The sequence below is a fragment of the Arachis hypogaea genome, chromosome 11 (assembly GCF_003086295.3).
Source record: "Arachis hypogaea cultivar Tifrunner chromosome 11, arahy.Tifrunner.gnm2.J5K5, whole genome shotgun sequence".
Taxonomy (NCBI): domain Eukaryota; kingdom Viridiplantae; phylum Streptophyta; class Magnoliopsida; order Fabales; family Fabaceae; genus Arachis; species Arachis hypogaea.
This window is the reverse complement of record NC_092046.1, coordinates 135,105,622-135,221,048: the sequence shown is the minus strand read 5'-3', so window position 1 is coordinate 135,221,048 and position 115,427 is coordinate 135,105,622. Positions and strand designations below refer to the sequence as shown.

The 115,427-nt window shown below is 38.1% G+C and overlaps 6 protein-coding genes, 1 long non-coding RNA gene and 1 pseudogene across 11 annotated transcripts; 6 read left to right on the top strand and 2 right to left on the bottom strand.

Moving 5' to 3' along the window:
• The first annotated feature begins 5,347 nt into the window (after window positions 1-5,347).
• LOC112721873 (endoglucanase 25-like) lies at window positions 5,348-70,961 on the top strand (annotated as a pseudogene).
• A 41-nt stretch (window positions 70,962-71,002) lies between these two features.
• Window positions 71,003-72,477, top strand: LOC140176220 (uncharacterized). The gene is made up of 3 exons (XM_072206144.1): window positions 71,003-71,395; window positions 71,534-72,013; window positions 72,067-72,477. The coding sequence occupies exons 1-3, from the start codon at window positions 71,003-71,005 to the stop codon at window positions 72,475-72,477; spliced, it is 1,284 nt and encodes a 427-aa protein (XP_072062245.1).
• Window positions 72,478-86,693: 14,216 nt separating this feature from the next.
• On the bottom strand, window positions 86,694-93,134 carry LOC140176219 (uncharacterized). Its single transcript, XM_072206143.1, has 7 exons — window positions 92,894-93,134; window positions 91,908-92,806; window positions 91,305-91,757; window positions 91,022-91,208; window positions 90,560-90,684; window positions 89,377-89,437; window positions 86,694-86,755 (listed from the first exon to the last, which is right to left on the bottom strand). Exons 1-7 carry the CDS (start codon window positions 93,132-93,134, stop codon window positions 86,694-86,696), a joined length of 2,028 nt encoding a protein of 675 aa, XP_072062244.1.
• A 1,210-nt stretch (window positions 93,135-94,344) lies between these two features.
• LOC112722769 (glutathione S-transferase zeta class) lies at window positions 94,345-97,269 on the top strand. The gene is made up of 10 exons (XM_025773917.2): window positions 94,345-94,732; window positions 94,819-94,903; window positions 94,967-95,023; window positions 95,292-95,377; window positions 95,472-95,543; window positions 95,630-95,683; window positions 95,781-95,856; window positions 95,962-96,023; window positions 96,302-96,361; window positions 96,896-97,269. The coding sequence occupies exons 1-10, from the start codon at window positions 94,730-94,732 to the stop codon at window positions 96,992-96,994; spliced, it is 654 nt and encodes a 217-aa protein (XP_025629702.1). The 5' UTR covers window positions 94,345-94,729; the 3' UTR covers window positions 96,995-97,269.
• A 2,774-nt stretch (window positions 97,270-100,043) lies between these two features.
• On the top strand, window positions 100,044-103,490 carry LOC112722768 (glutathione S-transferase zeta class). Of its 3 annotated transcripts, XR_011867819.1 has the most exons (11): window positions 100,044-100,419; window positions 100,513-100,597; window positions 100,674-100,724; window positions 100,805-100,890; window positions 100,967-101,038; window positions 101,116-101,169; window positions 101,415-101,493; window positions 101,615-101,676; window positions 102,380-102,492; window positions 102,607-102,666; window positions 102,969-103,490. XR_011867819.1 is itself a non-coding variant. In XM_025773914.3 (10 exons), the coding sequence occupies exons 1-10, from the start codon at window positions 100,417-100,419 to the stop codon at window positions 103,071-103,073; spliced, it is 657 nt and encodes a 218-aa protein (XP_025629699.1). In that variant the 5' UTR covers window positions 100,044-100,416; the 3' UTR covers window positions 103,074-103,490. The 3 variants fall into 3 exon arrangements, 2 of the variants coding, with proteins under 2 accessions (XP_025629699.1, XP_025629701.1); XM_025773914.3 differs by lacking the exon at window positions 102,380-102,492; XM_025773916.3 differs by lacking the exons at window positions 101,116-101,169; window positions 102,380-102,492.
• A 157-nt stretch (window positions 103,491-103,647) lies between these two features.
• Window positions 103,648-109,394, top strand: LOC112722766 (leucine-rich repeat receptor protein kinase HPCA1). 2 transcript variants are annotated; one of them, XM_025773911.3, is made up of 18 exons: window positions 103,648-104,568; window positions 104,831-104,948; window positions 105,033-105,104; window positions 105,216-105,290; window positions 105,389-105,460; window positions 105,664-105,825; window positions 105,908-105,982; window positions 106,101-106,172; window positions 106,255-106,326; window positions 106,438-106,506; window positions 106,621-106,695; window positions 106,780-106,851; window positions 106,920-107,057; window positions 107,157-107,650; window positions 107,749-107,904; window positions 107,991-108,127; window positions 108,224-108,679; window positions 108,769-109,394. In XM_025773911.3, exons 1-18 carry the CDS (start codon window positions 104,487-104,489, stop codon window positions 109,264-109,266), a joined length of 2,895 nt encoding a protein of 964 aa, XP_025629696.1. In that variant the 5' UTR covers window positions 103,648-104,486; the 3' UTR covers window positions 109,267-109,394. The 2 variants fall into 2 exon arrangements, with proteins under 2 accessions (XP_025629696.1, XP_072063519.1); XM_072207418.1 differs by lacking the exon at window positions 106,438-106,506.
• A 1,196-nt stretch (window positions 109,395-110,590) lies between these two features.
• On the bottom strand, window positions 110,591-112,825 carry LOC112722767 (uncharacterized). 2 transcript variants are annotated; one of them, XM_025773912.3, is made up of 5 exons: window positions 112,277-112,825; window positions 112,113-112,166; window positions 111,748-112,042; window positions 110,969-111,274; window positions 110,591-110,873 (listed from the first exon to the last, which is right to left on the bottom strand). In XM_025773912.3, exons 2-5 carry the CDS (start codon window positions 112,151-112,153, stop codon window positions 110,748-110,750), a joined length of 768 nt encoding a protein of 255 aa, XP_025629697.1. In that variant the 5' UTR covers window positions 112,154-112,166; window positions 112,277-112,825; the 3' UTR covers window positions 110,591-110,747. The 2 variants fall into 2 exon arrangements, with proteins under 2 accessions (XP_025629697.1, XP_072063520.1); XM_072207419.1 differs by lacking the exon at window positions 112,277-112,825 and having other exon boundaries at window positions 112,113-112,252.
• On the top strand, window positions 111,749-112,363 carry LOC140176408 (uncharacterized). Its single transcript, XR_011867820.1, has 2 exons — window positions 111,749-111,877; window positions 111,972-112,363. It is a non-coding gene; the product is annotated as an uncharacterized lncRNA (long non-coding RNA).
• Window positions 112,826-115,427: the final 2,602 nt, after the last annotated feature.

The window sequence follows — 115,427 nt, the reverse complement described above, 5'->3', positions numbered from 1 at the left end:
AGAAGCCTAGCACCGCATCAGTGAACTCCCTTCCTAAGTCATTCCAGCATTTTTTTATGAAGTTCATGTTGTACCCATCACTACCTGGCGCCTTTGTTGACTTACAATCCCACACTGCCTCCTTTATTTCTTCAACAGTTGGCAGCATCTCTAGCTCCAGTGCCTCTTCCTCGTTGATCTGCTTTACAAGCCCGTCCCTGAACCCAATCACTGGCGATGTCTCCTGGTGGTACAACCCCTTATAGAAGTCTCGAATAGCCGTCTTGATCCTCGCCTGGTTCCTTATCAACCTCCCATTAACCATTAAGGAATCAATCATATTCGACCTATACCTGGGTCTTAGCGAAGTTACGAAGAACACGAGTGGGATCTGTGGGAAAGAAATTGGGTCCACAATACCATCCAGGCGTATTGGAAGCATCCATATAATCACTGAATAAGGCTGCATTCACTGCATATTGGAGAACCTCAGGCTTCCCGTGGTTTAATTGAATCAAGCCCCCTGATTATAACATTACCAGAAGACTCCCGCTAGGTAGACAATGACATATATATACAACATGTACAATAGACTTTTTATCTAACCCACTTATATTTGAAAATAATAATAACACTCAGATAACTTAATTGTAATTTCTAAAAGAAATTTACCCCCAATTCACTCTTTTTACCGTGTTACCTTACCACCAAAATACTTCCTCCTCGCTTCTCACCTTCCCCCATACCGCCGCTTAGCTGTCCAAATCGGAACCTGCAGCAGCACCTGGAACACGTCTGCGTTGGAGACCCGTTGTTTGCGATCGATCTCCATCGGTAGCAGCGTCGGGATTGCAAGCTCGTTCCTCCTTGCCGACGAGAGTTGCTGGGACCAGGCGCCGCGCTTGATCGCCCTCGGCGGAAGCATCACCGGTGTACTTTTTGCAGCTGCGTATCTATTTCTTGTTTCGCCAATAAACGTGTTCCAGAACCTTTTCGACCATCCAAGTTGAGTGCTTTACTTTCTTCTTTTCATGATTACTCCCTGCAGTTGGTACTTGTTTTATAGAGTGTTTAAGATGTTTATTTTTCTGAAACTACATGGTGAAAAAGAAATAAATGGAATTTTATTATTTTGGAGGATGAGAAATTAGATGTTGCTTGAGATTGTTGCAATTGATTTAACAGTTTCGCCGCCTGACGTGAACTATTTACCGGGACCAACACGAACAGCAGAACTATATCGTCGTCGAGCACGTTAAGTGGGTTAGTTTCTTCCTTTCATGAAACATCATTCACCTTGCAGTTTGTAGTGTAGAGAGTGTATGTTACTTATTTGCTTGATTTTACATGGTGAAAATGTAGTATATAGAATTTTAGTATGTTCGGGCATGTGAAACTAGTTCTTGTTTGAGATCATTGCAATTGATATAACTTTTGAGCGGGAAGGTTGAAATAAGGTTGTTAAGCTAGTTTAAATAGCATTTTATTTTTCCGTCCGGTGTGGACCTTTCGATGCGATGTTACGTAAACCAGCTGATCACTGGTTTCTTATTCTTGACCATAATTGGATGGTTACTTTAGTAGGTTATTGGATGTTCGGTGATAATGATAAATTTTTTTTCCATGTAATTGGATGGTTACTTTAGTTGGGTATTGGATGTTTGGTGTTCATGATAGATTTTTTTTGCCTCTTTAATTGGATGGAAACTGTAGTAGGTAATCAGATTGTTGGTTTTCACATTCACATGTATCCATGCTTGATTATAGTTTTTATTTTATTTAGATATGCTTATTACATGGTCCACTTGAGGATTGAATCGGATGTTGTTTTTTTTTTTTTTGTTAATTCTTTTATGGTTTGTATTTTTTTTTTTGTAAAATAATGCATGTATGATACGAATATGGCTTCTGATATGAGATACCAAATACTAATTTTAAGTGATATTGGTGGCTAATTTAATATCTATTCGCGTTTCTGTCTCTGGATGTAAACATTGAGTTATGGGGCTGCCATTTTGATGAATCGAGTTAGAATATTTAACATAAATGATTGTTATCTTGGTAGCTGATTGACCCGGTCTGTTGGACCAATTAAACTGATGCTGATGGAATCCTTTTTGTTTATGGGTGTTATACATGTATTCGCTGATTGTTCTTCATGATAGATATTTTTACTTGTTTAATTGGTGGCTTAATTGAGTAAGAAGTCGGATGGTTGGTTTTCACAGTCAAATGAGTGCTTGTTTGATTATGGTTTTTCTTTCAATTATAGTTTTTGCTTAACTGATTTACCCTGGTTCTGATCTGAGTTAGAAATAACCATTTTTTTTTACTGAAATTAGTGGTTAATTTAATATATATTCGGAACAATATTGCTGGCTGTAGACATCAATTTATTGGGCTGCCATGTTGTTGTAAGGAATTTGGATTCGGTACCAAATATTGACTGGATTCTTTAAATGTTACATTGTCGTGTTATCTATCTTGTTTATTGGTTATTAATTTGAAAACATATTGCAATGTATTTCAGGTGTCAGCGGCGTGACATCAGATTGGTTTTTATTTTTTTCCCTGTGCAATTAGAGGGACATAACCGTGGATCCTATATAACTATTGTTAAGTTGTTGTGATTGTGTTTTTTTGGATTCTCTTAAGCATAATGATTGAAAGTGAAAGTTACCATCTAGATAGTTATTATTATGACATTTTTTTAATTATGAATGTATTTAAGGATATATGTTTTTCATTTTCCTATTTTGAATGAGTTGAATTGGTGAAGCATTGCCCTCATGATATTTGATCTTGGGACTAGTTAATTTGATTCATTTTGAACAGATGCAACAGTGAGCTAATGGATGAATGTGAAACCTGACAATCCCTTGTTCTACTTCTATGATATTGAACATCCGGTTATATGTGAAAAATGAACATCCAAAATCAAGCAGAAATGAACATTCAGATTGACTGAAAATACCGTAGCGTTATTTTTTTCCCTATCACGACCAAATACCCACTAAATTAACGTGTTAATGGAAAAGCTTTTGCAAACCACGATAGTCAGTTAAGTCATAAATAGCATTCATCACATAGAAATAGAAAGCCAATAATAATCATCCGCATTCACAAGTAAATTGAACATCCGATCGCCTATAGAAATGAACATCCCACGTGTCTGTTTGAAGATAACCATGTAGCCAGGATCCATCTCTTCACTTCCAACCTCAGTAACATCCAATAGTGACATGGCCTATAATCATGAAATAAACACCCAAATCAAATCATGAAAACTATTTAGATAAACAATTAGTAAATGGGATGCAAAAAAATCCTCTCTAAACTCCATAGAGAAAGATACACAAATATAACTGACCCACATCATACTACCCATATTAACTTGGAAAAAATGTATCAACGTCACTTATTGATAGTAACTAAATTACTTATTTTATTTTACCTATTATATAAGTATTTTAACTATCCCTATTCTCTGTACTACATCACACTGTGTACCACCAATATCAAAAAGCAACACATACAACCACCATGCACTTATTTCATTACTCAGTTGCATTGTTAATGCATAGGCCATCCATCATGTATACTCATACATATATTCCTAATCTAAACATGCATGCTTCTTTTTATTCTATTTAATTTACATTTTCAGCAAAACTCTTAACAATAACAATGCAGTTAGTTCTATTTTATATTATTTAAGAATATACTACACTTATAAGATTCATGCGGGTCTTTAGGCATCAAGCACATCATGGGTGATTACTTATCAACTAGCCACTTAGAGCATATATTTCCAAGTGTGAAGTGAGTTGTGACCAAATTTGTTTGTGCATGCATGACATGGAGGCATAAAGATGGGAATTTAAAATAATCTAATGGCAACCATGTGGAATGTTTAAAACATACATGAATAGGTAGTTTCATTCAATTCACTTAACTAAACATGATATGCACTTCTTAAATTACACTAATCAAATGACCAAATTTAAAATTTTAAACTAATTTGGTGTTTAAACAAAACTAATAATCAAGTGCCATGTCAAAACTCAATATAAACATCATTAAAAATAGCATAACATTACACAATTCTGAATTATAATGCCTAAAAATAACAAAATTTAAGACAAATACCGGCCAAACATAAGAATTAAACAAAAAGTTTCACTCAAACATTTCATCGAGCATATAGTGTGCACAATATGTAAACAGGGATTTTAAACTCAATTTAAGCAGCAATCAATCCAGAAAAATCAGCCGTCAAATATTTTGGAATCCAAAAAGTATCAATCCATTAATCTAAGCTTAATCTAAACACTAAAAGCAGAATTAAAAATTAGTTAAAATAAACAAACGAAAGAACACGAACAGGAGGAAGCATGGAACCTGCGTTGGTGAAAGGGGAAGAATGAAAAGAGAGGGGTAGCAGAGGCAGTGTTGCAGCGGCACAGAGCTCAGCCGCTGCTGGGTTGCATTGGGGTTTCTCGTCGGGGTTAGGCTTTGTATAGAGACCAGTGGTAGCGTACAGGGGATTGAGGAGAAATGGAGAAAGAGGGAAGAAACAAAGAAGAGAGGGAAGAGAGAGGGAGTAGGCGACTGTGGTTGCCGGTGGTAATGGCGGTGCTGTCGGACGGAGGGCTGAAGCGGCGAGATTCTTGGATTAATCGAGAGAATGGAGGTCACGCCGTCTTGAGGGAGGGAGTTCGTTGTTCTGATTCCATAACTAACGGTAATCCTAATTTGTTTCAAATTTCAAATTAGAAAGAAATCAAAATTAATTAATTACCCATAATTTAATTTTAATTTCAATTAAACCCCATTGTATGTATTGTACAATAAAGATATTGTCTCCTCATACTTTCCCGAATAAAAAAGGACCAGAAAAGGTATCGTCGTCCAAGAATGCATTGGATCCCCAACGGTTCAATAAACCCATGCCAGCAATCAAATATAATAAAAAAAGAACTCAGAAACAGACAAAAATGGCAGCTTCTTAGCTTCCATCCCAGGTCACGTTCACAGGATTATTGGCATAGAAACCACTTAATGTTGACGAAGAAAGTATACATAGAAAACATGAAATAGTTGTAATTTAAATATGAGAAGAATGCAGAAAATCAGAATTAAGGAGATTGGATGCAATGCCGGGAGGAAGAAGTCAACATAAACTCTCTCTCTCTCTCTCTCTCTCTCTATATATATATATATATATATATATATATGCAGCCACTTAATTATTTGCTTATTATGGTTGGAGCATTATTAATTCATTTGTTTACTAGTTTATATGGTATATATGTTTGTAACTTGTAAGCATTTGAAGTGAAGCTAGGGATTAGATTAGATTACGAGTATGTTCGAACGGGATTCATGGAGTGGCCCACTAGAGATTCATGCGGCGGACGATGATAAAATCCACAACATGCTGCAGCAACGCGGACTTGACAAGGCCGCGCTGTTGCGGCCACTGGACGAGACTGAAAGGAGCTGGCTCCTCAGTCCCGAACACAAGAGTAAAATGAATAAGAAGATGAAAAACATGGATCTTGGCTGCATCATCATAAGTCGCAAAATATTTCTCTGGATGATTGCCACCATTGCCATCTCTGCCTTCACTGCCGGCTTTGCCACTCTCATAGCCAAGACCGTCCCCCGCCACCACCATAAGCAACTACACTCTCGCCCTCCACAAGGCGCTCTTGTTTTTCAATGCTCAACGCTGTAACACTCGTCAAATCCTTTTCTTTTTCCGTCTAAATCCTCGCTCTCAACTTCTTTATTCATGCTTTTCTTTTTTAAAATAACTCACGGCACCAGAAAATTAATGAACAAAATTTTACTATAATCATTTAATTATATAAAAAATTTTCATGTTGTAATGTTGTATATATGAACACATCTTTTGAAACAGAAAAAGTATTGTGAAAATTAGTAAAGCTAATTTTAGAAAATATATAAATAAATAATAACTAAATAAAATGAGAGGTAATAAAAAATTTTAGTTTATAACCTTAGAATTTTAGTGGTTGAAAAAGAGAAGAATTATATACCTCTAATTGACGGATGGTTCATATTGAAGAGACTCACCTATAAATTGAGTTTTTCTTTAATTCATTTCAATCAAGTCATCCAGATAGAATAACATAATATTTCTTTGAGTAGTTTTCTCCTATATATAGAGAGAGAAGTGTGTTCTCCTTTTGTCAAGAGAGAGTGTTATTGTAGTCTCCTTGTGATAGAGAGAAGTTGTAATTCTCAAAGAAAGTTATTCAATTGTTTCCATATTTTATACAAATTTCTAATTTTTCATCTCTATATTTTGCTGTGTCATTTGTCTGGTACCTAACAGTGGTATCAGAGCCTAAGGTTGCTGATTAATTTTCTTTTTTTTTTTCCGCTGCGAGTTACCGTATAAAAAATGACAGCAAAGTATGAAATTCTGAAATTCAGTGGGAGTAATTTTTCCATATGGAAATTGAAGATAAAAGCCATTATGAGAAAAGACAATTGCGTGACAGCAATTGAAGGTAGACCCACTGGAATTACAGATGAAAAATGGAAGGAGATGGACAACAATGCTGTTGCAAACTTACACTTGGCACTAGCTGATTCAGTTTTATCAAGTGTAGCAGAGAAAAAGACAGCAAAGAAAATTTGGGATGCTCTCACCAAATTATATGAAGTCAAGTCACTTCACAACAAGATATTCTTGAAGAGAAGACTTTATACTCTTCGAATGAGTGAATCCACATCGGCAACGGATCACATCAACAATCTAAATACGCTATTTTCCCAACTCTCATCGTTGGAATATACCATAGCGGAAAACGAACGTGCAGAGCTCTTACTTCAAAGTCTACCAGCTTCATATGATCAGCTTATCATTAACTTAACTAATAATGTTTTGACTGATTATCTTTCTTTTGATGACATGGTTGCTGCGGTTCTTGAAGAAGAATCTAGGCGCAAGAATAAGGAAGATATATTAGAAAGCTCAAAACAAGCAGAGGCTTTGTTGATGACAAGAGGGAGATCAATGGAGCGTGGTTTCAGTGGGAGTCAAAGTAGACCAAAGTCACAAAGTAAGAAGCAGGTCAAATGCTACAATTGTGGAAAGAGAGGGCACTTCAAGAAAGATTGTTGGAATAAGAAGAGTATAGAGAAGATTCCAGAAGGATCAAGTTCTCAAGGATGTGTTGCGAGCACCTCTGATGATGGAGAAATCCTGTATGGCGAAGCAACAATTGGTTCTAAAGGTAGCAAACAGCTCACTGATGTTTGGATTGTTGATTCAGGAGCAACATGGCACATGACTCCTCATCGTGATTGGTTTTGTACATATGAACCTGTCTCGGAAGGATCGGTGTTTATGGGAAACGATCATGCCTTAGAAATTGTTGGAATGGGTACTGTCAAAATAAAAATGTTTGATGGTTCTATTCGTTCACTTCAAGGGGTAAGACACGTGAAAGACTTGAAGAAGAATTTGTTGTCGATTGGGCAATTGGATGAACTTGGTTGTAAGACCCATATTGAAGGTGGGATCTTAAAAGTTGTTAAAGGAGCTCTTGTGGTAATAAAAGTAGAAAAGATTGCAGCAAATCTATACATGCTTGTGGGAGATACTTTGCAAGAGGCAGAGGTATCAGTTGCTTCAACAAGCCAAGAAGAAATGACAATGATATGGCATTGCAAACTAGGCCACATGTCAGAACGAGGCTTGAAGATTCTTGTAGAACGTAATCTCATTCCCGGGCTCAAATCGGTAAACTTACCGTTTTGTAAGCACTGCGTTACAAGCAAACAACATAGATTGACGTTTGGTAGATCAACTGCTCGGAGCAAGCACATATTGGAGTTGATTCATTCTGATGTGTGGAAATCGCCGGAGATGTCCCTAGGAGGAGCAAAATATCTTGTATCATTTATTGATGATTACTCTAGGAGGCTATGGGTGTACCCGATCAAGAAAAAGTCAGACATGTTTGCGATGTTCAAAGAGTTCAAAGCAAAGTTAGAACTTGAATCTGGAAAGAAGATCAAGTGTTTAAGGACAGATAATGGAGAAGAATATGTTGATGGTGATTTTCTAACATTTTGCAAGCAAGCAGGTATTCAACGACAATTCACAGTTGCATAAACGCCTCAGCAAAATGGTGTAGCAGAGCGAATGAATAGGACTCTCCTAGAAAGAGCACGAGCTATGTTGCAAACTGCAGGTTTAGCCAAGTCTTTTTGGGCAGAAGCTGTTAAAACCGCCTCTTATGTGATAAATCGGTCACCATCAACTGCAATTGGATTAAAGACACCAATGGAGATGTGGCAAGGTAAGCCACCTAATTATTCTTCTTTACATATATTTGGTTGTCCTGTGTACGTGATGTACAATTCCCAAGAAAGAACAAAGCTAGACCCAAAGTCTAGAAAATGTATATTCTTGGGTTATGCTGACGGAGTTAAGGGGTATCGCATGTGGGATCCCACTGCCCGCAAGGTAGTTGTCAGTAGAGATATGATATTTGTAGAAGATGAATTGCAAAAAGAACAAGAAAATGATAGCACTATTAAAGAGATAACCACTGTTCAAATAGATAAAAAATGCAAAGAAGGTATTGACTTCAATGAAATATTTTCTCCAGTGGTGAGACTAACTACTATTAGAGTAGTTTTGGCTATGTGTGCTGTATTTGATTACATCTAGAGCAATTAGATGTAAAGACTGCTTTTCTTCATGGAGAACTTGAAGAAGAGATATATATGCTCCAACCAGAAGGTTTTGAAGAACAAGGAAAAGAAAACTTGGTTTGGAGGTTAACTAAATCTCTGTACGGTCTAAAACAGGTGCCAAGGTGTTGATACAAAAGATTTGATTCTTTCATTATTAGCCTTGGATACAACAGACTTAGTTCAGATCATTGTACTTATTACAAGAGGTCTGGTGATAATGATTTTATCATTCTGATGTTGTATGTGGATGACATGTTGGTGGTAGGTCCCAACAAAGATCAAATCCAAGAATTGAAGGCACAGTTGGCTAGGGAGTTTGATATGAAAGACTTGGAACCAGCAAACAAGATTTTAAGGATGCAAATTCACCGAGACAAAAAGGATAGGAAGATTTGGCTATCGCAAAAGAATTATTTGAAGAAGATCTTGCAACGCTTCAACATGCAAGAATGTAAGCCAATTTCAACCCCACTTCCTATGAATTTTAAATTATCCTCAAGTATGTGCCCTAGTAGTGAAGCAGAGAGGATGAAAATGTCTCGAGTACCGTATGCATCAGCAGTGGGAAGCCTTATGTATGCCATGATCTGTACAAGGCCAGATATTGCTCAAGCAGTTGCGGTGGTAAGTCGATTTATGGCAGATTCGGGTAAAGAGCATTGGAATGTTGTTAAGAGGATCTTGAGATACATCAAAGGACCCTCAAATGTTGCATTATGTTTTGGAGGATTAGAATTCATTGTCAATGGATATGTCGACTCAGACTTTGCAGGTGATCTTGATAAACGAAAATCTACTACAGGCTATGTGTTTACACTTGCAGGAGGAGCTGTGAGCTGGCTATCTAAATTACAGACTGTTGTAGGTTTATCTACTACAGAAGCTGAATATATGGCAGCTACACAAGCATGCAAGGAAGCTATTTGGATCCAAAGGTTGATAGAAGAACTCAGGCACAAACAACAGAAGATTTCTGTGTATTGTGACAGTCAGAGTGCCTTGCACATTGCAAGAAATCCTGCCTTTCATTCAAGAACAAAACACATTGGAGTACAATATCACTTTGTTCGGGAAGTAGTAGAAGAAGGAAGTGTTGATATGCAGAAGATTCACACTAAAGATAACCTAGCAGATGCCATGACAAAACCAATCAACACAGAAAAGTTTGAATGGTGTAGATCCTCATACGGCCTATGGAATACATGAGCAACATGAATTTTGAAAATTTATCAAAATTAGCTTTAAGTGGGAGATTGTGAAAATTAGTAAAGCTAATTTTAGAAAATATATAAATAAATAATAACTAAATAAAATGAGAGGTAATAAACAATCTTAGTTTATAACCTTAGAATTTTAGTGGTTGAAAAAGAGAAGAATTATATACCTCTAATTGACGGATGGTTCATATTGAAGAGACTCACCTATAAATTGAATTTTTCTTTAATTCATTTCAATCAAGTCATCCAGATAGAATAACATAATATTTCTTTGAGTAGTTTTCTCCTATATATATAGAGAGAAGTGTGTTTTCCTTTTGTCAAGAAAGAGTATTATTGTAGTCTCCTTGTGATAGAGAGAAGTTGTAATTCTCAAAGAAAGTTATTCAATTGTTTCCATATTTTATACAAATTTCTAATTTTTCATCTCTATATTTTGCTGTGTCATTTATCTAGTACCTAACAAGTATGTCTTATCCACTATTCCTAACTTTCTTTTCTTGCAAATTAAACTATTTGTCTTCTGTTACTCCTATATATAGTAATAGCATATCAATTTTCTTTAATCCATTTTGATATTATAAGAAAAAAATATCATTTTTCTGTACAAAATAATAAGCAGGTAATATATATATATATATATATATATATTTTTAAATGTTTGTTATTTTTTTTTAAATATATCTCAAACATTTAATTTTATTTAATTTTATTTTTAATATTTTTTATTTGTATCATTTTTTTAATTTTTAATTTTATTCTTAATATTTTATATAGAGTTAACATCTAAAAATATTTTTGACATAAATACTAATAATAAAATTAAATGTAATTAAATATTAAAAATAATTTAAAAAAAACATAAATTTATGAAAAAAAACCATATTTTATGCTAATACGTAATATATATAACACAACTCTAAATTAATTGTTTATACCACGCATCATCAAATTAAAGTTATATAACTTCCTTATTATAGACGCTTACTCTCTCACAAAAATACGACGGCGATGGAGGGATCATTTCACCAAGTATTTTTTTTTTCAAAAATATTAGTACATTAAAATTAATTATTAAAAATTTAAAATTAATTATATTAATTATTAAAAATTTAAAATTAATTATATTAATTTAAAATTAATCATTATTATATTTATAATAAATATATATATTTTTAATTTATTATATTTTAGTATATATTTTATATTAGTAATTAATTTTAATATATACATAATTTTTTTAGTGTTTTTTATTCCTTGACTTATTCCCTCTTTAGTCTTTATATCTCTTTTTCACTTTTCATTTTCATAATAAAGATAAAGTATCTACTATTTTTATCTTCTTTTAAATGCTACAATACAAATATTTTTTCTCTCTGGTTGAAGATATATATAAATATTACATATTTAATAAATATTATTACTTTTTATTAATATTTAATTATTAATAATAATTTATATTTATATTTAACAAAATTTACATATATAAATTAATAAAATTTATTTATTTAAAATAATTTAATGACTGTGTGGAACAAATATATATATATATATATATATATATATATATATTAACCGTTGTCATGCATAGACTACATATATAAATAGAATTTCATTACACATTCAAGCAATTTTACATCCAAGTTTATCCAAGTTATTTAGTTTACGTGGTGGAGTTTTGTCTTCTTCTTCTTTCTCCTCCTCTTGCTTCTTCTTCTTCTTCTCCTTCTCCTTTTTCTTCATCTTTTTTTTTCATTATCGTCATTGTCATCGTTACCACCACCATACCATCACATCCATCTCCCTTCCTCCTTCTCCTCCTCCTCCTGTTTTTTTTATTTTAATTTCTTTGATCTCCTCCTTCATTTTCTTCTTCTTCCTTCATCATCATTATCGTCATCACCAACAACACCAATATTTTGCTAACATCTTTGTTGATTCTGATTCTCTGTGGTGATTGAATGAACCGAAAATATTATCAAAACAAAATTATTGTATAATACCAAATGAACCAAAAATGGTTTATTATATAAATTCAAATTTAGAAATGCACACGTCTCGAATGAATCGAAAATATTATTAAAACGAAACCATTGTATAATACCAAATGAACCGAAAATTGTCCATTATATAAATTCGAATTCAGAAACACTTGCATCTCGAATGAACCGAAAATTAGTTCAAAACGAAACTATTGTATAATACTGTTCCATTGCTCGTAATCCAAAATGGGACGGATATGGAGTGCACCAGGATAGAGGGGTTGCGGGGGCCTGGTCTTGGATGGATTCTAGTATGAGAGCTTCTCCGGGTCACCGAGTTGAGGAAGCGGTGGGGCCACCTGCAAGGACTCCAACGTTCAAGTCAGTGTCCGTATAAGAGGCGGCTATTAGGGATATGTTAGGTGACGTACCTTTGGAGAGGGGTAGGTCCCTCTCCTCTTATAGTCCGTACTCGGGTGGGCCTCTTGGGGCCAGGCCCACTTTTCTGGAAGCTTCTGCTAGCTGTCCAGGTTCCACGTGGATTGGGAAGGGACAGTAAGTCCCTTCCTAGCTTGGGTCGCGTGACCCATCGGGTCGGCCGCTCGGGCGTAGACCCGGGTCATCGTTGGGCCGGATCAGAACAGTGCCCCAATGTGCCAGGTATGGCGTAGCTCGTGGCTAGCATGTTTGAGCTGCTTGCCCCCACCGGTCTAGTTCTCTAGGGGTCAGTAATCTGTGGTAGAATTCGTGCCCCCAAAGCGCGTGGTCTTTGTCCGTTACTAGAGACGTTGTCTCGATTCTCGGGCCGAGCATTTAATGCTCATTATGGCTGATTTGAAGCTTGGATGAAAATTCCATTTTACCCTTGACCTTCGCGCTTTTTTAGTGGCAGTTAATGTTCTTCCTTCTCTCGCTTCGCTCTTTATTCCTTTATTTTGCTTCCAACCTTTGGCATTTTCTCCAGGCTTCTCTTCTTTCTCAACGCATTCACTCTAGGCTTTTCCAGATTCGCTTTCCTTTAGTGTCGCTGCACTTTCTTGGAATTCGCTCTTCTTCATCTCCTCTTTCCCTGGTAAACATTACCTATCTTTGTCTTTGATGGCTTAATCCTGGTTTCATTTCTGCCCGCATCTGTTGCATGCTTCTTTCCTTTCTTAGGTTTGCTTCTTTCATTGCTTAGGTTGTTTGTAATTCTTCTTGTTTGGGTTGCGCTACTGCTTAATAGGTTATGGGGGGGTGCCATTAAGTTGATAGCTTTTTTACTCTTGATTGACCATAGATTAGTATACTGTAGAACGTAGCGCTAGTTTTGGTTTACCCGACTTTCCGTCCTCCCGAGCTTGACTTTGAATGGTGCCCCCACTGTAGGTATGGCAGTGCGGCCCGTCCCAAGAGTTCCCGTGGTGGATTGTTATCTTTGGGTCACCTCAGACGTCAAGGATTCGGCTTCTAAAATAACTCTCGAGGAGCTCTAGTAGTTCCAAAACTTTGACCTGCTTTACGGAGGGGTCCCGAAGAGGAGAACTATGGTACATTCGTTCCCGGTGACCGGGAGCGTATCTGCCACATTTACATGGACATTCCTCGAATCGCTGATTGGCTATGGTTGTGCAAACCCATGTTCACCAACTTACGGAACGCCGCATCCCGACCTATTGGAGCTTCGGGGCTGGGGCCAACTTCTTAATAAAGAGTACTTACAAAGGGTTAAGCCAGCAAAGTCGGAATATCGCCGATGTACTGTTGGCCATATTTGGTAAAAACAACCTCAATCCCCATCTATTAATTGGTGATCGCGAAACGGGTAGAAGCTATGTAGGTAAGTTACTGGGTAGCCGTTACTTCGTAGCCACTTGTGATTCCTTCTTGCTTGATTTGTTTAAGTTGCATTCTGTAACGACTTTACTTTTCGGTTTTCAGTGTCCATGGCTGCCGAGCAGGTGGGTCGAACAGCAGCGACAGCTCGGTGACCTCTTCTGCCGAAGCTCTGACCTCCCCAGCCCCGAGGTACAATCACACCCACAGCCTTAGGAAATCATTGGCACTAGTGCTGGCGTGGCTCCTCAACCGGAAGAGATTCTCGAGGAGGACTTGGGTCCCGAGGTTACCATTGTTGAGAACCCTAGGAAGAGGAAGTCTGCCTCTAGTTTAGAGGGAGTTCTCACTGTGATGGAGAGGAACTTCAATGCTGGGGGCTTCATCGATTCCCAGCTTCTGCCGGGCACTGAGGAGTTCTTCCATGACGGGGATTCAAGACCATCAAGGATGGCAAAATCATTGATATCCCAAGAACTTGATTTGTAACCTTTGTATTTCGTACTTCTTGTGATTGGGCCAATGTGGCGCCTTGTTTTGTATGGTATTTTAGAGCCTGTGGATTAGGAGCTCAACTTTTTACCACTTTGTCATGAATCGACTATTATTAGGCCGATGTCATGCCTTTAATTTTTAACCATTTTTATTCACATGAAATTTTGGTTTTATTGGTCTTGTTCCCGTTTGGCTTTAAAGTCACTAGCCGTTATATGTTGGGTACTTAAGATTTTGTTGGCTTCCGGGGTGATCAGTCCCGAAATGCCACGGGGTCAATGATTAATCACATTAATAGCAACAAAGAGAACAACATTAAAAACGATAGAGAAATAATCGTATTAAATATACGATGGGAATGATATCTTTAAAACAAAAGGCGAGAAACCGAAAAGTAAGAAGTAAAAGCAAGGTACTAGAATAGAGGACAGCTAGTCATTGGGTCGCATGTCGCATATTACAAGTAGAACCTTTTCAGGTTTGTTGCATTCCACGTTCTCGGCACCTCTCTTTCGTCCAAATGATCTAACTTAAAAGCCCCTTTGCCGACCACTTCTTTCACCCTGTAGGGGCCTTCCCAATTAGCTGCTAGCTTGCCTTCTCCTAGGGTCGGAAACCCAATGTCGTTGCGTCGTAACACCAAATCATCTGGCTCGAAACTCCTTTTTAGTACTTTGGCATTGTACCTTAAAGCTACCCTTTGCTTCAACGTAGTTTCTGATAGGTGGGCCATTTCCCTGGTTTCATCAATTAGATCCTTCTCCACTACTTCCTTAACCCCACCGAGGAGTAATCTTGGGCTCGGTTCCCCTATCTCTATAGGAATCACCGGGTCGACTCCATAGGTAAGCTGGAAGGGCATTTTTCCGGTGGAGGACTGTGGCGTCGTCCTATAGGACCATAAGACTGAGGCGACCTTGTCAGCCCAGGAGCCCTTTTTCTGGCCGAGTCACTTTTTCAGGCCTTTGAGGATGATCTTCTTTGTAGCTTTTACCTGGCCGTTGCTCTGCGGATGCTCAACTGAAGAGAACTTCTACCTAACTCCTAAGCCCAAAAGGAACTCGCCAAATTTTTTATCCGTGAATTGCGTCCTGTTGTCTGAGATCACGACCTCTGGTATTCCGAACCTAGAAACCACTTCCATCCACATGAACTTCCGGCAATTTATCGATGATATACTTGCCAACGGTTCTGCCTCAACCCACTTGGTGTAGTAGTCGATAGCTATAATTAGATACTTAACCTGCCCGGGACCTGTTGCAAACGGACCCAAAAGGTCGACTTCCCACTAAGCAAAAGACCGGGAGGCCAACATTGAGCTTAACTCCACCATTGGGGATTTGTGGAAGTTGGCGTTCTCCTGACATTTCCTGCATCTTTTCACGAACTCCTTTGCCATTCAACATCATTGAGGGCCAATAATATCCAGCTCTGATGAGCTTCCTGGCCAGTGCCTTTTCCTCAATATGGTGGCCACAACACCCTTCATGGACTTCGCTCAAGACGTAGTCCGTTTGGTCGGGGTGCAGGCACCTCAACCGCGGTTGGCTGAACCCTTGCCTGTACAGCTGGCCTTGTATCACCACGTACTTTGTTGCCTATCATTCTTGCCTTCTTCTCGTCTTCAGGGAGTTCAACGCCCTCCAGGAAATGGAGGATTGGGTCTATCCACGAAGAAAGGTTCATTGCTTGTCTTACACACAGGGTCACCGATGGTTCCTTTACCAACCCCTGGATTAGAAATCGGTTCCCCGTGGCTGGCTTCGTGCTTGCCAGCTTCGATAATAAGTCGGCCCTGGTCTTCCTCTCCCTAGGCACATGCTGGACCATGACTTCTTCAAAACCTTCGCACAACTTTCTCACCTTTTCCAAGTACTTCTGGAGTAGGGAATCTCTGGCCTGGTTGGTTCCGTTAACCTGAGAGGTTACGATTTGTGAGTCACTGTTGACCTCCACTCGAGAGGCTCCGACCTCTTTGGCTAGAAGCAGGCTCCCTATCAAAGCTTCATACTCTGCCTGGTTGTTGGAAACCGGAAAGTCAAACTTGATTGATTGCTCATAAATCATTTCGGTTGAGCTTTCAAGGATTATCCCTACCCCTCTAAACGCCTGGTTGGAGGCTTCGTCGACATGGAGCTTCCACTGTGTGTTCGGATTCTCGGGGGCATCCCCTGTTACCTCTACCAAGAAGTCCACCATCGCCTGGGTCTTGATCGCGTGCCTCGGTTTGTACTGCAAGTCATATTGGGACAACTCGACCGCTTACGTCATCATTTGACCGGCTAGGTCTGAATTTTGTAAAACTTGGCGAATGGCTTTGTTGGTTCTTATGGTGATTGGGTGCCCTTGGAAGTATTGCCTTAGCCTTCTAGACAAGATTAGTAGAGCGTAAGCCAGCTTCTCGAGCTTGGTGTATCTTAGCTCTGCTCCTTGTAACACCTTGCTGATGAAATAGACAGGCTGTTGGATCTTGTCTTCTTCTTGGACGAGGACGGCCGCCATGGCTTGGTCCGTCACCGCCAAATACAAGAACAGCGTCTCGCTTTCCTTTGGCTTTTTGAGGACAGGTGGTGCCGAGAGGATCCTTTTGAAATGGTTGAACGCCTCTTCACAGGCTGGGGTCCATTTGAAGGGTATTCCTTTTCTCATCAAATTGAAGAAAGGGAGGGCTTTTGCCACCGATGCCCCGAGAAAACGGGACAAAGCCGTAAGCCTTCCCGCTAGCTTTTGTATGTCCTTGACGCAACCTGGACTTGTCATTTGCAAGATGGCCTCACACTTGTCCAGGTTAGCCTCCACCCCCCTTTGTGTAATCATAAAACTAAGGAACTTCCCAGCTTCCATGGCAAAAGCGCATTTGAGGGGGTTAAGTCTCATGTTGTGCTTGCGAAGAGACTTAAAGACGGCATCCAGATCGCCGACCAAGTCACTTGGCTCGACAGTTTTAACCAAAATATTGTCAATGTAACCTCGACCGTGCTTCCAATGAGGTCGCTAAAAACCTTGTTCATCAGCCTCTGATAAGTGGCTCCAGCGTTCTTCAGTCCAAACGGCATCACTTTATGAATGCCATTTTTTTCTCGTTGGGTCGGTGCATGGGTATTTGGTTATACCCAGAATATGCGTCCATAAAACATAGGAACCGATATCCTGCCGCTGCATCTACCAGGGCATCAATGTTAGGAAGGGGGAAAAAGTCATTTGGACACGCTTTGTTGGGATCCGAGTAGTCGACGCACATCCTCCATTTCCCGTTATCTTTCTTAACGAGAACGACATTCGACAACCACGTCGAGTACTCGAGTACCCTAATGAATCCTGCTTCTAGAAAGCTGGCCGTCTACTTGGACACCTCGTTAGCCCTTTCTTGTGACATTTTTGTTCGTCGTTGCGCTACAGGTCTAGCATCTGGTTTCACGGCAAGCTGGTGAGACATGAACTCAGGGTCCACCCCTGGCATATCGGCCAGGTTCCAGGTGAAGAGGTCACCGTTTACTCTGATGGCCTCCATGAGGGGCTCTTTTAGGTTGTGGGGAAGGTTCTTGTTCACGAAAGTGAACTTTTTGTCTGTATCCCGGACTCAAAATTTTTCCACATTCCCCTGGGGTTCAGGCCTCGGTTTTTCACTATCCTTGCATCCAGATTGGCTAGAAAAACCCATATGCCTTCTTCGACTTCTTCCTCGAGCAAAGACTAGCGTTATCACAGGCGACTGCCGTTTCCAGATCTCCCCTGACGAAACCGACGATTCTGTTGTCCGTGATGAACTTCATCTTCAAAAAATTTGTGCATATTACAGCCGAAAACTCATTAATGGTCTTCCTCCGCAGGATGACATTGTAGGCTGTGGAGTCCTTCAAGACAACGAACTCTGCGATAACCGACCTCTTCCCTCCTTCTGCTACACAGATCGGGAGGGTAACTATTCCGTCGGGTTTTATGTAGTTGTCGCCCAGACCTACGACCCCATGTTGATGGATCTTTAGATCGGCTTCTCTAAGTTCGAGGGCGTCGAACACATTTCGGAACATGATATTAGAATTAGCGCCGGTGTCGATAAGAATCCACTTGACTAAGCCTGTCGATAAGAATCGGCTTCTCTGAGTTCGAGAGCGTCGAACACATTTCCGGTAGGTCCTGAAACTATTGATCTTCTGGGACGAAGGATATCTTTGGGGGCTCTTTTGATTGGGTCTTAAGGCTTCCTGATGACACAGCCAAGACATTAGCGTCCTTTCTCGCTGCCGACCTTGACCTGGGGGGCACATCTCCCCCTATCACAACGTTGATGACCACATTGGGGGCATTGTCGGTATTATCGGTGGGCCCCTGCCTTGGCTTCACTGCCCTACTGCGATCTTCCTCGGAACGTTCGCGTTCCCTCCTCCTGGGTTCCCTTATGAACTGGGAGAACTCGGTCAGCTTCCCTTCGTGAATGGCTTATCTAAGGCGTCCTTCAAGTCGAAGCAATCCTGGGTTTTGTGGCTGAACCTTTGTGATAATCACAGTACAAGCGCTTGTTCCCGCTCGTCCTGTCCTTCAGCTGTCGAGGCTTCGACAGGATTCCCTTATCTGCGATCTGTTGGTAAATTTCTACAATAGGGGTCGTGAGGGGGGGTATAGTTCGTGAATTTTGCCACCCGGGGGAACGACTTGAACTGTTTTCCCGATGCCCCATCCTTGGGGGGATCTCTCGCTTTCTCTGGATACCCGGGCTGGTGGGGAGGAGGGTTGGTTGGCTGCCTTTTTTGGTTGCCACTACCTGGCTAACTTCTTCATTATTGATGTATTCTCTTGCCACGTTTTTGGATTTCCTGCATTGTCCATACAGGCTTAGTAGTAAGATGCTTCCTAAAATCTTCGTTTAATAAGCCATTGGTCAGACATAGGCTGGCCATTGAATCAGTCAGGCCATCAATTTTCAGGCATTCGTCATTGAATCTGTCAAAAAATTTTCTGGATGGCTCCTCGACTTTCTGGGTAACTCCCAAAAAGTTAATTGGATGCTTAGCCTTAGCGATGCACGTGGTGAACTGTGCTAAAAAGCTACGAGTTATATCCGAGACGGCCGTAATGGACCCTTGCAGAAGTGCGTTGAACCACCGGATCGCGGGCCTGCTAACGTTACCGGGAAGGCTCGGCACCTCACTGCGTCGCCCACGCCTTCCAGGTTCATCCTAGCTTCAAAGGTCGTCAGGTGTTCCGAGAGATCTTGGGTCCCATCATACCTCATGTCCGTTGGCTTGTCGAAGTGTTTCGGCAGCCAAACTTTAAGGATGGAGGACTGGAAAGAGGTTACTCCCATGATGATGGGTTCTCGTTGTCTTCTTGGTCTCTCTCGGTGGGTCAGCCTGTGTTCTTCTGACCCGTCTTGGTTCGTGTGAGACTGTGCGTCAGTTCGATGTCTGTCATTTCCTCGATGGCTTCTGCCCCGAGCTTCCGACCATTTCGAAGGAAATTGGGTGCGAGAGAGACTTAGGCTAGGACGGTAGCGGTCCTTCGCTGCCAGCTCTCTTTCGAGATTCTGCATCCGATGGCGCAGCTCCTGCAAGATTTTAAAGTTCTCGTCACCTGTGCCCCCCGAATAGGTGTCTCTCATGAGAGCTGGAGGGCGGGTCATCTCTGCGGGAATGGGTTCCCGTGCACTCGCGAGAGGAAGCCACAGAAGCTAACCTATTCATCAAGCGGGTTCCCTCCTCCTCACATATTAGTATTATTTATATGGGTTTTGCTAGACAATAAAAAATTTGAACAACATAAACAATGAGCTGATTTATAGGCTACAGAGGATTAAAAAAAAACCACCCCAAATTAAGATAAAAAAAATTCTTTTAACTCTACTATTGAAAATTTTAACTATGCCCTTCCCTTTTAATTCTAATTATACTTCCTTCTAGTCCCTCGACTGTTGTATGAAGAACAAATATTTCATTTGCATGAAGAACAAACATCCCATTTATATTAAAAATAAATATCTCATTTACATGAAAAATAAACATCTACGTGCGTATATAAAACTTCTGCTGCATACCTTCTCATAGCACGTTCAGCATGTTGCTGTAGACGTAGCCTTTTACATCCATATCGTGCAGCATTATGAGGTTCACGGTGAAGATGGCAGAGGAAGAAGGGAAGGAAAAAGCGAGAACCGCCATGAAATCTTGCGGTAGAAGCCGTGAGAAGCGAGAACGGAATGGACATGGCTTTGAACAATACGTTGGCATCGAGGTGGTTGTCGTTGTTGTCAACGGTGGTGGTGAGCTGCAACAATAAAGACGGGGTTGGTGTACGGTCGGCACATAGATGGGCAGCACAAAAAATAACGCACGGCACGATCGAACATTTGCGGAGATGTTTAGGCGACGTCAACGGACAAATGGGGGTGTCAGCTGGGTGGAGTCTGATCAAAGAGAGAGAAAGTGAAGCCACACTTGATGATGCCTCTGGAGACCGGTAGAACAACAAGTTTGTCCGGTAGGTGTATCAACAAACCCATGTCATCCTCATTATCTTCAATGAGATATGTTTTACAGTAAACGTATTTGTACCTTACGGAGAACAAGTCATCTCTTCTATAAGTATAAGGTCATCCAATTCTATCAAAATCAGTTTCAAAAATTAAAGATCGAAGATCAATACTGTGCATGTGAACCCACCTTGGTGAAGAATAATCTTCCTTCAACCGAAAGACACATACAGAGAACTCACCAGATTTAAATCCAACCAAATTCATGTAACCGCATGCAGGCGTAAGAACGTATCCATAATGACAAGGTTCCGGCGGCAACGGAGACAAGTCATCCTTCATGCACTCTTCCTTCAGATAAAAATGCAGTGTCGTTTTGCTTCCGATCCAATAAATTGAGTCCTTGAAATAGGTCGCCCTATGGTAATCAACAGGGAAGGTAGGTGGGAAGGAACACCTGCGCTTCCACACACCGGATTCCGAAGAGTAAATCATGGTTTGGAAGCATTCATTCTTTGAATTCACGCCATCAAAAATGCAGATAACCTTATAACCAAGAAAACGCATGGAATCAAAAGCTAGAGAGTAATGCAAATTTAATGGATCAAACGATGGAAATCATGAGGGCAAGGTTTTCTTGTCTTCGGTGGTAGGGTTATAGATAAACACGGCATCTTCCGATTCGAGCAGCATCAAGCCATTGCAAGATTGTGTTGTCAGTGAAGAACGTAGATCGGGGTTTTGGAGAAGAATGATAAAAAGGATGAGCGATAAGTTTTCTTGTCTAAGTAGAAGAATTTAACTTCCTGATACGATCCAGTGTCGAGGGCAAGATCTAACAACAAACTGGGAACTCTTTGTTTTACGGTGGCGTGGCAACGGCTGAAGAAAGGATCGGAGATGAGAGAGAGCCACCGTTTGGAGACACATTTGAAGATTATGATATCTCTGAGAGGCACATAAATAAGGATTTGAGTGAGTAAGTAATCATTTCCTTCAATTGTTTCCGCTAAAGAAGAGATTAACCCTTCGTTGTCACTCATGGTTGTTCTTCCCTTTGCTTTCAATCTTTCATGAGTGTGTTACTGTTTATATATATATATATATATCTCACTTTCAATTAGGATAAGGAGCTAAGCAAGATAACTTTTGAATTTGAGAAAATATAGGAAAGAACGGTTTTTTAACAACGTAAAGTAAAAAAGAAAAATTTATTTTAATTTTAAAAATTAAATTTTGAATTAATGAGATATTATTAGGGTATAATTAGAATCAATTTCTATCAATTAGTATTATTTATATGGGTTTAGCTAGACAATAAAAAATTTGAACAACATAAACAATGAGCTGATTTGTAGGCTACAGAGGATTAAAAAAAAAAACCACCCCAAATCAAGTTAAAAAAAAATCTTTTAACTCTACTATTGGAATTTTTACTATCCCCCTCCCTTTTTATTCTAATTATACTTCCTTCTAATCACTTGACTATTGTATGAAGAACAAACATTTCATTTACATGAAGAATAAACATCCCATTTATATTAAAAATAAATATCTCATTTACATGAAAAATAAACATCTACGTGCGTATATAAAACTTTTGCTGCATACATTCTCACAGCACGTACAGCAAGTTGCTATAGACGTAGCCTTTTACATCCATATCGTGCGGCGTTGTGAGGTTCATGGTGAAGATGGCAGAGGAAGAAGGGAAGGAAAAAGCAAGAACCGCCATGAATCTTGCAGTCGAAGCCGTGAGAGGCGAGAACGGAGTGGACATGGCTTTGAATAATGCGTTGGCATCGAGGTGGTTGTCGTTGTTGTCAACGATGGTGGTGAGCTACAACAATAAAGACGGGCTTGGTGTACGGTCGACACGCAGATGGGCAGCGCAAAAAATAACACACGGCACGATCGGACATTCGCGGAGATGTTTAGACGACGCAACGGACGAATGGGGGTGTCAGCTGAGAGGAGTCAGATCAAAGAGAGAGAAAGTGAAGCCACACTTGAGGATGCCTCTGGAGACCGGTAAAACAACAACTTTGTCCATTAGGTGTATCAACAAACCCATGTCATCCTCATTATCTTCAATGAGATGTATTATACTGTAAAGGTATCCGTACCTTACAGAGAACAAGTCGTCGCTTCTATAAGTATAAGGGCATCCAATTCTATCAAAAGCAGTTTGAAAAATTAAAGATCGAAGATCAATGTTGTGCTTGTGAACCCACCTTGGTGAAGAATAATCTTCCTTCAACCGAAAGACGCATACAGAGAACTCACCAGATTCAAATCCAGCCAAATTCATGTAATCGCATGCAGGTGCAAGAACGTATCCATAATGACAAGGTTCCGGTGATAACGAAGGCATGTCATCCTTCATGCACTCTTCCTTCAGATCAAAACGCAGTGTCATTTTGCTTCCGTTCCAATAAATTGAGTCCTTGAAATAGGTCGCCCTACGGAAATCAACTGGGAAGGTAGGTAGGAAGGAACACCCGTGCTTCCACACACCGGATTCCGAAGAGTAAATGATGGTTTGGAAGCATTGATTCTTTGAATTCACGCCATAAAAAACGCAGATAACCTTGTAACCGAGAAAATGCATGGGATCAAAAGCTAGAGAGTAATGCAAATTTAATGGATCAAATAATGGAAAGCAAGAGGGAAAGGTTTTCTTGTCTTCGGTGGTAGGATTATAGATAAATACGGCGTCTTCCGATTTGAGCAGCATCAAGCCGTTATAAGATTGTGTTATCAGTGAAGAACGTAGATCGGGATTTTTGGAGAAGAATGATGAAAAGGATGAGCGGTAGGTTTTCTTGTTAAGTAAAAGAATTTCACTTCCTGATACGATCTAGTGTCGGGGGCGAGATCTAAGAACAAACCGGAAACTCTTTGTTTTACGGTGGCGAAGCAGCGGCTGAAGAAAGGATCTGTGATGAGAGAGAGCCACCGCTTGGAGACACATTTGAAGGTTATGATATCTCTGAGAGGCACACAAATAAGGATTTGAGTGAGTAAGTAATCGTTTCCTTCAATTGTTTTCGCTAAATAAGATATTAACTCTTTGTTGTCACTCATGGTTGTTCTTCACTTTGCTTTCAATCTTTCACGAGCGTGTTACTGTTCATATATATCTCACTTTCAATTAGGATAGGGAGCTAAGCAAGATTACTTTTGAATTTGAGAAAAGATAGGGAAGAACGTTTTTTTTAACAACGTAAAGTAAAAAAATAAAAATTTGTTTCAATTTTAAAAATTAAATTTTGAATTAATGAGATATTATTAGGGTATAATTAGAATCCATTTATGTCAATTAGTTTATTTATATGGGTTTCGCTAGACAATAAAAAATTTGAACAACATAAACAATGAGCTTATTTGTAGGCTACAGAGGATTAAAAAAAAACCACCCTAAATCAAGTTAAAAAAAATTCTTTTAACTCTGCTATTGGAAATTTTAACTATCCCCCTGATGAGCGGATAATTTATACGCTTTTTGGCATTGTTTTTAGTTAGTTTTTAATATGTTTTAGTCACTTTTTATTATATTTTTATTAGTTTTTAAATAAAAATCACATTTCTGGACTTTACTATGAGTTTGTGTATTTTTCTGTGATTTTAGGTATTTTCTGGCTGAAATTGAGGGAGCTGAGCAAAAATTTGATTCAGGCTGAAAAAGGACTGCAGATGCTGTTGGATTCTGACCTCCTTGCACTCGAAATAGATTTTCTGGAGCTACAGAAGTCCAAATGGTGCGCTCTCAATTGCGTTGGAAAGTAGACATCCAGGGCTTTCCAGAAATATATAATAGTTCATACTTTGCTCAAGGATAAATGACGTAAACTGGCATTCAACTCCAGTTCCATGTTGCATTCTGGCGTTAAACGCCAGAAACAGGTTACAAGTTGGAGTTAAACGCCAGAAACAGGTTACAACCTGGCGTTTAACTCTGGAAACAGTATAGGCACGTGTAAAGCTCAAGTCTCAGCCCCAGCACACACCAAGTGGGCCCCAGAAGTGGATTTCTGCACTATCTATCTCAGTTTACTCATTTTCTGTAAACCTAGGTTACTAGTTTAGTATTTAAACAACTTTTAGAGATTTATTTTGTACCTCATGACATTTTAGATCTGAACTTTGTACTCTTTGACGGCATGAGTCTCTAAACTCCGTTGTTGGGGGTGAGGAGCTCTGCTGTGTCTCGATAAACTAATGCAATTATTTCTGTTTTCTATTCAAACACGCTTGTTTCTATCTAAGATGTTCATTCGCACTTCAATATGATGGATGTGATGATCCATGACATTCATCACCATTCTCAACCTATGAACGCATGACTGACAACCACCTCCGTTCTACCTTCGATTGAATGAGTATCTCTTGGATTCCTTAATCAGAATCTTCGTGGTATAAGCTAAAATCCATTTGCAGCATTCTTGAGAATCCGGAAAGTCTAAACCTTGTCTGTGATATTCCGAGTAGGATTCAGGGATTGAATGACTGTGACGAGCTTCAAACTCACAAGGGTTGGGCGTAGTGACAGACGCAAAAGGATCAATGGATCCTATTCCAGCATGAGTGAGAACCGACAGATGATTAGCCGTGCGGTGACAGCGCACCTGGACCATTTTCACTGAGAGGACGGATGGTAGCCATTGACAACTGTGATCCACCAACACACAGCTTGCCATAGGAGGAACCTTGCGTGCGTGAAGAAGAAGACAGGGGGAAAGCAGAGATTCAGAAGACAAAGCATCTCCAAAACTCCAACATATTCTCCATTACTACATAACAAGTATTTAATTCATGCTCTTTTATTTTTCGCAATCCAAACTGATAATTATAATTGATATCCTGACTAAGAATTACAAGATAACCATAGATTGCTTCAAGCTAACAATCTCCGTGGGATTCGACCCTTACTCACGTAAGGTATTACTTGGACGACCCAGTGCACTTGCTGGTTAGTGGTACGAGTTGTGAAAAGTGTGATTTACAATTCGTGCACCAAGTTTTTGGCGCCGTTGCCGGGGATTGTTCGAGTTTGGACAACTGACGCTTTATTTTGTTTCTTAGATTAGGAAATTTTTTTCTTTTTTTAGAGTCTTCTATTATTGTTTTTGGTTGAAATTTTTTTTAAAATCCTTATTTTCTCTTTTTAAATTTTTCAAAAATTTTATAAACTGATAATTGAGTTTTTTTGTTTGAGTTTAGTTTCATATTTTAAGTTTGGTGTCAATTGCATGTTTTTATTTCCTTTTAAATTTTCGAATTTGTGTTCATTGTTCTTTCTTAATCTTCAAGTTGTTCTTGTTTATTTTCCTTGTTTGATCTTTAGTTTTTCTTGTTTTGTGATTTTTCTTGTTTTTCTTGTGCATTTTCGAATTATTAGTATCCAAAAAAAAATTATAAATAAGATATTTTATACATTAAATACCTTTATTAAAACACTTTAAATTTATAACTCAATTGGCTAGAGCGTTGTGTCTATGTTCTTGTGAATAGTTGCTCCTTTGAGTCTTTCTTTCTAAAATCTTTTCAAAAATAAATTTTCTTTGATTAAATCTTGCGTCAAGTTTTAAGTTTGGTGTTTTCTTGTTAGTTCTTATTTAACTTTCGAAAATTAGTTTTTGGTTTTCTAAAAATTTTAAGTTTGGTATTTTTTTTTTTGTGTTCTTGAGTCCTTTGAGTCTTTGACTTTTTGTTCTTCGTGTTCTTGTGAATCTTCAAGGTGTTCTTGAGTCTTTCTTGTGTTTTGATCTTAAAATTTTTAAGTTTGGTGTTCCTTGGTGTTTTTCCTCCAAATTTTCGAAAATAAGGAGCATTAGATCTAAAAATTTTAAGTTTTGTGTCTTTTTATTGTTTTTCTCTTTCCTCATTGAATTCAAAAATAAATTTTTCCTTTATTTTAATTGATTTTTCGAATTTTCCTTTTAAAAATTCATATTTTATTTTAAAATTTTTTATTTTATCTTATCTTAGTTTTAAAATTTCAAAATTCAAATCTTTTTCAAAAAAAATCATATCTTTTTCAAAATCTTATCTTATCTTATTTCAAATTTCAAATTTCAACTTCCAAAATTCAAAATTCAAATTTCAAAATTCAAATTTCAAAACTTTTTAATTTAAAATTCCTTATCTTCTCTTACCTAGCTTATCTTATCTTTTCTAATCTCAAATCTTAAAATCAAATCTTTTTCATATCTTTTATTTTATTTTATTTTATTTTATTTTATTTTCTTACAAGTATCTTTAATTTTAAGACATATCTTTTTCAAAACTTCCTAACCAATTTCTCTCTCTTCAATTTTTTTTTCGAAAATCCTCACCCACATCTTTTTCAAATCTTTTTAATTAATTAATTTAGTTTTTAATTTTTTTTATTTATTTTTCTTCAAATTTTCGAAATCATAATCAATTTTTCATTTATTTTATTTTATTTTAATTTCGGTTTTCAAAAATAAAAAATAAAAAATATTTTATTTGCAATTCACAACATCTCCCTTTCTCCATCATGGACCTAAGTGGAAATGAACAGTCTAGAAGGACTCTGGGGTCATATGCTAACCCCACTACTGCTTCATATGGGAGTAGTATCTGTATACCCTCCATCAGAGTCAGTAGTTTTGAGCTGAATCTTCAGCTCATCATCATGGTGCAGCAAAGTTGCTAGTATTTCGGTCTTCCACAGGAAGAACCTACAGAGTTTCTGGTACAGTTTTTACAAATTGCTGACACAGTATATGATAAGGAAGTAGATCAGGATGTCTACAGATTATTACTGTTTCCATTTGCTGTAAAAGATCAAGCTAAAAGGTGGTTAAATAACCAACCTACAGCAAGCATAAGGACATGGAAACAGTTATTAGACAAATTCCTGAATCAATATTTCCCTCCAAAAAGGATGACACAGCTAAGGCTGGACATCCAAGGCTGTAAACAAGAGGATGACGAATCCCTTTATAATGCCTGGGAGAGGTACAGAGGGATGCTAAGGAAATGCCCCTCTGAAATGTTTTCAGAGTGGGTGCAATTAGACATCTTCTACTATGGGCTTACAGAAGGAGCTCAGATGTCCTTAGACTACTCAGCTGGTGGATCTATACACATGAGGAAAACTATTGAAGAGGCTCAAGAGCTTATTGATATAGTTGCCAGAAACCAGCATCTGTACATAAGTAATTGATCCTCCATAAAAGAAGAAGCCAAAGTAGTATCTACTGAACTCGGTCTTCCAGAACAAGTTGCTGAACTCAATCAACAATTGTGCTTTCTAACAAAACAGCTAGCAGAATTCAAGGAGATGCTACAAGACACAAAAAATGCTAATAAAAATATGGAAGCACAATTGAATCAGACAAAAAAGCAGTTATCAAAGCAGATAACAGAAGAGTGCCAGGCAGTTCAATTAAGAAGTGGAAAAACATTAAATACCTCACTTCAGAGCAGTAGAAAGCCAAGAAAAGAATAACTGACAGAGGATGAGCAAAATATCATCCAAAATCCCTCTGAGAACAATAAGAGCCCAGAGAGGAATGATTCTGGCGCTCAAACGCCAGAAAAGAATGGAGAGCTGGTGTTAAACGCCCAACCCATACTCAGTTCTGGCGTTCAAACGCCACAAACAAGCAAGGAGTTGGCGTTAAACGCCCAAAGGAAGCTCAGTTCTGGCATTCAAACACCAGGAACAGGTAAGGAGTTGGCGTCCAACGCCAATCCAGCTTCCACCCCTGGCATTCAAACGCCAGTGAGGGATCAGACACACACAAGTACTGATAACAACCCCTCTAAAAAGGATTCTCCAACCACCTCTGTAGGAAATAAACCTGCAGCAACCAAGGTTGAAGAATACAAAGCCAAAATGCCTTATTCTCAAAAACTCCGCCAAGAGGAGCAGGATAAGCAATTTGCTCGCTTTGCAGACTATCTCAGGACTCTTGAAATAAAGATTCCGTTTGCAGAGGCACTTGAGCAAATACCTTCTTATGCCAAGTTCATGAAAGAGATCTTGAATCATAAGAAGGATTGGAGAGAAACTGAAAGAGTTCTCCTCACTGAAGAATGCAGTGCAGTCATTCTGAAAAGCTTCCCAAAAAAGCTTAAAGATCCCGGGAGCTTCATGATACCATGCACATTAGAGGGTAATTGCACCAAGACAGCTTTATGTGATCTTGGGGCAAGTATTAATCTAATACCTGCATCCACTATCAGAAAGCTTGGTTTAACTGAAGAAGTCAAACCAACCCGGATATGTCTCCAACTTGCTGATGGCTCCATTAAATACCCATCAGGCGTGATTGAAGACATGATTGTCAGGGTTGGGCCATTCGCCTTCCCCACTAACTTTGTAGTGCTGGAAATGGAGGAGCACAAGAGTGTTACTCTCATTCTAGGAAGACCTTTCCTAGCAACTGGACAAACTCTCATTGATGTCCAAAAGGGGGAAGTAACCCTGAGAGTCAACGAGGACGAGTTTAAGTTGAATGCTGTCAAAGCCATGCAGCATCCAGACACACCAAAAGACTGCATGAAAGTTGATCTTATTGACTCTTTAGTAGAGGAGATCAACATGGCTGCGAGTCTCGAATCAGAGCTGGAAGACATCTTTAAGGATGTTCAGCCTGACCTGGAGGATTCAGAGGAGTTGAAAGAGCCTCCGGAAATTCCACAAGAAGAGGAAAAACCTCCTAAACCCGAGCTCAAACCATTACCATCATCCCTGAAATATGCATTTCTGGGAGAAGGTGACACTTTTCCAGTGATCATAAGCTCTGCTTTGAATTCACAGGAAGAGGAAGCACTACTTCAAGTGCTAAGGACACACAAGACAGCTCTTGGGTGGTCCATAAGTGACCTTAAGGGCATAAGCCCAGCTAGATGCATGCACAAGATCCTATTGGAGGATGATGCTAAGCCAGTGGTTCAACCACAGAGGCGGTTAAATCCAGCCATGAAGGAAGTGGTGCAGAAATTGGTCACCAAGTTACTGGAGGCTGGGATTATTTATCCTATTTCTGATAGCCCCTGGGTGAGCCCTGTCCAAGTTGTCCCCAAAAAGGGTGACATGACAGTGGTTCATAATGAAAAAAATGAATTGGTTCCTACAAGAACAGTTACAGGGTGGCGCATGTGTATTGACTACAGAAGGCTCAATACAGCCACCAGAAAGGATCATTTTCCTTTACCATTCATAGACCAGATGCTAGAGAGACTAGCAGGTCATGATTTTTACCGCTTTTTGGATGGCTATTCAGGTTACAACCAAATTGCAGTAGATCTCCATGATCAAGAGAAAACTGCATTTACATGTCCATCTGGAGTATTTGCCTACAGAAGGATGCCATTTGGGCTGTGTAATGCACCTGCAACCTTTCAGAGATGCATGCTCTCTATTTTCTCTGATATGGTAGAAAATTTTCTAGAAGTCTTCATGGATGACTTCTCAGTATATGGAGACTCATTCAGCTCCTGTCTTGATCATCTAACACTAGTTCTGAAAAGATGCCAAGAGACTAACCTGATTTTAAACTGAGAAAAATGTCACTTTATGGTGACTGAAGGGATTGTCCTTGGGCATAAAATTTCAAACAAGGGAATAGAGGTGGATCAAGCTAAAGTGGAGGTAATTGAAAAATTACCACCACCTGCTAATGTTAAGGCAATCAGAAGCTTTCTGGGGCATGCAGGATTCTATAGGAGGTTTATAAAAGATTTTTCAAAAATTGCAAAACCTCTAAGCAACTTGCTAGCTGCTGACACGCCATTTGTGTTTGACACAGAGTGTCTGCAGGCGTTTGAAACTCTGAAAGCTAAGCTGGTCACAGCACCAGTTATTTCTGCACCAGACTGGACATTACCATTCAAATTAATGTGTGATGCCAGTGATCATGCCATTGGTGCAGTATTGGGGCAGAGGCATGACAAGCTTCTGCATGTCATTTATTATGCTAGCCGTATTTTAAATGATGCCCAGAAAAATTACACAACCACAGAAAAAGAATTGCTTGCAGTGATTTATGCCATTGATAAGTTTAGATCATACTTAGTAGGATCCAAAGTGATTGTGTACACTGACCATGCTGCTCTTAAATATCTACTTACAAAGCAGGATTCAAAACCCAGGCTCATAAGATGGGTGTTGCTTCTGCAAGAGTTTGATATAGAAATAAGAGACAGAAAAGGGACAGAAAACCAAGTGGCTGATCATCTGTCCCGGATAGAGCTAGTAGAAGGGGCATCCTTTCCCTCTATTGAGATCTCTGAAACCTTTCCGGATGAGCATTTGTTCGCCATTCAGGAAATACCATGGTTTGCAGACATTGCAAACTATAAAGCTGCAAGGTTCATACCCAATGAGTACAGTAGGCAACAAAAGAAAAAATTAATTACTGATGCAAAGTACTACTTGTGGGATGAACCCTATCTCTTTAAGAGATGTGCAGACGGAATAATTCGTAGGTGTGTGCCTAGAGAAGAAGCACAGAGGATCTTATGGCATTGCCATGGGTCACAATATGGAGGTCATTTCGGAGGTGAGCGAACAGCCACCAAGGTCCTCCAATGTGGGTTCTACTGGCCTACACTCTACAGAGATTCCCGAGAGTTTGTACGTAACTATGACAGTTGCCAGAGAGCTGGTAATCTGCCTCATGGTTATGCCATGCCTCAACAAAGAATTTTGGAGATTGAGTTGTTTGATGTATGGGGTATTGACTTCATGGGGCCTTTCCCACCATCATACTCAAACACTTATATTCTGGTGGCAGTCGACTATGTATCCAAATGGGTAGAGGCCATTGCCACACCCACTAATGATACTAAGACAGTGCTGAAGTTCCTCCAGAAACATATCTTCAGCAGGTTCGGTGTCCCTAGAGCACTAATTAGTGATGGGGGCACTCACTTCTGCAACAAACAGCTTTACTCTGCTATGGTCCGGTATGGAATTAGCCACAAGGTGGCAACTCCATATCATCCACAGACAAATGGGCAAGCTGAAGTCTCTAATAGAGAACTAAAAAGAATCCTAGAACGGACAGTAAGTACCCGTAGAACGGATTGGACGAGAAGCTTGGATGATGCTCTGTAGGCTTACAGAATAGCATTCAAGACTCTTATAGGGACCTCTCCATACCAGCTTGTGTATGGTAAGGCCTGTCATCTGCTCGTGGAACTGGAGCATAAGGCCTACTGCGCAACCATATTCCTAAACTTTGATGCCAGATTAGTTGGAGAAAAAAGATTACTCCAGCTAAATGAGCTAGAGGAATTCAGACTCACTGCTTTCGAAAATGCTAAGCTTTACAAGGAGAAAGCAAAAAGGTGGCATGACAGAAAGTTGTCACCTAGAGTCTTTGAACCAGGACAGAAGGTTCTGCTATTTAACTCTAGGCTCAAATTATTCTGCGGGAAACTGAAATCCCGGTGGAGGGGATCATATGTGATTACAAGTGTGTTACCATATGGCCATGTAGAGCTTCAAGACATTGATTCTAATAAGAAGTTCATTGTTAATGGACAGAGAGTCAAGCATTATCTTGAAGGCAATGTTGAGCAAGAATGCTCAAGGCTGAGACTAGATTAAAAGCCCAGTAAGGTCAAGCTATTGACATTAAAGAAGCGCTTGTTGGGAGGCAACCCAATGTTATTTAACTATATCTCTTTATTTTCTATTGCTATTTTATGTTTTTTTTAGTTTGATGATCATGTGAAGTCACAAAAACTACTGAAAGATCAAAAACAGAATGAAAAACAGCATTAAAAATAGCACACCTTGGAGAAAGAGCATTCTGGCGTTTAAATGCCAGAAACAAGCATCTGTCTGGCGTTTAATGCCAGAAACAAGCACCAAGCTGGCGTTTAACGCCAGAAACAAGCATCAACCTGGCGTTAAACGCCAAAAACAGGCTACATTTGGGCGTTTAACGCCAAAAACAGGCAGCAGTCTGGCGTTAAACGCCAGGATTGCACTGCAGGGGCGTTTACACGCCTAATAAGAGCAGGGATGATACATCCTTGACCCCTCTGGATCTGTGGACCCCACAGGATCTCCACAGGATCTGTGGACCCCACAGGATCTCTACCTACCTCTCCATTCAAATTCAAACCATTCCCCTCCCAAACCCACCCATTCACACACCTCCATTTTCTCTACTTCTTTCTTCTTTTGCTCGAGGACGAGCAAACCTTTTAAGTTTGGTGTGGTAAAAGCATTGCTTTTTACTTTTCCATAATTCAGTGGTAGAGCAATTGACTGCAGATCAAAGAGCTATGAGGGAGGAGCAACAAAGGCAAGGAAGAGACATAGAGGAGCTCAAGAGCACCATTGGTTCTTCAAGAAGAGGAAGACGCCACCCTCATTAAGGTGGACCCATTCCTTAATCTCCTTGTTCTTATTTTCCTGTTTTTCGTTTACTATGCTTCATGTTTAGTTATGTTTGTGTCTTTACTATATGATCACTAGTATCTAAGTGTCTATGTCTTAAAGATATGAATATCCTATGAATCCATCACCTTTCTTAAATGAAAATTATTTTCTGAAAAAGAAAAAGAAGTACATGAATTTTGAATTTTAAAATAGTTTAATTATTTTGATGTGGTGGCAATATTTTTTGTTTTCTGAATGAATGCTTGAACAATGCATATGTCTTTTGAATTTGTTGTTTATGAATGTTAAAATTGTTGGCTCTTGAAAGAATGATGAAAAAGGAAAAATGTTATTTGATAATCTGAAAAATCATAAAAATGATTCTTGAAGCAAGAAAAAGCAGTGAAGAACAAAGCTTGCAGAAAAAAAAATGCGAAAAAAAGAGAGCAAGAAAAAGAAAAAGCAAGCAGAAAAAGCCAATAGCCCTTAAAACCAAAAGGCAAGGGTAATAAAAAGGATCCAAGGCTTTGAGCATCAGTGGATAGGAGGGCCTAAAGGAATAAAATCCTAGCCTAAGCGTTTAAACCAAGCTGTCCCTAACCATGTGCTTGTGGAGTGAAGGTGTCAAGTGAAAACTTGAGACTGAGCGGTTAAAGTCGAGGTCCAAAGCAAAAACAGAGTGTGCTTAAGAACCATGGACACCTCTAATTGGGGACTTTAGCAAAGCTGAGTCACAATCTGAAAAAGGTTCACCCAGTTATGTGTCTGTGGCATGTATGTATCCGGCGGTAATATTGGAAAATAGAGTGCTTAGGGCCACGGCCAAGACTCATAAAGTAGCTGTGTTCAAGAATCAATATACTGAACTAGGAGAATCAATAACACTATCTGAATTCTGAGTTCCTATAGATACTGTTCATACCTCGGGTCGCGCTACCCGACCTGGGATGATTGGCGACAAAGCGACCGACCACTTCAGGTCAGGCTATCCGACCTCTTCTCAAAGAGGTCGGCCAAATCGACAAGAAAGACCAACAAAGGGCCCAAATAGAGGAACACGACCCACATCCAAAGGCAATCCAAGCCTATAAAGATAAAGGCGGTTCCCTTGAAGATAAGCTGACTTCACCCCAAATAAGATAAGATAAGATAAGATAACTAACTTATCTTATCAGAAAGGTCAGCCCACACTACTATAAATACGCTGGAGCACCCAGGTATAACTCATACTCTGATTCTACAATAAACCTGCTTAATACCCGTGCTAACTTAAGCATCGGAGTCTCTTGCAGGTACCCCCACCCTCCGGTGGCCAAGGATCAGCAGTGCAGCAAGTCCAACAAGTTGGACACAACCGCTCCGGCCGTCACTAGCCAGCCGGACACGCCATCTCCGACCAGTACAGAAGATCTCATCTGAGATCGACCTCCAATTTCAGGTAACCCTCGGAACATTGGCGCCGTTGCCGGGGAACCTGAAAGTCATCTCAACACCATGGCAGACGGCCATGACAACGACCACGACTCAGATCTAGAAAATAAAACACCGCACAAGAACGTACACACTACATTGAAGGATGCTCCGAAATCCAACAGAGACAAAAGCTCACCAAATCCAGGTGCAATAGAAGTGCTTCAAGATCGCTTAAAGCAACTTGAGAAAGAAACCCAACAACAACGGGAGATCGGAAAGGACCTGCAAAGAGAGGTACGGTGACGTCGAGAATCGGAAGAAAAACTATAGCAATTAGAAGCCGATCTCAAATCAAAAGCTCCTCGGACCACTCATGAGGAAAATTCACGCAAAGAACAAGATCCATTCACCAGGGAAATCATGAAAACCAAAATTCCAAAAGACTTCAAGCTCCCGGATATGATTTTGTATGATGGCACCACAGATCCCAACCATCATCTCAGCAATTTCAGAAGCAGAATGTACCTTACCGACGCCTCAGATGCCATTCGCTGCAAAGCTTTTCCAACAACTCTCACGAAGACAGCAATCAGATGGTTCGACAACTTACCTCCAAAGTCCATCTCAAACTTTGACGACCTGGCCAAAAAGTTCCTGTCCAGATTCTCCATCCAGAAAGATAAGGCCAAGCACGCCCCCAGTTTACTAGGGATCAAGCAAGGAGAACGGGAGAGCCTCCGCAACGACATGGAGAGATTCAACAAAACATGCATGGACATTCAAAGCTTACCAACAGAGGCCGCCATCATGGGACTCATCAACGGCCTACGAGAGGGACCTTTTAGCCAATCTATATCAAATAAGTACCCTACCTCCTTAGACGAAGTACAGGAGCGAGCAGAAAAATACATCAACATAGAAGAAAACGCTCGGTTGGGAGAAACCTCCAAATCTGGGGTCCCCTACCGAGATAAAGACAAGGAATCCAAAAGGAAAGAAGATCGGCAAGGGGAGAAAACCAAAAAATACCACAATTACACTCCTCTCAAGGTATCCCTAGTTGACATATACAAAGAAGTCTGCCACACGGAGAAAATACCCCCAGCTCGGCCAATCAAAGGCAAAAGAGGGAGAGAAAATCGGAATGAGTATTGTGAATACCATCGAGTGCGAGGTCACTCCACCAATGAGTGCTTCGATTTAAAGAACATCATAGAAAAGTTGGTGAGGGAAGGAAAATTAGATCGGTTTCTAGCAACCCGAGATGATGATCAAAGAAAGAGACGAAGGGACGAAGATATCGGACGAACCGCGCGATCACCTCGTACACCAGAAAGACACGTCCACATGATACATGGCGGATTCGCAGGGGGAGAAATCTCCAAATCATCTCGTAAAAGATATCTCAAAGAAGTATATCATGTCGAAGGAAAGGAGGAAGCACCCGACATCCCTGCAATCACGTTCACTAAAGAGGACGCATCTGGAATCATCTCGGGACATGACGATCCCATGGTCATTACCATCATACTGACAAATGCCAATCTCCATCGCACACTAATAGATCAAGGAAGCTCCACCGATATCTTATTCAAAACAGCTTTCGACAAACTCGGTTTAGAAGACAAGGAGCTTAAGACATACCCGAACAGTCTGTTCGGACTGGGAGATACCCCGGTACAACCAGTAGGATACATATCACTACATACAACCTTAGGGAACCAATCCAGGACCCTCAAAATAGACTACATTGTGGTCGATGTAAGTTCAGCCTACAATGCTCTAATAGGTCGGACAACACTCAATCAACTCGGCGCAATAGTCTCGACCCCACATCTATGCATGAAATTCCCAACTATAGAAAGGATAGCTACAATAAAAGCAGATCAAAAGATGGCGCGCCACTGTTATAACGAAAGTATAAACCTCAGAGGCAGAGGAGAAGAGTTTCATACAATTGAGCTTGGCGGAGTGCAGCGACGAGAGGAACTCCGTCCGCAGCCAGAAGGCGAGATAGAGAAGGTTCAGATCGGAGACACCTCGGACAAAACAACTAATATCGGAACAATCCTAAGAGGAGACTCAAAAGAATTACTGATACAATTCTTACGCGATAATGTCGATCTATTCGCATGGAAAGCCGCAGACATGCCAGGCATAGACCCCAAGCTAATGTGCCACAAGTTGGCGGTCTATCCAGGATCTCGGCCGGTGCAGCAGAGACGAAGAAAACTTGGAACGGAGCGATCCCAAGCTATGGAAGAGCAGGTACAGGCACTACTGGAGGCAGGATTCATAAGAGAAGTCAAGTATCCACTATGGTTAGCCAACGTCGTCTTGGTGAAAAAATCAAATGGGAAGTGGCGAATGCGTACTGACTACACCGATCTCAACAAAGCCTGCCCAAAAGATCCTTACCCACTCCCAAGTATCGACGCTCTGGTAGATGCTTCCTCCGGATATAGATACCTCTCGTTTATGGACGCATACTCGGGATACAACCAAATCCCCATGTATCCACCAGATCAAGAAAAGACCTCGTTTTTAATGCCAAAGCAAATTATTGCTACATCGTGATGCCCTTCGGTCTCAAGAACGCGGGTGCTACTTATCAAAGGCTGATGAACAAAGTCTTCTCGGACCACATCGGAAAAATCATGGAAGTCTATGTGGACGACATGTTGATAAAGACACAAAGAAAAGACACATTACTGTCCGACCTGACCCAAGTGTTCGACACTATAAGGAAGCACGACATGCGACTCAATCCTTCAAAATGCATCTTTGCGATAGAAGCAGGCAAATTCCTAGGTTTCATGCTCACACAAAGAGGAATTGAAGCAAACCCGGATAAATGCCAAGCCATACTCAACATGAAGATCCCCACCTGTGTCAAAGAAGTGCAGCAACTCAACGGGAGATTAGCCGCCCTATCCAGATTCTTAGCAGGGGCAGCGATAAGATCTCTCCCCTTCTATGATACTTTAAGGAAGGGAAAGCAGTTCGAATGGATGACAGAATGTGAACAAGCCTTCCAAGACTTTAAGGAGTTCTTAGGACGGCCGCCTATCTTATCTCGACCACGAGAAGGAGAACCGCTCATATTATATCTCGCAGTAGGAAGCCGGGCAATAGCCTCAGCACTAGTCAGAGAAGACGAAAGTGGGCAACAACCCGTCTACTTCATTAGCAAAGCGCTACAGGGATCCGAGCTGAACTACCAGAAGATAGAAAAGTTTGCCTATGCTCTCATTCTAACATCTCGACGACTTCGCCCGTACTTCCAGGCTCACACCATTAAGGTTCGAACCAACCAGCCCATAAAAGGAATAATGCAAAAAACGGACTTAGCAGGCAGAATTTTATAATGGGCAGTCGATTTATCAGAATTTGACCTCCAATATGAAGCTTGGACGGCCATTAAATCACAGCATCTGGCCGATTTTATCGCAGAATTCACAGACGCCTTGGAAACCCCCACATAATGGAATCTCTATGTGGACGGCTCTTCAAATAAGACTGGAAGCGACGCAGGCGTGATAATAGAAAGCAATCAAGGAACCCAAGTTGAGCTCTCCCTCAAGTTCGGGTTCCCGGCCTCAAATAATCGGGCGGAATATGAAGCATTATTAGCCAGTTTGAAGCTGGCTACAGAGGTTGGAGCTCAAAAACTCAACATTTACAGCGATTCACAAGTAGTCACCTCGCAGATAATAGGGAGCTATCAAGCCAAAGATCCCACCATGAAAAAGTATTTGGATAAAACCAAGGAACAGCTCGGACAACTCGGGGAATATAAGATCTGCCACATACCCCGCGAACAAAACGCCCGAGCTGACGCACTCTCAAAACTAGCCAGCACCAAACCAGGGGCAACAATAAAAGCCTCATCCAGGAAATGCTACAGAACCCATCAATTTCGGAAGAGAAAATCCTAGCCATAACAAGTCAGGACCAAGGATGGATGACCCCCATAATTAACTACCTCAAAGCAGAGACGCTCCCCACAGAGGAAAAGGAGGCAAAGAGATTAAAAAGGGAGACACAGTACTACACTATTATAAACAACATCTTGTACAAAAGAGGGATCTCAATACCGCTACTAAAATGTGTGCCGACCAACAACACAAAGGAAGTGCTAGAAGAAGTACACGGCGGCATGTGCGGCAACCATCTCGGAGCACGAGCTCTTGCCAAAAAAGTACTCTGAGCGGGATTTTATTGGCCAACCCTACAGAAAGAAGCTATAGAATTTGTAAAGACATGTCCACCATGCCAGAAACATGCCAACTTCCACATCGCCCCGCCAGAAGAGCTCATCAGTGTAACCTCGCCCTGGCCATTTGCAAAATGGGGACTTGATCTTCTCGGACCATTTCCCCAGGGATCAGGACAAGTAAAATTCCTCATAGTCGGAGTAGACTATTTTACAAAATGGATTGAGGCAGAGCCCCTAGCCAATGCCACCGCTCAAAGAAGCCAGGAATTCCTATACAAGAACATTGTCACGAGGTTCGGGGTTCCATACTCCATCACCACAGACAATGGCACTCAATTCACAAATGCAGGCTTCAGGAGACTAGTAGCCGACTTGAATATAAAGCACCAGCTCACCTCCGTCGAACACCCTCAAGCCAATGGACAGGCCGAAGCTGCCAACAGAGTCATATTGGCTGGGTTAAAACGGAGACTACAAGATGCAAAGGGAGCTTGGGCCGAAGAACTTCCGCAAGTCCTATGGGCATATCGAACAACGCCACACTCCACGACAAATGAATCACCCTTTCGACTAGCATACGGAGTGGAGGCAATGATCCCAGTAGATATCGAGGAAGGGTCACCCAGAGTAGTCCACTACAATGAAGAAGCCAACTCTCAACTTCAAAAGGAAGAACTCGACCTACTACCTGAAATCCAGGAAAGAGCTCGGATCAGGGAAGAAACACTAAAACGTCGAATGGCTTCCAGATATAATCAAAAGGTAGTGCCAAGAAGTTTCACGGAGAATGATCGCATCCTAATCCGAAATGATATTGGAACAACTCGACCAGGAGAAGGAAAGTTGGCAGCAAACTGGAAAGGACGCTACCGAGTTGTAAAAGTACTTGGGAAGGGCTATTACAGACTGTCCGAACTCGATGGATGAGAGCTTCCCAGATCATGGCACGCCTGCAACCTAAGAAGGTACTATAGCTAGAAAAGTAAAAGATCTCACTATTGGAAGCACTCTTTTTCCTGAAAAGGTTTTTTAATGAGGCACCAAGTTGAGACTCAAACACTATTCGACGTAAAGGGATGAAAAATTCCCACATGTATATATTTGCACTTTCCTTTGAATAAATATTTTAGATATTCTACAAGATTTCAAGACGCATTAATCTGAAGCATTCATCGTCCGATTATAAAGCAACAGATCGGCAGAAAGTGAAATACAATTTCACTGCACGATCACGATAAAGATAACCGTCTGATAAAGGTGAAAACACGATTCACCCAAAAGACGATCTAGAGATGACAACCACTTTCTACAAATCGGAAAAGATGAACACAGAATAATGTAAGAAGTTATCGAAAGTGATCTAAAAAAGAACCTGACGAGGTCTTACGGATTGCTAAAATAATAACTTAAAGACTGGCCGACGTTAAGAAGTTGGACCAAGTCAACCCAAGTTATAAGTAAACCCTGGAAAGAGGTCTGGCCAACCCTATTAAAGAGGATTACTTTAACTTAGAAGGGCCCGACATAACAAAGTCGGCCCAAAATGAAAAAGTTATACAAGTAGTCCCTGAAAGAGACCTGACAAAGGTCCAAAAAAGAGGACTACAAAAATAACTTAAAGGAGACCGACAAAACGAAGTCGGACTCCTACTACTAAGAAGTTATAAAAGTAATCCCTGAAAGAGACCTGACAAAGGTCCAAAAAAGAGGACTACAAAAATAACTTAAAGGAGACTGACATAACGAAGTCGGACTCCTACTACTAAGAAGTTATAAAAGTAATCCCTGAAAGAGACCTGACAAAGGTCCAAAAAAGAGGACTACAAAAATAACTTAAAGGAGACCGACATAACGAAGTCGGACTCCTACTACTAAGAAGTTATAAAAGTAATCCCTGAAAGAGATCTGACAAAGATCCAAGAAAGAGGATTACAAAAATAACTTAAAGGAGACCGACATAACGAAGTCGGACTCCTACTACTAAAAAGTTATAAAAGCAATCCCTGAAAGAGATCCGACAAAGATCCAAGAAAGAGGATAACAAAAATAACTTAGAAAAGGACGACGTAAAGAAGTCGCCCTACTACAAAGCAAGTTACAAAGGTAACCCCTGAGAAAGACGGGACAAAGGACTACCAAAACAACTTGGAGGACCAACTTGAAGAAATTGGTTATAAATCGTCAGAAATACGAGCAAAAACGAGAAAACCAAAAAACAAGTCGGACCCACATAGCCATAACCTCAAAAGATCCAAGTTACAAACAATAAAGCAAATCCGAAGAGGACGAGCGGCAGGGTTCCAACATCCTCAGAAAACAAAAAGATACCAAGTTAAGTGCAAAAGCATGATATAATCTACAAAGTTATAAAGCTTCAAAGGCCACCAAAATCTACCTCAAAAGCTGGAAAGTTACGTTTGTTTGTCAAGACAAAAAGTTGCTAGGCAAGCAACGAGAAAGTACCAGCAGTTAACAAAACATAAAGAGTTTAAAAAGCCCACAAGCCGGGCCAACTACGTAAATATCCAGAATAAATGGGCTAAGGGTCAGAAGACTTTCTAGCAGCATCAGTCTGAGGAGATGGAGGGCGAGTCTGGAGAGGAACAGCATCTACAGTACCATCATCCCAGTTTAAGATCTGACAGTCAGGATCAGAAGCGGGAGGGTCGACCTCGGCAGGAACAACAGGAGTTGACACCTTGGTAGAGGACACAGGGGGAGGTTCAACATCATCATCATCCTCGTCATCAGGGACAATCTTGCCATCCCTGACAACGTTATCTAGGCTAAAGAGGGTTAGGTCGGCCTCGGGAGCAATAACCCGAACTTGTTCCTTCATGTTCTCATAGGCAGTAGTTACACTACCAACAAGATGACCTTGGAGTTCGGAGTAATTAGCTCGGGCATTCTCCAATTCCTCCCTCAGGCGCAACACCTCCCGGTAAGATGTCACATAACTATCCTTATGTCTCATAGCCGTGTCCTCGGCCAGCCTCACAGAAGCCGCCAGAGAGATGAAACTCGCCTTCTCATTCTCCAAATCTTTTTCCAACTTGGCCACCTTCACTTCAAGCTCCTTCTTCAAGCCTTTCATCCGATCAACCTCCTGTTTGGCCTCCTACATAAAAGCTTTAGTGGCATGGAGAGGAAGACTTTGAGCAGTTCGATATAGGGCCGCTCCCATGTGTGCCATCTTGATACTACTCCGAGTTATATAATCAAAATGATGAAGAAGCAACACGTCGTCCATGGGGAGGACACCATAAGGGCCGATTTGTTGATCTACAAACTCGACCGCATCAAAGTTAGGAGCATCAAGGTTGAAAGGCTCAATTGTTTTTTGCTTCTTACTAGGAGGGGCACCAGAAGCTGCAGCAGAAGATTGTGGAGGATCGACCAGACGAACCCGAGGAATAGGAATTGCTTTCCTCGGTCTAGGAGAACTCGGCACAGGAGGCATCACTGGAACCTGAGAAGATCCCTCTCCGGCCGCCTTGGCCGAGATGTTTAGAGTAGCAGTTGCCTTCTTCGCCTTCTTGTAGGCCTTTATAGAATCATTATTTTTTGACATCTCTGAAAATACAGAATCAACCACAAAAGACAAGTTACAACATAGGAGAAGAAAAGCTCAGAAGCAAGTATAAAAACAAGTCAGACAGTACCCAAAGCAGTTCGAACCAAAGATAGATCACTCAAGAATCTCTTCGTATCCAGATGGGGAGGTTTCCCCCACAAATCTTCAAGAACAAAGGCCCGCTCAACCTCATTAAGCATCTCCCATGTATAACGTGGCACTCTCACATTCTTTTGCCACTCTAGAGGAAAAGTGGGCTCATCATTTTCATCAAGAAAAAAGGGGCGGACCCCCTCAACAGCACGAACTCAGAAGAAATAGTTCTTAAAATCTTTAAATGACTCATCATACATGGCAAAAACTTTATGCCCCTGGGCCGATCTGAAAGAGACCCAGGAAGCTTTCTTTTTGGAGGAATCTCCGGGCTTGGCCGAGACAAAAAGATAAAGGAAAAGAGTTTCAGAAGGTGTTATGCCTAACTCTTGGCAAAGCAGTTGAAATATTTTGATAAAACCCCAGGAATTTGGGTGAAGCTGGGATGGAGCAATGCTACATGACCACAACAAGTCAGTTTCAAAAGTAGTAAAAGAAAAAGTAACGTTTAATTGGCTAAAGAAGTATTCATAAGCATAGAAGAAGGGACGCTCCCCCTCGATGGAAGTCGGAAAACAAACTCTCTCATTAGAATCAGGCGCAACAAGCTCATAATCCCCCTCACGGGCACTGTTACCACAAATTCTATGGCGCTTCCTCAGCTCTGTGCAAAATTCAGCATCCACAACAGAAACACACAACAAGACAAGGGAGTCCAGCCAATCGGACATCCCCTCGGGAACTCTGGAAGACATCTCTACAATGTTATTGCGAGAAGACATGAGGCCAACTAATCCTACAAGTAAGAAAAGAAGATGGGATTACTAAAAACATCTCGGACAAGGGAGAAAACAACTCAATACGATACAGGCGAACACACAGAAAAGGAAAACCCCAAGACTCAAACCAAAGTCCTGGGGCTTCCTTTGGAGGCAATAATAAAGCAAGGTTTCTGGTAAAAATCTGCTTCTCGCACCCCAGCACCTCTCAAAACAAGAAAAGAAGGCTTCAAACAGCAAGCATTTTCCATCAGATTAAAACACAAAAGTCTTCAAAAAACATTGCCTTTCAGTCTAAGCCAGCAAAAACCATCCCCAAACATCAAGCACGCCAAACAGAAACCATTAAAGATACAACCTTTTTCAGAATCAGACAAAAGCAACCGTCAAATAAAGCAAGGAACAGATGCGGATAGCGGTACCAGAACAGAAACAACAAGGAACATGCAAAGCCTTAAAAGCATCAAGCAAAAACAAAAAGGATCATGCAGAAGGTGCCCCCCAGAACGCACATTTCAACAACAATAAGGCACGATGGAAATAGAAAGATCCAAACTTTCTCTAAAAGAAAACCAAAATCAAAACCTCATCACAAAAACAAAGAGAACGTACGAAATGGGACTAACCTGGAGACGAAAGAAGCTTCGAGGAAGGAAAATGGAGGCGCAGAAATAAAAGCTGCCCAGAAAATCACTAAACAAACGCCACAACACAAGAAAGCAGAAAGTACAAACGAAAAACAGAGAGCGAAGAGAGCGGAGAAAAGAAGTTATGAAAAGGGCAAAGGAGAGAAATCATTTCTGGGTTTTCAAAATCAAAATAAAGAGCCAAAGGGAAACGGGGCAATTAATGTTAAAATTAATGAAAACATTAAACCCTCGCACGTTCCCGAAGCGCCGATATAAAAGCGCGCGCATTTAAAGGAAAAACGTTCTACATTCAAAAGCTTCTACAAAGAAAGCGACAAAATGCTTGAGTTCGACTTCAAAGGAACAAAGACAAAGACTCGACCTCGACAAAAGACCGAGCTCAAGCAGGGGCACTGTTCATACCCCGGGTCGCGCTACCCGACCTGGGATGATTGGCGACAAAGCGACCGACCTCTTCAGGTTAGGCTATCCGACCTCTTCTCAAAGAGGTCGGCCAAATCGACAAGAAAGCCCAACAAAGGGCCCAAATAGAGGAACACGACCCACATCCAAAGGCAATCCAAGCCTATAAAGATAAAGGCGGTTCCCTTGAAGATAAGCTGACTTCACCCCAAATAAGATAAGATAAGATAAGATAAGATAACTAACTTATCTTATCAGAAAGGTCAGCCCACACTACTATAAATACGCTGGAGCACCCAGGTATAACTCATACTCTGATTCTACAATAAACCTGCTTAATACCCGTGCTAACTTAAGCATCGGAGTCTCTTGCAGGTACCCCCCACCCTCCGGTGGCCAAGGATCATCAGTACAGCAAGTCCAACAAATCGGACACAACCGCTCCGGCCGTCACCAGCCAGCCGGACACGCCATCTCCGACCAGTACAGAAGATCTCATCCGAGATCGACCTCCAGTTTCAGGTAACCCTCGGAACAGATACCAATCATTCTGAACTTCAAAGGATAAAATGAGATGCCAAAACTGTTCAGAAGCAAAAAGCTAATAGCTCCGCTCATCTAATTAAGACTGATCTTCATTTTTGGAAGCATTGATTCTTTGAATTCACGCCATAAAAAACGCAGATAACCTTGTAACCGAGAAAATGCATGGGATCAAAAGCTAGAGAGTAATGCAAATTTAATGGATCAAACAATGGAAAGCAAGAGGGCAAGGTTTTCTTGTCTTCGGTGGTAGGGTTATAGATAAATACGGCATCTTCCGATTTGAGCAGCATCAAGCCATTATAAGATTATGTTATCAGTGAAGAACGTAGATCGGGGTTTTTGGAGAAGAATGATGAAAAGGATGAGCGGTAGGTTTTCTTGTTAAGTAAAAGAATTTCACTTCCTGATACGATCTAGTGTCGGGGGCGAGATCTAAGAACAAATTGGAAACTCTTTGTTTTACGGTGGCGAGGCAGCGGCTGAAGAAAGGATCGGTGATGAGAGAGAGCCACCACTTGGAGACACATTTGAAGGTTATGATATCTTTGAGAGGCACACGAATAAGGATTTGAGTGAGTACGTAATCGTTGTCTTCAATTGTTTTCGCTAAATAAGATATTAACTCTTGCTTTCAATCTTTCACGAGTGTGTTACTGTTCATATATATCTCACTTTCAATTAGGATAGGGAGCTAAGCAAGATTACTTTTGAATTTGAGAAAAGATAGGGAAGAACGTTTTTTTTAACAACGTAAAGTAAAAAAAGAAAAATTTGTTTTAATTTTAAAAATTAAATTTTAAATTAATGAGATATTATTAGGGTATAATTAGAATCAATTTATGTCAATTAGTATTATTTATATGGGTTTCGCTAGACAATAAAAAATTTGAACAACATAAACAATGAGCTTATTTGTAGGCTACAGAGGATTAAAAAAAACCACCCTAAATCAAGTTAAAAAAAATTCTTTTAACTCTGCTATTAGAAATTTTAACTATCCCCTGATGAGCGGATAATTTATACGCTTTTTGGCATTGTTTTTAGGTAGTTTTTAATATGTTTTAGTCACTTTTATTATATTTTTATTAGTTTTTAAATAAAAATCACATTTCTGAACTTTACTATGAGTTTGTGTATTTTTCTGTGATTTCAGGTATTTTTTGGCTGAAATTAAGGGAGCTGAGCAAAAATTTGATTCAGGCTGAAAAAAGACTGCAGATGTTGTTGGATTCTGACCTCCTTGCACTCAAAATGGATTTTCTGGAGCTACAGAAGTCCAAATGGCGCGCTCTCAATTGCGTTGGAAAGTAGACATCCAGGGCTTTCCAGAAATATATACTAGTCCATACTTTGCTTAAGGATAAATGACGTAAACTGGTGTTCAATGCCAGTTCCATGTTGCATTCTAGCGTTAAACGCCAGAAACAGGTTACAAGTTGAAGTTAAACGCCAGAAACAGGTTACAACCTGGCGTTTAACTCTGGAAATAGTCTAGGCACGTGTAAAGCTCAAGTCTCAGCCCCAGCACACACCAAATGGACCCCAGAAGTGGATTTCTGCACTATCTATCTCAGTTTACTCATTTTCTGTAAACCTAGGTTACTAGTTTAGTATTTAAACAACTTTTAGAGATTTATTTTGTACCTCATGACATTTTAGATCTAAACTTTGTACTCTTTGACGGCATGAGTCTCTAAACTCCATTGTTGGGGGTGAGGAGCTCTGCTGTGTCTCGATGAACTAATGCAATTATTTTTGTTTTCTATTCAAACACGCTTGTTTCTATCTAAGATATTCATTCGCACTTCAATATGATGGATGTGATGATCTGTGACATTCATCACCATTCTCAACCTATGAACGCGTGACTGACAACCACCTCCATTCTACCTTCGATTGAATGAGTATCTCTTGGATTCCTTAATCAGAATCTTCGTGGTATAAGCTAGAATCCATTGGCAGCATTCTTGAGAATCTGGAAAGTCTAAACCTTGTCTGTGGTATTCCGAGTAGGATTCAGGGATTGAATGACTGTGACGAACTTCAAACTCACAAGGGTTGGGCGTAGTGACAGACGCAAAAGGATCAATGGATCCTATTCCAGCATGAGTGAGAACCGACAGATGATTAGCCGTGCGGTGACAGCGCACCTGGACCATTTTCACTGAGAGGACGGATGGTAGCCATTGACAACGGTGATCCACCAACACACAGCTTGCCATAGGAGGAACCTTGCATGCGTGAAGAAGAAGACAGGGGGGAAGCAGAGATTCAGAAGACAAAGCATCTCCAAAACTCCAACACATTCTCCATTACTGCATAACAAGTATTTCATTCATGCTCTTTTATTTTTCGCAATCCAAACTGATAATTATAATTGATATCCTGACTAAGAATTACAAGATAACCATAGATTGCTTCAAGCCAACAATCTCCGTGGGATTCGACCCTTACTCACGTAAGGTATTACTTGGACGACCCAGTGCACTAGCTGGTTAGTGGTACGAGTTGTGAAAAGTGTGATTTACAATTCGTGCACCACCCCCTCCCTTTTAATTTTAAGTATACTTCCTTCTAATCCCTCGACTGTTGTATGAAGAATAAACATTTCATTTACATGAAGAATAAACATCCCATTTATATTAAAAATAAATATCTCATTTACATGAAAAATAAACATCCACATGCATATATAAAACTTCTACTGCATACCTTCTCGCAGCACGTCCAGCATGTTGCTGTTGACATAGCCTTTTACATCCATATCGTGCAGCGTTGTGAGGTTCATGGTGAAGATGGCAGAGGAAGAAGGGAAGGAAAAAGCGAGAACCGCCATGAAATCTTGCGGTCGAAGCTGTGAGAGGCGAGAACGGAGTGGTCATGGCTTTGAACAATGCGTTGGCATCGAGGTGGTTGTCGTTGTTGTCAATGGTGGTGGTGAGCTGCAACACTAAAGACGGACTTGATGTATGGTTGGCACGCAGATGGGCAGCAGAAAAAATAATGCACGGCACGATCGGACATATGCGTAGATGTTTTGGCAACGTCAACGGATGAATGGGGGGTGTCAGCTGGGTGGAGTCAGATCGAAGAGAGAGAAAGTGAGATGTATTATACTGTAATCGTATCCATACCTTACATAGAACAAGTTGTCACTTTGATAAGTATAAGGGCATCCAATTCTATCAAAAGCAGTTTGAAAAATTAAAGATCGAAGATCAATGCTGTGCATGTGAACCCATATTGGTGAAGAATAGTCTTCCTTCAACTGAAAGACGCATACAGAGAACTCACCAGATTCAAATCTAGCCAAATTCATGTAACTGCATGTAGGCACAAGAACGTATCCATAATGACAAGGTTCCGGCGGAAACGGAAGCGTGTCATTCTTCATGCACTCTTCCTTCAGATCAAAACGCAGGGTCGTTTTGCTTACTATCCAATAAATTGAGTCTTTGAAATAGGTAGACCTAAGGAAATCAACGGGGAAGGTAGGTAGGAAGGAACACCCACACTTCCACACACTGGATTCCGAAGAGTAAGTCATGGTTTGGAAGCATTTATTCTTTGAATTCATGCCATCAAAAATGCAGATAACCTTGTAACCGAGAAAACTCATGGGATCAAAAGCTAGAGAGTAATGCAAATTTAATGGATCAAATGATGGAAAGCAAGAGGGTAAGGTTTTTTTCTCTTCGGTGGTAGGGTTATAGATAAACACGGCGTCTTCCAATTCAAGTAGCGTCAAGCCATTGCAAGATTGTGTTATCAGTGAAGAACGTAGATCGGGGTTTTTAGGAAAGAATGATGAAAAGGATGAGCAGTTGGTTTTCTTGTCTAAGTAGATGAATTTTACTTCCTGATACGATCCAGTGTCGGGGGCGAGATCGAAGAACAAATCAGAAACTCTTTGTTTTACGGTGGCATGGCAGCGGCTGAAGAAATGATCGGAGATGAGAGAGAGCCACCGCTTGGAGACACATTTGAAGGTTATGATATCTCTCAGAGACACACGAATAAGGATTTGAGTGAGTAAGTAATTGTTTCCGCTAAAGAAGATATTAACTCTTTGTTGTCCCTCATGGTTGTTCTTCACTTTGCTCTCAATCTTTCATGAGTGTGTTTCTGTTTATATATATATATATATATATCTCACTTTCAATTAGGATAGGGAGCTAAGCAAGATAACTTTTGAATTTGAGAAAAGATAGGGAAGAACGTTTTTTTTTAACAACGTAAGGTAAAAAAAGAAAAATTCATTTTAATTTTAAAAATTAAATTTTGAATTAATAAGATATTATTAGGGTATAATTAGAATTAATTTATGTCAATTAGTATTATTTATATGGGTTTCGCTAGACAATAAAAAATTTGAACAACATAAACAATGAGCTGATCTGTAGGCCACAGAAGATTAAAAAAAATACCCAACCCAAATCAAGTTAAAAAAAATTCTTTTAACGCTACTATTGGAAATTTTAACTATCCCCTCCCTTTTAATTCTAATTATACTTTCTTCTAATCCCTCGACTGTTGTATGAAGAACAAACATTTCATTTACATGAAGAATAAACATCCCATTTATATTAAGAAATAAATATCTCATTTACATGAAAAATAAACATCTACGTGCGTATATAAAACTTCTGCTGCATACCTTCTCGTAGCACGTCCAACATGTTGCTGTAGACGTAGCCTTTTACATCCATATTGTGCAGCGTTGTGAGGTTCATGGTGAAGATGACAGAGGAAGAAGGGAAGGAAAAAGCGAGAACTGCCATGAAATCTTGCGGTCGAAGCCGCGAGAGGCAAGAACGGAGTGGACAAGGCTTTGAGCAATGCGTTGGGGTCGAGGTAGTTGTCGTTGTTGTCAACGGTGGTGGTGAGCTGCAACAATAAAGACGGGCTTGGTGTACGGTCGGCACGCAGATGGTCAGCGCAAAAAATAACGCACGTCACAATTGGACATACACGTAGATGTTTAGATGACGTCAACTGAAGAATGAGGGTGTCAGCTGGGTGGAGTCAGATCGAAGAGAGAGCAAGTGAAGCCACACTTGAGGATGCCTCTGGAGACCAGTAGAATTACAACTTTGTCTGGTAGGTGTATCAACAAACCCATGTCATCCTCATTATCTTCAATGGGATGTATTATACTGTAAACGTATTCGTACCTTACAGAGAACAAGTCTTCGCTTCTATAAGTATAAGGGTATCCAATTCTATCAAAAGCAGTTTGAAAAATTAAAGATCGAAGATCAATGCTGTGCATGTGAACCCACCTTGGTGAAGAATAATCTTCCTTCAACCGAAAGACGCATATAGAGAACTCACCAGATTCAAATCCAGCCAAATTAATGTAACCGCGTGCAGGCACAAGAACGTATCCATAATGACAAGGTTCCGGCTGCAACGGAGGCATGTCACCTTCATGCACTCTTCCTTCAGATCAAAACGCAGTGTCGTTTTGCTTCCGATACAATAAATTGAGTCCTTGAAATAAGTCACCCTATGGAAATCAACGGGGAAGGTAGGCGGGTAGGAACACCCGCGCTTCCACACACCGGATTCTGAAGAGTACATCATGGTTTGGAAGCATTCATTCTTTGAATTCACCCCATCAAAAATGTAGATAACCTTATAACCGAAAAAACGCATGGGATCAAAAGCTAGAGAGTAATGCAAATTTAATGGATCAAACGATGGAAAGCAAGAGGGTAAGGTTTTCTTGTCTTCGGTGGTAGGGTTATAGATAAACACGGCATCTTCCAATTCGAGCAGCATCAAGCCGTTGCAAGATTATGTTATCAGTGAAGAATGTTGATCGGATTTTTGGGGACGAATGATGAAAAGGATGAGCAGTAGGTTTTCTTGTCTAAGTAGAAGAATTTCACTTCCTGATATGATCCAGTGTTGGGGTGAGATCTAAGAACAAACTGGAAACTCTTTGTTTTACGGTGGCGTGGCAGTGGCTGAAGTAAGGATCGGAGTTGAGAGAGAGCCACCGCTTGGAGACACATTTGAAGGTTATGATATCTCTGAGAGGCACACGAATAAGGGTTTGAGAGAGTAAGTATTCGTTTCCTTCAATTGTTTCTGCTAAAGAAGTGATTAACTCTTTGTTGTCACTCATGGTTGTTCTTCACTTTGCTTTCAATCTTTCACGAGTGTGTTACTGTTTATATATATTTCACTTTCAATTAGGATAGAGAGCTAAGCAAGATAACTTTTGAATTTGAGAAAAGATCGGGAAGAACGTTTTCCTTTTAATAACGTAAACAAAACAAAAATTCATTTTAATTTTAAAAATTAAATTTTGAATTAATGAGATATTATTAGGGTATAATTAGAATCAATTTATGTCAATTAGTATTATTTATATGGATTTTGGTAGACAATAAAAAATTTGAACAACATAAACAATGAGCTAATTTGTAGGCTAAAGAGGATTAAAAAAAACACCCCAAATCAAGTTTAAAAAAATTCTTTTAACTCTACAATTGGAAATTTTAACTATCCCCTCCCTTTTAATTCTAATTATACTTCCTTCTAATCTGTCGACTGTTGTATAAAGAACAAACATTTCATTTTCATGAAGAATAAATATCCCATTTATATTAAAAATAAATATCTTATTTACATGAAAAATAAACATCCATGTGCGTATATAAAACTTCTGCTGTATATCTTCTCGCAGCACGTCCAGCATGTTGCTATAGACGTAGCCTTTTACATCCATATCGTGCGGTGTTGTGAGGTTTATGGCGAAGATGGCAGAGGAAAAAGAGAAGGAAAAAGCAAGAACCGCCATCAAATCTTGCGGTCGAAGCCGTGAGAGGCGAGAATGGAGTGGACATGGCTTTGAACAATGCGTTGGCATCAAGGTGGTTGTCATTGTTGTCAACAATGGTGGTGAGCTGCAATAATAAAGACGGGCTTGGTGTACGGTCGGCACGCAGACGGGCAGCGCAAAAAATAACGCACGACATGATCGGACATTCGCGGAGATGTTTAGGCGACGTCAACGGATGAATGGGGGTGTCAACTGGGTGGAGTCAGACCAAAGAGAGAAAAAGTGAAGCCACACTTGAGGATGCCTCTGGAGACCGGTAAAACAACTACTTTGTCCATTAGGTGTATCAACAAACCCATGTCATCCTCATTATCCTCAATGAGATGTATTATACTGTAATGGTATTCGTACCTTACAGAGAACAAGTCGTCACTTCTATAAGTATAAGGGCATCCAATTCTACAAAATCAGTTTGAAAAATTAAAGATCGAAGATCAATGTTATGCTTGTGAACCCACTTTGGTGAAGAAAAATCTTCCTTCAACCAAAAGACGCATACAGAGAACTCACCAGATTCAAATCCAGCCAAATTCATGTAATCGCATGCAGGCGCAAGAATGTATCCATAATGACAAGGTTCCGGTGACAACGAAGGCATGTCATCCTTCATGCACTCTTCCTTCAGATCAAAACGTAGTGTCGTTTTACTTCCGATCCAATAAATTGAGTCCTTGAAATAGGTCGCCCTACGGAAATCAACAAGGAATGTAGGCAAGAAGGAACATCCGCGCTTCCACACACCGGATTCCGAAGAGTAAATGATGGTTTGGAAGGATTGATTCTTTGAATTCACGCCATCAAAAATGCAGATAACCTTGTAACCGAGAAAACGCATGGGATCAAAAGCTAGAGAGTAATGCAAATTTAATGGATCAAACAATGGAAAGCAAGAGGGCAAGGTTTTCTTGTCTTCGATGGTAGGGTTATAGATAAACACGGCGTCTTCCGATTCGAGCAGCATCAAGCCGTTACAAGATTGTGTTATCAGTGAAGAACGTAGATCGGGGTTTTTGGAAAAGAATGATGAAAGGATGAGCGGTAGGTTTTCTTGTTAAGTAAAAGAATTTCATTTCCTGATACGATCTAGTGACTGGGGTGAGATCTAAGAACAAACCGGAAACTCTTTGTTTTACGGTGGCGAGGCAGCGGCTGAAGAAATGATTGGTGATGAGAGAGAACCACCGCTTAGAGACACATTTGAAGGTTATAATATCTTTGAGAGGCACACGAATAAGGATTTGAGTGAGTAAGTAATCATTTCCTTCAATTGTTTTCACTAAATAAGATATTAACTCTTTGTTGTCACTCATGGTTGTTCTTCACTTTGCTTTCAATCTTTCACGAGTGTGTTACTGTTAATATATATCTCACTTTCAATTAGGATAGGGAGCTAAGCAAGATTACTTTTGAATTTGTGAAAAGAATGGGAAGAACGTTTTTTTTAACAACGTAAAATAAAAAAAGAAAAATTTGTTTTAATTTTAAAAATTAAATTTTGAATTAATGAGATATTATTAGGGTATAATTAGAATCAATTTATGTCAATTAGTATTATTTATATGGGTTTCGCTAGACAATAAAAAATTTGAACAATATAAACAATGAGCTGATCTGTAGGCTACAGAGGATTAAAAAAAAATCACCCCAAATTAAGTTAAAAAAAATACTTTTAACTCTGCTATTGGAAATTTTAACTATCCCCCTCCCTCTTAATTCTAAGTATACTTCCTTCTAATTCCTCGACTGTTGTATGAAGAACAAACATTTCATTTACACGAAGAATAAACATCCCATTTATATTAAAAATAAATATCTCATTTACATGAAAAATAAACATCCACGTGCGGATATAAAACTTCTGCTGCATACCTTCTCGCAACACGTCCTGCATGTTGTTGTAGATGTAGCCTTTTGCATCCATATCGTGCGGCGTTGTGAGGTTCAAGGCGAAGATGGCAGAGGAAGAAGGGAAGGAAAAAGCGAGAACCGCCATGAAATCTTGTGGTCGAAGCCGTGAGAGGCGAGAACGGAGTAGACATGGCTTTGAACAATGCATTGGCGTCGAGGTGGTTGTCGTTGTTGTCAACGGTGGTGGTGAGCTGCAACACTAAAGATGGGCTTGGTGTACGGTTGGCACGCAGATGGACAGCAGAAAAAAAAACGCACGGCACGATTGGACATATGCGTAGATGTTTAGGCAACGTCAACGAATGAATGGGGGTGTCAGCTAGGTGGAGTCAGATCGAAGAGAGAGAAAGTGAAGCCACACTTGAGGATGCCTCTGAAGACCGGTAGAACAACAACTTTGTCCGATAGGTGTATCAACAAACCCATGTCATCCTCATTATCTTCAATGAGATTTATTATACTGTAAACGTATCCATACCTTACACAGAACAAATCGTCGCTTCTATAAGTATAAGGGCATCCAATTCTATCAAAAGCAGTTTGAAAAATTAAAGGTCGAAGATCAATGCTGTGCATGTGAACCCATCTTGGTGAAGAATAATCTTCCTTTAACCGAAAGTTGCATACAGAGAACTCACCAGATTCAAATCCAACCAAATTCATGTAACCGCATGCAGGCACAAGAACGTATCCATAATGACAAGGTTCCGGCGGAAATGGAAGCGTGTCATCCTTCATGTACTCTTCCTTCAGATCAAAACGCAGGATAGTTTTGCTTACGATCCAATAAATTAAGTCCTTGAAATAGGTCGACCTATGGAAATCAACGGGGAAGGTAGGTCGGAAGGAACACCCACACTTCCACACACCGGATTCCGAAGAGTAAGTCATGGTTTGGAAGCATTTATTCTTTGAATTCATGCCATCAAAAATGCAGATAACCTTGTAACCGAGAAAACTCATGGGATCAAAAGCTAGAGAGTAATGCAAATTTAATGAGTAAGTAATGGTTACCTTCAATTGTTTCCACTAAAGAAGAGATTAACTCTTTGTTGTCACTCATGGTTGTTCTTCACTTTGCTCTCAATCTTTCACGAGTGTGTTACTGTTTATATATAACTCACTTTCAATTAGGATAGGGAGCTAATCAAGATAACTTTTGAATTTGAGAAAGATAACTTTTGAATTTGAGAAAAGATAGGGAAGAACGTTTTTTTTTAACAACATAAAGTAAAAAAAGAAAAATTCATTTTAATTTTAAAAATTAAATTTTGAATTAATGAGATATTATTAGGGTATAATTAGAATCAATTTATGTTAATTAGTATTATTTATATGGGTTTCGCTAGAGAATAAAAAATTTGAACAACATAAACAATGAGCTGATCTGTAGGCCACAGAGGATTAAAAAAAATCCAACCCAAATCAAGTTAAAAAAAATCTTTTAACGCTACTATTGGAAATTTTAACAATCCCTCCCTTTTAATTCTAATTATACTTCCTTCTAATACCTCAACTGTTGTATGAAGAACAAACATTTCATTTACATGAAGAACAAACATGCTACTTATATTAAAAATAAATATCTCATTTACATGAAAAATAAACATCCACATGCGTATATAAAACTTCTGCTGCATACCTTCTCGTAGCACGTCCAGCATGTTGCTGTAGACGTAGCCTTTTACATCCATATCGTGCGGCGTTGTGAGGTTCATGGCGAAGATGGCAGAGGAAGAAGGGAAGGAAAAAATGAGAACTGCCATGAAATCTTGCGGTCGAAGCCGTGAGAGGCGAGAACGGAGTGGACATGGCTTTGAACAATGCGTTGGCTTCGAGGTGGTTGTCGTTGTTGTCAATGCTAGTGGTGAGCTGCAACATTAAAGACGGGCTTGGTGTACGGTCAGCACGCAGATGGGCAGCGAAAAAAATAACGCACGGCACAATTGGACATACACGTAGATGTTTAGACGACGTCAACGGATGAATAGAGGTGTCAGCTGGGTGGAGTCAGATTGAAGAGAGAGAAAGTGAAGCCACACTTGAGGATGCCTCTAGAGACCAGTGGAATTACAACTTTGTCCGGTAGGTGTATCAACAAACCCATGTCATCCTCATTATCTTCAATGAGATGTATTATACTGTAAATGTATTCGTACCTTGCAGAGAACAAGTCTTCGATTTTATAAGTATAAGGGCATCCAATTTTATCAAAAGCAGTTTGAAAAGTTAAAGATCGAAGATCAATGCTGTGCATGTGAACCCACCTTGGTGAAGAATAATCTTCCTTCAACCGAAAGACGCATACAGAGAACTCACCAGATTCAAATCCAGCCAAATTCATGTAACCGCGTGCAAGCACAAGAACGTATCCATAATGACAAGGTTCCGGTGGCAACGAAGGCATGTCATCCTTCATGCACTCTTCCTTCAGATCAAAATACAGTGTCATTTTTCTTCCAATCCAATAAATTTAGTCCTTGAAATAGGTCACCTTATGGAAATCAATGGGGAAGGTAGGTGGGAAGGAACACCCGCGCTTCCACACATTGGATTCTGAAGAGTAAATCTTGGTTTGGAAGCATTCATTCTTTGAATTCATGCCATAAAAAATGCAGATAACCTTATAACCGAGAAAACGCATGGGATCAAAAGCTAGAGAGTAATGCAAATTTAATGGATCAAACGATGGAAAGCAAGAGGGCAAGGTTTTATTGTCTTCGGTAGTAGGGTTATAGATAAACACGGCGTCTTCCGATTCTAGCAGCATCAAGCCGTTGCAAGATTGTGTTATCAGTGAAGAACGTAGATCGGGATTTTTGGGGAAGAATGATGAAAAGGATGAGCGGTAGGTTTTCTGGTCTAAGTAGAAGAATTTCACTTCCTGATATGATCCAGTGTTGGGGGCAAGATCTAAGAACAAACCGGAAACTCTTTGTTTTACGGTGGCATGGCAGCGGCAGAAAAAGGATCGGAGATGAGAGAGAGCCACCGCTTGGAGACACATTTGAAGGTCATGATATCTCTGAGAGGCACACGAATAAGGATTTGAGTGAGTAGGTAATTGTTTCCTTCAATTGTTTCCGCTAGAGAAGAGATTAACTCTTTGTTGTCACTCATGGTTGTTTTTCACTTTTGCTTTCAATCTTTCACGAGTGTGTTACTGTTTATATATATCTCACTTTCAATTAGGATAGGGAGCTAAGCAAGATAACTTTTGAATTTGAGAAACGATAGGGAAGAACGTTTTTTTTTAACAACGTAAAATAAAAAAAGAAAAATTCATTTTATTTTTAAAAATTAAATTTTGAATTAATGAGATATTATTAGGGTATAATTAGAATCAATTTATGTCAATTAGTATTATTTATATGGGTTTCACTTGACAATAAAAAATTTGAGCAACATAAACAATGAGCTTATTTGTAGGCTACAGAGGATTAAAAAAAAACCACCCCAAATCAAGTTAAAAAAATTCTTTTAACTCTACTATTGGAAATTTTAACTATCCCCCTCCCTTTTAATTCTAATTATACTTCCTTCTAATTCGTCGAATGTTGTACGAAGAACAAACATTTCATTTACATGAAGAATAAACATCCCATTTATATTAAAAATAAATATCTCATTTACATGAAAAATAAACATCCACGTGCGTATATAAAACTTCTGCTGCATACCTTCTCGCAGCACGTCCAGCATGTTGCTGTAGACGTAGCCTTTTACATCCATATCGTGCAGCGTTGTGAAGTTCATGGCGAAGATGACAGAGGAAGAAGAGAAGGAAAAAGCGAGAACCGCCATGAAATCTTGCGGTCGAAGCCGTGAGAGGCGAGAACGAAGTGGACATGGCTTTGAACACTGCATTGGCGTCAAGGTGGTTGCCATTGTTGTCAACGGTGGTGGTGAGCTACAACAATAAAGACGGGCTTGGTGTACGGTCGGCACGTAGACGGGCAGCGCAAAAAACAACGCACGGCATGATCGGACATTCACTGAGATGTTTAGGCGACGTAAACGGACGAATGTTGGTGTCAGCTGGGTAGAGTCAGATCGAAGAGAGAGAAAGTAAAGCCACACTTGAGGATTCCTCTGGAGACTGGTAGAACAACAACTTTGTTTGGTTGGTGTATCAACAAACCCATGTCATCCTCATTATCTTCAATGAGATGTATTATACTGTAAACGTATCCGTACCTTTCAGAGAACAAGTCGTCGCTTCTATAAGTATAAGGGCATCCAATTCTATCAAAAGCAGATTGAAAAATTTAAGATCGAAGATCAATGCTGTGCATGTGAACCCACCTTGGTGAAGAATAATCTTCCTTCAACCGAAAGACGCATACAGAAGACTCAATAGATTCAAATCCAGCCAAATTCATGTAACCGCATGCAAGCGCAAGAACGTATCCATAATGGCAAGGTTCTGGCGGCAACGGAGGCATGTCATCCTTCATGCACTCTTCCTTCAGATCAAAACGCAGTGTCGTTTTGCTTCCGATCCAATAAATTGAGTCCTTGAAATAGGTCGCCCTTTGGAAATCAACGGGGAAGGTAGGCGGGAAGGAACACCCGCGCTTCTACACACCAGATTCCGAAGAGTAAATCATGGTTTGGAAGCATTCATTCTTTGAATTCACGCCATCAAAAAATGCAGATAACCTTATAACCGAGAAAACGCATGGGATCAAAAGCTAGAGAGCAATGCAAATTTAATGGATCAAACGATGGAAAGCAAGAGGGCAAGCCGGCAAGGTTTTCTTGTCTTCGGTGGTAGGGTTATAGATAAACACGGGGTCTTTCGATTCGAGCAGCATCAAGCCGTTGCAAGATTGTGTTATCAGTGAAGAACGTAGATCGGGGTTTTTGGGGAAGAATGATGAAAAGGATGAGCGGTAGATTTTCTTGTCTAAGTAGAAGAATTTCACTTCCTGATACGATCCAGTGTTTGGGGCGAGATCTAAGAACAAACTGGAAACTCTTTGTTTTACGGTGGCGTGGCTGCGGCTGAGGAAAGGATCGGAGATGAGAGAGAGCCACCGCTTGGAGACACATTTAAAGGTTATGATATCTCTGAGAGGCACACGAATAAGGATTTGAGTGAGTAAGTAATCATTTCCTTCAATTGATTCAGCTAAAGAAGAGATTAACTCTTTGTTGTCACTCATGGTTGTTCTTCACTTTGCTTTCAATCTTTCACGAGTGTGTTACTGTTTATATATATCTCACTTTCAATTAGGATAGGGAGCTAAGCAAGATAACTTTTGAATTTGAGAAAAGATAGGAAAGAACATTTTTTTTACAACGTAAAGTAAAAAAAGAAAAATTCATTTTAATTTTAAGAATTAAATTTTGAATTAATGAGATATTATTAGGGTATAATTAGAATCAAATTATGTCAATTAGTATTATTTATATAGGTTTCGCTAGACAATAAAAAATATGAATAACATAAACAATGAGCTGATTTGTAGGCTACAGAGGATTAAAAAAACCACCCTAAATCAAGTTAAAAAAATTCTTTTAACTCTATTATTGGAAATTTTAACTATCCCCCTCCCTTTTAATTCTAATTATACTTCCTTCTAATCCCTCGACTTTTGTATGAAGAACAAACATTTCATTTACATGAAGAATAAACATCCCATTTATATTAAAAAAATATATTTCATTTACATGAAAAATAAATATCCACGTGCGTATATAAAACTTCTGCTGCATACCTTCTCACAGCACGTCTAGCATGTACATCCATATCGTGCGGCGTTGTGAGGCTCATGGCAAAGATGCCAGAGGAAGAAGGGAAGGAAAAAGCGAGAACCGCCATGAAATCTTGCAGTCAAAGCCGTGAGAGGCGAGAACGGAGTGGACATGGCTTCGAACAATGCGTTGGCGTCGAGGTGGTTGTCGTTGTTGTCAATGGTGGTGGTGAGCTACAACAATAAAGACGAACTTGGTGTATGGTTGGCACACAGATGAGCAACGCAAAAAATAACGCACGACACGATCGGACATTCGCAGAGATGTTTAGGCGATGACAATGGACGAATGGGGGTGTCGGTTGAGTGAGTCGGATCGAAGAGAGAGAAAGTGAAGCGACGCTTGAAGATGCCTCTGGAGACCAGAAATGGCAGATGCTGTTTTTATTTTTTAATTTGAAGTGAATTAATAATATTCTGTTCTATTCTGTTGCTAGTTGAATTGCACGGACATGTTAAAGTGCACACATTACACGTAATAAAGTTATAAAAAATTGATTATAATTTATAAAAATGTTGTTAAAACAAATAAAAGCAATATTATAGTTTCTTTAATAGAAAACATATTTTACAAATCATAAAGAATAAAAGCTATTTACAAATTAAATTTACACTCTAAAACTTAAAGTATTAGCTCTGCCTCTTAATTATATATCCTAATTTATTAATAAAAGAATAACTTTATAATAATTAGAAAATAGTTTTCAAAGTAAATAAAAGAAATATTTCAATGAAAAAATAAATTTACAAACTAAATCTATAATCTAAAAACTAATGCTTCAATTTTACGTGCAAATCATACCATCTAAATCCTTTTCATGTATATATATTCTAAAAAAGTATTAATATTTAATATAAAGTCTATTAACTATAATCTCTAAATATAATTTAGTTTTTTATTGGAAAAAAAATCAATATTAAGATTTAAGACCCTTGTTGTTATCAAGAAACTTCTAAAAATATTTAGCTAGAACCAACGAACCAATTTCAAAAGAGAATACCAATACTTACATGAAAGCTAAGGTTAATAACTATATCCTTTGCTGAAACAACAACCACCATCAAACATTATCTATTATCTCACTGGGTGTGTTGGTTTTATATATATATCAAATGATTTTATTGTAATTTATTATGTATCATCGTAACAAGATTGTTCACATATAGATTTAAAAAAATATTATTTATACACTAAAATTAGTTATTATTTTATATTCATAATTAATTTTAATGTATATATATTGTTGATATCCTATATAAAATGATTGGAGAGGTTATTAGAAATGGTCGCATATTTTTGTTGTTGGTTGGGAGAGATCATATTGAATTGTCGCATCTTCAGTTTGCATGATACTATTTTGTTCTGCCCACTCGAAGAAGAGACAATGAAAAACTACAGGAGGCTGATTTGCTGCTTTGAGCTGATGTCGGGTTTAAGCACTAATTTTGATAAATCTAGCTTGATTTTTATTAACTGTGACGAGCAATGGGTACTGGTGCGGAATTTATAACCACAAACTAACCGGCAAGTACACCAGGTCGTACCAAGTAGTACCTCAAGTGAATGAGGGTCGATCCCACGAGGATTGATAGACTAAGCAACAATGGTTAAGTGATTTACTTAGTTAGGCAAGCAGAAAATGATGTTTGAGAGTTCAAAAGTATTAAACAGTAAATTCAGAATATCAGAAGACAGGCAGTAAATAAGTTGAGAATAATATATGGAGAAACAGTTAAGGTTTCAGAGTTATCTATTTTTCAGATTGACTTTTTGTACTAACTATTTTAATCATGCAACATTTAATTCATGGCAAACTATATGTGACTAACCCTAATTCCTTGGACCTTTTTTAGACTCTTCTAATTCTCATCAACTGCCAATTCCTTGGTCAATTAATTCCAATTAGAGGGTGAAGTTTAATTCTAGTTATTATGCCACAAAAATCCTAATTATCCAAATATAAGAGGATTATATGTCACGTATCCCGTTAAATCCAGATAATTAGAATTTAAGAGAAATTGTTTTCAAGCTGTTGTTCAAGTAAAGAGCTTTTCCAAGTTATACAAAAACTCAATTAAAAAGAGGGTCATACTTCCGTTCTACCCAAATTCATAAGATAACGAACGAAAACAACTCTTGAATTATAAATCAGTACATGAATTAAACTAGAAAAATAATAGAATAAATCTATATAATAGACATAGCTCCTAACCTTAACGGTGGAGGTTTAGTTGCTCATAGTTCAGAGTGGAAATTAGGATTCTCTTAAACTGTAAATTGGAATGAGGTGGAATAATCCAAGAGAAGAGAAGTTTCTTTTCCCTTTTATATCTAATCCTAATTAATTTAAAAATCTATTTTCTAAAACTAAAATAATATCTTTTCCTATTTTAAAATAAAATACAAATTTAATCAAAATTAATTAAATTATGCGTGCAGCCTTTGGAATAAGATTGGGACCACTGGTATTATCAGGATCCACGCTTAACTTAGAGATTGGGGACCACTGGTATTATCAGGATCCACTTGAAAATTTCCAAGTTTAGCGTGGAGGAGGCAGTGGCGTCTTTAGCGTGTTCCTTTGAATCCACACTGAACTTGGCTTTTCCCAAGTTCAGTGTGGAGAAGGCAGCGTATGCTTCCTTGGGAGTTCTCAAATTCACGCTCAACATGGAGGATGCAGAGGTTGCTGGAGGCGAAATATGCACTATTATATATCGTTGGAAAGCCCTGAAAGTTAGCTTTCTAATGCCTTGAAATCATGTTAATTGGACCTCTATAGCTCAAGATAATCCCGTTTGAGTGCAAGGAGGTCAGGATTGACAACATCATTCGCTTTCTTCCTTTTCTGCTACAGAACTCCGTCAAATCCCTCCGAATGCTACCTGAAATAAATAGAATTATGCACAACTTAAAGTAGCATCCATGGTGGCCAAAAGATATTTAAATTTTGATTAAACTTAGCAATTCAAGTACAAATTCACAAGGAAAAGATAGATAAGATGCTCACGCATCAGGTACAACATATGTGTAGTGTGCTGGGTTGTAAGGAATCCACTCTTCCAGTCAAATATTTGGTTATCTCGCTAGGAGCAAATCTGAGGTTGGTTAAGACTTGGAAGGAAATAATAGACAAAGTGGAGGAAAATCTTAGTCTCTTAAAAGCCAACGCTCTCAATAAAGTCGGTAAGTTGGTGCTTCTCAAATCTGTGTTGAATAGCCTTCCAATTTATTATTTTAGCTTATATAAGATGCCAAAAGGTGTAGCAGAGAAACTGATTTCTTTGCAGAGAAGATTTCTGTGGAGTACGTAGGATGGGAGGGATGATATGGCTTTGGTTAAGTGAAAAGTGGTGCAGCCTCCTAAAAGGTTAGGCGGGTTGGGAGTTGGGGATGATATGATTGACAACACAACTCTTCTGTTTAAGTGGTGATGGCGCTTTTCTAAGAAGGAATGTCCACTGTGGAAGAAGGTGTGTAATAACCTGAATCCAAATGAGCTTGTGTTCACCCAGGAACTACCTGGTAGGGGGTCTGTGGAATGATATTTGTCAATTACAATTCACAAATCAACAAGTTGGACAGAAATTGATTACTGGATTGTCTATGGAGGTCAGCGATGGGAGAAGAACTAGATTCTGGGAGGATGTCTGGTTTATTGGAAGCTCTTTAAAATATCGTTTTCCAAGACTTTTCTCGGTTTCAAATAAAAAAGGATAAGTGATATGGGATTGTGGGTTTTGGGATGAGTTTGAGTGGATTTGAAACTTCCAATGGAGGTGAGATCTGTTCCAGCGGGAGTTGGATCTAGTGAACCAGATGCACGATACCTTAAGACTGGTCAAACTTGCATATGGTAGAGAGGATAGAGTGGTGTGAAAATATAATAAACAAGGTATTTTTTAACTAACTCATTTGCGCAGGTGTTGCAAGCGAAATTGGTTCCGGAGGATGTAAAAAGCTACAGCTTCACTAGGACTATATGGAAAGGGTTAGTGCCTCCAAGAGTAGAGTTGTGCATCTAGTTTGTTTTGACTGGCAGGATCAATACAAAGGAGCGACTGAGTCGGTTTAGGATTATTAACCAACAAGATAAATTTTGTGTTTTATGTAACGAAGGTGTTGAAAATAGTGACCACTTATTTTTTTGCTATAATTTTTCTTGGTAGGTATAGTGTGCTTGGATATCATATGTTAGTAGACAATGGTCTTGTTCAGGTACATTAAAGGAGCATTTCCTAAGTTGGACTGAGTTATCAAACAGGAAGGAGGAACGCAAGAGATGGATAGTGTGCTTTAGTGTGATTATTTAGAACATATGGTTGGAAAGAAACAAAAAAAAAATTTAGAATAAAGGCAGAAGGGCTGAGAGATAATTAACATGTGTTTTCTAAATTTCAAGGAGTGGCTAGGTGCAGATTCCTTTTGTTATTGATGGCTATGCCGGGGATGACTAGGGGCTATTCTTTTTCTTCGCTTGTTTTGTTTGTCTCTCCTTTATTAGATTTGTTTGTTTTACTTGTGTTTTTGTCCTCTGTGCTCCACTTTTTGTGTTGAGTTTTTCTTTCAAACAAAAAATTTTAGTGTACATGTAGTATAATTGGTAAATTTATATTAACTATCTCATATAAAATCTTTTTTATTTATCTGTCGTTACTTATTCATTTTTTTAAGTTAGTTATTCTTCATTTTATTAGACAAATAAATACACTATATTAGTAAAAAATAAATACATTGTGACTTCTTGTTCTTCAACATCTGTCCATTTAAAAAAAGTCACACCATCTCTTATCGGCAGTCTACAACACCAAAAACTCAGATAAATATTGAGAGGAAGAACAACTACAAAATCAAGAAGAATTTGAGAAATAAGACACAAAATCAAGTTACAACAATTCAACCAACTCACATTATAGTTAGGGCATCCATAAAATAGTCTCTATGGATTAGAATCCGTCCTAGACCATCAAAGAACAGGTCGTAACCCACAACCACACCAATGCAGAACCTTCCCACCTGTATCTGTGTGTTCTTCACCCAACCACCATGCGAACGAACTCTACTAGAACTACTTGAGCCTTGGTTGCAGCTCCCCAACGTCCTTTACAACTCTTGAAGAAACTACTACGATTTGGGAGGATTGGAGCGGCTAGGTTTTATATTCAAATTGTGAGGGGTTAAATTGATGTTCTAAAGAATTTGACCACATCATCTAATCGTTAAAGTGTCAGGTATCAGCTAAATGTGTCAGGTCAGCTTTTCGGTGACGGAAAACAACGGAAGGGCCATATTGAGGCACGAGTCAAAATTTCAGGATACAATTAGAGTCAATTGAAAATTTAAGAGCTAAATTGAGTCAGGAGTCAAATTTTAGAGATCATTTTAAGTATTAACTCTACTTTATTATGTATCATCGTAACAAGATTGATCACATATAGATTTAAAAAAATACTATTTATACACTAATTTTTTTTGAAAGACAAACACGCTCAACACACTCGCTAGAGCATACAACAATAAAAGATACGAAGCAACTCCTATGTCATCTCCGACATATCCATCAACAACATGAATTATTTTCACACCATTCCTTCGAACTACAAAACGATCTAGCAATGTATTCCACCACGACCGTTGTCTTATCTAGAAAATGAATTCATTTCTACACAGCCAGATATTCCATATAACTGAGAAGAACCCCATTAACCATGTTTTACACTCGTCTTTTCAAATAGGCATCATCCTCCAGTTCTCAAAATGTTCTCTTATGGACTCCGGGATGTACCATGCCCGACCCACATGAGCGATCCACACACACCAAACCTGCCAAGCAAACTCACACGTAACAAACAAGTGTTGAACAGATTCAACTTCCTTGTTGCACATCACACAACCATTATCATTCTGAATAATTATGCCGAAGTTACTCAAGCGAATTGTATTATCATTGAATTCGAATTTATATAATGGACAATTATGTGACATATAATCTCATTAGTTATGGGTAATGAGGTTTCTGTGGCGTTAAGGCTAGAATATTGAGCTTCATTCTTCTATCCGAAAGATTTGACTTTGTTTGTGGCGTTTTGAATAGGATCAAAAGGAGAATGAATTGCATGAGCTTCATCTTCGTTCATATTGAATGACCACTGACAACGGCATTTGATGTGAATTAGAGGAGATTAACTTACTGAGTGGACATATAAACTTACTATTGGATAACATATTTAGCTCATAGCAATTAAATTAAACTCTTAAAATTATTTTATACCATCTGTCCATTGGTACGTCCCACACACAGTAATAAGTTCTATCCTTTAACCGCAAAACAACAACTTTATCCGATAGGTGTATCAACAAACCCATGTCATCCTCATTATCTTCATTGAGATGTATTATACTGTAAATATATCCGTACCTTACAGAGAATAAGTCGTCGCTTCTATAAGTATAAGGGCATCTAATTCTATCAAAAGCAGTTTGTTAAAGATCGAAGATTAATGCTGTGCATGTGAACCTACCTTGGTGAAGAATAATCTTCCTTCAACCGAAAGACGCATACAGAGAACTCACCAGATTCAAATCCAGCCAAATTCATGTAACCGCATGTAGGCGCAAGATTGTATCCATAATGACAAGGTTCCGGCGGCAATGGAGGCATGTCATCCTTCATGCATTCTTCCTTCAGATCAAAAAACAGTGTTGTTTTGCTTCCGATCCAATAAATTGTGTCCTTGAAATAGGTCGCCCTATGGAAATCAACGGAGAAGGTAGGCAGGAAGGAACACCCGCGCTTTCACACACCGGATTCCGAAGAGTAAATTATGGTTTGGAAGAAGAAGGAGGAGAAGAAGACGTAGCATTCAAAGTGAAAAAGATGAAAAAGAAGTGAATTTGAAACAAGAAGAAGAAAAAGAAGAAGCTCAAGGGGAGAAAATGAAAAAAAGACGCGTAACTCAAATCACTTAATGAACTTGGATGTTAAATTGCTTTGAACGTGGAGAATTACTCATATACATAACTTAGGAATTATATATCCAAACTACTTAAATTGATACGATTAGGACGTAGAAGATTCTTAAAATTGAGATTTTTTGTGTGGTGATTTATTGATTCAGCTGAAAAACTCCCAAAGCATAACAATGTATCGTGGAGGGGTGACTCGTGTGTTGAAGACGGAAAGGGACCCGGTGTATCTGGCACCATAAAGAATCTGGTGGGTGGGTACTATAAGGCGGAGATGCCACAAAGTTGCACTTCCCTCAATCATTTGCCATGACCATGCTCTCATGGAGCGTCATTGAATACAGCGCCAAATACGAAGCTGCTGAGGAGCTTTCCCATGTCAAGGACATCATCAAATGGGGCACTGACTACCTTCTCAAGACCTTCAACAATACAGCTGACACCATCGACACTCTTGTTTCACAAGTAATTCTGAAAAAGTTAAAACTCAGTTAACTTAATATAAAATTGATAATTGAGAGTCGTTAGATATGAAAATTTAGTTAAATCATTTAACGTTTTTGAACTATTCACTCCACGTGGATTGACTGCACTTGAATTTTTAGCTTCTGATAATATCTCTGTTATTTTTAATTTAATACATGGTTACTTAATTAATTATTTATATAGTTAGGTTGGATCTGCGGGGAAAATAGTAATAATACTCCGAATGAGCAACACTGTTGGATGGGTCCGAAGGACATCGATTATCCGCGAGCTGTGACGGAATGCCATCAAGGGTGCTCGGATCTTGCAGCAGAGATGGCTGCGGCCTTAGCGGCGGCCTCCATTGTGTTCAAGGACGACAAAAGCTATGCGGAGAAACTCGTTCATGGGGCCATAACATTGTTCAAGTTTTCGAGGGATGGGAGAGGGAGATACAGTGCAGCTGGTTCGAAGGCTGAGAGGCTGTACAACTAGACAAGTTATTGGGATGAGTTTATTTGGGGAGGGGCATGGATGTACTATGCAACCGGCAACTCGTCGTACCTGAAGTTTGCCACTACACCAGGCATTGCCAAACATGCCGGTGCATTTCGTGGAAGCCCCAACTATGGTGTTCTCAGCTGGGATAACAAGTTTCCTACTGCCCAGATACATAATTAAATTTATAAATCAGACTGTGTTTTCAGTTTAGTAATGTAATATATTATTTAATTCATTAGGTTCTTTTGAGTCATTTGAGATTGTTCCTGAGTCCTGGATATCCATATGCGGAAGTGTTACGTTCATTTCACAATCAGACCAACATAATTATGTGCTCCTAGCCTCCTACCTACCAATTTTTACAAGCTTTAACAGAACAAGAGGTAAATAATAAAATGCATACATCCATGATCCATCCACTACATAATCTTCCAATTAATTAGTATTAGAGAAAATTCCACTCTCCTCTCCTGCTAGCTAAAATAACACTCTTCTCTCCTCTATTTTATAAATGTATATTCCTTTCTCTTCTAACTTTTAAAAAACCTCCTCTTGAATCCATTTTAAAGTTTTTATGTTAACTAATATTAACTTTATCCATTTTTTAAGAAAAAATAAATTATTTTTTAAAAAAATATCTATTAACAAAAATTTTATATTTTATCATTAAATTTTGCTTACCAAAATATTCTTTAATAAAATATTTTTTTATTGATTAAATTGTATTTTTAAAAATTTTAATAATTATATTATTTTTTTCTAAAATATTCTTCAATAATTTTTTAATTATTAAATTATAATTTTACCAAAATTTTCGTTAACAATTTTTTATATTTTACTATTGATTTTTTGATATCTATATATATTATTTTAACATTAAATAAAAAATTTTGGTAAGATTATTTTTCAATATCAATATATATTAATTATTATATATATTAACGGTAGTAAGATTTTTTTATTTAATGTTAAAATAATATATATTAATATAAAAAATTAACAGTAAAATATAAAAATAATTGTTAACAAAAATTTTGGTAAAATCACAATTTAATAATTAAAAAATTATTAAAGGATATTAGGTGTCTTAGAAAAAAATAATTTAATTATTAATTTTTTTAAAAGAATTTTAATAAAAATATAATTTAATTAATAAAAAAATAATTTATTAAAGGATATTTTGATAAGTAAAATTTAATAATAAAAAATAAAATTTTTGTTAATGAGTATTTTTTCAAAAGATAATTTATTTTTTCTTAAAAAATGAATAAAGTTAATATTAGTTAACACAAAAAATTTTAAATAAATTAAAAAAAATTTTAAAAATTAAAAGGGAGAATAATGTATATTTATAAAATAGAGAAAAATAAAGTGTTATTTTATCATCTTCGAGAAGAGAGTGAATTTTCTCTTAATGGGAGTATTAGGTAAACAATGACTATTTTAAATAACATGAACAACCACCAATCAAATAAAAATACACTACATTCTAATTTAATGCTACTAATTAAATTTAAGATTAATTTACTCTTTTAACCCTATTAATTCACATTGTTCAAACATTGTTTAAAAATGTTGTTGGTTACCTATACTTTTTCATAATATAATGAATATGTCAAAATTTAATAGGTAGGCATATGATTATATTCATTATTTTTAATTGGATGGTTATTTCTTTTGATTCGATTTACTTATACATAATAAACAATAATTAGATGTTCAATTCATTAGGTGTGCATATAATTATTCTAGTATAAAGATTTATGAGGTAATTTGAGGAATGGAGTATTTTTTTACTCTATTAAATCAATCGTAAAATCTATTATTTATATTGTTTACAAAAATCGTTATCTATCTAATAAAACGCTTTCCTTTGTTACACCATCGTACATGATAATTTAACTTTTGTTTCTTAAATTAAAATATATTAATGAAATGACTATATATATATATATATATATATACAAAAATAACATATAAAATATTAGATAAAAATATTATATAATTCACAAAATTTATTATTTTTGTTTAATATTTAGTTAATATTCTAAATTTAAATAATTAATAAATTTTAAATTTAAACTTTAAATATTAAATTCTAATAATATAAAATAAAATATTATTCAAATATTAATTAATATTGATTAAAAAAGATATTGTTGGCACCTTAACATTTTTCTAGTGTTGGTATAATACACATATTGATCAAGTATTTAAAATAAAATTGATGACTAAAAAATATAATTCACCGACGTTTTTTATTTTATTTTTTTACCGTACCAAATTACTAATACGTATAAATTAGTCACCGTATTAAAATAAGTAATTATACAAAATTAAAAGTTTACACCATAACTATATGTTGTGATTTTTTTCATTCACTAAAATTGACCAAATATTAGGGTCGTAAAAATTGATAGATTTGTCTAAATATTTTTTAGACTGGTTCATTTATTCATTTAAACTGATAGATTTGTTGTTTCTAAAATTAAGTTCATTTAAATTTTAAATTAAACGGATTGAATTCATCAATAAAAAAAAATAATGAGTTAAACAGATCAATCTACAAATTAAATAAGCGACTCATTTGAATTTTTGTATACTTTTCTTAAAATAAATTAGTACTTTTGGCTAATTTTTTTTATGGAATCCAAAAACTCAATCCATCAACTTTAAAAAAAAATATTGCTTGTTTAAGATTTTTATTTAAAAAAATATTTTTGTCAAAATATTTTTTAAAAACTAAAATAAAATAATAAATAGACCAATTTATTTAACATATCAAATTGGTCATGAACGATTCTTATTAAAAAATTATAGTTCATAAACAAATAAACTTAAATAAACCTATCTATTTAATCTATAAAACAGATTTAAACAAGAGAAAGTTTAGGAATCAATACTTTTATTAAAATTTGATAAGTATTTAACTAATAAAAAAAATAAATAATTTTTTACCATTAAATAATAAAATCTCACATCATTAAAAATACTATTAATAATTAATTAATAATTACAAATCACAAAATCTACTAATCTCCTATTACTCCTCTTTAAACGAATCCGATTGACCTATTTGATAACCCTACCGAATATTAATTTTTGTCCAACTAACAAAAAGTGACAGTGAAAAATGACACCACAAGTAGCTAGCAGGAATATCTAATAATAAGCTCAGGTTTTGTCAGTTTTGAAAATGGTAATGAGAAGATAAGAAAACGATATTCTAACAGCCACGGAAGGGTTAGTTGTGGTTAAATTAAACGAGAGACACAAGTGTTGTTTAAAATCCCAGAGTCGAAAGTCATATGTTTTAGGTGGTAGTTTATAAATATAATAACAGGCTGATATGACCAGTAAAGTCGGTTATGAGTTATAGCTCGGTAACGTATCCACGATTATAACCGAGTATTTACAATAATCAGCATTTATTTTCATCTAATAACGTCGGACATGGAGTTAATTTTCTTCCCAGACGTTACAACTCAGGCATAACGATCAACTTCATCCAAACAGATATAAGGAGAGAAGCAGGAACGAAAAAAGGTAAGCAATCTTTCCAAGAAAAACTTATACACATATATTCCTCTACTGACTTGAGCGTCGGAGTGCCTTTGCAGGTACCCACCTCCTCGGTTCTTCCATCGTCGACGTAGTCCTTGTTATACCTCGGAAGTCTGCCAACCTTCTCAGAAAAACGATCTATATCTCGGCAAAAGTAGGCAAGAACATTGGCGCCCACCGTGGGCCCGCAATTTAAGATACCATTTGTTGTAAGCCCCAAATTCCTTATACTTTCTCATGGCTGATGTTCCTCCCCCTATCCCATCCGAGCTTTTACGGATGGTGACCGAGCTTCAACAAGCAAACCAGCGGATGGCGGAGAAAAATCAGAGAATGCAAAACCAAATCACGCAGCTAGTTCAAGCTCACCTGGAACACAATAATGATGATCACGAGCAACATGGGAACGACGAGCGTCAATCACTACCAACTCATGTCTCTGAGACACCACGGAGCAACAATGACGGGAACCATCAGAGTGAAGGAGTCCAACCTGATGATGAGGAAGAAAAGCTCGATAATTCTGCAGGGCCATTCACAGCTGACATAATGAACTTTCAACTCCCCAGACAATTCACCCTTCCGACGACTCTAACCCCATATGACGGATTGGGCGACCCGAAGCAACATGTTAAAAAATTTCGATCTATTATGATTGTCAACGGTGCATCTGATCCCATTCTATGTCGATGTTTCCCGTCTTTTTTAGATGGTCCTGCACTTGACTGGTTTTGCTCTTTGCCTGCAGATTCTATATCACGTTTCTAGGAGTTGGCTAAGCAATTTGAAGACCATTTTGCAGCATCCGCAATATACCTCCACGATTCTGACTACCTAACAACCATTAAGCAAGGACCACAAGAAAGTCTGAAAGATTATATTACTCGCTTCACGAAGGTGGCCATGAAAATTCCCGATCTCCATCCCGAGGTCCATCTTCATGCCATTAAAAGTGGCCTCCGCCCAGGTAAATTCCAGGAGACCATTGCCGTCACTAAACCAAAAACCTTGGCCGAGTTCCGCAAGAAAGCCAAGGGACAGATAGACATTGAAGAGCTCTGCCAAGCGCGAAAGGCAGATAAGTTGGCCACTAAAGATGATGAAAAACCTCGCGATAACACGAAGAGTTTCAAACCAGTTCCTCGCTATGAATCCTATAACCAGTTCAACACTAAAAGGGACGGCATAATTAAGGAAATATTGAATTCCAAGCTGATCAAACCCCCCCCCCCCCCGAAAAGGCAGGAAGTTATCCCAAACCAAAAAACATTGACAAATCCAAATACTGCACCTTTCATCAGAAACACGGCTACATAACCGACGAATGTGTCATTGCTAAGGATCTACTGGAGCGGTTGGCACGACAAGGCCACCTTGACAAATTCATCACAGCACATATGCAGAAGAGAACAACCTCCAGCTCCGAACAACCTACAGCAGGTCCATCGTCAAAGGAAAAAGATAAAGCTCCAACTCATCCTAGGGGGGTAATCAATTGCTTTTCGGGAGGTTATGCTGGCGGTGGACATACAAGCTCAGCTAGAAAGCGGACATACAAAGCTATGTTAGCAGTCGAGGATACTGCCCATAATTCTCAACCAATTCAGGATATCCCCGAGATGACCTTCCGACCAGCCGACTTTAATTGCAGCCACACCAACTACGATGATCCTGTGGTTATTTCCATCCAATTGGGAGACCTAATAGTCTGAAAAGTCCTACTTGATCCAGGGAGTAGCGCTGATGTCCTTTTCTTTACCACATTTCAAAAAATGAAACTAAGCACTAACATTTTACAGCCATACTCAGGAGATTTGGTCGGCTTTTCAGGGGAGCGAGTTCCTGTGCTGGGATCTGTGTGGTCACAAACCACACTCGGTGAACAACCATTGTCTAAAACACAAGACATCCAATATCTCGACAATATCGTCACAACCATTCACAGTGATCTACACGAAGCTCGGCATTGCTACAACATAAGTCTGAAGCCCATCAAAAGGAACCCCGAAGCTCGTGTCAACTCAATACAATCAGAGCAACCAATCCTAGCAGAGCTAGACCCAAGGGCCGACTTTCAAGAACACCCCATGCCAAATGAGGATCTGACAAAGATCACCTTTATCGGAACATCAATTGATAACGAAGTCCAGGAGAGGCTGATTAATTTCTTGTGTCAGAATGCCGACTTATTTGCTTGGACTTCGGGGGATATGCCAGGGATCAGTCCGTCAGTAATTACACACAAATTAGCTGTCAGTCCAACAGCCCGACCAGTTTCTCAGAAAAAACGAAACCTCGGAGCTAAGAAGCGATTGGCCTCCATGATAGAGGTCAACAAACTCATCGAAGCGCAGTTCATCCGAGAGATCAGGTTCACAACGTGGTTGGCCAATGTTGTTATGGTAAAAAAGAATAATGGTAAATGGCGCATGTGCGTCGACTTTACTGATTTAAATAAAGCATGTCCTAAAGATGCTTATCCTCTACCCTGCATAGACACTTTAGTAGATAATTCCTGTGCTTATGGTACTTTGAGTTTCATGGATGCATATTCTGGCTATAACCAGATCCTTATGCATCCATCAGACCAAGAAAAAACAGCTTTTATAACTGAATATGGTAATTACTGCTATAATTTTATGCCTTTTGGTTTAAAGAATGCAGGTGCAACATACCAAAGACTAATGAATAAGGTCTTTGAGCGGCAAATAGGCAGAAATATTGAGGTATATGTTGACGACATGGTCATCAAAACAAAGATCGGCCATCCCCACATAGAGGACCTTGATGAAATTTTTACACAAATCAGAAAATATAACATGAGGCTAAACCCCGAAAAGTGTGCCTTTGGTGTTTGGGGAGGGAAATTCCTCGGGTTTATCTTGACAAGCCGAGGTATAGAAGCTAATCCAGAAAAGTGTCAAGCGATTCTTGACATGCACAGTCCGAAGACGATAAAAGAAGTTCAGCGATTGACAGGCCGATTAGCTGCATTGTCAAGATTCTTGCCGTGCTTAGTAGCCAAATCCTTTAACTTTTTTCAATGTTTAAAGAAAAATGCAAAACACTTTTCTTGGAATGAAGAGTGTGAAGAAGCGTTTCTGAGCTTGAAACTGTTTTTTTCCAAACCACCTGTTTTGCAAAAACCAAAGCTCGGCGACCCATTATATTTATATTTATCTGTAACTGATATGACCATTAGTTCTGTTATTATTACAGAAAACAACAAGGATCAGCAGCCGATCTATTTCGTGAGCAAGTCACTACAAAATGCCGAACTACGTTACCCAATGCTTGAGAAGCTCGTCCTAGCATTAGTTTTCTCCGTAAGACGACTCCGACCTTATTTTTAGTCACACAATCATTGTCTGAACAGCACACCCACTCCGGCAAATACTTTCTAAGCCTGAGTTAGCAGGGCGGCTAATCAAGTGGTCCATTGAGCTATCAAAATTCGACATTCAATACCAACCTAGAGGATCTGTTAGGTCACAATGTTTGGCGAACTTTGTGGCCGAGCTTACAGACTCAAATTCTGATGATGGGGGTCAATCCTGGACCTTATTTGTAGACAGTGCTTCAAACCCTCAGGGCGCTGGTGCAGGAATATTACTCGAAAGCTCGGATGGCATAGTTCTCGAGCATTCTCTCAGATTCTCATTCAAGGCCAGCAATAACCAAGCTGAGTATGAAACCCTCATAGCTAGGCTCAGGTTAGCTACCGATTTACACGTTGATGATTTAAAAGTTTACTGCGATTCATTGTTAGTCGTTCAACAAGTGAATCACAGTTTTCAAACAAAAGACCAGATTTTATTGAAATACCTAGACATTTTCCAGCAATTACTAAATGACTTTTTCAAAATTGAGGTTATTCATATACCTAGAGAGCAAAACCACAGGGCCGATGTTTTATCAAAACTGGCGACAACACAAGCACACACTGCCACACTTTTACAGTCAACTTTAGATAAGCCAAGCATTGATGTATTTAACATTTTAAACATAGTTAATAAAGACAGTTGGCAGCAGTCTTATATTCAATACCTCCATTATGGTTCCATTCCGGAGGAAATTGAAGATAAGAACAAGTTCAGGCGACAAGCCTCCTTTTTCACCTTGTTAAATAATACTCTGTATAGGCGAGGTTATTCTCGACCTTTGTTAAAATGTTTGGACAAGTCAGAAGCCGACCTTGTTTTATCCGAGGCCGATGAGGGCATTTGTGGAATACACTCTGGAGCTCGGAGCCTAGCACAGAAAGTACTCCGAGCAGGTTTTTATTGGCCGACAATATGGGAGGATAGCAAGCACAAAGTCAGAAGCTGCGACAATTGTCAGAAGCACTCGCCGATCATTAATATGCCTGCTGAGCATCTTCATCATTCAGTGGTAAGCTGGCCATTCAATAGATGGGAAACCGATATTCTTGGGTCATTCCCTACTGCCCCAAGACAGGTGAAATATTTGGTAGTTGCAATAGATTATTTTTTCAAATGGATTGAAGCACAACCTTTGGCAAAAATCACATCATCCCAGATGATAAGCTTTGTTTGGAAAAGCATAATTTGTAGATTTGGTATACCAGGTCACATCATAACTGACAATGGTCGGCAGTTCACTGACCATAATTTCAAGGAATTTTTGCAGAATTTAAAGATAAATCAACACTTTTCCTCTGTGGAGCATCCACAGTCCAATGGGCTAGCAGAAGCCGCTAATAAAGTCATCCTCCAAGCGTTGCAGAAAAAGCTTGACAGTGCGAAGGGGTTATGGGCCGAACTCGTTCCAGAAGTATTATGGGCGTATAACACTACAGCACATTCAACGACCAAGGAAACCCCATTTTGCTTGGTCTATGGATCTGAAGCAATGATTCCTATGGAAGTGTCCCAAAGCTCAATACGGACGTTATCCGAGCATCATGATCAAGCTCGGCAGGCAAAGCTCGACCTAATTGAAGAAATTCGGGAGACAGCAGCTGTCTGGCACCGAGCACTACAACAGCAACTCAGCCGACGATATGCGTGGAAAGTAATCCCAAGATCATTCAACACTGGTGATCTAGTACTAAGAAAAACTGAGCAGGCTCGCCAACCTCCCTCTCACGGGAAACTCGCAGCAACTTGGGATGGTCCATACCGAGTATATGAAGTGCTAGGTCGATGAGCTTATAAATTGGAGGAGCTAGATGGCACCAAAATTCCTAGCACATGGAACGTCAACTCCTTGAAACAATATTACAGTTAACAAAGTAGCATGCCAGTACTCTTTTTCCTACCTTGAGAATTTTTTTCCAAGAGGTCTTTTGCTCATGGAGGTTTTAATGAGGCTGGTTTACCTAAATAAGGTTGTACAAGTACTGCTATTAATAAAATTTAATCTTTTCATATACTTTTACTAAGTCAATTATTTTTTCACAAAGAATGGAGCTATTCTATATTATAAAACACCATACTCCTTTAAAGGAACTACTGATCGCACTAAAAGTCGCATTACCATAATACGAATGCGCAAAAAAGTCAAACAAACACAACAGTCATTAAGCCAACTCAGGACTACAAAATAAATGATTAGGAAACAGCAAACCCTAATCACACAGATTCTTAGCAAGAGTATCTAAGTACGCATACGCAGTTCCAACAACAGATTATAAGTAAAAAACACATAAAAGTCTCTCTTAACTAAAACAAAACAAACTAATGTAATACATATGTAAAGCATTAGTCGGCCAAGTTGTCATCCCCCTCCTCGACAGTCTCTTCGTCATCTACAAGCTTACCATCCCGAATTATCTTACCGGGATCTATAGCTGAAAAGTCTCCATCACGAGCAAGGTACTTTGCCTGATTAACAGCTCGTTAAAACCCTTCTGCAAAAGCATCCAGAATATCCCCTTCTTTGTTACTCTCAAGCTCTTTCATTTTCGACGACAACTCAATAACTCGGTCGTTTACACTCGACAAGTCATTTTCTTTCTTTTTCAATAAGCCAGAAATATTTTCACGACATTCTTGTTCCACTTTCAACTCATTTTCAACCTCAGATAACTTTTTCTTCAAATCAGTCACACTTGTTTCCTGCAGCACTAGCTGTTCCTTTAGCTCAGCAATCTTGGAAGTTTCACAGATTGCCCTTCTATGTTTTTTCTCCTGACTATGCCCAATGCTAGCCAATCAAAATCCTAGTACCTGAAGTTTTCATATCAATATTCAGATGTATAAAATGATAAAAAAAAAAGAGAGAAAACAGCAAGTAATAAATAAGAGCAAACTTCTTGACATAAACCTGCAAAAATTGATCAACCCCTATATCCCCAACCTCGTCCACCCGATTTATGTCTGTCATAGTCTGCACGACCTCGTCTGCCACGACATTGAAAGGAAACTTCCTATTCCACACTGAAGAACCCTCCCCTTCTTCTTCAAATACGTGCAATTTCTCTTGTCTTATAGTAAAGTTTGATAAGTCTTCCAGTTGCACCCTGTCATCCTTACCCTGTACCTCATCTGGAATAACTAACTCCGACTTTCTCTTTTTGAATACGATCCCCTTTTTTCCTTGGCGGGGGCTGGTTGACCTCGGCCCCACCATCCACCTTATCCGGATTAGATGAGGATCCCTCAAAATTTTTAGCCTTAAACCGGGATCTTAAGCTCGAGGCAGTTACTCCAGGAAAGCTACCAGCTGCAACATAAAAAGAAAACTGCTCAGTCCCTTAAATAATCAAACATTAGAACAAAATACAATTTTTCCAGTTTCTCACCAAAGTATTTTAACACGGCTGATTTATCTTCCTCCCAGGAAAGCAAGTCAGACACAGATATCAAACCGCCTTTATCCACCATCTCAATCAGAAACGAAATTATACACTCATTTCGACTGTTGATAAGTTCAGGACCCAATATGTGTTGCGGTTGGCAACACCAGTACATTGGAAATTTTTCCCTCAAATGCTCATCAAGGTAAAATGGAAACTCTTCATCTACTGATTTTACTTTCAGAAATATTTCTTTAAAGTCCTTAAAGGACGATTTATAAAGTTTGAAAATAGAAAAACCTAGAGTACTATTTAAATTAATCCACAAACCCTTCCATACCCTTTTGGCTTGGAATAAGGAAAAAAACAATTCCAACTATGCTTCAATTTCAAGAAAATCCATCAGAGCTTGGAAACATCTGATAAAAGCCCAGCCATTCGGGTGTATTTGGGAGGGAGCGCAGTTCATTTATTTCATCACATCACACTCGAAACTCGAAAAGGGAAGCTTAACCCGCAGTTTTCTATCACACAGCTGTACATATAAAAATTTTTGAAATCCTTTTTTCTATGAAAAACGCGGTGAGATCGATTGCATGGCAGCAATTCTACACGAAAATCAATTCTTACTACCCTACCCAAATTCACCCTGTTCACACTCTCCCTATCAGAAAACAACGAGGCCCGTATGTGGACATCTTGATCAACCCAGTTATAAGTCTCATCATCTTCAACTTGAGGTAACAATTTCTTCTTTTTATCACTCATTCTCAATGAATATACCAGAGAAAAAATTAGAAACAGTAGAAGTGAAGGAAGTTCACTAACCTCTCGTACTCATGCTTCTATAAGAGCTTCTGCCTCCCACTTAAGCACAATAAGCATGAAGCAAGCTTTGAACCTAGCCACTAATTTAATTAACTTTTCAGTTCCATGATTAAATCTTGACCATTAAACTAAAGCCACTTTAAACGGTTAGGAAACCGCTTTGGAAGTTGAACCAAGCCATAATAATTACTAAACACAACAACTAATGAAACGTAATATTTCAAATTTACTTCACACCTTTCCATATGCCAAGGGTAGACTTGAGTAAGCCACGTTGATCTGGGGGCTCCGTATACCGAGCTATAACTCGTCAATTAAAAGCTCAACCTGTCTCCTCCAAGTCAGGCCAAGCTTGGGGGCTGTGATATGACCAGTAAAGTCGGTTACGAGTTATAGCTCGATAACGTACCCACGATTGTAACCGAGCATTTACAATAATCAGCATTTATTTTCATCTAATAACGTCGGACATGCAGTTAATTCTCTCCCCAGACGTTACAACTCAGGCATAACGATCAACTTCATCCAAACAGATATAAGGAGAGAAGCAGGAATGAAAAAAGGTAAGCAATCTTTCCAAGAAAAACTTATACACATATATTCCTCTACTGACTTGAGCGTCAGAGTGCCTTTGCAGGTACCCACTTCCTCAGTTTTTCCATCGCCAATGTAGTCCTTGTTATACCTCGGAAGTCTACCCACCTTCTCAGGAAAACGATATATATCTCGGCAAAAGCAAGCAAGAACACAGGCTAATAGTGATATAGCCAGTAACGCGCCAATAATCTTATGATTAATATCCAGACGTAGGTTAGCATGCATATTATTATTGCATAGCCTAAAGCAGATATATATTATTTAGAAGACAAAGTTTAGAAATCAGTATTTTTATTAAAATTTGACTAATATTTAATTAATAAGAAAAGAGAGAATAATCTCATACCATTAGATATAATTTTACACTATTAAAAATATTAATAATTAATTAATGATTACAAATCACAAAATCTATTAGTCCTTAACACTCCTCTATTTAAAATTTTCTCTTGCCGACCAACTTTCACAATGCAACAATTAATAATCTCTAGAAGTTTAACATCAGGCTATTCTGACCGCTTCATCCAAATTATGATATTAATTAATTAGGGTGAAGTATTATTTGAATTTCTAATACTTAAATCAAATTTTAATTTAGTATTTAATGTTTTAATTGTATTATTGTAATTTTAAAAAATTTTAAATTTTTTATTTCGTCTCAAAAAATTTTAAATATATTAAATATTATTCTACAATTAAATTTGTCACGAACAATTAGCATATTGAAAAACTAATAATATTTTATTTTGGAGCATAAATAAAATTGATTTACTAATAATCATCAACATAAATATTTTTCTTTTGATTTTGGAACATTAATGATTGATTAATAGGATTTAGATTTTTTTGTACAAAAAAGAAATCGACAAAAAAATTATAAAAAAATTTTAATTATATTTTTTTAACACACAAAAAAATATGATTTAATAATAACATTATTAATGACTATATTAATTATTAATTATTTATGTCAAATTTAATAACATGATAATATTAAATTTATTTAAAAATTTTTAGAATAAAAATAAAATATTTAAAATATTAAAGATCAAATCAAAATTTATTTTAAATGTTAAAAATTAAAATAATATTTTATTTAATTAATTAATAAAAAAAGAAAAAAGAAAAACTCAGAATGCATTCGCTTGTCTTCATGAAAGCAATGTAATCAAACAAGAAGTGTGAGAATATATTGGTGATTTGTATGCATGGCGTTACCTTCAAACCAAGGTCATGAAAAATTGGATAGGTCATTAAATTATTTTGATCATTAATTTATTAGACTAATTAATTTAATTGTGGTCGTTGAAAAAAATTATTTTATAATAAAATAATAAATAAATTATAAATAAATATTTTAATACATATATGTAATTTAATATAAACTTAGTCATTTCATAAAAAAAAAACATTATTACTTAAAGCAAAATATAATTTCAATCATCGAATACTATTTGATAAGTTAATAGTGTTCAAATAAAATATAATTCTAATAATTTAATAATAAGTTAAGTATATCTTTATAACTGAGTAGTAAGATTTTTTTTTACAATTAAACTCAACCTAATCATTGAACCAAATTTTTTTAAAATATAATAATTATTAAAATTTATCACAATCTAAATTTATATCTAACAAATAGCTCAAAACTTCACACCATTAACAAACACCAGTATAAATAAAACAAAAATTAAAGTTATTATCAAATTGAAAAATAAAATAAAACAAAATAACCTGACCATGCCCAACTGCACACACTTTTCTGTGTGGTGCAAATTGAACCCGGCTTCATACCAACCCTCAATAAGTATTGATATTGTGGCTTTTTCATTCACTACTTATAAAACAACATATTTTTAAGTTGGGTCTATTTTTTCTAATATACTAAAGGAAAAACTACTAAAAGTACCCATGAAGTTTATAAACGCTGACAAAAGTACCCATAAACTAAGGAAATTAATGATGTACCCATAAAAGATGGGTTCTGTATGACAAAAGTATCCAAATCCTAATTTTTCGTTGATTTTTTAATAAAATTCCTAAACTACCCCATCCTAACCCCATTTTACTGTCACTCTCTCTCTTCTCTTCTTCCTCTCTCCTCACTTATCTCTCAAAAACCCTCACAGAGTCACAGAAACTCTCCTCCTACCTCCTCATTGCCGTCCGCCACCCACCTACTCCATTACCGCCAATCTCTTTTCCTCTGCTTCTCCCTCTCACTATTAAGGTGACTATAACACCTTCATCGCACACCTGTGACCCAACCTGAGGAGAATGCTGCCGTGGCGCGCCTGTTGCAGCCGAGGAGAACGTCGTCATGGCGCGTCTGACCCAGCCGAGGAGAACACTGTCGTCGCACACCTGAGAAGAGAGAGGGGTCGTGGTACTCTTGCGTGCAGAAAGCGGGTTCGGTAAAGAAAAATCAGAGAAGAAAGGGAGGCGGCACTGTGGGTGGAGGTTCTACCATTGACGATGTTACAGTCGGCCGGCGAAGAAAAAGGTATTTCTTTTTTTTAAAACATTTTTATTTTATTTTTCTTCTTTTTAGAAATTGATTTAGTTACTACTAAAATGATACTGTTCTATTTTTTTTAAATCTGCTTCTATTTTTTATGAAAGCTGAGATTGATTTACAGAAGATCCAGTTGATGGCTACTTCTACTTCTGATTTTTGCTGAAATAAATTTCAAATTGGATGAATGGATTTGTTGATTTTTTATGGTTGATGGCTTTTTCTATTTCTAATTTTGCTAAAGTGAATTGAAATTGGATGAATGGATTTGAAAATTTTTATATTTTTAGTATTTTTTGGTGTTTGATTAATTTGGTTTGGGTATGGATTATAAACTTATGAGTGAATCGGTTGAGGTCCGATCCTCTACCACCACCACCACTACCATTGATTTCGGTCTAGTTTGTTGTAGGAGTAGTTTTGGACTCCATGGCAAGAGTTGGTGCAAATTGAGTTATGAAAGATTGAAAAAGTGAGTTGAGGTTGAGTGTAGGATAGTTTAGAAATTTTATTAAAAAATCAACAAAAAATTAAGATTTGGATACTTTTGTCATACGGAACCCATCTTTCATGGGTACAGCGTTAATTTCCTTAGTTTATGGGTACTTTTTTCAGTGTTCGTAAACTTCATGAGTACTTTTGGTAATTTTTTCAATATTGAAAGAAGCTTATGACTGACTATCATTAGAATCAAAAGCACTAAGATTAGTTGCATCGTTCGAATCAATAAAAAAGTAGAACTAATCATTAATTAGTAAAGAACTAATCACCAATTAGTAAAAAATCAGAGCTCATCACTAATCAGTAAATAACTACTAACTAGTAAAAAACCAGAGCTAATCATAAGACATTTACTAATCAATAAAATTACAACACACAAAATCAGAGCTAATCATAGACCAAACCTAATCAGTAATCACAAAAATAGAGCATAAAAAAAACGAAGAACAACTGAACAAGTAAAGAACAAGCGAGCATTGAGACACTGATTTTCAAAGACAATGCCGACAGATTGTTGATTAACAGAAGATGCCGACCAGACGACAACGAGAAGATGACGAGTTGACGATGATGCCAAGAAGATGAAGACGAGGCTTGGACCGAGCTCGCGGAAGAAAAGAGCAATGGTTACACGGACGGATAGTGACCGAGCTTGACGGGTGGGCAGTAGCAGTGGCTCGACGGACGGGCGACGGCAGTAATTCAAATAGAGGCTAGAGTTGGAGAAGGGGATTCACTGACTTAGAATTCTGCTCGAGACTGAGAGGAATGAGAATGAGAATGAAAGCATCAAGCATGGTTCAGTAAGCCGAGTAAGCCAAAAACAACGATGTTTTTTTCTAAAACCGGCCAATTCCGAGTTGGTTTGGCGATTTTCTATCAGTTTTTGAAGCAACGATTTTAAGAAGCTAACCGAACCATAATTATTATTGATTCACAATTAGACCAGTCAATCCGGTCTGTTTTCATAACCATGCTTCAAACACATACAACACGTGTAGGTTTCTTCAAGATTTACATATATACATCGGGATAGTTAAATGTGAATTGCTATAGATACTTTTCAGCATGCCTAATACTATATACATGTTAGAAGATCTTTTTCCATATATAATGGATCGCCTTATTCTCTCACAAAAATCGAAAAATAACAATTTATACTCATAAATTTTGCGAATGTTAATAAAAATACCCTTTAAATAAAGAAACTAACGATATAACAATGAAAGATGAATTTTATATAATAAAAATATCTAAATTTTAATTTTTATTAAATTTTTAATAAAATTTTTAATTTATCCCTACCCTTTATATCTTTAAACTCAATTCCATCACTACTTTTTTTCTTTAAATTTTAAACTTTCACAACGATCACCACCCAAATATTCCTACCACCTCTGAAACTCTACCTTCTGCATCTGACACTCGCAATCCTCCGTTGTCCATCCTTTTCACTTCCAATCCTCTGCTGCTGCCCTTAAAAACGGCTCCTCACTGCTACACGAACCTCCCACATCATCAAATCAAACGCCATTGTCGAAGGCCCCGCCTCACCAACGCCGCTCATGCTTCCGCAGTTGTCGTCCCCTTCTGAGAACTTCATTGCATTCTCATAAACTCTCGAAGTTGACACAGAAGGCATATCGCACAACTCCACCACCGTGATTTGTTCTCCCAGCGTGATCCTCTTCTTCAATTTCGACAACGGTCTCAATGCGGCCGTTGCTTCTCCTCTCGCATGATTGCACTAGCTTGGCTTGACGAAACATGCAAAGTTTGGCATATTCGTGGCTACGGTCGGTTGCTTATCCGGCCTCTTCAGCGGCAAAATCGTGCTTCTGTTCGTGTTCATACAGGTGCAGATGAATGATGAGTTCAGGTTGATAGGGAGAATAAACAGTATGAATTTGATGGTAGACATTTACATGCGAGCATGAACAGTTAATATAGGGCGCCGGAGGGAGAAGGATCAGTGGCAGGGGTGGGGATGGCAAAGAAAGGGGATTCGAACAGAGAAGGGCTGCGGGAGAGTGAGGGAGAATAGGAGATCTTGTAATAGTAAACAACGAGAAAAAGGGTGTTTGGGCTGCAAGATTTGATGAAGGCATCAACGGAGGTGTTGGAGATCAGAACAAGAGATTTGGGAAAGAAGAGAGAGAATGGAGGTGAGGTTACGTTGAAGATAAAGAGTGAGAGTAATCTGAAAATTTTATTAAAAAGTCAACCAAAAATTAAGGTTTTGGTACTTTTTGTCATACGAAATCTATCTTTCATGGTTATATCATTAATTTTCTTGTTTAATGAGTACTTTTGTCAGTATTCACAAAATTTATGAGTACAAATAGTTATTTTTTTCACAAAAATCCATCCCTTAACCAATTTTTGCATTAATTAAAAGGTTCAAATAAAAAAGTATTCATTTATTTTGTCAAAATAATACTTAATAGTTAAATTATTGGAGTAAATAGTCAAATTGGTCCCTGAAAGATTATCCAATTTTCAAATTGATCCTCGAAAGATTTAAAATTAATCACGTTAGTCCCTCTTCCATTCTGTCACTAACGACGTTAAGTTTTGCTGACATGGCAAGTTAGTTTGACAATCCAACTCGAACTCGAATCCTACCCGCATCAAACCAAACCCAAACCCAATAAGGAATAGGATTTCCTTCTTCCCACATTTAGCAGCTTCTTCATCTTCTACCTGAAGCTCCACTATGCCGCCGCCCTGCAAGGTGTTCCACGTTACCGTCAGTCCCCGGACGTTCCTCTACCACGATGCCGCCGGTCCTTGCCCGTAGTTCCTCTCTGGCGTGAATAGGTAGTTGTTGCTTCGCTGAACATCCTCCGCCCAATGTCGTAGAGATCGCCTACGCTACGCTGTGCAACTTCTCTCCGTCCTCTTCCTCAGTCACCGCCGTTGGCTTCTAGTGAAACGTGATCTCTTCTTCCGCTGCAACTTGCACCGATCTGCTCTACTTATGTCAATCTTTCTCTGTACTCTTTCATGGACGCCGCCAAATTGGAACAAAAACCATTCCTGGACCTCCACCTTTTACCGGCTAACAACGTGTGTTGTGTGCGCGTGTAACTGTGTGGGTTAGTTTCTGATGTTTGATTATCTTGTTTGTTATTGCTGAATTCTTTCCCCAAAAAAATATCATATTTATCTATATTCGCGTAACAACTAAAATCAAATCCAATAGAATCTTGCCAAATCAAGGGCACACTGCCATTAAGTTAATAAATTTACAAATTTGAGCGTTCATTGTTGTTGAACAAAATCCTCGCTCATTAGAAAATTCACCATTTACATGACTCAAAGATCAAGAACAGTAGCAACAAGAACAATAGAAAGTTTTCTTGTGGTTTCTGGGAAGCATTGAAAAGAACTGTATATTATTATTTCTATTGCTGGGATCTGGATTAAAGTTTCTCAGAAGATTTGATTGGGAATAATAAGCATCATGAAGTCATTAGATCACTGGAGGAGTTAGTTCAGGTTTTGTTCATATTTTTCTGACATATTCGAGATAATTGACCATGTGATCATGATGGCGGCTTCTGATTGCCCCAAGGAGTTCAGGCTGAGAAGGGACCGTATTGCTGATATGCTCTTCTCTTGCAAGTAAACAAGGTGTGTGGGTTGTGACAGGGTTGAGCTCTCTATTCCTGGTTATGGTGCTGATGGTGGCAGTGCTCGTGGTGGTGGTGGTGATGATGGTGCCTACAAAAGTAGTGGTTTTCATCACAATCGAGATAGTGTTGTTGAGTTTGAATCTGGGACAAGCAAGGAGAGCAAGGTGAATAGCTCAAGAGATGATATTGATGATCATGGTGAAATCGATGTTAATAGGGTCCTTAGCAATTATAGTTTTGATGAAGCTGAGGCATTGAATGATGAAATTGGAAGAACAGTCAGATGCAGTATTGTTTGAATCACTGAGAAGGTAGCAATTGATGGAGACAGCAGCAGTTGGAACTAGCATAAAGACTGAGACGCGTAGAGGAGAAGGAGTATGTGACCGTCGGATTGGGTTGTTCGGTTAGGCTCTAGTTTTCTAATGGTTTGGACCCATCTGTGGACCTAAATCCTGACCAAAAAAAAGACTAACGTACCACGTTAGTAAAATTTAAAATTGTTAATGACAGAATGGACGGAGAGATTAACATGATTAATTTTAAATTTTTTACGATGATTTTGATTAATTTAATTTTTCATAGATTAATTTAGAGATCGAATAATTTTTCAGAGATCAAATTAATTATTTACTCTAAATTATTGTGTTAAATTGTTATTATCTTTTAGTAACAACAATTAATAGTTTTTGTGTTTAGAATGATCTAGATTTAACAAGTTTTATATTCACCCATGCATGAGAAAAGCCACTAAACTATTTAATTTTTATAGAGTTTTGGATAAGGATCAAGATTAAACCTTATTAATTTAATTTTTATACATAAAAAAAATTATTTACCCACATAATTAATTGTGGATAAGGATCAAGGTTAAACCTTATTAATTTAATTTCAGCGAGGGAAAACCCGCCCATACAGCCAGCGGGGAGGATGGCACTACTGGCAAAGACCGTCCGGCGAAAACGCCGCAGGCGCGAAGCGTGGTAGGCCTGTGCCGGGGGAGCATAGCATAGGTAGGAAAGGGAGCCCGGACGGTGGAAGAGCCTGGGGGGCCGGGTCATTTGACGGAAATGGAAGGATTTTACCCTATTAGATTAGAGAAGGCCCTCCGAAGGGAAGTGCATTAATTCTTGGAAAAAGAGGGAGCGAGCCTATAAAAAAAAAAAATGAAAGTGAATTCAATGAATAGATAGAGTCAACGGTACGACAGACAGCGCTGCCTACACGCGAATTAGCTTCCGAGGTCGAGCAGTCTCAATTTCACTACAGGATTTGCGAATGAATGCTGGGCCGGGCCACCTCGAATGGCGTGAGCCGCATGCGGGGAGACCCGCACGTACGGTTTTTAGGGGGATCTGGTCGAAAGACCGGCCGGCGCCCACCCGACTAGAGGGACTGAGAAATTAATAGAGTACAAAACTTATCTTCAAGCTTTACCTTATTCTGATCGTTTAGAGGGCGATCGCGGACTCACTGAATGAAGTCCTCCGTTTCTTTCGGAGGTGCTGACCCGCAGCGAGGCAGAGATGACTTAGTTACATAAGGAATATGGCGACGACAACAGCATGTCGTAGAAGGAGATAACAGGCGGGGAGATACTCGTTTATTCAGTATCGGACCATCACAATATTCGTCCTTTTGGGGTTAATGCTCGCAATGGTGAATCGATCATTCGATCTCTTTTTCCCTTTCCTTTTGTTGTGAGAACGGAATGGAAGAAAAGTTAATAAATATTGATAACTCTCGGATAGAGTATTAGAACGGAAAAATCCATTAGATAATGAACTATTGGTTCTAAGCCATCTCTGGCGATGAATCAACAATTCGAAATGCTTTTCTTGCGTATTCTTGATAAACCAGCGTTTATATATAGATGTAGGAAGATCTGTTTGGGAAGTAAGAAGCCCCTTTGACATCTCTTCATCTGCAAAGAATTGTCGATGTGAAAACACAGAGACAGAGACAAAAGGCTGATCTTTCAATAGGAAAAAGAGTGGATCCGCAGGGTCCCAAATGAATTGGCTTATTTGAAAAAAGCCTTGTTCTTTGGAAGATCTATCTCGTGTCTGGTACTGCATGGTTCCACCCTGCAAATTTTTGAGTGTCCTTGCTGTAATTCTATAACTTTAAGAATCTTAAACACGAGACTGATATCCCATGGTAGACGACTGAAGACCCAATTAAGTGGAAAGGTTGGTTTTATTGCAGGTTAGTAATTTTGTGTGCCACACAATTTATCTCTCGATTCACCCATAAAAAACTCATGATGAAAACTTTTCTTTAACTCCAGCACATCCTTCAAATAGGATCTATTTCCCACAATTCAACATTTCCTCTCTACGTTTCCACTAATTGTAAGCAAACAGACTCAATAGTCAATAAGCATTTGCTTCCAATCTAGATTTTTGTTTTTATCTATTTTATTTTTGCTAATATTGGTGCAAAGGATATTAATTAAATGTAATTTATATCTTTAAAGTATTGTGGTATCTTTTTTTTCATTAAACTACTCACGCATGACGCATTTATATTTTGAGACCCTTAGACCTAATCTCATTCTTAGTTGGAAGTTAAACCTGGTCCAGTTTGTTTAAGAAACAATTTCATTTGTCATTAGTCTAAGTTTTTGCTATTTTTTTTTTTTTTTTGTAATTTAAAAGAAATTGAGCGAAGAGCCAAAAGAAAAACCAAAAGTTTCTATTTAAATAGAAATAGGGCCACGGTTAAGATTATTCTCAAATTTCTTTTGAAAAGAAGAAAATTCTACTTAATGATGATGTAATTTTATTGTTATTTTTATTATAATGTCTTTCAGTGTGTATGTAATTTTTATGATCAAACGAAAGTTTACATATCGATTCTAATGCATAATATTTTTTATTTTAAACATTAAGAGATTAATAAATTCAAAACCGTCTTGATAATTAAAAATAAAATTAAACGTCTCCACACAATTCGTTTTACAAATAATATCTTGTTGACCTATATGTCGTGTTAAGAGATATCTTCTTCAAATAATAAATAATTCTACTTGAAAAATATTATTACTTTTAATTATTCTCAAACATTTTTGTTGTCAATTTTTATTATAATATCTGATAACGCAAGTAAAACCAAGATAACTAGTATCATAATTAATATTTATTAGAAACAAGAGACTGAGAGAGTAATCTGAAAAGTGTATTGTTGAGTGTGATCAAAGGTACAATATACAAGGGGTATTTATAGGTGCTAGATGAATCAAAGTAATAAAGGCATAAAATCCTACAATTAATATACAGATATACTATATAAATATAGACGATACTAATGGATCTAAATTGATTTTAACGATTCTCTAACATTCCCCCTCAAACTCAAGTGGGAGCTAAGGATACCAACTTGAGTTTGGATAACAAAGTCCGGAAACGAGTCGGGTGATGAGCTTTCATGAAGATATCAGCAGTCTGATCCAGTGTTCCAACAGCAATGAGACAAACAGCATCAATAAGGATACGTTGCCGAACAAAGTGACAATCAATCTCAATGTGTTTGGTGCGTTCATGAAACACATCATTATAGGCAATCTGAATAGCACTGCAGTTATCACAGAAAACATCAGTAGGGGACGACTGAGGAGCACCCAAATCTTCGAGAAGCCAACAAACCGAGATAACCTCAGCAGTGGTGTCAGCGAGAGCGAGGGCACGGTACTCAGCTTCCGTGCTTGAGCGAGCAGTGAACGTTTGCTTCTTAGCATGCCAAGAAATGTGAGCGTCACCAAGGAACAAACAGTAACCAATAGTAGAACGACCATCAGTGGGATCACCAGCCCAATCAGCATCGAAGTATGCCTGAAGGGTCAAAGAAGAATGGGCAGAAAAATAAAGGCCATGAAATAGAGTGCCTTTGACGTAGCAAAGAATGCGAAGAACTGCCGCATAGTGAGTAGTGCGAGGAGCTGACAAGAACTGGATGAGGACATAAATTGGATAGGCAATGTCTGGTCGGGTGACAGTCAAGTAGACGAGACATCCAACTAACTGTCGATAGAGAGTCAGATTTTCCAAAACAGTGCCATCCATAGGGGTAAATCGAACATTAGGCTTAATAGGAGTAGACTCAGTGCGACTATCTGTAATCCCAGCGCGAGCAAGAAAATCTGAAGCATACTTAGCCTGAGAGAGATAGATGCCATCATCTGTTGAGATGACCTCGAGACCAAGAAAATAGCTGAGAGAACCAAGATCTTTCATCTCAAAGGTACGGTGAAGTGAGGCCTTGAGATCAGAGATACCATCAACATCATCTCCAGTAATGATCATGTCATCAACATACAAAAATAGAAGAACAACTCCACGTTCGCTCTTACGAATAAAAAGGGCATTCTCATGAGGACTAGAAGTAAAATCAAGATTGCGTATGGTAGTGCTGAACTTGTCAAACCATTCACGAGGAGCTTGCTTAAGTCCATAAAGAGCCTTGCGAAGGAGACAAACCTTACTAGAAAGACAAGGATATCCCGGAGGTGATTTCATATAGACTTTCTTTTTCAAATCCCCATTAAGAAATGCATTCTTCACATCCATCTTACTGAGAGACCATTTTTTAACCGCGGCAATGGCAAGGAGAGCTCTAACTGATGTAAGGCGAGCGATAGGAGCAAAAGTCTCTTCATAATCAATACCATACTCTTGCGTACAACCTTGAGCAACCAAGCGTGCCTTATAACGGTCAATAGAGCCATCAGAGCACGTCTTGATCTTGTATACCCATCTACTGCCCACAACTTCCTGATTAGAAAGTGGATCAACCAAATCCCAAGTGTGTGCTTTTTCAAGTGCCTGTATTTCTTCCTGCATTGCTTGTTGCCAATTTGGATTTGTGGAGGCTTCTCTGAATGACTTAGGTTCATGTTGATGAAAAATAGTAGAAAAGCAATGATAATCAAGAAGATGAGGAGGTGGATTCCTTACCCGAGAGGAATGAGTGGGAGGAGGAGGCATGATGGTAGGAGCGGGATCGCTGTCCGGACTGGAATCATTGGGAGATGGAGAAGGCGGAGGAGCAGGAGCCTCGAGGGGTGGACTTGGGGTAGACCCTGTAGTATCATCACTAGGAAAGAGATCAACATTTAGGTTAGTAAAAAACGGTGATGGAGTAGAAGGAATGGACTCAAAAGAGGAAAAACTAGATAACATGTGATGCTCCCAGAAGACAACATGACGAGATATACGAATATGGCGAGAGATAGGATCCTAACAACGATAACCCTTATGTTCAGAAGCATAACCAAGAAAACAACACATGCGAGCCCGAGGTTCAAGCTTATTGTGTTCATGAGGTTGAAGAAGGACAAAACAGACACAACCAAAAAATACGGAGAGAACTGTAATCAGGAGAAGTACGATAAAGACGCTCAAAGGGAGTAGTGTTACCAAGAACAGAAGAAGGGTGTCTATTGATAGCATGAACAGCAGTGAGAACAGCTTCACCCCAAGCACGCTCAGGACAGGAAGAGGAAATAAGCTTCGCACGGACAGAGTCAAGAATATGACGGTGTTTACGCTCATCTCTGCCATTTTGTTGAGAGGTACCAGGATAAGAAAATTCGAACAAAGTACCCTATTCAGCGAGAAAATTTAAAAGTTTGGAGTCACGATATTCCATAGCATTATCACGTCTGAAAATTTTAATGACCTTTGAAAACTGAGTTTGAACCATAGTGGCAAAGTTAATATAAATCTGAGGCAACTCACAACGATTATTCATCAAATAGACCCAAGTAAAACGTGAAAAATCATCAATAAAGACGACAAAATATCGAGCCCCTCCCATAGAAGCGGTGGGAACGGGGCCCCAAACATCAGAATGAATAAGATCAAAAGGAGAGCATGCAATAGAGGAATTATTATTAAAGGATAAGGCAGGTTGTTTTGCAGTGCGACAAGAAATGCAATCTAAAGACTCATTTTGAACTTGACCTAAAACACCCGTAGATATAAGAGGACGTAATTTTCCCAATGAGCTATGGGCAAGACGACGGTGCCACAAGTGAAGAGTAGATGGAGAGGAAGCAGCACAGAGATTCGTAGAGGGAACATGAAGATTCTCGAGCTCAAATAAGCGTCCGACCTTACATCCAGTCCCGATGATCTTTCCCGTCCGACGATCCTACACACCACAACCAGAAATAGAAAAAATGACATCAAAACTAAGTTCAACAAGCTGACCGATAGAGATAAGATTAAAATTCAATTTTGGAATAAAATAAGCATCAGAAAGATGAATATTGGACTGTGAAATAACCCCGTGATGTGTTACATGCAAGAGGGAGCCATTAGCAGTGTTGACAGAAGGTGCATTTATAGTGGGAGACAACGACGAAAAAAGATGACGCAAAGGAGACATATGATTGAAACAACCAGAATCAAAATACCATTTAGAATTACCTGGAAGGGTGGAAAGAGTAGCGGGGGTATTACCAGGAAAAGAGAGAAGTTGCTTAAGAAGGGTTTCAATATCTGATGGAGAGACAGAAGGTGTGTTGAGAGATGTGGAAGAGGTGGACTCAGTAGCAGCAGCAGCAGTAGAGGCAGGCACATGCGGAGAGTTGTTGGGACGAGGTTGATACTTGTTCTGATCTGAGCGTGGTGGTCGAGTAGGACAGGTAGCAATCAAGTGACCCGAGAGCTTACAATAATGGCAGAACAGTCTCGGGCAATTGGAGCCAATGTGGCCTTTTTGTTTGCACTTACGACATTCAATAGAAGGACAGTCGAAGAAGGAATGCCCAGGCTGATTACAGTTGCGACAGATTTTGCCCTTTCTGTCGGTGGCAGCAAAGACATTTTCACTTTTAGAACGAAGCAATCCCAAGCGCATTTCTTCATACTTAAGACGAGGAAGAGCATCTTCAAGACTAGGCAAGGGATTCTGATGAAGAAGAGAAGCCCTGACCGGCTCATAGTCATCAGTAAGTGCCATAAAAAATTGGATGAGACGTGTCCGGTTCCGATAATCCTCATATGCCTTAGCATCAGTGGGATATTTAAGAACAGGCTCACAAGAGGTCAACTGATCCCAAATAATCTCCATCTGAGCAAGAAAATCAAAAACTGCTTGGCCACGTTCTTGCTTAAGGCTATGAAGTTCCTTAAGCAGTTGGTACTGATGAGAGAGATCAGAGATAGTATAACGTTTCGCCAAATGATCCCATACCTCTTTAGCAGTGTCAAAACACCCAAACTATAAATGAATGCCAGGAGTAGAGGTGTTGCGGAACCAAGTGATAATCTGATGATTTTTACTATCCCAATCTTCCAGTTTCTCTGCATAGTCCTTCTCCTTCTCAGCATCCTTCTTGGATTTGGAGGCACCATCTGTGGATTTGTCAGTCACAGTTGGCTTAACAGGACATGCAATATCACCAGTCACATATCGCCATAATTTTCGCCCTTTAAGAAATCCTCGCATAGCTTCAACCCAAGGTGCATAGTTAGAGCCATTAAGGATAACAGGGATAGGCTGAAAGACATCCGGTTTTTTCATAGTAATAGAAGAAATAGCAAAAGGAAGAAGAAAACTGTAAATTTGGGGCAGAAATCGAGAAAACAGGACGCGGAATCGGAAAGAGCTCACCAAAAAATTTTAGGGAGGGTCCTGCTTGTCTGCCACGTCAGCGCCACATCAGCAGTCACGTCAGCGAGATGATGACACGTGGCGGCACCGGAGAGGAGCGAGAGAGACACGCTGGCAGTGAGGTGGAGCGTGGGTCAACTGCGGTGCAGGTCAACCAAGGATGGCTTCGTTACGACACGTGGCAGCACCATGAGCATTGGATCTGCACCAAGATCAACGGCTGCTGAAAACTGGAGGGCGAGGAAGGCTGGCGTCGCGACACGTGGGAGCGCGAGGAACGTCCGATCGGCGCCGAGATCTAACGGCTGCTGAAGCTTCTGGAAGGAGAAACAATGGAGGTGGGCAGCAGGATTCTAGCGGCGCGTGAGTGTGCGTCCGGTGGCTTCTGGCGGCGATCTCGGCGGCGTTGGAAAGCTGACGAAGAGAAGAACACGATGATGCCAGAGGTGACGAACCAAAGCGTCGAAAACAGATCGAAAAACGAGAGAAAAGAGGCACGGTCGGAAGAGAAAAACAAGAAGGCTATGAACAAAAATTCATTGAAAAAAAAAAACCTTAGGCTCTTGATACCATGTTAGAAACAAGAGACTGAGAGAGTAATTTGAAAAGTGTATTGTTAAGTGTGATCAAAGGTACAATATACAAGGGGTATTTATAGGTGCTAGATGAATCAAAGTAATAAAGGCATAGAATCCTACAATTAATATACAGATATACTATATAAATATAGGCGATACTAATCGATTTAAATTGATTCTAACGATTCTCTAACAATATTAAAAATATTTATAGATAGAAAATTTCAAGAACTATTTAATGTAAAAGGAGATACATATATTTTTTTTTATGTGGGATCAAATTAGATGAGTAATCTACTGTACTTGATGCATAAAAAAAATTAAAAGATTCAACATAAAATAATTCTACATATCAATTCTTTGGATTTCCACCTTTTAATTTAGGTTGTCATTGATGAGTTTTTTGAAAGTCCCTTTCGAATACTCAGGTTACTAAGGATTAGAAAAAAAAGAAAGGATAAAAACAGGTGTTTAAAAAGTTTAATAGAAAAATTCTTTTTCTATCAAATTATATTTTCGCTATTAATTTTTCTATCTATTTCGTTTTCATCCTTCGTTCTTATCACTCGGCTTAATGTATTGTGTTTGTTTTTCAATTTTTGCTCCATCATATTTTGGGGTCCTGAATAGTGGCCCAATGCTAAAATGTATACTTGGGGAAAGTGGGTAGCCCAATATCATCATTTTTAAAATTTATTCAGCCATATTACGGTATTTGGAAATTGAAATCAAACTTGTTGACCAAAAAAAAAAAAAAAAAAAAAAAAAAATCAAACTTGTAATTGCCAATCTTTTTTAGAGTGAAAGGTGAGAAGTGTCGTTTAGTTGTTGTTGTTGTAGCTGAGCATTGAAAAGTGAGAAGTGCAGAGAAAGACGGAAGCGGCATAGTGTTGGTCCGTTTGAGTTATTTGGTGCATCTTGGTCGCCATGGTATGCAACCGGTTCCATAATTATTGCTTCTTGTTATTTTCCTGATTTGCTGAATTGAACTTGTGAACTGTAAATGGTTTGGTCAGGCAAGTGATACTAAGAAGCTCAAGTTGTATTCATATTGGAGGAGCTCTTGTTCCTTCCGAGTCCGAATTGCTCTCAACCTCAAAGGTACCCTACCTACACTTGCTTCTTTCTTCCTCTCAATATGATTCTCATTTTCATTCTTTTCAGGCCTAAAATATGACTATATACCCGTCAATCTCTTGAAGGGAGAGCAATCTCATCCCGGTTTGTTCCCTTCCTTTTATTTTCCCCCATCTTCTACTAACAAAAACTATAAATAACAAATTGGAAACATGGGGGTTTTATTTAATAGGGGTCAAAATCGTTATTTTGTAAGGAAAGTCTGTTTCAGGGATCAAAATTGTAGTCTTCCATGAATTTCTGGTTCTCTGTAGATATGAATTTTGTAAGGAAAGACTATTTTACATGGTCGCTGTCAAATCTTGTGCAGTATGATTGGTGTTTACTCAATATTTTATTTGATCATGTTCAGAATTCCTCAAGCTCAACCCTGTTGGTTTTGTGCCGGTTCTGTTGGATGGCGATCTTGTGCTTGCTGACTCCTTAGCCATTATTATGGTCATCCCTCCAACTTCATATCTAAATGCTTTCTTTCTGTACCCCTTTCCCCCTTTGTTTCCCTCATTCATATTGTTGTTTTGTATGTACGCAGTATTTGGATGATAAGTATCCTCAGCACCCTTTGCTGCCTAGTGATATTCACAAAAGAGCAATCAATTTCCAGGTACACCTGCTCTGTGTCAGTTAGTGGTTGCAAACTCTAATGAATGCGTTGCCTTCTAAGTTCTAATCATGTCATCTCATCCACAGGCTACCCACATCGTTTCCTCGTCCATACAGCCTCTTCAAAACATAAGCTTTCTGGTGTGCATTCGGTTCCTGATTTTCTATTACGAATGAAGCCACTGTTCCTGGATGTTTCACCTTATACTTTACACACTATGTCCACTGTTATTTGCAGAATTACATCGGGGAAAAAGTCGGCCCTGACGAAAAGCTTCCTTGGGTACAAAGTGTCCTTAGAAAGGGCTTCACAGGTGATGTTTGATTAACTTGCTTATACACTAAAGGCTTCAAATATGCATTTCTGTTTATTTAGGGCATATTCTAATGCTATCTTACTATTACCACTTTTGTTTCAGCACTTGAAAAACTCCTGAAGGACCACACCGGAAGATATGCAACGGGAGATGAAATTTTCCTGGTATGTTGGTATTTTAAGGGGGCAGATGATTCCTTTTCCCGCTATCAAACTTTCCTATGTATTACCACAGGAGATAATTAATCAACATACTTTTGCTCTGAACTTTGGAGTTTAAATTGGTTGTAATTCAACAAAGAACCCATTTGATTGTTCATCCAAAACTAATAGGATTAGCCTTAGAAACAAGTTCTTGCTAAATATTTTTTGGAATATGCTTTTCAACTTAATGTTACACATCTTAGATTCTTATAAAACATGTTGACTATTATCCTTTTCAGGCTGATGTGTTTTTAGCGCCTCAGCTTCATGCAGCATTTACAAGGTTCAACATTCCCATGGTAGTATTCTGTCCTCCTCGTTTGTTTATCTTTAGTGTGGAATATAAAGGATAGCAATTTCACTTGTATTTCTATGGTACCATTACTGTAGAATCTAATAAAGGCAATGATTTTTACGCATGCCATTTTTAGTCTTTTGTTTTGTCCACCCTCTAAACTTAGGCTATTGCCTTGGACTTTGAGATTTAGTACATTTAAATTATAATGATCAAGTGCCAAACCATTTATATAAAGGTTGTCTTTCAAGCTAATAATCTGAATGTGTAAGATGCAACATTGATTTAGAGTTGGTTAATATCTCTTTGATAGTGCTTTACTCTTATAAAAGACTAATAATCTGATAGTAGGATTCCACAGAATTGCACCACTTTCCAAAGGTTTGTGCACCACTTGCATTGCAACCAATGTTTGGAAAGAGTAACTGGTTATTCAATCATAAGTAGGTGTAGTTAATAGTGAAATCATCTATGTTATAAATTCTAAAGTTTCGAAATTTATTAGATGACAAGTTACTTATCTCTGTCTCCCACACAGAATGAATTCCCCATTATGTCAAGATTGCATGAGACGTATAATGCTACCCCAGCATTCCAGGAAGCTTTGCCGCAGAACCAACCAGATGCAGTACACTAGTCGAGCCAACAATCTGGGAGCAGTACGCACTTTGGTTGATTTGTAAAATGGATATGCATGTAAGGTACTTAATGTATAAATAAGGTTGATAGGGATATTGCACATGGCACCATGGAGGCATGGACAATGGATATATAAATTATAAATACCTTGGTTTTGGTTGTCCATAAAGGTAAGGTGAATTGGTGTTTAAATCTTGATGTATGTAGCAAACTGAAGAATATATATATATATATATATATATATAAAGTAACAAAATGAGTTATTATAAACTACCCTGGAAGCGTGAGAGCTTATGTTTTTTATTTGCAAAATGATTCTGAGCTTGTTTCAATTGAAGCAGTAATAATTTAATTCAATCAAGCAAAGTGTAACTCTGGTGAACTCATCTGGCAGGGAAGTTCTGATAGATAACCATTGCATATTGTTATTCTTGGACCAAAAAGATGAAAATATTATTCTTTTAAGAAAAAAAGAAAAAGGAAATAATGTTTGCCTTCCATATCTCTCTTGTAAAATGTAACCTATAGCTATGGGCTTTCTGCCTTTAACTCTTATAATATCAGAAACTTGAACAGCTGAACTAAAACATAATATTGTGTCCGAAAAACAAGAGCAAAAGAACTAGTACATAATATCGTGCTTTAATTCTTATTTAGAGATTTTTAGATTTGAATTATACACATGAAAAAAATATTTTGAATAGTGCCAATAGAAATGGTGGGTTCTTTGATCTCTAAAAGCCAGGACATATATATAATTGTTTTTTATTTTTTATTCGAAACAATCCGATAAATTTTTATTTTCTTCTAAAAAAAATATTCTGTATAAAAAGCCTTAATATTTGACAGTGTTGTTGTAATGAGAAAATAGAACTTGATCGTTTTTTCTTTTGAAGCTGGGAGCACGAGTTCGAAAATAGCATTGGAAAGATAAGCAAAAATAAATAAGATAGCATTCTGAAGAATAATCAGTATGTAACTTCCAAAACAGAGGAATAACGTTAGTTAGAATATTAGTGTTAATCGAAATAATTCTTTTCGAAAGATTAAGCTGATTCGAAATGCTAGTGAAGGGTCAGGAAGGAAAGTAGAGGCCGAAAAGACGCATGTACAAGCATTAATCGAAAGTTATTGGACACGGACTCGAGTTAGACATCTTGACAAATCGAACAATTACTCGAATGAAGAATCGAATAGTTTTTCGAAAGGAGAATCGAGCAATTGAAGGCTTTTTCTGATTTAGGAATTACTGGTAACGTTCATGGGTAAAGAAGCGGGAACAGTTACCTAGGAATTCGCATACAAGGCAGCGTCGTGTAATTAATGGTCAATTATGGACGTGGGTTATAACTTATAAGAGTATCTCCAACGGGCAAATAAATAGAGCCCTCCTACTGTGCTGTAAGAGAAAAAAGAGAGATTGAGCGTTGGAGAGGAACTCATTTGAGTTCCTTCACGTAATTCAAAGCAAGGGAGTCCCTCTGAATCCCATTAACCAATATAAATTTGTCAAATGACAAATAAAATAAAAAATAAATAATTATATAAAATATTAATTAATTAAATAATTATATTAATTAAATAAATTATTATATTATATAATTAAATAATAATTAATTATATTAAATATTGATATTTTTATTTAATTAATAATTTATATTAATTAATTAATTAATAATTTATATTAATTATTTATATCATAATTAATATTAAATTATTGAAAATGGCTTATCACAACTTCAGCTGGGAGAAGAAGATTTTGCACCATACCATCAATTTCTCTAAAGAAATGCCCAACTTCGAAATAGGCAGCAGCATAGACAATTGAAAGAGGACTTGATTGAACACATATGGCAATTTCACAATGCTTGTCGTCAACTATAGAATTTAATTATATTTTTTTTGTATTAAGTAATTTTACAAATTAGTGTAATCCCGAATTATATATTGTGTATTATTGTTATATATAAATTTATTTAATATTAATATCTTTTAATAGTGAATTATTTTTAAATTTAAATATTTAAATTATATTATTAAAAAAAATTAATTACATTAATTTCAAGTATTTTAATTAATTAATTAAGTGGGACCACAACAGGGACTAAAGTTAGTTCTTTCTAATGGAGAAGAGAGAGATGCTTTGAGTTCCTATTTACTGTTTATGACGCAAAAGCTGATGTGGAGTTACTTTTTATGACAGGTGGGCCATAAACAGGAACTGGGATGAGTTCCCTAATGGAGATGGTCTAAATATTAGTAAGTTTTAGGAAATAAGGCTTGAAACTTCTTTTTAGAAATACACTCATGTCTCAGCGAATTTCTGAGTCTGCATTCAGAACTTTATCTTTCAAGCAAATTTATCTTTCAAGCATTCTTTAATTTTCATGTCCAATTTACATTTCAGTACTTTTAATTTCTATGTCTAAAGTCTTTTGATCCAATCGAAGGTATTTTTATCGCTTTCTTTAAAATTCAATGCAAACATTTTCGATTTCAGTCAATTTTATTTTTCGAATCCTTTAGGTAGCGTTTGTTTTGAGGTACTGAGACAGAGACTGAAAGACTGAGACTCAGTATCGTGTTTGTTAGTTTAGAGACTGGTACTAAAATTTCTGTCTCTGTCTCTAAAATTTCAGTATTTCAGTACCTCCAAAAAGTAGGGACACAGGGGACTGAAATTTTTAGAGATGGAGACTGAAACTTTAATAACATTTTATACCTAAAATACTTTCATTTCAATTAATTAATTCCAATTTTACCTTTTGTGCAAATTAAATTGGAGTTTCATTCTTGTTTCAATTCCTGTCTCCCATTTTGCACCAAACAGAATACTAAGATTTATTTCAATCCCTGTCTCTTAATCTCTGTCTCTCAGTCTTAGTCTTTCCGTCTCTGTCTCTCCACCAAACGCTACCTTATATAACACATCTTTTAGCCTTTTACATTTTTTGAACTTATTTCCTGTCTTCATACTTGTCTAATTCGAGAACATTTTATGCACTTATAGAAAACTGATACCAGCAAAAGAGGAGTTGGTTTCGCTCCCAGATCATTAGAATCGAACCACCATTGATTTGCTAAAAATCGACAAAACAATTAGTTAGTGATGTAACTAACTCAAACTACTTAGCACTATAGCAGTATCAATAACTATAAGAGTGTATGGATGAAATCTAAGTGTGACTGTGTGAGAGTGAAAGAAACTTCATGTGCTGAAAAGTCAGAATCATTCTTACCTCTTCCAAATGATGATCGGATAGATTAATAAAATGGATAAAATAAAACAGTTGATTTGTTTGACCGTTGAAAGTGAAGAAGGAAAAGAAAAAAACATATATATAGAGCGGTGATGTCTGGATAAGAGTTGAATGAAGTGTGCAGAAAGAGAAAGTAGTTTTGCTGCATCTCCATCTCAATATGGTATCCTTATGCAAGCAATTCCAGCGTCTTGTATTATATTATTGATTGTTTTGATGTAAATTAAATTGAAAACGATATGGTTTGGTGATTCAGGAGAGTGAAGCTGTGAATCTGAAGCTGTATTCACACTGGATGAGCTCCTGCTCCTTCCGAGTTCGAATCGCTCTCAACCTCAAAGGTATGATATTTATATTCAATTCTACTTCTACATTTACATTTACATTCACATTCCTAATCAATTCTCATTCTTTCAGGCTTAAAATACCACTATGTAGTTGTCACCGCCTCCTCCAAATCTGACCCCGGTTTGTTCTAAACCTATGATATGTATGTATTTATTTCTGTTACATGTATTGTTAAATTGCCTTGTTTAAACAACCATCAGAGTTCCTCAAGTTGAATCCTCTTGCTTTAATTCCCGTTCTGGTGGATGGCGATTTTGTTCTTGCTGAATCCTTAGCCATTATTATGGTTGGTCCTCCAACTCATGATTTAATTCCCCTGTTTCTCTTATATATTCAATTATTCATGTTCTCTATGTATGCAGTATTTGGACGATAAGTATCCTCAATACCCTTTGCTGCCTCATGACATTCCCAAAAGAGCACTCAATTTTCAGGTACACCTGCTGCATAATCTTAAGCTCTAGTCCTTTTTGTTACTCGGCTTTCTAATCGTCTTATCCACTCTCCACAGGTTGCACATATTGTTGCCTCATCCATACAGCCTTTTCAAAACATGGGGTTCTTGGTACCTATCATGTTCATGCAACCTCTTTTTTTATGCATCAGTGTGTATCAAACAGTAAAAATGTTACGTGCACACTAAAAAATCAGTCACTAAATTAATTACTATGTATTTGTATATAGATATCTATGTTGTTTAACTCATTTTCAATGTCCATTTTGTATTTCAATATGTATTCTATATTGATGGTTGATTTTTAATGTACACGTAACATCATTGATCAAACAGCTTAATTTTATGTTTTGCAGAATAACTTCATCGAGAAAAAGGTTGGCCCTCATGAAAAACTTCCTTGGGCACAAAGTGTCATTAGAAAGGGCTTCACAGGTGACACTTCACTGAATACCATTAAGATATATTCTGGTTTCTTACTTCCAAACCAATTATTCATTTGAGTGGTTTTTTTTCTTGCCTTAATTAAATGCTGCATATTTTGCATTATTTTCAGCACTTGAAAAGCTACTGAAAGATCACGCAGGGAGATATGCCACTGGAGATGAAATTTTCCTGGTATGTGACCGACTACAAATTCAGTTATCACAAGCTTTTAAAAATTAATAGGATTAGCTGTGTCAACAAGAACTCGCCCGGTCCCAAACCGAAAAAACTAGGAGGTAGGGGTGGCAATATGTACCCTACTCATGGATACCCAACACGACCCCATCCGGTCGGGTAGGGTTGCCAACCCGATCCGCAGCGAGTAAGATTTTCGTGCGGGTCGGGTAGGGTGCGGGTTGAGTCTCAACCCTACCCGACAAACTCGAACTCTATATATGTTATATAAAATTATGTTTTAAGTAGATGTTGAACAAAGATCTCTCACTAAATGCAAAATATCTTTAGCCATAAAAAAAATCATTAATTGATAATTTAATATTTTTTTTTTACATAAAAATCAGTTCTATTTTAAATTATTATCAAGTTATATAATAATGTTGTATCTTTTCTGTAACCCGCGGATAGGGTCGGGTACCCGCCGGTTAAAAGTGGGTAGGATTAGGGTTGGAATACGGGTATAGTAGAGTTGAGTTTATATAAAAATCTCAACCCGCAGGTAGGGTTAGGGTTTGATCCAAACCCTACCCTACCCTACCCATTGCCACCCCTACTAGGAGGGTTGTTCGGTGTGTGACTGCCAACGTAAAACAATATCGCATCCCAATACATGGACACGACGCAATGACGTCCTTGAAGCCATGTCGGTTTGTGTTAGGCCTACGACAGCCAAAGTAAAACAAGGTCGCATCTCAAAGCATGAACACGATGCAATGACGTCTTTATCCATATAGCCAACCCCACTTGATGGGAAAAGGCTTTGTTAAATAAGTAAGTAAGCTGTGTCAACAAGCTTCTTGGTATATCTTTATAGGCTTCTGGTTAATGCTAGTTTCACACCAGAGCTACTTTCAATTAATATGACATGTTGATTATCCTTTGCAGGCAGATTTGTTTTTAGCACCTCAACTGTATTCAGCATATAAGAGGTTCAACATTTCCATGGTAGTATTATGTGTATTAATTACCCCATAAGAAATATGTTATCCATGTTTGACATGATATGATATCTTTTAAAAATTCTAAAAGAGTTATGCTACGTGTTCATCAAAATCAGCCACCAAAATCAGCCATCATAATAAAATACATATTGGAATACAAATACACATTGAAAATAAATTAAACCACACATGTATTTATACGTAAATACATTGGTGGTTGATTTTAGTAGCTGATTTTGGTGTAAAAATAACATTTTTGATTAAAAATAGCTGACAACTTTCTTCTCTCTTTTATTGGCCAATCAGAATGAGTTCCCTATTCTATCAAGATTACATGAGGCATACAATGGCATCTCGGCATTCCAGGAGGCTTTTCCAGAGAAGCAGCCAGATGCTGTAAACTCTGATTGAATTAATTCAAGCTATACAATGAACACAGATCATCATTTGATGGATAACTTTGACGACTCCTTAAAATGTAAAGGCTTGACTCGAGTCTTGAGCAAGTTACCGTCAACGTTGGGAATCCAGTGAGATATGCTCAATGTCGTTGAAAATCAACCATGTGGTTGAATATTATTGGCCAAAGATTTGCGCTGAAACGTTCAAAGACAAAGACAGAACACACTTTTTCTCTCCTATGCATAGAGAATAACTTCCTACAAAGGATATATAAATTTAGCCCTTTTCTAATTCAATATGAATGTGAGATAGTACCAAGTCGGTGATAGTACTTAAGTCTTATTGGCTAGTGTTTATTGTTTTTCATTTAAATGTTTCAGATTTCAATAATGAATAAATAAAAAACATGAAGTGGAACTTATTATAGTTGACTGACTTTTGGAATAGACAAGTGAGGAAGGGTGTCAAAGTAGATTAGTATACTACTCTCTATCTTCAATTATTTGTTTGAATATAATACCAGTTGCAAGTGATGTACACTGTGAAGGAAAACAAGAAGTAATAACATATATAACATATATGTAAATATAAGAACCAGAAATAAGCAGCAGCATGTATATGTAAATATCAGAAGACGAAAAAGAAAAAGAAGAACCACTGCAATAAACTCAAATAAGCTTTTAGGGACTGAAATAATGGTGCAATAAATGCTAAGCATTAAAATGGAATAGTTGGTTGAATTGATGCCATGACATTCAAAGGTGATCTACTCCTAGGTCGATGGTGGACCAAACCTTTTTTGTACTACTTATAAACTTCACTATTCAATTCAGTGTCTCATTGTTCTTATCTGAGTAATATTTCTTGGTCTTCTAATAAGACAACATGTCAATGCTGCATAATTAACTGTATTATATACTGTATTGTCTTCTTTCTAATATATTCCAAAAGCGACTTATTTAACGCATGCTCTAGAAACATTTTTATTCTTGAGTTTTATATATATTTTTTAACTATTGAAAATGAAAATAAGTGTTTTTAATTGTACGTAGAACACATACTAGGACCACTGCAGGAAAATGCAAGAATTTGTCTGTCTTTTCTGGTCCTAACTGTATTACTATTGGGTATTTATAGTCAAGCTGTTCATTATGTAGCTGATACTCCGAGATTCCAAAACAAAAACATTACTTCAGCATTTCTAGATTCAATGTGACAGAAAATGAGAAAATAAGAACAAAAACAATTTCAACATCCAGTTAAGCATTTCTTGACTTTTCTTTCTACTCTTTTGGCAGCTAATTCTTGACTTCTCCTGTATTATTGAATGAGGTGGCGAGTGAATTTGGATATGAAAGGCGGATACCAAGGAAGAGTTATCAGAGTTGAAGGTTTTAGAGAGCTAGCTCTTTGAAGTTGATAATGAGAGAAAGAATACTAGTTCTTTTACTGCTTGTTTTCAATTCTCTGTTGGTTGCAAAAGTCGAAACCGCTGATGAGGATTGTGAGTTCAGTTTACTAGCTATATAATATCCTATGTATCATATCCCCTTCATAATTTTTGAATGTAACCTTTAGTATAAGGTTCTTTTATTAAATATTTTTCATTCATAGAACTTAGTCATTTCAAAACCAGAAGCACCAGAGCTATTTTAATTGTTAGGAAACTAAAACTGTGTCCTCAAGTTCTAGGAAGAGTCTGTCACTGTTAGTATCAAACATTTCTGCAGAACATCATGACCTTGTCTCTGTACTTTCTAATGCAGTGGTCACCCTAAAGTCTCTTATGGATACCTTGAAGAATACCCCTCCTAATTGGGGGGGTTCGGATCCTTGTGATGCTTGGGATGGAATTAAGTGTGAGAATTCACGTGTTACATCCATGTAGGTTCTCTCTTTCAATGATCACACTCAGTTGCTTCATTCTCCTGAATTTACTGTTAAGAGATTAACCTGCTATCATTTCAGAACATTGTCAAGCATGGGTTTGGAAGGTGAACTTTCTGGAGATATCGGATCACTAACCGAATTGGAGACTTTGTAAGTATTTTGTTTTCATTGCTTGTATACATTTCATTTCAGTGTTTTCTTGCTAGCAGTTTGTGTGCAGTTTCCACTCTATTTGAATCTGTATTTTTTTTTTCCAACTAGGGATCTTTCTTACAACAAGGACTTGACTGGGCCACTTCCAAGAGCCATTGGAGAGTTGAGGAAACTGTCAACCTTGTAAGACAGTACTGGTTGTTCAATTAGTATCACAAATCTGAATTGATTTTGATGAAACAATTCTTAACAAAGAAAGATGGTTTCTCGTTTATCTTCAGAATTCTTGTTGGCTGTAGTTTCAATGGTCCTATTCCGGATGAAATCGGATTTCTGCAGGAGCTTCGCTTTATGTAAGGATTGTCAACTTTGTTATCTGGTGAAAGTATCTAGAAATGTATTCTGGTTGGTCTGACTGAAAAGTCACTGAATGGTTGCTTCATGTTTAAGAAACTTGTTTATATTTTCTATCAGAGGCCTTTTCCTTAGTATCTTTATCTTTTGTAACTTAATGATTTCTTGGATCATGGTCTAAATCAGTTACTTTGAATTGCAGATCCTTAAATTCCAATAGCTTCACTGGGAGGATTCCACATTCTATTGGTAATCTATCGAACCTATATTGGTTAGATTTAGCTGACAATGAGCTTCAAGGACCTATACCAATTTCTAGTGGCAGTGTACCTGGTCTTGATAAGTTGCACCATGCCAAACATTTGTGAGTCAACTCTTTTATTTTCTGTAATAAATGGCTTACTACTTTTATGTAGAAAAATCCATCTAATACATGTTACATGCAGTCATCTTGGGAAGAATAATCTCTCAGGCAATATTCCTCCTCAACTTTTTAGCTCGGAAATGGCTCTGATTCATCTGTAAGAATTCTTCTAATTTTTTTTCATATAGTGTCTGCCATTATAGTGACACTATTCCATTGTTTTGGTTTTCCAAGTAAAGTTATGTACTTATCTACATGAAGATCTTTTTGGTCAGGCTTTTGGAAAGCAATAATCTCATAGGCAAGATTCCATCTACACTTGGATTGGCTAAGAACCTGGAGGTCTTGTGAGTGTCAAATTTTTCTTTTGTTTAAAGAAAAAGATTCAATGCCTTTTGCTTTTGTCATTAATGTGCTTCGTGGGTACAGGCGCTTGGATGGTAATTCGTTAAGTGGACCTGTGCCTCCAAACATCAACAATCTTACCAATGTTCAAGAGCTGTAAGCAGACAAATCAAACATGCTAACACTTTTTTTTTTCTTTTTATACTGTTTCTGAGAAAGTGAGCTTTGTTAGTTTTAAGTCTTAACTTTGAACTTTATGCCGGTCAGGTACTTGTCGAACAATAAACTTTCAGGCACCCTGCCCAGCCTTAGTGATATGAGTGCCCTCAACTACCTGTAATTTTGAATAACATACATCTTTTGTAATTGGATTTTTACTGTTGTTATCATTCAGATATATTTTTTACTTCATGATATCAATCCCAAGTAACTTCAATTCTGTTTTTGAAGGGATCTGAGCAACAACACTTTTGAGCCACTGGATTTCCCGTCGTGGATTTTGACTCTTACTTCTTTAACAACATTGTATGTCTTTCCTTGTGCACTTCTTTGATCTCTCAGTACTGTATGTGTTTTCCTGCTATGAATCAGCTCTTGTTTTCATGGCAGAAATATGGAGAACACACAACTTCAAGGAGAGGTTCCTGATTCTTTGTTTAGTTTAGCCAGTTTGCAGACTGTGTAAGCATACCTATCTTGACTAGTATAGTTTTCCATACAAGTAGTTACACACTAAAATATGATTGCAGGGTGTTAAAAGACAACAAAATAAATGGAACCTTGAATGTCGGCTCCACCTACAGCAAGCATCTGCAACTTATTGATCTTCAAAATAATGCAATTGACAATTTTGAGCAAAAACATGACCATTTAAGTGTCAGGATAATGTAAGCCAAAACTTTTGTATCTGCCATTGCATACTATTATTGAGATTCATTATTGCTGTATGCAGTAGTAGACCTAACTATGGGTTCACTCACCTGCAGGCTTAAGGGTAACCCAATTTGCTATGAAACTGTAGAGGGAATAGCTACTCCCTACTGCTCCGATAATCAGGCTAATCAACTGTCATATAGAACTCCATGGAATAACTGTCAGCCTAGTACCTGCAGTTTGGAACAGGTTGCTAGCCCCAACTGTGCATGTGCTTATCCATATACAGGAACTTTAACTTTCAGAGCACCTTCCTTTTCAGACCTTGGAAACAAGTCTTACTTCCAACAGCTTGAGAAGGGTCTAATGCAATCTTTTGAGTCTCATCATCTACCTGTTGATTCTGTTTTGTTGAGTCATCCAACTGAGGATCCAGATCACTATCTTGAATTGAGTTTACAAGTCTTCCCAGCAGGGCAGGATCGTTTCAATCGAACAGGGGTTTATACCATTGGTTTTCTGCTAAGCAACCAGACTTTTAAGCCTCCTAAAGTTTTTGGACCGTTTTACTTTGATGCAGATAAATATGAACACTTTGGGAACTCAGGTAAGTCTGTTTCCCTTCCAACATGGTTAACTTATTAGTAATATAGCGAATATAATTACCCAGAAAGCTCGGTCTCTTACTTTCTCTTGATGCACAAGGTACTATGGAGTCGAGCAAATCAGTTAACATTGGAATCATAGCTGGAGCAGCAGTTGGTGGTTGTGTGCTGGTACTGTTATTAGTGGTAGCAGGTGTTTATGCTTTCTGCCAAAAGAAAAGAGCCGAAAGGGCAATTGGACAAAGCAATCCTTTTAGTAAGTTAGCATTGAGTTGCAGCATTGTGGTGGATTAAGCATCCATCTATGAATTTTCTTACATATTTAAATTTAACAAAATGCAGGACGATGGGATACAGCTGAGAGTAAGGGTGACATGCCTCAGTTGAAAGAAGCACGTCGGTTTTCTTTCGAAGAGCTTAAAAGATACACCAGAAATTTTTCTCAAGCCAATGATATTGGATCTGGGGGTTATGGGAAGGTCTTCATTTTTATTTCACTTTGAAAGATACAATGTCTACAACATTATAAGTTCATATTTGTTCATGATAATGAAAATGTTGACACTACTTCACAGGTTTACAAGGGAACCCTCCCCAATGGACAATTGCTAGCAATAAAAAGAGCTCAAAGAGAGTCTAAGCAGGGAAGGCTTGAGTTCAAAGCTGAGATTGAGCTCCTATCAAGGGTCCACCACAAGAATCTTGTTACCCTTATAGGATTCTGCTTTGAGCATGAAGAACAAATGCTGGTTTATGAGTATGTTCCAAATGGAACATTAAAGGACACTCTCACAGGGAAATCAGGGATTAGATTGGATTGGGTTAGAAGGCTAAAAGTTGCACTTGGAGCTGCACAGGGTTTGACTTATCTTCATGAACTTGCTGATCCTCCCATCATACATAGGGATATCAAATCAAACAATGTTTTGCTAGATGAGTGCCTAAACGCCAAAGTTGGTGATTTTGGTCTCTCCAAGTCTATTGTTGATCCCGAAAAAGATCACGTTACCACTCAAGTTAAAGGAACAATGGTGGGTATATACTATCTTCTACTTGTACACTACCATGTTCACTTTACAAAAATGTTAGTACTTAACAGTAAGAAATGGTGTTGTGGCAGGGTTACATGGATCCAGAGTACTATATGAGTCAACAACTGACAGAGAAGAGTGATGTATATAGCTTTGGAGTGCTGATGTTGGAGATTATATCTGCAAGAAGACCAATAGAAAGAGGGAAGTACATTGTGAAAGAGGTTAGAAATGCAATGGACATGACAAAAGTGCTTTGTGGTCTGCATGAAATTATTGACCCCAGCATTGGTCTAGGGGCCTCTAGCAGCATTGGGCTTGTTGGTCTGGACAAGTTTGTGGATTTGGCTATGAAATGTGTTTCAGATTCAGGTGTTGAGAGGCCAAAGATGAGTGAGGTTGTGAGAGAACTAGAGAATATATTGCATCATTCATTAGCAGCTGGTGGTTCAAATGATGAATCAGGTTCCATGATTTCTTCGAGTTGTGAAGAAGTTAGCAGAGGTAGTTCTAGTTGCCATCCTTACAGCAGTGAGTCCTTTGATTTGAAAGCTGCACTTTCATATCCAAAAGTGGAACCCAAGTAACTAAGTCACTCTTCACTTCCAAGTCAACTTGTTTATTATCTAAGTGTATATAACATAATATAGCTGTTAGTAATTATGATAGATATTATTGTTGTGTTATAAAAAGAAAACATATATTCATATTCCAAGAGTGAGTAGATTGCAGCTATGAAAAGGCCAACTTTACTACAGAAGAATAATCTAATCAGAGTAAGTACATAATTTCTAACTAATTCATTTATCATCATCCAAGTTAGTTATACCTCAGGATAAGGGTTCAATATTCTCATATAAATCACCACATGCATTCAATTCTTGCCTTGTGGAGCTGCTTCCAATCCTTTCAACCTTACCCACTCTCCATTATACTGCTCATATCTTCATATAGGAAAAGGGCACCTTTAACATGTGCACTAATTATAGTCACATGCACATGTTTCTAAGATAGCATGTGAAATTTTCAACTTTTAGTTACGTCTCACTTAACTTGAACACAGATATGTACATCCATCAACTCCCTGATTCTCCACCTTTGCCATTTTCTTGTGTCCCATTCTTTCGTAAAACAAAAGATATGTAATATTATTAATTAAGTACAAGTTAGGATTAGGAGGCCGGGACTTGTCACAATAAAATCATATGTGAATGAACTTAATAAGTGCAAGCAACTATTGATAAACTATATAGAAAATTATATATAGACATATAGCTGTACAATATAATAATTATGAGTCACCCTAAACAATAACTTGATCTTGTAATGATAAAGTTAAACTTAGCTTGTTGTTCGTAAATGGATTTTCTTTTTGTTTCATCGGACGGAGAGGAAGAGGATTTGCTGGCATACATTATTGACTTCTTTAATTTTGTTCCATACTACTACAATAAATACCACGTGCACGCCAAAATCACTTTTTTTTGGGGGTAACTATTGATCAGTTTACCTTATTGTAATTAATGAGAATGAATTGTGAAGCGTTGAAGCGTGACTATCAACTCCTAGCTATTTTAAATTTTGAATGCATTATTATTCAGCCACAGCAGTCCCCACAGGAATTTGAAAAGCAAATAAAGGTGGAAATCAATTGGAGGCAGTCCCAGCAATAAAGTTTCTTTAAGTTCCTTCACGTTCTTCCTGCCTTTCTTCTTCTCAAAAGATGATCGAAGAAACGACAAATAATAACGTCAACGGCGGCATCTAATTCCAAATTAAAACTTAAAAGTAAGATGCCGTTTTCTGTTACGTACTTAGTTCCTCCCACTACTTGTCCTTGCTTCAAACTTTAAACTGAATAACTGATACACACACTCATTAAATTGACGACATAGAGCAAAGGCTTATTGGTTATCACTAATAATTAATTAAACATTTTTTTATATATATTGCAGTTGCAGTGCCGAAATTGGCTCACTTGATTATAGTATATATATATATAGTTGGTGTTACACTCCCTGGCTCCGACCTGTTCCCTCCAAACTTTACAAATATATAGAAGTAGGAATTATTTTTGAGGTTCAATTGGAGGACAAGCTTGCTGGGCCAATTTTCTAAGGTTCTCAATAATCATGACGAGTTTTGTGTTAAACCGGTTGACAAAGCACTTGGGCAACCATCCAGCAGGATCCAGCTGATCATCAAATCAAATAAAATAATGAAGAGAAATTAAAGATGATTAGTTGGTCCATAATGAAAGAATAATTACGTAGATATATAGATATCTACCTGAACAACATAAGTAACGACACATGAATTATCTTCAAGCTTGTCAACGACCCATCCAGATTGTAGCAAGAGGGCTCTGATGGCATTACTTTGCTTGGGATGTAAGCCAGCAGCGATTTCTTTTGGCAGTGAAGCAACCGCCACCACCAAGGTCCCATCTTGCATGGTCTCACGCCGCTCGTACACTATGAATTCTCTATTCCTGAACAGAGGCTTCGAGTTTTCTCCAAACCTTAGCCGAATTATGCTCAGGTTCTCTTCCAGATCTTTTATGTACCGAGCTTCCACCAGATCCGAGTCCCATTGCTGGCTTAATTAATAATTCATCATAAAATTAAATGTAAATATATTTTAAAAATAATGATATTAGATATACACTAAAATCAATTACCAAAATCTATAGAATACACATTAAAATATAATATATATATTAAAAACGAGTTAAACTATATACATATTTATATGACTAATTTAGTAACTAATTTTTAATATGCCTATAGAGATCGAATGGTTGATGTAAATACAGTGTGTGAATGTTTTGTCGTGTTGTCTGTTTACAAATAAAGCCTAAACAAGCTGAATTTGCTAACTAATCAGAAGCATGTGTAAGGAGAAAAAAGGAATAAAAAGTGGAAAACGAAAATAGTAAAAGACAAGGAAGCATGTAATGTAATATTTTGTAGTGATTGGAATGGATGTGAGGCAGAAATTAAAACGAAGAAGGGATAGGATTAAAGAGTAGAGTACATAAAGACAAAAGTTGTCTCGTGCTGTAATACCTTTGCAGCGTCAATGGCGTTGGCGACAGTGATGAATTGTTGGGGAGAGACAGAGGGAAGAACCCAGCGGCTGCGGAAAGTGTGGAGCGAGCCTGACCTCCGTTTGGAAATCTCTACACCGTTGTCGAGAGTGAGGAGCTTCCAACCACCATCATTATCATAATTACTATTAATAATGTTAATATTGTTGTTCCCTTTGTTGTTATTATTTGTGTCTGAAGCAGCCAGAAGCTCCTGAATGCAGCTCTCACTCGCGAACTTCACATACCTTCTAAGTGACTCCTCGCTTATTGACCTGACCAGAATTCAATTCAATTAGCTCTATGAGGAATGAGGAGAGAGCCTTTTAAGTTTGATATACTCACCAGGATCGGCTGCACGGTGTGGGACTTGGACTGTTGCTCATCTTGATCTATAAACTAAGGATAGATGTATGTATCAATATATATATAAAGAAAAGAAGTAATTAAAGAGAAAGTGTGGAGCGGTGATTGCAGCACATGCAGTGCCAGAACAGAAGAACACTTACATGATTAGATCAATAACAATAACCCCTCTCTCTTCATTCTTTGTGTATAAATAAAAGTAAATAGATAGATTCTTTCCTTCTCCAAAAGCAGCACCAACAAGAATGGAAAATATGATGCACATGGACTGTTGGGGAAATTAAATTACAAGATTGATAATTAATTAATTAATTAAACCGAACTGCGGAGATGGACTTGGAACTCTCAACTTTGGAACCTTATACATACATCACATTAGTGTGGTAATTTCTAATTTGGTTATGAAAAGGTGTAACGTATTCTTTCTTTTATTGCCGTGTGATGGTTCCTCTGCAATCAAAAAACCAAACCCTACCATACAACTTTCTCTAATGGAGGGAGGCCCCAGTCACGTGCCATGATAGAGCAGGCAGAGAGGAGCCGGTCCCAATTGGACTTGTTATTTGGGAATTGGGATTGTCCTTAGCGTAACGTTAGGTATGCTTATGTATGTAAACCTTACTTCCCATTCCTATTTCTTTCTTTATCAATTATCACTACTACACTTCTCTCTTCAATTCCACATGCCTCTTCGCTAGTGTGGACCGGGGGAGTAGTTAGTTCAATACCAAAATGCCCATCCACTTTGCACTTTTTTTATTCCTATATTTACCAATACACATTTAAGAAAGTGGCTTTCTAAAAGACACCTACAAGTATAATGAAAGCAACAAAATATTATTACTCCCACAAACCTTATCACAAATTAAATAAAACAAAACAATAATTGCTCTTCTGCCTCCGGAGACATTAAAAATAAGATAAAACAAGTTCGCTGCATGAAGCCCTTAATTAGCTCTCCGCTTATTCTGGCACTTCTATATAAATCGTCAGAGCATGAAATTTTGTGTACATTTCACAACCCCATATATATTGTAGTAAATTCAAAATGGTATGCAATCCCAATAATGTGTTCCAGCTTGCTTGATTATTTAAATAAATCTATAAAATCCACGTTGTCCTGTTTCCTACGTTGCATACAATGCCAACTGATCCTATACTCTAAATTGCATAGAAATATTTTTGAAGGCATTTATGATAAGGCACATATCATCGGACCGCTTTTCTCCAAACCAATGATTGCCCATATGTCCAACCAAAAAATGGGAAAGGGGAAGGGGGAAGATTTCGAATATTGAGCTCTTAAAACAATTATTCATACATAAAGGGACATGTCTGCGATAACTCTCCATATAAAGGCCATACATATACAGACGCAAGGTAAAGAGACCATATCATGATTTTGCTCATCAATCATCACCATGCTTTAAAATTCAAAAACAAAAATATTGCGCGCTTCATAAAATTTAACGGTAAAGGTTCAATTTTCATGAACAAGAAGACAACAAATTTCAGTGTGTTTAAGAACGTTTAAAGATTAAACTTATTTTAATATTTTTATTTTTATTCACGAAAGATGATCTTTGATGTAGTAAAAATATTTAAACATTAATTTTATTTATAAAAAAATTGTCAATAGTTATAGATAATAATTTACTTATCTTTTGTACGTATAAAATTAATTTTGTTCATTCACGAATTTATTTGTCAAGCTTTTAAACTTTTATGATGTATATTATTTTGAGGTGTTATCTAAAATTAGATGAGATTTCTAGACCTGGATATAAGGTTTAAACTATTTTAAATGAAAGTTTTAATTGGTATACGAAGATGATAGTTTTTCAACGTCCTTGTCTGGCCGATGGTAGAAGTATTTACAAGAAATTCTAATGTTTAAGTTAGTAAGAATTTAAGTAGCTATAAGTGAGAATTGGTTTTTTTTTTTTTTTTTGGTCACTGAAATAAATTAAACAAAGAAAAATAAAACAAACAAAATAAGGAACTGCCTAAATAGAGGGACAGTCCCGTTCAAGACTACTCTTAAACTCCTTCCAAGGGGAAAGAAGCTCCACATGCGAAAGGTGTAGCTTCATCGCCATCTTTGCCATAGTATCTGCCACCGTGTTTGCATCTCTCATAATCAAACGAAAGTCAACCCGCCAATTCCAATGCATGATATCTCTTATTTTGAGCACCAGTGGATCAATAAACCCAAAACCATCTTGAGTAACAAGATTAAATGCTTCCACACAATACGTCTCACAAATAACATCTCGTTGACCCACATCCCAAGCTAAGAGATATCCTCTCCAAATAGCAAACAATTCCCCTTGAAGAATACTATTACTCTCAATCATTCCCAAACACCCCCTTTGCCAGCTCCCATTACAATCTCTAATAACACAAGCAAAACCAACACTATCACCCGAACCAAAATAACTAGCATCACAATTAATCTTAAAAGTACTAATAGATGGGGGATTCCAAAAACCATTTAGAGTAGAGGGAAGGGACATACGTTGTAATTCAAAAATATTCCTAAGCTCCTTTTCTGAAGTTAATGCCAGACAAATCACTTTTTTCGGAAGCCAAGTTTCATGGGGATTAAAGATGTCATTATTCCTTGCTCGCCATATCCACCAAAGTCCCGAAAAGAACTTGAACGGATGCTCTCTGCTATGATACAAGAACCAGTTCTTCAAATCCAAAGGATGACAAGAAATATCCAACCTATGCCAGACAAGCTGAGCTTTTGGACAATCCCGAATACAATGTAAAACCGATTCCTGGATAGAAAGACATCTTGGACACCTATCCGATGACGACATCCCTCTTCTAAAGCGAAAACTTGCAGTAGGAAGAGCCTCCTTAAGGCACAACCAAGCCAAAAACTTATGCTTTTCCGGAACAAGCTGACGCCAAAGCCAAAGCCAATTCTCCCGCTCCTCCCAACCAAACAGCTGCTTACACAACCACAAGTAACCATTGCGTGAGTCATAGACTTTGGCAGCAGACCCATTCCAATACCAACCTACTTCCGGACCTGCTTGTTCATCTGGATTGTAAGAGAGAATATTATCTTTCAAATTTTGAGATAAAGGAGAATAAAGAGTATCCAAATGCCACCTACCAACCGACCAAATATCCTGTATCCGGAGATTCGAATCAGAAATGTGAACATAATCCATCTCATTAGATAACCATCCTTCTCTCCTCCAGCTAGAAAACCAAAAATTCTGGTTCAAATCTCCAATACACCAAGCAAATCCATCCTTCAACACTTCCCAAGCCTTG

Coding starts and splice junctions, on each gene's coding strand:
- LOC140176220 (XM_072206144.1), top strand. CDS start 71,003: ATGGCTGATGTTCCTCCCCCTATCCCATCCGAGCTTTTACGGATGGTG. Junction 71,396..71,533: donor TGGGCGACCCGAAGCAACAT/GTTAAAAAATTT, acceptor TCACGTTTCTAG/GAGTTGGCTAAGCAATTTGA. Junction 72,014..72,066: donor CCCCCCCGAAAAGGCAGGAA/GTTATCCCAAAC, acceptor ACCTTTCATCAG/AAACACGGCTACATAACCGA.
- LOC140176219 (XM_072206143.1), bottom strand. CDS start 93,134: ATGAAAAAACCGGATGTCTTTCAGCCTATCCCTGTTATCCTTAATGGC. Junction 90,685..91,021: donor ACACCCTTCTTCTGTTCTTG/GTAACACTACTC, acceptor ATGATACTACAG/GGTCTACCCCAAGTCCACCC. Junction 89,438..90,559: donor CTCCCACTCATTCCTCTCGG/GTAAGGAATCCA, acceptor TTGACCCTTCAG/GCATACTTCGATGCTGATTG.
- LOC112722767 (XM_025773912.3), bottom strand. CDS start 112,153: ATGAGCAACAGTCCAAGTCCCACACCGTGCAGCCGATCCTG. Junction 112,043..112,112: donor ACACCGTGCAGCCGATCCTG/GTGAGTATATCA, acceptor AATTCTGGTCAG/GTCAATAAGCGAGGAGTCAC. Junction 111,275..111,747: donor ACGCCATTGACGCTGCAAAG/GTATTACAGCAC, acceptor TAATTAAGCCAG/CAATGGGACTCGGATCTGGT.
- LOC112722766 (XM_025773911.3), top strand. CDS start 104,487: ATGAGAGAAAGAATACTAGTTCTTTTACTGCTTGTTTTCAATTCTCTG. Junction 105,105..105,215: donor CTAACCGAATTGGAGACTTT/GTAAGTATTTTG, acceptor TTTTCCAACTAG/GGATCTTTCTTACAACAAGG. Junction 106,507..106,620: donor ATGAGTGCCCTCAACTACCT/GTAATTTTGAAT, acceptor CTGTTTTTGAAG/GGATCTGAGCAACAACACTT.
- LOC112722768 (XM_025773914.3), top strand. Junction 100,598..100,673: donor AATCGCTCTCAACCTCAAAG/GTATGATATTTA, acceptor TCATTCTTTCAG/GCTTAAAATACCACTATGTA. Junction 100,725..100,804: donor CTCCTCCAAATCTGACCCCG/GTTTGTTCTAAA, acceptor AACAACCATCAG/AGTTCCTCAAGTTGAATCCT.
- LOC112722769 (XM_025773917.2), top strand. Junction 95,684..95,780: donor TTCAAAACATAAGCTTTCTG/GTGTGCATTCGG, acceptor TGTTATTTGCAG/AATTACATCGGGGAAAAAGT. Junction 96,024..96,301: donor CGGGAGATGAAATTTTCCTG/GTATGTTGGTAT, acceptor TATCCTTTTCAG/GCTGATGTGTTTTTAGCGCC.